The sequence below is a fragment of the Physella acuta genome, unplaced genomic scaffold (genome assembly GCF_028476545.2).
Source record: "Physella acuta isolate Inbredline_101_S28 unplaced genomic scaffold, ASM2847654v3 ptg001046l, whole genome shotgun sequence".
In the NCBI taxonomy this organism is placed as follows: Eukaryota; Metazoa; Mollusca; class Gastropoda; family Physidae; genus Physella; species Physella acuta.
In genome coordinates, this window is record NW_026732563.1 from 268,382 (window position 1) to 380,152 (window position 111,771).

General features: G+C 37.5%; 6 protein-coding genes across 6 annotated transcripts; 3 read left to right on the top strand and 3 right to left on the bottom strand.

Annotated features, from left to right (window-relative positions):
* Nucleotides 1–3,456: 3,456 nt before the first annotated feature.
* LOC131954981 (solute carrier family 28 member 3-like) lies at nt 3,457–10,285 on the top strand. The gene is made up of 12 exons (XM_059318843.1): nt 3,457–3,712; nt 4,077–4,253; nt 5,147–5,288; nt 5,631–5,822; nt 5,974–6,135; nt 6,240–6,365; nt 6,768–6,904; nt 8,070–8,238; nt 8,549–8,674; nt 8,795–8,932; nt 9,481–9,661; nt 10,265–10,285. The coding sequence occupies exons 1-12, from the start codon at nt 3,483–3,485 to the stop codon at nt 10,276–10,278; spliced, it is 1,794 nt and encodes a 597-aa protein (XP_059174826.1). The 5' UTR covers nt 3,457–3,482; the 3' UTR covers nt 10,279–10,285.
* A 10,947-nt stretch (nt 10,286–21,232) lies between these two features.
* LOC131955005 (solute carrier family 28 member 3) lies at nt 21,233–28,001 on the top strand. The gene is made up of 9 exons (XM_059318882.1): nt 21,233–21,256; nt 23,006–23,167; nt 23,328–23,453; nt 23,851–23,987; nt 24,864–25,032; nt 25,604–25,729; nt 25,934–26,071; nt 26,833–27,013; nt 27,765–28,001. Exons 1-9 carry the CDS (start codon nt 21,233–21,235, stop codon nt 27,776–27,778), a joined length of 1,077 nt encoding a protein of 358 aa, XP_059174865.1. The 3' UTR covers nt 27,779–28,001.
* Nucleotides 28,002–33,569: 5,568 nt separating this feature from the next.
* LOC131955006 (sorting nexin-25-like) lies at nt 33,570–47,651 on the bottom strand. Its single transcript, XM_059318883.1, has 23 exons — nt 47,403–47,651; nt 46,992–47,149; nt 46,528–46,656; nt 44,874–45,070; nt 44,207–44,393; nt 43,913–43,986; nt 43,078–43,154; nt 42,140–42,250; nt 41,897–41,988; nt 41,352–41,391; nt 41,142–41,261; nt 40,805–40,955; nt 40,503–40,669; nt 39,312–39,483; nt 39,191–39,219; nt 38,517–38,678; nt 37,909–38,019; nt 36,977–37,104; nt 36,766–36,831; nt 36,350–36,502; nt 35,678–35,859; nt 34,292–34,398; nt 33,570–33,884 (listed from the first exon to the last, which is right to left on the bottom strand). Exons 1-23 carry the CDS (start codon nt 47,634–47,636, stop codon nt 33,738–33,740), a joined length of 2,994 nt encoding a protein of 997 aa, XP_059174866.1. The 5' UTR covers nt 47,637–47,651; the 3' UTR covers nt 33,570–33,737.
* A 3,456-nt stretch (nt 47,652–51,107) lies between these two features.
* On the bottom strand, nt 51,108–53,965 carry LOC131955007 (uncharacterized). The gene is made up of 2 exons (XM_059318884.1): nt 53,019–53,965; nt 51,108–51,249 (listed from the first exon to the last, which is right to left on the bottom strand). The coding sequence occupies exons 1-2, from the start codon at nt 53,963–53,965 to the stop codon at nt 51,108–51,110; spliced, it is 1,089 nt and encodes a 362-aa protein (XP_059174867.1).
* Nucleotides 53,966–55,553: 1,588 nt separating this feature from the next.
* Nucleotides 55,554–57,296, bottom strand: LOC131955003 (spindle pole body component 98). The gene is made up of 3 exons (XM_059318880.1): nt 57,045–57,296; nt 56,177–56,309; nt 55,554–55,659 (listed from the first exon to the last, which is right to left on the bottom strand). Exons 1-3 carry the CDS (start codon nt 57,229–57,231, stop codon nt 55,599–55,601), a joined length of 381 nt encoding a protein of 126 aa, XP_059174863.1. The 5' UTR covers nt 57,232–57,296; the 3' UTR covers nt 55,554–55,598.
* A 10,570-nt stretch (nt 57,297–67,866) lies between these two features.
* Nucleotides 67,867–111,133, top strand: LOC131954999 (glutaredoxin domain-containing cysteine-rich protein CG31559-like). The gene is made up of 6 exons (XM_059318875.1): nt 67,867–68,080; nt 73,132–73,918; nt 106,440–106,556; nt 107,526–107,654; nt 108,347–108,412; nt 110,631–111,133. The coding sequence occupies exons 2-6, from the start codon at nt 73,142–73,144 to the stop codon at nt 110,817–110,819; spliced, it is 1,278 nt and encodes a 425-aa protein (XP_059174858.1). The 5' UTR covers nt 67,867–68,080; nt 73,132–73,141; the 3' UTR covers nt 110,820–111,133.
* The last annotated feature ends 638 nt before the right edge of the window (nt 111,134–111,771 follow it).

The window sequence follows — 111,771 nt, forward strand, 5'->3', positions numbered from 1 at the left end:
TTCGTAAAGCCATTTAACTGTTATTGACAATTAAAAACAAAATAAAATGATAAGAACAACAAAACAACAACAACAACAACAACAATAAAGGAGTTGTTGGCCACGCAATACAGTGGGGTTTTGCGCTAGTTCCAAAACCCAGTCTTTTATAAGAAACAAATGTTTATTATATATTTGGTATACTTTTTATTTTCATAACTAAAAATAAACAAATAAAACCGAAAACGTTAAAAAAAAATAATTCTACTTCTGACCTCATTAAACATTTGCTAAAGTATCTAATACACATGTGCACCTAGCATTGCCTGAATGGTTCGATATCTCCGAACCCTCCCCTAACCCACCCATCCCTACCCTTTCCCCCACTCTGCCCCACCCCGACAGCTGTCCCCTATAGACCAGGATGCGGAGTTACCCCATTGGGAGATCAACAGCTGGCGTCTCAACATTGATCATATTACTCCACGTCAGACATGTAATCGCTCAAACTATCCCCCATCCCTAGCTTTTTCCCATAATAAATAGGGAAAAATGAACTCTATAATAGCAAAATGGTAGCCCCATTTCTTAAATGGGTGCGTAAAAATGTTGTTAAAACACAAATTAATTCTCACCTGATACGTTGGTGTGTAAAACCCGGTTAGAGTGTAAGGGACATTTGGGTAACCAAATTTTGTAACAATAATTCAAAGGTCAAACTTGATTAGTAAAGGGAGTGAGCTTCTCTATAATTTCCAGTAAGTTCGTTGTTGTCGTCGAAACAGATTATTCCAATAAATACTACACATCTTTTTTCCTATCCTTTATTGTCATGTCCTTATAGGCCCTACACTTCCCAGCCGCCAAAACCTTCTAGTGTCGTTCACCCGTCTGTTATACCCTAATTCGACATTGGGATAAATATTACATAGATACATAAACCACTTGCACTGCAAAACCTGTCATCTAAAAAAAATTAAAAAAAAAAAATCTCAAGTGAATAATCCTTTTCTTTTAAATTTTTTTTTCTAGTTGTATTGACACAAACGTGCATTGTCTGAATACAAACGCAGAGCTGTATTAGATAATTATTAGATAATTATGACGCTAGATGTAGGCCTATGTACAAAAGTAGAGTTTACCTTATTTCATGAACTCTTATGACCTGATAGTCACGTAACGAAGTGATATATTAATAGAGGATTAACTTAATTAGATAACACTTTGTGATGTGACCGACCGACTTAATTAGATAACACCTCGAGAGGTGAGAAAGTTAATTTAATATATTTTGGAGAAATGAGTGAATTAATAAGATACTAGCTTGATTAGTAAAATCTCGAGAGTTAATCAACGTAAAAATACTTGCAAACATTTTATTTCTTACAGCGGATGAAGTATGAGGCTGGCTGAATTGCGACCAGCCAAATGCGCCCTAAACATATCATCGACTGAATGGTTAGCAGTACGCTTGAAAAAATATTAATAAATTAATCAATCCTCCTTTAACTGTATGGATTGTCGCGGCACCATAGTTGATATTTTCTACCATCTGCTGCTCTGAGTAGTTCTGTAACAGGCAGAACGTTTTTGACTTCCCTTTCTTCTCCCACCTGGTACATTGCACATCATTTTTGTTTTGGATAGGCTTCAGTGACATGCTCATACCATCTTAATTTTCTTGTTCTGAAAATACTCAGTAGACTCTCAAAAGGACCAAGCACATTAGTGATCATTTCACGGACTTCCTCATGTGTTATGTGATCTCTGTATGAGATCCTAAGGAGTCTGCACAAACATCTCATTTCCAAGGTCTGGATTATTTTATGGAGGTCTACGTTGAGAGTACACGCCTCTCATCTATTCAAGAAGAAATACCTGATCGCCTTCAGTTCCTACTCAACAACACCGTATTTTCATGTATCCTGCTGACGTTAATCGTATTTTAAGTCTCTCTCTAAAATCCTAACTACAAAATATCACGATTTTGGAGGGGTCATCTAGGATTCTAACCTAGTTTTAATAAAGCATCCTAGGCTTATAATTTCGAAACTTTTTAATTTGACGGCAATGCGCATGCATAAACGGCAGATAAGCGACGCCATTTCCAATTTAAAATTAATGATAAAAAAGATCAACCCCCTCCCCCATCTGCATGCCTTTAAGTTGTTTTGTGCATGCGGTTTTTTTTTTTTTTGGGTTTCAAAATAACTCATATTACACTATGTGATGGTTGAGTGGTTAACATTAAAAATGCATGAGCTTGTGTGTGTTTGTATGAACTGAGGAGGGGAAAGGGTAGGGGTGTTGATGGGAATGAATCGATTAATTAGTAACTGGATCACCAAGGTAATTAAATTTAAACCACATGGTCTGATAGATTCAGCGAACCGTGTATTAATATATATGGCGGTTGCAAGAAAAGTTTATATCATTTATGTTTTTTCAAATTATGCTGTGCCATATAAGATTGGCAATAGAAAGTCCATCGGGTTTTTAAGTTGATTACCTGTACACGTGAGTCAGGATTAAACTTTGTGAGATATATACTAGTAGTGTAGGAGACTTTAATTGCACATGGGGTTGTAACATTTATATGACATGTGGTTGTGTTGTTTATATGACATGTAGTCGTGTTGTTTATATGACATGTGATTGTGTTGTTTATATGACATGTGGTTGTGACGTTTTTATATGTGGTTGTTATGTTTTATAATTGAACATGTGGTTGTACTATCTTAGTATAATAAAGCAGACGTGCTGTCATGACGTCTTAATAACTTCTGATGTTGATGATGTTGGACGTGAGATTGATTTATGACAGGAGAGAAATTAACAGAATTCATTATGAAGATATCCAAGTGCATGCCGCTGTTCTCTAAAACGTGTCAAGTTCTAAAGTGTACTCCAAAGGGGTTGTGAGTTGTGTTGGCCATACCATATGACAGAAAGTTTAGAGCAGGCTAGAGATACGATGTCCAAGAACGTTTTGACAATAAAACAATACTTGACAAAACTTTGACCAATCATTTTTCTGGCGCTTTGTATTTCAGGGACTAACAGTTGAAGATGAGCAACAACCCTACAACCCAGTACTCACAAAACCTCCCCCTCGGACAGGGGGATAAGAAGGAGATGAATGGCGCGACAGAGGAGAAGTTCGTTCCCTTTGCTATCAACTACCCAATGAGCAATGGACAGGAAGAGGACGAGAAAGCGCAGGAGGAAATGAAGGTCTGAGAGTGGATGGTTGTAGAATAGGGAGAGGAGAGGGGAGGGGCAGGGGAAGAAGTAAAGAGAGGGAAATTGTCTTAGAGATTTAGAAAAAAAAAGCCAACAGTTTTATTGCTAAGACAAAAAACGGTACACATGTTATATGGAAATAGTTTTTTTTTTTTAGACGAAAAGATACGCAACGTGTAATAAATAGTCGAATAACCTTAACGCTGATCACTGAATTATTTTAAAAATAGGAAAATGGCATTGAGGTAGAGTGTGAAACCATGTTTCTACCAAAAGAAAACAAAGAAGACGTCGATGATTGGGACGAAAGCGACGAAGAGATTGACCGGGACTTGAGCAACTCAAACTGGATCGGCAAAGCGGTTGTCCAGATTCAGAAGATGTGCAAGCACATCAACGACATGCTGAAGAGGACAACCAAAGGATATTTCACAGCCGCCATTTTCCTGCTGGGTTACGCAGCATACTTTATCATTGCCATGGTGCATGAGTGAGTAGTGCTCTATTTTAAATTTTGTTAATAGTATATAAAACTCTCTGCTTTTTTAAAGCATTGATTTAATTTATAATGTCTGATTTTTTGTCAGTGGGTTTTCGGCAAATCTTGTAACTCAATTAAACCCACTTCTGAAGAAGCCATTTAGTTAAAACTTTAAAGATTCAATAGTCCATATATATATATATATATATATATATATATATATATATATATATATATATATATATATATATATTTATATTTATATATTTATATATATTAATTAAAAAAAAAAAAAACAATTCCTATGACAAAACTATGCCTTAGACACAGTCTTCAAACATAACAAACATCATTTGCAATATATTTCTTAAAGTTTTGGTGACGAGCCTTCTGTACGGCTGCTAGTGTGCACCATACTGGGGGTTATTATCGCCACACGTCACCGCATCCGGCAAGCGTGTGGGTGGTTGTTCAAGAGGTGGTACGGCGCAGAAAGGTTTTCTGACGCCCACAGAGCGACGTTACACAAGGCGAGGTTCTTCACCAGATGGTGAGTTGTGCTGTCGTTAGGTGGTGATTTGAATCAGTGTCAATACCGTCAGCTTATGTCAAATATTTAATGTTTGTTTTTATGTTTCACAAGTGTAATTTAAAGCGTTAGTTTGCTTGCATGTTCAGTTAAGTATTAACATTTTTTATAATCGGCTTGTTATGACTGGAGCAGGTTTACATTAAAATACTTCATTCTGGTATGTTCTTTCATTCATTGAAGATGGTTTACCTATACATTATACAAAACGTCTAATTTCAATTTTTGAACCTGAAAATTAAAATTAAGTATTTAAATAAATGATGATTGAATGTTATGTGAAGTGTTGAGGGAAGTCTAAAAATATGCAAAAATAATTTTAAAATATTGGAGGACAATATTGGAGGGTCAAGTTAGGGGTTATGAGCTGATAACTAGAGCTGAAATAAATTCGGAATTAAAGAAAATAGCATCATATGTGTAAATTTAATTAAGGTATTTCTTTGCACAATAACTCGATGAATTTACTTTGACGATCTTCGTTGTGTATTAGATTTAACTAATAAAGTTACCCTTTCGAACCTGGCGCTTTATGGTGAAGATAAAAGAGTTTAAATGTTTCGCGACCTAGGCAAATAAAGGGATGGTGTGGTCAGAATTAAGCCAGCTACTTTTACTAACCCAAAGGTGAGTCGTGTAACAATCAGAGCAAGTCACCATAGAGACGTCATATGTACTCAAACCCGTGTTCCGAATTTGAAGCTTTCAGGTTACATCAACTTTTCCATCTCAATTTGAATTTTGATTTAAAAATGGTGACAGTTATTTCGATTTCACACTACTACAAAGTAGAGCCACGTTTACAATTGAAAGTAAAATAACGTATAAGTTTGCCTCCCTCCCTTCCCATGAAGGCTGATGTACGGTGTTCTGACGGCTGTTTCTGTCTACGTGTTGATTGACGAGGGGCGGAAGGACACCAACAACCTGCGGTCACTCCCTGGACTCTTCCTCTTCCTGCTCGTGTGTCTGCTCTTCTCCACACATCCGTCCAAGGTCAGATTTCATAATTAACTTCCGATCGTAGAACGTTTTATTGTCAAAAATCATTCCACCAAAATACCATATTCTAAAAATTAGTGGTTGGCCACTTTATTTTCATATCTCTATATATCTAACTTACCAAAATTTATTATAATTGAACAGTTAGTAGCTCATTGCTCAGGTATTTAAAAAATATCTAAAAACTAACGAGGTAATATTTGAATAGATGATTAAATTATATTAGGTTTGGTTAAAAAAAATATTATTTAAATTTTTTTTTGACCAAATTTACAAGAAGTGAATCTCTCAACTTTTATGCGACGTGAAAATAATTTTCCAGAATTTTTTTCCAAGGTGAACTGGCATACCGTGTACTGGGGCTTTGGCCTACAGTTCCTGACAGCGCTGCTGACTCTCAAATGGAAGACGGGCCAAGATATGGTTCTCTGGGTCCAGAACCGTTTTGATGAGTTTTTTGCCAACTCTAAAGCCAGCTCTAGACTTATGTTTGGGGAGACCTACATGGACCATTACTTTGTTTTTGGAGTGAGTACACACGTTGATATTGAAAATTGAATATATATATATATATATATATATATATATATATATATATATATATATATATATATATATATATATATATACTTAATGCTTATCTGCGTTGTACAAATATAAAACTATTGTTCATCACCAGGCTATGCCCATTGTTTTCCTGACCAATGCCACGTTGACCATGCTCTATTACGTTGGTGCCATGCAATTCCTGATCAAATCCATCGGTAGCTTTCTGTGCTTTGTCTTGAACACTTCGCCCGTGGAGAGCATGAGCGTAGCCGCTGGCATTTTCCTAGAAGGGGTGAGTGTCTCTACATGGTATCGTCACCAAGTATTATTGGGTTTGTTACTGAATAGAAAAATTATTATATATATAATTATAATATAATTGTTTTAACTAAACAGATCACTTCCATACTGTCCCTGAGACCGTATTTGGATAGAGTTTCCAAGTCCGAATTATTTCTGATCATCACTTCAGTTTTTGCATCACTTGGTGGTGCTTATTTGGCCATTCTTTCTACAATAGGGGTAAGTCATTTTACTAAGTGAACATATACTTTTTCTCTCTCTGTTATAACTTTGTTTTCGGAATACATACACATCTGGGCAGTACAAAATAGGGACGGGGGTGTGGACCGCACCTGGTGACACAATCGATGAGCGTGGCGCCATAGTGTACAAATAACTAACCATATTCTTAATGTATGCTTGCATCTGATTAATTCACATCTTTAGGCCCTAGATGACGCTATTTGGATATGGGGTGACACCAAGATGTATTTTGTTTTAATATATCATGTATTTAGACCTATATGAAGCAATAAATATTAAGCAATACATTTAATGAATTAAATTTAAAAATATATAATTTGTTAACAAATATTTAACTAAAACCCTAATCTATAAATCTTCTGTTCTGTACACCCCCAGGTATCCCTGGAGTACCTGATCCCTGCCATGGTGGTGTCCGCCCCTGCCACGTTTGCTGTGTGTAAGCTCATGGTACCAGAGACCAGGAACATGGCCGAGACCTACAAGGAGCTGGCCATAGGAGACGAGGAGAAAAAGTGAGAGACCAGCACTGTTTTTTTAAAAACAAACTGAATCGTCTGTTAGGTTTGGTGCTTTGCGGTTTTCCATAAATGAGGTCATACACCTGGGAATTGGAGCAGGGGCAGACTCATTTATATTAATATTTATAAAATATATGCAATTTAAAGAAGGAAACTAATAAAAGCTAAAGTGTAGTAAAATTTAAGAGAAAGGTGTCTTCCAATTTTGTGGGGATGTGAAGATAGGGGAGGGACTTTGGCCCAACATTTATAGCTATGTCATATATAGAAGACCTCTAATAAAAAAACAAGTTGTATTTCTGTATGATCTATATAGGGAAAACAAGAAAATAATATGATGTGTGTTTTTTGCATTTGTCTTAGACCCACTCAGCAAATACACCAGTATACTTGATATGTGATTGTTGAATTTGTATACAATCTCTTTAGGAAATACACCAACATACTTGATGTGTGATTGTTCAATTTGTATACAATCATTTCAGGAAATTCACCTACATATTTGATCTGTAATTGTTGAATTCGTATATAATCTCTTCAGGAAATACACCAACATATTTGATATGTGATTGTTGTGAATTTGTATACAATCTCTTTAGGAAATACACCAACATACTTGATGTGTGATTGTTCAATTTGTATACAATCATTTCAGGAAATACACCTACATATTTGATCTGTAATTGTTGAATTCGTATATAATCTCTTCACGAAATACACCAACATATTTGATATGTGATTGTTGAATTCATATATAATCTCTTTAGGAAATACACCAACATATTTGATATGTGATTGTTGAATTCATATATAATCTCTTCAGGAAATACACCAACATATTTGATATGTGATTGTTGAATTCATATATAATCTCTTCAGGAAATACACCAACATACTTGATATGTGATTGTTGAATTCATATATAATCTCTTTAGGAAATACACCAACATATTTGATATGTGATTGTTGAATTCATATATAATCTCTTTAGGAAATACACCAACATATTTGATGTGTGATTGTTGAATGCGTATACAATCTCTTCAGGAAATACACCAACATATTTGATGTGTGATTGTTGAATGCGTATACAATCTCTTCAGGAAATACACCAACATATTTGATGTGTGATTGTTGAATGCGTATATAATCTCTTCAGGAAATACACCAACATATTTGATGCCGCCCAAACGGGAGCGACCTCTATGCTGGCTCTAATTGGCAACGTCGTGACCGTGTCCTTTGCTTTTTTCTCATACATCGAGTGGATCAACAACACGCTCGAGTGGTTTGGTGACAGGGTGGGGATCACCAAATTAAGTATAGAGGTGAGTAGGTGTATGCATGTCTCTCTATGTGTATGCGTGTGTCTTAAAGCTACGTATACACATTATGGACAGCAAAGAAAATTGCCAGAGATCGGTAAAAGTTGAAAAACTTTCTGTAGAATTTTAGTTTGTCTTGATTAGGGTCATGAACTAAATTAGACGTGGGGGTCAGTTTATTAAGATAGGGGTCACGTGTTTGGCTGCATATTTTCTTCTCACTGATTTTATACATTCCTGGCTTCCACAGTTGATCATAATTGCTAAAACAATGTTTATCTTTAAATATTATTTGGTCTTTGTTATTTTTTAGCTCATTTCATCGTATCTTTTGTATCCCGTTGCCTTGGCAATGGGTATCGAACCAGAAGACTGCAGAAATGTCGCCATGTTGCTAGGTTACAGAATCGGTATCAACAATATTATTGCCTTTTTCAAGGTGAGTCTGCGCAAGAAAATGATTGGTCTAATCAAAACATTAAAAAAAAAGTCTGTGAAATGAATATACCAAAAGGTTTGTTTTTAAAATAAATTTAACAATACCAATTTTACTCAACAGTTGACAGATTTAAAAATAAACAAAGCCAAGTACGACAACTACATGCTAAGTACGAATTGGACAGGAACGATAACTCGAAACAGAGACGAAGTTATTCTGGATATGTGGAACGTTACTTTAAAACACGGATTCATCTCTGTAAGAAATTGTCTCTTTATGTTCTAAAGAACTTTGAATTTATTTTTTTAAATTGCCGTTAATGCCTAGGTACCCAATGAGATTTACCATTTGTTTAGAGTCTGATTAAAAAAAAAAGAAAAAGAAAGAAAAAAAGAAAAAAAAAGAAGTTGGGGGGGGGGACGATTCGAGCCGATAACAGTAACTTTATTTAACGCAGCAAAGCGTAGCCACAGCGTCACGCACAGCAACACACGTAGGTCACTGGTAGCAGATACACATTTTATACAGTGATAGGATGTTTACACGATGAGCACAACAATGATGTGTACAGCATTGCATGAATTAAATACTAGAAGCATTAAAATACGGTAACTTATGGCAGGCAAAAATTATAGTTACCAACATGGAATCCACGGTTATGCCCCCTTTTCCAAATGTTCTCGTAACGTCACTTATGTAAAGTGTTACAGTTTCCAGTAATGTAATTATAATACCATCGCTCATCTCATTATAACCTTAGATTTATCTCTTGTATTGCAAAAATTTTAACTATCTTCTGATGACAGAAACGATCAGAGGCGATTATAACCTACTGCCTGTGTGGGTTCTCTAGTTGTTTCACCGTGGCCGTCGTCATTGGAATCATGTACACGCTCCTGCCCCAGAGGAAAGTCTGGATATCAAAGATGGCGTTATCTGCCCTCATCGCAGGCAACATAGCCAACTGCATGACGGGATGTTTTGCTAGTAAGTCGTGTTGACTTTCAGAGTTAATTGTTCTATGATATTTAGCTAGTTATGTTTAAAATCATAGCCATTCGTAAGAGGGTATCTTTTGTTAGTAAACCCTGTTGGTCACATAAATATTCTAAGCATAGTGTGCTCCCTTGATAAAACCATTGGCATAGCTACATCACCCCTGACACTCTATCAGCCTCTTCCCTTCCAGCTATAGAAAAATTACATTAACTGACTGTGCAGCCTCCAATGGTATTGATATAATAGTAAAAATGTAGGAAATCTCTTGTATATATAATACAAAGCAATATTGAGATAATATTTTATCTAGAAAAAGTATTATTATTTTATTATTTAAAATATTATTTAAAATATTATATTATTTAAAGCCCTAAACTAGATTTAGATTCAAATTTCTTATCTTTAGTATAGATTTCCATAAAAAACAAATAAATATGATTATTCAATAAATGTTTGCATCCTACTAAACCTATTGTGCTTGGGGGTAATTTATTAAACAATCAAATCTGAATTTAGACACCCCAAAGCCTAACAAGTTAAAACTACTTTAATCAGTAAGCGAAAGTAACCTCCAACTTATTTTATCTCCAGGTTTATTCTACTAGTCCAGTTGTCCAGTTCAGATGTACAAAAAAAAAAAAAAAAAAAAAAAAAAAAAAAAAAAAAAAAAACAACAATGGACCATAAAACATGGTTCTTAAAAAACAAGAACTGGAGCATACACTTTGAAGCGGGAAGTAACATGAGCTAAAAAGTTGTCGATGAAAAAGAAAAGAAAAACAGCCAATAAATTCAAAAGAATGTTACAACAGAAAACATGTTCATATTTTAAATTCACGAAATATTTAAATTTATTTAATAAAGACTGTATTTTAATATTTTATTAAAATATTCTTTTTTTCTCCCTAAAGCTAATTTATTACTAATTGCACTGTAAACTGTATATTATATTGTATTATTCTTTTTTTTTTTTTAGATCTATTTGTTCTTCATATGAAATAACTTTTCAAAACTCTTAATTTACCAGAGTATATAAATTTTTTTAAAGAATACAATATAAAATTGATATTTAGCTTATTTTTCCAAAATGCAGTTTTTTTCTTCTTTTTTTTCAAAAGAACTTATTAAATACTAATTGCACTGTAAAAATGTATATATTATATTATTTTACAACGACTTGTATGTTTTGCAATTTCATAATTACAATATTAAAAACATCATATTTGACTCATTTATGTGGAATATTTCTTTAAGAATGAATTTTAAAATAGACGTAATGTTTATTTTCTCGTAATAGATCAAATAGGTGAATGCAACACAAACCAAGAGTGTTAAAAATACGTTCACTAGGTTTTTCTTCATTGATTAACTACATATTGATTATTAATATTCATGAAATTATGTGTGTTCAAATGTTAGTAAAAGAGAGACAGAAGCATGGCTAACTGTAAACTGTTTAGGTGTGTTACTGTTTTGTTAGTTAATCGAACCTTCATGTTGCTGGCTTTGAGAGGAGAGATATTCGTGTATGCTATACAAATATCTCTCCTTATCCGTTTTAACATCTGAACATATTGTGTAAGCAGCTAAATTTATCTTCATTAGGAATCAAATTTCACTAGATCAGATATTGAACAGTTCATCTCTCAACTACCCCCCTCCCCCATTCCAACTCTAGTATTTCCATAATTTCCTCCTTGGTCAAATATTTCTATATATACGATGCATCAAACAATTTTTATAGCCAAACGTTAGCATAATTTTGGAAATGGAAGCGTAAAAATATCGGTAACATACACGTTAATTCTCACCTGATACTTGGGCTGGTAAAACCCAGTTAGAATGTTGTAAGGGGCATTAGCATAAAGAAATTCTATAACAAAAAATCGATCATATTGCTTCAGATCAAATATATATGCAAGCCCTCATCTACTAACTAAGCCCCATCCCTAGCTCCCCCACCCCCACATTAGACCCAGTGTTACTGTAAATACAGTATACATAACCATATTATAGAATGTTAATGTAGAATATAGGGATCATACAAGTTATTTCTCAACGAATACGTTGGCTAGTAAAAAGTTAGAATTGAAGGAGAATTTATTTAACAAAGTGTGAAAAACGTGAAAGCTGATTAAAAAAGATAAACAAACACAAAAGAGCATCGGGCCACTTCAATGAACATATCACGGTTTAATAATTTACGTCTATAGGAGATATAATTTGTGCTAGGTATTTTCGTACGCTGAGGGATGGGGTACATTTCGAAAGTTTGGAAAGGGAAGAAGTATAAACATTGGCATATAGCTAACAGTAGACCACAAGATTGCTAACCCGAAAGCCTCGAGTTTGGATTCCGCATTCTGCTTTGTAGGAAGTCTTTGAATCAAATTAGCTTTGATAAGTACCTAACCTATGTTAGGGAAAGTAAGGGGGATTAGGCACCGGCCTGACCACACTATCCCTTTATCCCTTAAGATCACATAAACAGATAAACTCTACTTCATCTGCACAGTTGATCGTATGGTCTGAAAAGGTTGCTAGTTATTGTGTCTGTAGTGTGTCTAACAAGGCTAGTAAGGGTTAGTATAAAAACGGCCAGAACTTACCCAAAAGCTGGTCAGCTGTTGCAAGAAATCAGACTGTGAAACACATGTTTGCTTCGTCAGCTCCATCACGTCCCTGCCAAAATCAAATTAGAGACAATATCGTTATGTACACTTACGCAAGTTGTATGAGGATAAATCATTAACATTTATACATGTTATAAAACAATAAGCTTATACACGTTTTTTATAAAATGGCACCATTAACATTTATACTTATACCAGTTGTAAGACGATACTCGTTAACATTTATAAGTAATTTTTCAATGCCCTGCAAAACTTTAAAACGCTAATTTTTCGGTTAAAAAATAATCTCTCCCCAAAACAAAACCTAAAGTAACTCAGCTTTTACAATTTTAAAAATTTGTAGCTGCTTTTATTAATTAGACATGACGCAGGATTTAGACAAATGAAGTAGAGTTTACCTTATATAGGTCTCATGTAAAAATTTAAAAATTGATAATGTCAAGAGAGATGACCGACTTTAGATAATTGAGATGTGACCGATTTAACTAGATAATTCATCCAGAGGTGAGCGACTAAATTAAATACATTTTCCGAGGGTTGAGTGAACTAATTACATAATACGTTGACATGGGATCGACTGTACGAGATTAGCATAATTGAAACCATACTGGACAGCGAACAGCCAAACGCGCCTTAACATATCATCTGAATGATTCCATTTTTAGTTGTTGAAGTGGGTTATGGCGAAATATTCAATCAGGGGTCATGTTTAGTTATAATGGGACGCCCCAACACAAATAATGACGTCATGGAACATCTTTTGCTGATGTCAGCCTGATAAGCAACTTCACTGCCATTTTAAAAGTTTTATTTTTAATTGTAAATTTAAAAAAATGAAATGGACAAACCCACGTCTACATCCGGTTATAAAGATATTTTTTTAGCGCAATTTCCATTCTGGAGAATTGCGTTTATTAACCCGTCATTTCTGGATGTATGAATGAATGGATGGATGGATGGATGTGTGTCCGCAGCTTTAAGTCGTATCTCCTCCTCGACGAAGCAATATCGATGAATAGTTCCAAAAGCAATTATGTTAAGCAAGTTTCGAGGATGAACATAGGCCATAAAAATTCAGGGTTTCTTTCATGGATTTCCCGGAAAAGCCAAAAAACCTCGAACAAATTCAGTTTTTGCTCCATATCTCGACAACCAGACCACTTAGCGACTTGAAACATTTACCAATCGATTCCTGCCATAATTTAAACCAATATTGCCGAAGAAAATTTTCAAAAATATCCTTTCGTTCGGTCACAAAAAATTAATTAAGAATTTTTAAACTAAGCGTCTTGTAGGTTTTTAGCGCAAAAGCTGAGGATCGAAAGGATTTTAATGAGCGGAGGTTCGAAAGGATTTTTAAAATTTTTCCCCTTTTTTTTCGACTGATACGGGAGGCTACTCTCCCCTTTTTTTCCGACTGATACGGGACTAGTTTCCATTTTGTTTTGAATTATTAAAACTACTTGTGTTGCATTATTTATTTGCTGAATATATGATTTATTTCGATTTAATTTACTTATTAATTCAAACGTTATTTTTGTACCCTATTAATAAGCTGAGGTTCGAAAGGATTTTACCATAGCGAATGAGCGGAGGTTCGAAAGGATTTTTTTTTAAATCTCGTTAATAAATATTTTTTTCTATTTTGTTTTGAATTATTAAAACTACTTGTGTTGCATTATTTATTTGCTCAATATATGATTTATCTCGATTTAATTTACTTATTAAATCAAACGTTATTTTTGTACCCTATTAATAAGCTGAGGTTCGATATAAGGAAATTGCGCTAAAATTGTCACTAGACTTTTTAATTAACTTGTTTTTAAGTGAAAGCATTCGAGCGTTCATTCTGGGCTGTGGCATTACACTACTTTCAGTATGGGTGGGGTTATTTGATGAATTAGTAACTAGATCACCTACGGTACTTATAGCCATTTGATCTGATGGATTCAGCCAACCGTGAACTAATATATATTACTGTTAAAAGAAAAATTGGACATTTCTTGTTTTAGTTTTTAAAATTACGGCGTGCTATGTCAGACAGGGCATAAAATTTCATTGGGATTTTAAAAGTCTCTTGCGTCTACACGTAAGTCAGACTTAAGCTTTATGAGAGGAGGTTTAGGTGTGTGTATGTTTCATCCTTAACACTTGAGGTAGTGAGGCTTATACGACTAAACGTCTGATGTTGATATGGTTGTGATTTCTGGACGTTCAATAACGACATCGGGGGAATGATAAGAATTTCAATGTGTATATATCCGAATTTATGCTACTGACTGTTATCTAAAACATATTGTAAGCTTGTACTGACCATAATGTACGACTTGGATTTTTATACACGACTCAAGATGGAGCTAGGCAGCAAGGCACATGTTAGACCAACAAAAACAGACTGGAAGACTGACTGACTGATTCTGCCACACCCTTCGTCAAATCAACTTTAGGGTTTTCAAAGTAGGATCATTTTCTTCTCATTCTCCTTCAATTTTCACTAAATCTTGGCGTTTGGCCAAGAGTACACTCTGCCAAAGACAACTCGATTTGTGGGTGTCTTTCAATCTCGGCTATTTCAATCCAGCATCTTCCATTTTACTCTCGATGGATTTCTTCAAACTATTATAGACAACTGACCGTAAAACGTTTTTTAAAAAAAAAACCGCAATGAAATTTTGACCAATCGTTTTCCCGGTAATTTGTATTTCAGGGACCAACAGTTGAAGATGAGCAACAACCCGACCACCCAGTACTCACAAAACCTCACCCTCGGGCAGGGGGATAAGAAAGAGATGAATGGTGCGACAGAGGAGAAGTTCGTTCCCTTTGCTATCAACTACCCAATGAGCAATGCACAGGATGAGGACGAGAAGGCGCAGGAGATGAAGGTCTGAACATATACACAAAGGACTCGGGTGGGGGGGGGGAAGGTAAGAGGGGCAGAAAGAGAAGTAAAGAGAGGGACAGCGAGAGAAGGTTGAGAGTCGGAGAGGGAAGGGGCAAAAGGAGAGATGGTCTTGAGGGTTGGGTCAGATGGAGAGTCGAGTGATCTGTCTAGCAGAAACAATAGGCTCTTCAACACCCAAGGATAGCTTCGGCCATATAATTATGTTGGACAGTCTCGGCTGTAGCTAATAGCCTCGGCCATATATGTTGGACGGTCTCGGCTGTAGCTAATAGCCTCGGCCATATATGTTGGACAGTCTCGGCTGTAGCTAATAGCCTCGGCCATATATGTTGGACAGTCTCGGCTGTAGCTAATAGCCTCGGCCATATATGTTGGACGGTCTCGGCTGTAGCTAATAGCCTCGGCCATATATGTTGGACAGTCTCGGCTGTAGCTAATAGCCTCGGCCATATATGTTGGACAGTCTCGGCTGTAGCTAATAGCCTCGGCCATATATGTTGGACAGTCTCGGCTGTAGCTAATAGCCTCGGCCATATATGTTGGACAGTCTCGGCTGTAGCTAATAGCCTCGGCCATATATGTTGGACAGTCTCGGCTGTAGCTAATAGCCTCGGCCATATATGTTGGACAGTCTCGGCTGTAGCTAATAGCCTCGGCCATATATGTTGGACGGTCTCGGCTGTAGCTAATAGCCTCGGCCATATATGTTGGGCAGTCTCGGCTGTAGCTAATAGCCTCGGCCATATATGTTGGACAGTCTCGGCTGTAGCTAATAGCCTCGGCCATATATGTTGGACGGTCTCGGCTGTAGCTAATAGCCTCGGCCATATATGTTGGACAGTCTCGGCTGTAGCTAATAGCCTCGGCCATATATGTTGGACAGTCTCGGCTGTAGCTAATAGCCTCGGCCATATATGTTGGACGGTCTCGGCTGTAGCTAATAGCCTCGGCCATATATGTTGGACGGTCTCGGCTGTAGCTAATAGCCTCGGCCATATATGTTGGACAGTCTCGGCTGTAGCTAATAGCCTCGGCCATATATGTTGGACAGTCTCGGCTGTAGCTAATAGCCTCGGCCATATATGTTGGACAGTCTCGGCCGTAGATGATGAATATTCACGGCCATATATGATGAACTAGACTTCAAATGTGTTCGTTACTCTTATCAGATTTTACAATAGTTTACAACACATTTTTCTAACATTGTAGTACTAAGAATCGAAGCACAAGTTGGGTATCCAAATACATTTACTAGCATGGATATTGTTTTTAAAAAATGAATTCGAACTTATAATAACTAAAACGTCGTACCGTTTGATTATTTTATAATTTAAAAAATTAAATAGTAGCAGAAGTAAAATAGCCAATAGTTGTATAGCTAGGACAAAATACAAATTAAAAAAAATGAATAATATCATATGGCCTGTAAAAAATGATTAGTGATACTGAAGACCTGTTTTTATAATAGGAAAATGCCATTGAGCTAGAGTGTGAAACCATGTTTCTACCTAAAGAAGACAAAGACGACGATGATGGTTGGGATGAAAGCGACGAAGAAATTGACCGGGACTTGAGCAACTCAAACTGGATCGGCAAAACGGTCGTTCAGATTCAGAAGATGTGCAAGCGCATCAACGACATGCTGAAGAGGATAACCAAAGGATATTTCACAGCCGCCATTTTCCTGCTGGGTTACGCAGTATACTTCATCATCGCTATGGCTCACGAGTAAGTAGTGTGAGATTTTTTTTTCTTGATGCGCTATTTAAAAAAAACAACAAATAATTTGAGAGTAATATGCTATATCTAGAAGCTTTTTTAATGTCCATAGTTAATTAAGACTGGGTTTGTCTTTAAATCTTCTAACTCCTTGTAAACCCGTTTCTCAGAAATCGTTTCCTTTAAACTTTCCAAATGTAAATTCATTTACAATTTGAACACAAGATTAATGCATTTTCTATTTAATTAGACGTTACATTAAAATAAAATAATTTAAAAAATTGGGAAGTAGCCAGTATATTTAGTAGTGATCACTCGATCCGTCAATTGAGCTGTGCTTAAGGATATTTTCACACCTGAAACCCGACCAGGGACTTTAATAAGGGACAGATAATTGTGGTTTCGGGTTATGGATCAGGTTTTAAAGCGAATATTTTATAAGTCGTGTTAGGTGTTGATTTAATTAAAAACGAACAGTGCGGAAAGAATTAATGTAAACTAATTTTATAAAAATAAACCGGGAGTGATCTTCCCTAAACTTTCTCGAATATTCTTATATAAAAAAACAGGGGATGGGAACTCGGGATATAGACATGATTTTTAATCCATTTTATATACCCTTTTATAAATAGAATAGAATCTCGTAGAAAAAAGAATTGCACACCAGTGAACGCCAAATAAAATGTGCATAATAGTGCGGAATATTATTAGTACTTTATAAATTTGCATTAGTTTTTGAGAAATAAAAAATAGCGTAAATTAGTACTTCAGGTCAACGGAAATAACTAAAAATTTGACATAAGGTAGAGAATTAGATCTTTTACTTAAATGTGAAATTTCATGTATCTATCTGAAATAGTACTCAAGTTATAGGCTTTTGAAAATTTCAAAGTTAAAAAAGTACCACTTCCGGTTATCGGAAATCGCTCAAAAGTTTATACGGATCTACGATTTTGATAAAATACTTATATATGAAATTTCATCAACCTAGCTGTAACGGTACTCAAGTTATCATGTTTACAGACACACACACAGACTCACATACACACAGACATACGGACAAGATTGCAAAATTATGTTTTTCCGTATCAGTAAGGTGTAAAACGTCGAGATTTGTAAAAATCTCGATTTTTTTTTTGCACGATTACAATACTTTCTCTATACTTCGTATATACGAGAAAGTAAAAATGTGGGCGTATAATTTTAAATTTACAACTACTAAAAAGTAGAAATTAATGCTAGCATTTAAAAACTTTATAGCAGGCCTTTAAAAATGCATTGCAAATAAACTATCATCCTATTTAGGTTTATTTAGAAAAATAAAAGATTCGACAGCTAAATGTTTTTGAAACAATTTCAGATGTATAACGATTTATATCTATCTACTATATACCTATGTCAATCAATCAATCGATGTATCTATGGTAAGAGAGAAAGAGAGACATAAATAAATAAACATATAAATGCAATAAAGGATGGATGAACATGTGTATATATATAAGCATTTATGATATATATATATATATATATATATATATATATATATATATATATATATATATATATATATATATATATATATATATATGCGGGAAAATTATTGGGAAAAAAGCGTTTGTACGCCACATTATATTAGAGCGTGTTATATACAGTGTTATAATAAAATAATTCTAACTGACGTAGGCCCTTCATATACTTGTTCTGTATTTCCTAAAGTTTTGGTCTTCAAACATAAACTCCATTTGTTCTATATTCCCTAAAGTTTTGGTGACGAGCCTTCTGTACGGCTGCTAGTGTGCACCATACTGGGGGTTATTATCGCCACACGTCATCGCATCCGGCAAGCGTGTGGGTGGTTGTTCAAGAGGTGGTACGGCGCAGAAAGGTTTTCTGACGCCCACAGAGCGACGTTACACAAGGCGAGGTTCTTCACCAGATGGTGAGTTGTGCTGTCGTTTGGTGGTGATTCGAGTCACTGTTACCTTGTGTTAACATTTTACAAGGCGACTTTAATTATTTTAGTTTAATTATTACATTTTTTGACCTATAATTTGATGACCCGAGTAACCATCTATTTACATAGGCGATTTTCATTTATTTTGGTTCAACTCTTAAAAACAAGTGATGGTTATTTTAAATTAGATGATACTAGATTTGATCTCGTTTAGTTGATCTTACGAGTTTGTCTCCTCTCCCCCACTTTAAGGCTGATGTACGGTGTGGTGATGGCTATCTCTGTCTACGCGTTGATTGACGAGGGGCGGAAGGACGCCAACAACCTGCGGTCACTACCTGGACTCTTCCTCTTCCTGCTCGTGTGTCTGCTCTTCTCCACACATCCGTCCAAGGTCAGATTTCATATTCAACTCACAAGACATTTCATCGAGTTGTTATTGAAATAATCCTCACATAAAAAACTTAAAAAGAAAAAAAAGAAAATATCTTTTATTATAATAATAATGATATGTTCACAAATAACAAAAAAATAAAAAAATAAACCGGGGGTGATCTCCCCTAAACTTTCTCGAATATTCTAATATAACACTACGTGGGATATCAACTCGGAATATAGACATGATTTTTGTTTACTTAAACTTTTAAAAATAGAATAAATAAATCGATTTTATTTGGTACGATTACAAGACTTTCTCTATACTTCGTATGTAAGAGAAAGTAAATAAACCGGGAGTGATCTCCCTTAAACTTTCTCGAATATTCTAATATAAAACTACGAGGGATGGCAACTCCGGACATGGACAATATTTGTAATCCATTTTTAATTACTTAAACTTTTTATAATAGAATAGAATCTCGTAAAAAAAGAATTGCACACCAAGTGAACGCCTAATAAAATGTGCATAATAGTGCGGGATATTATTAGTACTTTATAAATAAACATGCGTTTTTTGAGAAATCGGAATTAGTGTAAATTAGTACTTCCGGTCAACGAAAATTACTCAAAATTTGATAGAAGGTAGAGAATTAGATCTTTTACTTACATGTGAAATTTCATTTATCTATCTGAAACAGTACTCAAGTTATAGGCTTTTGAAAAATTCAAAGTAGAAAAAAATACCACTTCCGGTTATCGGAAATCGCTCAAAAGTTGATCGATAAAATACTTATATATGAAATTTCATCAACCTAGCTGTAACGGTACTCAAGTTATCGTGTTTACACACAGACAGACAGACAGACAGACACACACACACACACACAGACATACGGACAAGATTGCAAAATTATGTTTTTCCATATCAGTGAGGTGTAAAACGTCGAGATTTTTTTTTGCACGATTACAAGACTGTCTCTATACTTCGTATATACGAGAAAGTAAAAAAAAAAAGAAATCTTAAATGAGAAAATTTACCAAAAAGTTAAAATTTAATTTAATTTGGTGTAACTTTAATAAAGTTATGGTATGACTGAAAATAAAAGCCTGGAAGCTCACTTATGGAGAATATATTACGTATGGAGTTCGTTGATAGGTTCAAATTTTATAACATAATTTTCACAATGGAGCGCCCTAGCTTTTATTATTAGTCATACCGGCATGTAGCGTAAAATGAGGTCACGCTAAACTAAATTTCTTTTATAATTTTTAGCAAATGCTTTCATTTTATGATTGTTTTTTTTTTGGTTGGTATTTGTGAATATAAATATAATAAAAATGTGAGAATTATTTCCCCCTTTTTAGTTCGAAATGAAGATGGTGTTTAAATCTGTCAAGCAGCTATTAATCTCTAAAAATACTAAGATTGGGTTGTCTGCCCCTATTTAGTTCGTGGTCGACTATATCAGTATATGACACCAAATCAGCAAACCGTGAAAAAAGTTTAGGCTGGATGGCCCTCTGATCAACGGATCGCTTTTATTATATCTTGTTATCTACCCTTTTATTATTGAATATAGTTAACTTTTAATTTTAATGAAAAACTGTGTATTTAATTAGATAAAAATAAATTCTTGCCAAATTTCAGCTCAATCGGACAATGGGAAGTAGATTAAATTATTACAGCAAAGTTTGCGGAGCAACCGAATTTTTTTTAGTAAACCCTTTTACAAATCGTCACCTTTGCGCAATTCATCTTCTATTTGTCGTGATTAAAAACTAACTAGAATTTGTTTTCCAAGGTGAACTGGCATACCGTGTACTGGGGCTTTGGCCTACAGTTCCTGACAGCGCTGCTGACTCTCAAATGGAAGACGGGCCGAGACTCGATCCTATGGGTCCAGGACCGTTTTGACGAGTTCTTTGCAAACTCCAAGGCCAGCTCTAGACTTATGTTTGGGGAGACCTACATGGACCATTACTTTATTTTTGGAGTGAGTTAACACGATCTCGAACTGAAGTAATATTGTTTTAAAATAAATATTTTTTTTTAAATTATATATATATATATATATATATATATATATATATATATATATATATATATATATATATATACATATATATATATATATATATATATTAGCCGTCCCGGCCAGGCCCTGCTCTGGCTTCTGTGAAGAACCTTTCTGTTAAAGACCATTACCTGTGTGTTTAGTAATCATCATAAACCCGGCTCTGCCCACCCAAACCACAACCAACCAAAACAAAAACAACAAAACGCAAACATATCGCTAACACAATTACAAATACAAACGAAAACAAAAACCTAACAACAAACCCAACCACAACCACCAATATGAACACAAAGAAAAAAACAAACGAAAATGCAAACGAAAACAAACCAAATCCAAGCGCAAAACCAACCACAAACACAAACCCAAAGAAAAAAAACACAAACGAAAAAGCAAACGACAACAAACCAAATCCAAACGCAAAACCAACCACAAACACAAATACAAACACAAAATCTAAAGAAAAAAACACAAACGAAAACGAAAAAAGAACGAACAACAACAAAGCAAAGCAAAACGCAACCACTAACGCAAACCCAACCTAAACACAAAGAAAACACAAACGCAAACGCAAAATGCTCACAGTCTAGCCCGGGGCAGAATCGCCTGTTTCAGCTTAATTAAACGACTATAGTACCCCAACTTATTCATAGTCTTTTGCACTCACTTAAACGAACGTAGGTGCCAAACCAAACCAAATGAACAATTATAATACTCCAAGCTTATCCGTAAAATACCTACAACATTTGCACTTGATCAATCCCCGCTATTTATGTAATTATTTTTTTTCCCAACACAAAAACAAAGTAATAAAAAGTAAATTCTTTTCCACTAATGCAATGGTTTTATAAAGGGAAGTAATTGTGTTTTCCTAATTTATCAAAGGGAAGTTAGTGCTATAGAACTAAATAAAGACATAATTAGAATTTTTGTAAAAGATGATATTTTTTTAAAACTTGTGTTTAATGAACATGCCGAAAATTATTACTTTCAGTTTGATAAATGAAAATTATTTCCCAAAACTTTCAATATTAATTTTTTAACTCATAAATTTAGACCATAAGGACTTTAATTATCTAACACTTAAATCCATCGAAGATCCACGACAAACATATGTGTTATATACAGAATTGAGCTTTATATATTAGATATATATATATATATATATATATATATATATATATATATATATATATATATATATACACATATGTAAATATATATATATACATAACTATCTACAAACACATGTATACACACACATATATATATATATATATATATATATATATATATATATATATATATATATATATATATATATATATATATATATATATATATATATATATATATATATATATATATATATATATATATGTAAATATCTATCTATCTATCTATCTATCTATCTATCTATCTATCTATCTATCTATCTATCTATCTATCTATCTATCTATCTATCTATCTATCTATCTATCTATCTATCTATCTATCTATCTATCTATCTATCTATCTATACACACACACACACATATATATATATATATATATATATATATATATATATATATATATATATATATATATATATATATATATATATATATATATATATATATATATATATATACATATAATTGTAATAACCCATTTGTTCATCATCAGGCACTGCCCATTATTTTCCTGACCAATGCCACGTTGACCATGCTGTACTACGTTGGTGCCATGCAATTCCTGATCAAATGTATCGGCAGCTTTCTGCGTTTTGTCTTGAAAACGTCGCCTGTGGAGAGTTACAGTGTTGCCGCTGGCATTTTCCTAGAAGGGGTGAGTCTCTACATGATGCCATCGCCACAAAATAATATTATCGGGACATTAATGAACTAAATAATCTCTATTTGTACATATATATATATATATATATATATATATATATATATATATATATATATATATATATATATATATATAATTTTTCCTTCATCAGTACGTCTCTATACTGTCCCTGAGGCCTTATCTAGATAGAGTTTCCAAGTCGGAATTATTTCTGATCATCAGTTCAGTTTTTGCCTCGCTTGGTGGAACGTATCTGGCCATTCTTTCTTCACTTGGCGTAAGTTATTTTCAAATAGCCAAAATCTTAGCACTAATAATTTCTTCATCACAACTTAAAGTTTAAAATTTTTTTTTTGGAAAACATACAAACAAAAGTAGCGTGATAAGGAAAATTATGAGCATCGGCTTTCATCCAATTAATTAACAACGTAGTTATAGTCACTAGATGACACCACCCGAGAGTAATAATGTAACAATAGCACAATTATAGATGTAATCCTAGATGTTTGGGCAGAGTGGATGACGCACCGGCTGTCATCATACCAATGGACGCCGCTACATACACATATGACGCTAAAAGTTTTAATTCCTTTAACCAAAATATTAGCACAATTGTTAACATAGTTATCGTTAAGCCCCCAATCAATAAATTTCCTGTTCTCGCACACCCCCAGGTATCCCTGGAGTTTCTGATCCCGGCCATGGTGGTGTCCGCCCCTGCCACGTTTGCTGTGTGTAAGCTCATGGTGCCAGAGACTAGGAACATGGCCGAGACAGACAAGGAGTTGGAGATAGGAGACGAGGAGAAAAAGTGAGATACTAGTTTTTGGCACAAGACCAAGGGGGAGGGGGATTTCAAAACGTTTTACACCTATCTTAAAGAGTCGAGTACGGTAAACACAGCATTGTATCGGGGTTTTGGTTTTTTGGTGATCTTATCTTCTTTTCTTCTTCTTTCTTCTTCGTTCTTAATTTTTAGTGATGAAAGGGATCGAGCCTTATCTGCCAGAGGGTTTGAATTCGAGATTATTTTCGAATTTATCAACTATGAGCTTTTGACGACTCGACCACGCCTCCATCACAATTAAGGATACGTGTCAACTGGTTATGCGCCATTGAGGCAATTGACTCCAATTTCAGCCTGCTGTTCTTTTTGGATTTGCTTCCATAGCCTTTGTCCAACCAAGAACTAACTACAAGGCAGCAGTTGTTTGATTTTGGAGTTGTCTCTCCTAGAAGAGTTGCTGTCCCCAGCTAACGGGCCTCATTTGCCCGAGGGTTCGAACTCGAGACGTTTCGGTTTAGCAGCCATGAGCTTTACCGACTCGACCACGCCGACCCCTATCTTCTTTTAAGGTTGGGATTATCATTTGTTAAAGAATGAAGGTTTGCCCAGGCTAGTCCTAATGTCTTTAAATCATTCCTCTAAAAATCTAGATACGCTATGTCCGGCTATGTCCAGTCGGTGTTTGTACAAGACCCTTAGAGATTTAATGTGATAGTTTGTATGTGCATGATTTCTTCACACAATTCACAATCTATAAGAATTCGCTATTGTGTTTGTGTCTGACCCATTCAGGAAATACACCAACATATTTGATGTTTTTGTTGAATTTGTATATCATCTCTTTAGGAAATACACCAACATATTTGATGTTTTTGTTGAGTTTGTATATCATCTCTTCAGGAAATACACCAACATATTTGATGCCGCCCAAACGGGAGCGACCGCTATGCTGGCCGTTATTGGCAACATGTTGACGGTGTCGTTCGCTTTTTTCTCATACATCGAGTGGATCAACAACACGCTCGAGTGGTTTGGTGACAGGGTGGGGATCACCAAATTGAGTATAGAGGTGAGTAGGTTAATGTGGGGTATGGGGGGGGGGGGGGGGGGCACTATGCTATGTAAAGAGGTCCCAAGGTGGGGGTTGACAATAAAGCTAAGTATAGAGGTTATAGAGGTGACTGGGTTAAACCAGGTGAGGTTAGTTTTACAGTGAGATCAATAAATGAGGCGTAGAGTCAGTTAGTTGAGATCAGAGTTTCTTCCAGGCATATCTTCCGTGGGGTGGAAGGGGGGGGGGGAAGGGGGCTCAGCCCCACGAAGAAAGTCTACCCCCCCCCCCCCCCCCCCGAACGAAATGGAATTTATATAGAGAATATATACTTTTAACCGCGTCCGTCCCTCCGGAAATTTTAGTGTATGTCGTCCCCCCCCCCCCCCCCCCCCCCTCGGAGAAAAAAGTCTGGAAGCAACACTGGTTGAGATAGGTACCAACAAACTCAAAAAATAAATAAAAATAATACCTTCCACACCTATCTTCTCTCACCTTCCCCCAACGCCTAAATCTATGCAATTGATCGCAGCCGCTAAAACAATTTTTTAAAAAAATATTTAATATTTTGTGGTTTTTTTTTTTTTAGCTCATTTCATCGTATCTTTTGTATCCCGTTGCCTTGGCAATGGGTATCGAACCGGAAGACTGCAGAAATGTCGCCATGTTGCTTGGTTTCAGAATCGGTATCAACAATATTATCGCCTTTTTCAGGGTGAGTCTCGCGCGGGAAAATAAATGGTCTAACTAAAAGTAAAGTACAATAATTGAAAAAAACTTAATGTGAAATGATTGTATAAAAAATCAATGATTGATCTAATAAAAATGAAAAAAAAAAAACTACTGTGATTTTTTTTATGAATGTACCAAAAGTTGTTTTTTTATAAATAAATTTAACAATACCAATTTCACTCAACAGTTGACAGATTTAAAAATAAACAAAGCCAAGTACGACAACTATATGCTGAGTACGAATTGGACAGGAACGATAACTCGAAACAGAGACGAAGTTATCCTGGATATGTGGAACGTTACTTTAAAACACGGATTCATTTCTGTAAGAAATTGTCTCTTTAGGACACAAAGAGTTTTTTTTAATTAAAAAAAATTGCCGGTAACGTGGCTAGGGCTAAAAATTAATCATGTGACGAAATTAGTAAAGTGCAGGAATACCCAAAAGTCTTATTAGGTTCTCTCTATTTTAATCATTTGTAATTTATTGTTGGCTTACAGAAGAGTTTAACGGCTCTTGGGGGAGGAGGGGGATGGGAGGTTGTCATGCATAAATGACGTCACGCTTTTTGGTCAATTTTTTTTACCTCCCCCTGCTTATCATCACAAAAACCAGACACCTACCCCTAAAATCACGTCACACCTCAGACTATACATTTTTTCTTTTTAAAAAGTTGATTTCATTCAAATATTTTTCTGAGCTCTAACAAGATTATGTACATTCATTTCTATAACAGTTTATAAAATAAATAAATAAAAAAAAAACAAATAAAAATCAATAAGATATGACAAGAAGTCTTTTAAAAACACGTAATAAATGCCAAAATCCAGTTTCTGGCGTAACTTTTTAAAATGCAAAAATGTGGCGTCATTTTCTGAACACCCTCGTCGTAAAATCTCGATCCCCTTCAACCGCTAGAAGTGTGACGTCGTTTATGAATGACCCCTTACCCGATGAGTCATAAATGAATTATTTGAAGATTAAAATTAATATACCAATAATTATGTTGTCACGGATACTATAACCGTTGCTTTTCTTTTTCTCTAGTATTGCACTTTTATGAACTGATTATCTCCCTGTAACAGAAACGATCAGAGGCGATTATAACCTACTGCCTGTGTGGGTTCTCTAGTTGTTTCACCGTGGCCATCATCATCGGCATTATGTACACGCTCCTGCCCCAGAGGAAAGTCTGGATATCAAAGATTGCACTATCTGCACTCATCGCCGGCAACATAGCCAACTGCATGACGGGATGTTTTGCTAGTAAGTCGTTTTAATTAGGGTTCATTCATAAACAACATCACGTTTTTACACCCCCCCCCCTTTTCAATCCACATTATCTTCACACATCGTCACAAAAAATCATACCCTCCTTCTAAATGAATTCACACCTCAGCTTACCAACCAATCAAAAAAAAGTTTTGAAAATACGAAATAATGACCAAAAGTCTAATATTACGTAATGAAACTTTTAAAAGTGTGACGTCACACTTTTTAAAACTCTCTTCCTCATCTTTCTCTCCATACATCTTCGAAAAAACCCATTTTCCTAGAAGGGTGACATGGGGGGGGGGGGGCTAAAAGATGTGCCTGGTAGAAACACTGACAGATACCACAAATACAAACCTTTTCATGCAAATTATTCACATAACATGCCCCAGTGGCGTAGCGAGAGGGGGTGTGTGGGGGGCGCACCGGGTTACACCCGATCTCGCTACGCCACTGACATGCCCCAATAGGATTTCATATCCTCTTTTATTAAATCTTTATTATTTGGGTAGATCTAGATTTCTAGCGGCGATTACTTTTTTTTATGTGGGCTTATCTGGACAAGATCTGATATCTCATTATTTTCATGAAAACATATATCTGTCTATAAATAAATTCTTATATGTTACTAAACCTATTGTGCTAGATGGTTATTTATTATACAATCTATATTTTGAATTAAGATACCCCTAATCTTACCATGCTTAAACCGAAAGTGAAATAGTCCAATTCATTTTGTTTACAGGTATATTCTACTAGAAAACTAATAATAGGCCTAACTCAGTTCTGATGGACAAATTAAAAACAGGGACTGTAAAGCTGGATCTTCAAAAACAAGACTGGGAACATGCAGAATTTAGATGATAAACTACGGGAACAAATTACTAAAGCTAAAAATAAGCCAAACTATTTTCTAAACCATATTTTTCATCGAGAAACATTCGATAAAAAAACAGTAAAGACTTTGTTTTAAAACATCTTTAAAAATATCAATGCATTTCTTTTTATACTCATTTTTTACTTCAAATTGCACTGTATAAATATGTTTTATTAATATTATGTATGTTCTAGGCTAATAAATACTAATAATTAACCTAATATTAATTATTTTAACATTTTTTTTTAGATCTATTTGCTCTTGCTGTGAAATATTTTAATATTGATTTAAAAATTCATTTGACCTATTTATAAAGAATGTTTCTTTAAGAATAAAATATAAAATTAATAAAATATAAAATTGATTTTTAGATAAGTTTTCCAGAATGGACAAAACAGTTTTTTTTTTAAAAACATAATATATTATATGTATAATTATATTGAACATAAATTATTAAATAACATTTCTTTCAGTAAGCCTAATTAAAGTTTTCTTTCATGATTACACAAACATACACATACTTTTTTTCAAATGATCTAGATTCTAAATGTCTAAATCTATAGTCAGATGTTTGTATTAAAGATATCTCAGCAGGACAAATTGTAAGCTGTTAAGGTTAATTAAGTTTTTGTTAGTTAGTCTAACCTTCATGTTGTTTCTGCTGAGAGATCTTCATGTTTACTATAAAACTAAAACTCCCTCCTGCCTTATTAAACAAATTTGAATACATTTTGAAACAAGTGTTTTTGTGTGTCTTCATTCTGTTTAACTCAAGCTGTATTTAAACTTCAATGTAATAGTAGTTAAGAGTTAAGGGAGATCATAATAGGGTGTTAAATGTCAGACCCAATGAAAAATGATTTGATTGTCACTTTTGAGACTTTTGTGCTAAAAATCAGACTCACATCAGAGGCTGTGCTAAATAATAAAATATAAGACCCACATAGAAGTAAAGTATCCTTTTGGTCCACAAGGCAGGTGACTAGAGCTCACATGTTTCAGTGACCTCAGCATATGATTATGAAGGGATAGTATGATCAGCACTATGGCCAGCCACCTTTACTTTCAAATTCCCTTTTATCATGTGAGTCGTACAGACTCTAGCCCAGGATTTGAACTCAAGACTGTTGAGTTAGCAGTCAAACACGTTATCAATTGTCCATACTGGCCCTTAGACTGCCTTAGACCTACATTAGGTGTTTTGAGAAATGTGTTAGACCTATAGTATATAAGTCACAGTGTGTTGTACTCACTGACAAACACATCCCCCTCGCCTCCTGAAAAAACTACTACATAATTTGCAGACATTCTCTTTTTGACTACTTTAGTCATGTGTATATTGTCATAATTACAAACTAGACAAACCATGTTTGTTTTAAAGTTTATTTATTTTGAAAATAAGTACGCCTTAGCAGTTAGCATGTTCATTTAAGTCATGGACACACTTTTAAGCTAAACACATATACAAGTGTGAAAAAAAACAAATTGGGTATCTCTAATAACAACAGTATAATTCTCAACAGAAAATTCTAAATTGGATTTTGGCAATAGTAGAATTGATAAAAAACAGAAAACTAATATTTAAAAAAAAAGATGGGATTTAGATAGAAAAGAAAAACAAAATTATAATATTAATAAATAATTAAATAAATGAAAATATTTCATGGGCAAATGAGTAAAAAACTTATCTCGTTTGAACTCCAGCTCCATTGAACACATGTATGTGATGTAATTAAGTAGCAGTTCAAATTGTTAAACAAATTAAATTTGAAAATTTGACAGCTGAATAAAAAAGAACAGGAATGCTAAGAAAATATCGCATGACTGGCTAGGTTGATTCCATAAAAATAAAATCAAATAGCCTTTTGTCATGATTTGAATGTGTATAAATATTTGGAAAAAAAATAATGTCAAAATGTTTTCATTTCAAGTTATTTAAACTTAACTATTTATATGTGATGAATTATGCAAGATAAAATCAAAGGAAAAAATTGTAAATGAATTAAATTATTTGTAATTATAGAAATATTGCAACACGTAAACAAAAAGAAATGCAATATGGCATGTCTGATAACAATTTAAGTGAACAATGTTACATGGCACAGCAAGAAAGGCCAAAACCTGAGCTCACCCAATTTAACTGATTAAACCAGCTTTCAATGTTTTAGGGTAGGTTTATATAAACATAAAATAGGATAATTAATTTTAATATCATTTCTTCATTTGGAACAGTGGGTGTTTAGAAAGCTATTAGTTAATAAATATACTATCAATATACTATACAATTAATACGTTTGTAAAATAATATTAATTTTGCATAAAAATTAATAGATTAAACTTAATTAAAAACATTTAAGAAAAACAAAACAAAATTATTTTAAAAACATTTCATTAATCATGAATTTAAAACAAACTTTTAACTTAAAAAACACATTAAGAAAATACAGAAAGATGTAATGAATTAATAGGCCCATTTCACATGTCTGGTTGGTCAAACTTTTTATTAACCAAAACAATAAAATAGGAGAAAACAATGAGCATTGTTTGAAATAAGTAAAAAAAAATGTTAGCTACTAAAGTACTAAAAAATAATGGAATGTTACATACTAATTAAAAAAAATATCTGCATTAATATAATGAGATATAAATATTCCACGTTAAGTCACGTTTCAATGCTCGTTTATAAAATTCACCCATAATTCAAATGATATCATGCTGTTTTAAATAAAAAAAATTAAATTTTTGGCATTTAGCATTTGTAGGCCAGTTTTATTAAATCACCTTTAGGTTGTAACTGGAAGGACAAAAACAATTAAAACGTATGAACTAAACAGGTTTGAGTTTGAGTGGAATTCTATTTTATAAAAATTATTCAAATCACTAAAAAAAAATCAAGTGAATAATATCGTTTCTCAATGCAGATGCTTGCTTTTTATCTTGTACAAACTTTACTTTGTGCTTACATCTACTCATCTATTACTTACACATTTCACATGTGCACATTCATCTACTCACATATTTTATGTGTTTAACGTGTTGACCTACTATTTTCTCAAACATACTGGAATTTTCTGATCTGGTACTTATAATCAACTTGAGGTTTTTCTCAGTTTAAATAACAAAATGAAAAAAAAAGTCAACAATAAAATTAGAAGGTGGGGTGAATGGGAAGTAAAATTATCTAAGGGAGACCACATGAAAAAAAACCCAAGTGAAATACAATGATAAACATGGCATCAAAGTGAGGGGGGTTAACTAAAAAGTGTACATAAAACATCCACTCTATTATGTTTATGACCAACAGTGTCAGGGGTTTAACATGTTTAACAAGTTGAAAATGAACTAATAGGTTGAAAGAAATCTACAGAAAAACCTCTACTAATTTAATTACAGTTGTTTTTTTGTGTTCATTTTAAAATTAGATTCTATAATTTAATTTTAGTTATTTCTGTGGTTGCTTACAGCTTTACATATGTAATAATATACACATTTGTATTAATAGCAGCTATAAAATTCATCTTAACAACTGATACACTTTGCCAATAGTATAGTCACTTGTTTTGCCAAAAATATTTATATGAAGAATATTTTAAAGAATTTGAATTAAATTGTTTTATAATTGTTTGAAAATCAATATTTGTTTGTTCATTATATTAGTCTAAATTAAAAAAAATCAAATTCTTTAATAAAAGCCATTTTTGTTCAAGATTATTTATCTAAAATATAGTATAGATGAAAATATCAATCAAACAGATAATACTCTTAGGGCTATATTAAAACTGGTAAATATAATTATTTTTTCCATATCTGTATATCATAGATCAAAATTAAATATTTTAATGACGGTCAGTGAAGATTCCTTTAATACTGAAAAAAGATCGATACAAATCCATTAATTTAAAATTTGTAACGAGCTAAATAAAAAGTTTAAATTTTTTTTGGCATTGATCAAATGTCCCCTCTATAAAAATAATTTAAAATATGTTCCTTTGCTTTAGTCACAAATAGATTTGAGCCACTGACAAGGGGGATAACTCATTTAAATCATCCAATTATTAAGTACATCTACTCCACATTTCAATAATTTAAATACATCAAATTATAGTTTTTTAAAAAGTGAACTCTCTACAGAATCTATATACAGTAAAGTAATCTACTTTTGTTTGGCCTATATCACAGGACTGTATATCAGTTGGAAATATTAGTTTATCTAAACAATGTACTTCTAGTTCTCAATTAAAATTATCGTAACATGGACTTTCAGTTATTATAAAACTAGTCTTTTAGTTTCCACATAAACTATCTGAATATTTAAGTAGAAATAATTTATAGAATATATCTTTTAACAATATCTTTTTTTTTAAAAGCCACTTAAAACTTCATGTGTTCTACATTTATTGTCACAAAAATTTGTTAAAATTATACATCACAATAAATTTAAGCTGCTGTTGTTACAAAATTCAAAGTTTTAAAAATATTTATCAACAATATCTCACTGAAGAATTTGACCAAAATGTTTTGAAAATGAAAATTCCAACTCTGGTTTCTGTTTGTGCAGTCATGGATATTATTAAAAAAAAGTTGAGCGACAATACATGTTGTACAAGATTCTTATGGTACTGGAATAATCAAAACCTCCAATAAATACATCACATAGTCGTCATTTAAAAAAAAACCTCTTGTCATGTCATGTTGAATTAAATATAAATATTGATCATTGACTTTAGCTGTAATAAATGTAAATTATGTAAATTATTTTTAGATGTAATTTTTAACACTATAGAAATGAGCAGTTTTGGAAATTTAAATCTGAATGAATAAATCCCAGATTATATGGTTAAGCTAAACTCATTATTTTTTTTTCTTCAAAATGTTTAGTCTTATGTTTATATCACTAGTTAAGTACAGGGCAGCAGTAAAAAAAAAAAAACCAGCCAGATAAAAAAAATTCTCAGATAGTCAAAAATAATAATTTTAAAGAAAAGATATGTCTAAAATTAAATGGAGTGGAGTTCAGGCTTATCTAAGATTGATTTTCTGGGTAAAAAAAATATTTAACAGCTGATAAAACAAACTGGTGACACAGACCATGGTGAATGTATTGAAAAACTTCACATGATATGACAATATCGAGTAATGAGTGACCCATGTTAACCAAATTTCTCCATCAGAAAAACAAATTACAAGGAAACAATTTATAAATGTGTACATACTGTCAATTTGTAATTGCACATTTAAGAAATACATTCTCTAATGTATAAATGTTCATTTACTTTAAAAAAATTTGTAATATTGTTTTGTAATAACGGAAATTTGAATAAATTAAAAATGAAGGTTTAAAATTTGTTATAGAACACTTGGTATCTAATACAAACATCATTCAAACATCACAGAAATAGATTCTAAAAATAATCTACAAGCTGCTATAAATAGTTGAGACCAATCCAAAGGGACATAACTCATCAGCAATTAATACTTTTGTAAGATATTTTTTTTAAACTGACTAGAGCACATTAGAAATACTTGATGTGTGCCTGGCTGTGTGACTAGATGTTGGCCTTGACCTAGGCTAAAAAATCTGTTTCCTTCACAGCTATCCGCTGCAGACATGGAGACTTGCCCTTGACCTATAAATCCATTTCCTCCTCCACTGCTGGTGCAGACTTGCCCTTGACCTACAAGTCTTTTTCTTCCTACACTACCAGACTTGCCCTTGACCTATAAATGTTTCCCACCCTTGACCTCAAAATGTTTCCTCCTCCACTAGGAGCTGCAGGTGCAGAAGTAGGGACTTGCCCTTAACCTTGACCTATAAATATGTTTCCCACCTTTGACCTTGACCTATAAATCAGTCTCCTCCTCCACTGCCAGCTGCTGCTGCAGACGTACAGACTCCTCCTGTTGCTGCACTCTGTGCTGGAGCAGAACTTTCTCCTTGGCCTTCCGCAGCTCTGGCAAAAGTTCCAAGAGAAAAATCTCCAGGAGATTCTGCAACAGCACAAATTGAAAAATATGAGCAAAACAGTTCCACTAGACTTAGACATTTTCTTGTTATTTAAAGCTATTAAAATATGGCAAAAATCCCATATTTAAACCAATTTTTACCATGAGATAACTGGAATACAAAAAAATTGTATTCTGTCAAACTTCTAGCCTATTTACTTTAAAAAATAACTTTAGCAACACCTACTAAACATACAGCATCTTTACTATGCAATTTTTACTATGAATTTAAAAACGCTCATATGTAAGTGTTGCCTTTTAATAGCAGTTTAAAAAAATATCTACATGCCAATCTGTACAACATTAGAGTTTTAAAAAGTTTTCTATTTATATTTTAATTATCACCGCATTAACCCATTAACTCCTGTGCTACACAAGACAAACCAACTTACATAAAGCAGGTGTTTGTTGAGGTTTTTGTCCTGTAAAGCTTCAAATATTTTAATTATCCCTCTGCGCCCATTCTCATCACCGACCAATGTCTGGATGGTGTCTAACCCTTTAAGGATCATAGAAAAATTGCAAGCATATTAAATACGAGAAAAATGGCCCGTTGAGGAAGGATACAACAGGCGCTAGGTTGATAGTGCTGTCTATTTTCTCTAAACTAAAACCAACCCCCCCCCCCTCCCCCCCATACACACACCCAAAACATGTCTACCGTCCCATTCAACGAAATATAATTATATACTTTTTCCAGTGTCCGCCCCCTCCCAGAAAATTCTACCCCTGCCCCCCAAAAAATTCAAGTACCCCCACCCCTCGACGGGGAGGAAAAAGTCTGAAAGAAACAATGGTCGCATTTGTAGATCATACAAACTAAAGGAAGAACCTGGGTGGGGCTTTGCCCCTACCGGAAGAGATGCATGAAAGAAACAGCACGCTAAACACTTTTTAGATTAGAAAAAGTTCCCCCCTCCGGGGAGGAAAAAGTCTGAAAGAAACACTGGTGTCGCGCTTAGCCACAAACCGAAGAATTGCATGAAAGAAACTGCAAGCAAACCACTTTTTAGATTAGACACATTAATTAGGCGGTAATTTTTATTTGGGGGCGGCTTAGACGTTCTTTCGCGAGGGTGGGGCTTCGCCCCTACCCGAAGAATTGTATGAAAGAAACTCTTCACGCAAACCACTTAGATTAGACAAAATTGCCTTTTTATTCAATGTTTACTCGAGAATCAATGACGTCATATTACTGTGTGCACTCTCCGGCTTGATATTATTTTCTACTATATGCTAAATGTGACGTCATATTTCGTTTTCGTTTCACTGTGAAAGTTTTTAAATTGCTTGTGTTTGCTCTAGAGCGTTCTTGTCAGACAGATAGATAGATACATAGATAGACAGCGAAACTATTATTATAGATTATTTGAACACATCCAGGCGTAAAATACTATGTAGATTTTACAAATGATACTCTTAAGTAAATGTCTGTGAGGGAAGTGAAGTTTTACAAAAATACATAAAAAACAGTTATATTTTTGAATGATGACGCAATATTCTGTTATTTTGAAACAAAAATAAATGTCATAAATGCATAACTTATAAGGGCAAAATTTGGTTAATGTTTAAAATATTTGATAACACTTTAGAAACATAAAACTATATCTGTTATTATTATTATTATGAAACTCAGATTTAAAAAATAAATAAATTAGTAAATAAAAAATAAATGAAGAATAGTTTAAGTAATTAAATTTAAAGACAAATAAAAGTAATAAAATTTAACGAAAAATATAAAGAAGTAAAATCTAACTAATAAAGAGGGTTCCCCAGACCTGGCATGCCCTCCAAAAGTTTTTTTTTAGCCAGCATGCGATTAAAGTGTTTCTGTTCTTCAGTTTGTGGTGGCTGCGGCTCCGCCATCTTCCCGTCTGGCCACATGGAGTCCTTCAACAGCTGGATGTAGTAGATCAACATCTGCTCACTCACCAGCCACTCCACTGTCTCCTTCAGTTGCCTGGGGTTCAAATCTTTAGTTTGGCAATCATCGTTTTTTTTAAAGATTGGTGTAAAAAGCTGGTTGCACAATATGTTATATACAAATTTTATCCCGCCAGTTTAGTTGTTAGGGTCAGGATTAGATCAAGGACTATGGTTAGGGGATACTAGTGATAGAAAAGCATTAGGTAAACACTGCTGACATTTTCACTGGTGACTTTGCTAATATAAGATTGGGCTATTGAACTCTCAAGTGAGATGGTTTTCACCTTGAGACTACAAAGCTGTACAATTATCTCCCAATCGGTACATGAAATCAAATTTTTTAAATGTTACCCTACCTTAAGCATAAAACCACATCATAGTGTATTTAACCATGTCTTGTAAAGGCCTTTCATTTCCCTTCAAACACACAGATGTATGTAACTTATTCCCAGCCCCCCCCCCCCCCCCCCATTAACTTAGACAATGCCACATTCCTCTACACTAAAATTGTACATCCCCCTTACTTGTCAATGGATCTCCCAAAAGTCATCTCCACAAAGCTCATCAGACCTTTCCTAAACCAACGAAAAAGGAACATCCCCTGTAGCTCAAACACCTCCCCGACCAAGGTGTACAAAGGCTTGGCAATGGAGTCTGTGCTTTTATCTTTCTCAGTGCTGAGCAGGAACAAGAAAAAACATTAATAAGAAAATTACCAGCTTCAACTGAACAGAAAATGTAGATTAGAAGATGTTGGCACTAGTAAACCAAATCTCAATTGTCATCACTAAACCAAATGTCAACTTGTCATTACTAAACCAAATGTCAACTTGACAACACTAAACCAATGGTCAACTTGACATCACTAAAACAAATGTCAACTTGTCATCACTAAACCAAATGTCAACACTAAACTAAATGTCAACATCAACAGACTTACTTGTCATCACCACTGAACATGAAATCATCCTCTCCCTCCTGCGTATCAGACCCAATATTTGGCAGACTGGAAAATCAATCACAAAATGAAATTTTTCAAACAATATGCTTTATCTCCCCTTAAAAAAAAATCACATCTTAAAATTCTGGAGCTTACTTTGAAAAAGTTGCCAAAAGTTAAATAAGGACGTTGGTTAACTTTCAGAAGTTACCTGCGAAGTAGATTCCCTAAAGAAAATCTGCTCTTCTTTTCCACTGACTGGTGAACAAATTCAGGTGTAGGGGAGAGGAAGGCATAGAGAGCCTCACTATGGACCATCTTCTCATCCTTCATGATGGCCTGTAACAGTTAGTGTGGTCAATTTAAATCAGATATTAATTTAGCTGCCAGTAGGGGAGAGGAAGGTATAGAGAGCCTCACTATGGACCATATTCTCATCCTTCATGATGGCCTGTAACAGTTAGTCTGGTCAATCTGGGAACAGGGCACCCCCCCCCCTGGGGTAATTACCCCATCAATTACCCCCCCCCCCCCCCGACTAGTAGGACATTCCCCCCCCCCCCCACCCCCTCAGTCATAGCTTAAGGTTCAGCTAGGGTTTGAGTTTGGTCTAGGTCTAGGGTTAGCACTAGGATTAGGGCTAGGTTTAAGGCTAGGTTTAAGGGGGGGGGGGGGGGGAGTTCCCCAGGGGGGGGGGAATTCCCCAGGGGAGGGGGTATTGACAGGGGGGAATGTCCTGTAGCCGGTTGACAGGGGGGAATGTCCTGTAGCCGGTTGATTTAAATCAGATATTTATTTAGCTGCAAGTAGGGGAGAAAGAGTCAAGTTAAAAAAAAATTAACCTTTAGGAACTAGAGGTCAATAATTCAGAGTTCACCTGTTTCTATGACCTCGACATGAAGGGATGGATTGTGTGGTCAGCACTATGGGCAGGTGCCTTTACTTTCCCTAATATGAGTCAGGTACCAATAAGGGCTGAGTGAACTCAAGTATCCAAACTCAAAACTTTCAGGTAAGCATCCAACCATGGCATCATAAGTAACCAGTACCAATGAGTAATTACTGAAGTAACCAGTACCAACAAATTATTACTAAAGTAACCAGTACTAGCCGTAATTACTGAAGTAACCAGTACGAACTTACAGCCAGGTAATTGTCCAGCGTTGTTTTTGCTTTCTGTATGTAGGAGCTGTCCAGTGATCTAAAGAGTTTGTTGGTTGATGGTAGTTCTTTCTTCAGTAGCCAGCTGCCAATCTAGACAGAAAACAGGCAGGATTTAGACTACACACCCCTTAAAAATTTTTCACACCACAGTAAAAAAAATTGTTGCACCACAGTAAAAGAACTATCACATCATGTTAAAAAATTGTCAAATCACAGTAAAAAAAAAATAATTTTTACACCATAGCAAAATTATTTACACTACAGTAAAAAATGTTTACACCAAAGTAAAAAATTGTCACACCACGGTATAAAAAAAATTCATGCTACAGTAATAAATTGTCAAACCACAGTAAAAAAAACAAAATTGTAAGTATCCAGAGAGCAACTGGAGTTCAGTTAACAATGTCAGATCAGATACTGCAATTTTAAAAAGTGCTGAAATTGGATTATTTTTATTTGTGTTCTAAAACTAAAAAAAAATACACTTCACAATAAAGTTGTATTTCATAATAAAATATAAATGATAATAATAAGATAAAAATCTACTGTCTATGAGGACTGATGTGACCAGCTGAACCAGAACTGACCAGAGAAAGTTTATCATGCAGGGCGTAGATCTCCTCTAGTGTCCTAGAGATGGCCCAGCCCTCACTGGCAGAACTCACTTCATGGGGGCTGCTCTGGTCATCAGAGGACAGAGACACCAACAGGGTGAAGTGGGGCACCTTGCCATCATCGGTTGTCACAATCTGCAAGTTTAAACATTTTTTTGTTGTCACTATCTGCAAGTTTAAACATTTTTTGTTGTCATTATCTGCAAGTTTAAACACATTTTTTTGTTGTCACAATCTGCAATCAACACACATTTTTGCAGGTCTGGGTAGTCAGAATCTCATGATCTAATAGTATCAAGAATCAAATGATGTTGTACAAACACTAGATCAGAGAAAACCCAATAGAGTGAAAGAAGCCATATCAAACCCCAAAAGCTCAAGCAAAAGATCTGTATACCAAAAGATCAGTATACCAAAAGATTCTACCTCCCACCCAATCCCAGATTACAGTACATGAAAAATAGAATCACCAATTGAACTTACAGCAGCATAAGCTGTCCAGTCTACCACCCCCACTTCTGTAATGGTGCATGAAAAATGGAATCACCCATTAAACTTACAACTGCATCATACACATGAGCTGTCCAGTCTACCACCCCCATCCCAGTATACAGTACATGAGAAATGGAATCAGCCATTAAACTTACAGCTGCGTCATACACATGCGCTGTCCAGTCTACCACCCCCATCCCAGTACATGAAAAATGGAATCACCCATTGAACTTACAGCAGCATGAGCTGTCCAGTCTACCACCCCCATCCCAGTACATGAAAAAATGGAATCAGCCATTGAACTTACAGCTGCGTCATACACATGCGCTGTCCAGTGGCCAATGTTGTCAATCCACTTCTGTGTACGGGCTATGTGCATCTCCAGTGTCCTCCTCTCTACCTTCAGGTTCTCCAGCTCCTGCTCCATGTCTTCATGGACCTTCTTCAGCTAAAAATAGACAAGTATTTTTTGTCAACCTTGACTCTATTCAGCTACAGCATAGATAAGTTTTTTTGTGTCAACTTTGACCTCATTTAGCTAAAAAAGACAATTATTTTTTGTCAACCTTGACACCATTCAACTAAAGCTTTTTTATTTTACAACATGAAACAATATTTTAATAAAAAGAACAATAAGTTTTTTTAACCAAATACTTCCATTGTTACAATCATTTTACCCAAAAATAAAAAAACAACAAAAACATAAGTAAATAATAATACCAATTTGGTAAATTATAATAAAATTATAAAAGAACTGGAAATCTACATATATAATTCTCTTCATGGAGACCATAGAAAACACCAAGCTGTAAGCGCACCTAGCAGCCCCCTCTCTTCCTCTCTAGGCATATCCCTACTACCCCCACCCCCACATGGTCTGGTGAGCTGTGGTTGACGCTAAATGTTTACAATCGCAGAGTCAGGTTAAGTGATGGCTATTAGGGGCAGATAATTTAGTTTGAAATGATTTTAAACTTAGGGGAGGTAACTAAGAGAAGGCTGCTTTTACAGGAGGGGGGGGGGTGTATGGTAGGGGTTAGGGGAGAGGAGGGTGGGGGGGGGGGGGTTATTGTTGTTATCGTCCTTAACGACCTACTGATAGTGTTTTAAAGCAAATATTTTCAGTGGCAGCATTGGTGCCGTCGAATTAAAAAATTATGAATTACTGAAAAGTAGAAAATAAAACAACTAAATAGCGGCATATGATATGCAGCGGGTCGGCTCGTTGTTAATAATATAGGTACAAATTTTGATAAACCTGTAATTTATAATAAAACAATTCCAAAATTTGAGTAAAATAAAAAGAATTAAAGAAAATTTTTGACTGCATCTACACATATTTTATCCCTGTTGCAAATGAAGCAAGGGTAGTTTTAGTTAAGGTCAAGAGCAGGTTATGTCACAAAGGCATTCTATTAGGCCACATCTTACAGACCCACAAGCCAAAACAATGCAGTAAAAAATGACCTTAGATCCGATATCTTTATGTGAATTTCGTTGGGCCACCAGCGCCCTGGCTTTACTGGTTATCTTAACGTCCAGTTCACGCAGGCGCTGCTGGGCGTGGTAGGACTGGCCAGCGATTAGGTTCTCTTCCAGCTCGCTGTACTGGTCAGAGTCAAGGAATAGTTCATCTGTTGACATAAACTAAATAATTAGTTCAGGAATAGTTCATCTGTTGACTTAAACAATTAGTTCATGAATAGTTCATCTGTTGACATAATTATGTTTCTACATATGAAAGTTCAAGTACGTAAGACAATACGTACCTTGTGCAACAGATTCCTCACAGGAGGAGAGCGTATCTTGTATGTTAGATGACAAAAGAAAATACGTATCACTGACTATAAAAGATGGGTAATACTGCTCCTCCAGTAAATTTTGAATTTGTTTTTGTGCTGTTACAAATGCATCTGGTCCCTAAAAGTATAAAATAAAAATGAAATGGTAATCAATAGATAAAAATTGTCATTTGTTTGAACATTTCTAAAGTTTTACCTATTATCAACCAATACTAAAAAATACTTTTATATAAACAATAAAATGATTTTTTAATACTAGAAGCTGCACTAAATAGTAAAATACCAAAGTTAAAAAAAAACTTGCTTTATCTCCTCTTAAAAATTCTTCCATGCCCTTTAGAATAGCTTTGTCAACCTTCACTAGTGAAGAGCTACTTGTAATGTACTGCTGGTAGACTTCTGTCCCTACATGATGGTGTTGCTCCTGGAGACACAATAGTTCAGCTCACTTTTTTGTAAACAAACAATAAAGGACACAGTAAGAAAATAGAAAAAAATAATTTCTAAACCTTACTTTTGAAGTCGATTTTAATTTTTCAACAGCATTCCAAAAACTGTGAATGAAATAAATACAGAATTATGTTACTACATGCGTTTCCATTTCAAAAGGTTATGATAAAACATTGTATTAGCCATTATTTCACTTTTTAAAAACATTTCAATAAAAACTTATCTGTACAATCTATATTTCAAAGTTTTAATCAACTAAATTGCAATTTTAAAGGGGGAAATGAGCTTAGATGTGACGATAGAAGTAGGTAAAAATAATTTTATAAAGTTTGACGTCGTTTATGTATAACCCCTACAGGTCTTAAATAGAAAAAACAACAAAGTTATTCTTAAGTATTTCAATGTTAATGGACAGTTAAGACTTGGTAACTCATTGTTTATTAAGCTGCTGCTATGATAGTAATAAAATACAGTAGGTCTAAGTAGTAGTAAATAATTTAAATACATAAAGAAAAGTAAGAAAAAAATTATTATTAAAGATAAAGTGCCCCCCCCCCCCCACCCCCCAACATTCAAACTGCGACCTCTGACAGTACCAGTTGTCCATACCCTAAGTATGATTCTGCTCCTTCTTTCTTTAAAAACTTCAAGAAACATTCTCGGAGCCTTGGGACTTCCATAATGACAGCGAAGGAAAAAATCTGGCAAAGAAAATTTGAAACTACATTTTTCCAGAGAATGGGTTGCCAGTTAGTCATGGAACTAACTCTATTGCTTTAATAACTGAAAGAATAGGAAAGGTGGGAGGCTGTAAGTTTTGCCCCACCAGTAAAAAAAAAGTTTAGTTCCTACTTTTTGTCCAGGGAGATCCTCATTTTTATTGGATGCATCGGATGAAGATTCATATATGGTACCCCCAAGGGAGGTGATTCTCTTTTCACACAACTGTTTGGCAACTGTAAGCTGTGAATGGAAATATTAAATGAACAATCTACCAATGATAAATGATTGATACTATGTTTAGGGTCGTATTTGCAATCAGAATATTTCCGAAACAAACAAGGGCTATATTTTTTTATAATTAACTTGCTGAAGAAATCAATTAAGGTATTACTGTTGTTATATTACTTATATTAAAGTAAATAAAATAAATTAAAAAAGCAAGAAACGTAAATGTTTATTAAAAAAATGATAAATAAAAACATAAGATGTGACTGTGTGATTCAACATGCTTTATAAATCAGTGCCATTTGCTGTACATTTGCTTCCAATATCTACATGCATGGTGTATTTTAAATAATCGAGTGTTAGATTCATAATGTGTACATCAAAACTGAGCCATTACCCAACTGCATTTATTTTAACTTCCTCCGTAGTTTTTTTTACCTTCATTTAGTTTTTTAAACCTATTTTCATAGTCAATGTATGCATGGTAATTTCCTGATAAAGGATAAGAGCTTCCAGCGGATTCAATAGTCGGATAAATCTCTTTGGTCACATTTGAACTCAGCACAAAAATGTCTAGCCTTAAATTTTTAAATATATTAAAAAAATGTATCAAGATACATGTGTATATAATATATATATTTAAATATATATAAATACACATGTATAAATATTATATATATCTATATCTAACTATATCTAACAATAAACATCATATATATATATATATATATATATATATATATATATATATGTTTATATAAACTTTTCGCTGGGGGTGGGAGAGTGACATCATCAGTTACTGCATTAGTTGACACTCAATCTAGAGATGCCACTGCACTTACTTGGTTTTTATAGCGTTCTAAATTTCTCGCTTTGAGGAGTTCTCCTTTGTTGGTGCCCTTTGGTGCTGTGTCCTTATCTGTCATAGAATAAAAACTGATTATAAGAATACAGTTACATGGCATGAATATAAGATAAGTACCCTGCACAAATGATGGTTTATGATGTTCTCTGCATATGCGGGAACTGTGTGGTGGGCACTATGCCCGGCCACATGAAGAAATTGTGTGGTCAGCAATTTTCCCAGCCACAAGAAGAAATTGTGTGGACAGTACTATGTCCAACCACACAAAAAATAGTATGATCAGCGTTATGCCCAGCCACAACTTTCCCTGACTTGAGTCAGGTACCCAACAGAGATGGATGACTCCAAGGAATTTATGGTAGCTCCAGCACATAGCCACACCATCGCACAGCGACAGACTGAACTTGTAAAACATTAAGAACATGTTCTTCTTCTTTGTTCTTAATTTTTTTTAGTGTTGGAAGGGATCCCCTCCAACACAATTAAGTATACGTGTCAACTGGTTATGCGCCATTGAGGCCATTGATTCCGATTTCAGCCTGTTTTTCTTTTTGGATTTGCTTCCATAGCCTTTGTCCAACCAAGAACAAACTACAAGGCAGCAGTTGTTAGATTTTGGAGTTGTCTCTCCCAGGAGAGTGGCTGTTTCCAGCTGATGAGCCTTATCTGCCCGAGGGTTCGAACTCAAGACCTTTTGGCTTAGCAACCATGAGCTTTACTGACTCGACCACACCCACCCCTTACTGAACATGCTTAAAATTAACCCTTAACAGTCAAAAAAATAAATAAACAAGCAGCAAGTATAATAGAACCTGTGTTGAGTCCCTGTTGTTTCTTCAACATGTTGATGGCAGAGGCTTGAAGCAACTCTGAGATGATGTTGTTTCTAAGGGTAACAAAATAACAAAAATGGTCATACTAAATTCCATAAGATACATTTGAAGTGGTGATGCTTAAATTCAACCTTTGACCACTTGTACATGGTTTTCAAAAATCAACACCTAAAAGTTATTTTTTATTTTTCTAAATCTATAAACATATATAACAATGTAATAAAATAAGTAATCAGCAAAAAAAAATATACTACTAATTTTTAGGAAACTGACCGCATTTGTGAAAGATCATCCAAAGAATCAGTAGACTTGATCATCTTAACAAAGCCCTCGTACGTGGCGGAATATGTGTACGTCCGTTTGGTGTCTTTGAAATAATTTTCTCTGTACGTCAAGTAACTGAGCAGCTTCTGATTGATGTAGTCTGGGTCACAGATCAGGTCTATGGTTGGCTTCAAAACTAGGGTGGTCAGGTCAAACACATTTTAGTTAAAACAATTATTTTTTTTAGTTGAACAATGTTTAGAGTTGAAACCGTGTTTAGAGTTGAAACAATTTTTTTGAGTAAAATAAATTTTTTATTCAGCTAAAACAATTTGTTGAGTTAAAATAATTTTTTTAGCTAAAATAATTTTTTAAGTTAAAACAATTTTTGGATAATTGTGTGTTCATATTCGTTGAAGCAAAGTACTTTATTAGAACTGAAGGTCCTTAGGGCAGATGAAGCAGAATTAATCTGCGTTGGTGTATCCAGCACAATGACTTGTCATCTTTACCTATTCTGAGGTAAGTCAGGTACTTATTAAAGCTGAGCAGACTCAGGGACTTTTGACCCTCAACAAACTTGAGACTTTGGGGTTAGAAACCCTGTGTTTCATAATCCTCCCATCACAAAACAAAAGCTTAAATGGTGAAGTTGGAATGTTTAGTGTTAGCCTACCTGAGCCAGCAACAATTTCTCTCAACAGGTATCTGATGGGTGCGCAGTGGCCATAGGACTTGGACAGTAGCAGAAACAACAACGCATCAGACATCTCTCGCAGGCATTTCAGTTCCTGTTCTTTGTCCTTCAGCCATGAATGGAACATGAACTTCTTATGTTCTTCCTCTGATTTATCACTACTTGTTTCTTTACTTCTAAATTATTCAAAAAGTATAATTTTTTTAATAAAAAAATTTATAAAACTTGATACTTTCGTGACAAACGAAACAAAGAGAAAAATGTGTTTTAATTATCAAGATTTTCTTATCTTTAATTTTTTTACTTCTTCTTCGTTCTTAATTGTAATGTTGCACTAGATTTTTTCCAATACAATTCATGTATTACGTGTCAACCAGCTATGCGCCTTATAGGCAGTTGACTCTTTTTTTTGGATTTTCTTACATAGCCTTTGTCAAGAACAAACTACAAAGCAACAGTTGTAAGATTTTAAATTTTTCTTTCCTAAATTGGATGCTGTCCCCAGCTATCAAGCCTCAGAACTTTTTGGTTTTAGCAACCATGAGCATTACCAATCAGACCATGCCAGCCCTTTTTCTTGAAGTTTATTTCATGAATGAAGCTTCAACCAGGGTGAAGTTGGTAATAAAATACTTAAAAAAAACTTTTTAAAAAACCAAGTTTTTCTTGTGGACTAAAAAGTAGAAAATAAATTTTTCTTTTGTGCTTCCTCGAGCTGCGCAGATTCTTGTGATGACTGACAAAAAACGTGGGTACGTTCACCATCAAATTTCCCGACCCATCTGCCCGACCCACGGTTTTTGTCAGTCATCACAAGAATCTGCACAGCTCGAGGAAGCACAAAAGAAAAATTTATTTTCTACTTTTTAGTCCACAAGAAAAACGTGGTTTTTTAAAAAGTTTTTTTTAAGTATTTTATTTTCTCCTTTTTAGTCCGTTGCTACACATGAAAAACTTGGTTTTTAAAAAAGTTTTTTATATAGTTTATTTTCTACTTTATCTAATGACTTGATTAAGTATGACTTGACTAAGTGTTTATAAATACACGGACTAAAAATCTTGAGCGACCAGGATTCGAACCTGGGTTGTTGCGGCCACAACGCGAAGTACTAACCACTATACGATCACGGCCAGCGCGCTCACATCGATTGGGGCCGTAGTAACTGTGTCAATAGGCCTCCAGTCTTGTCGGTATCTTTAGAAATCATGTCCTCAATTTTATGGTCCTTGGGGCGTAATTAAATTAAGCTAATTACGGTCTCTAATTGCTAGTTTTTATGATTGCATCTGAAATTGTTAGGCGAAAGTAGCCTGCATGCCAAATTTCAGATCTCTAGAGCAATCAGAAGTGGGCTAATTTTCTATGTCAATTTTAACAACAAATTAACAAACGCGAAGCTGAGTTAAGAAAAACGTGTTCAAAAAAAGTGAACCAGCTGGAATCTAAGTCAATAAGTACATAACTCTACAAGTAAATTGGAACATGAACTGTAAGAAAATCTGAAATTGTTTTAGCCCGTTGGAGCTATTAACATGTAAGAAAATCTGTAATCCAGTTGGAGCTAATGAAACGTAAGAAAATCTGTAACCTTTTAGCTAATCTGAGCTAATGAAACGTAAGAAAATCTGTAACCTTTTAGCTAGTCTGATGTTCCGAAAGTGTTGGTGCAGACAATCTAGCACATCCTGGGATAAAAATCTGACCAGATCAACCTCAGATAACCTCCGACTTACTTTGTCAAGAATGCTCCACATCTCTGCCCTGTACAAAATAACACACAACTTACTAAAAATCTTGAAAAAAAAATGAAAAAAAAAAGCAAACCAAGTTTTACAAATAAGGGTCTTGCAAAAATACAAGTAGGGCACTACAGCAATGTATGATTGTTTAATTTTTGACAAAACCAATGTTTTATGTCAAGGTTGAGATTATGGTACAGGTACTGATTAGAGCCAGAGTTAAGACCAAGGTTAAGATAGAAATACTTGATAAAAGTATATTTTATAAACTTAATTGCATTTTTAAAAAGAGACAGGTTCTTTAATTAAGTAAAACATAAATGAAAATATTTTAAAATGTAAAAATTCTTTACTTACTGCGCTTGTTTGACAAATGTTTTATCCTGAGTGAGGGGCTCGTACCAAGTTAAGATGTAGTGTCGACTTATGAGATCCAGAACTTCCTGCAATGCGTTGTCTATACTTCGGGAGATTACAACTTTCCTGGGGGGTTCTACTCTGTTGGCCTCGAGTTCCTAAAGCAAGTATTTAGTCAAGACAATTCAAATAACATTTTAACAGTTATTTAAATTTTTTGCATTTCTACAAATTCATTTTATTTAATAATTAATGTGGTAATTAAAAATTTTAAAAATGAATCTTAATAAAGCTAATAAAATGTAATCATTATAATAAGATAATTATTTTTAAGTAAAGTGTCAGGTGTGGCAATGATTTGATGTTGTAAATTAATTATCACGCCTAACCCTAACATCAAAATGTACCTACCATCATTTTTTGAATAATAATCGTGACAGCACTTTTCACTTTGGGATCTGGGGTGGACCTGCTGACATAGTTTTTCCCACAAACCAGATTCCACTGTAAAGCGTAGAAGAAGGCGAGGCATGCCAGGACAGCATGCACCGCCAGCCACAGGAGAAACCAGAACCAGCCAGTGTAAACAGCAGCAGACAGGGCACCTACACCAACAGTGGCGGCTAACCACTGAAGGTCATTCATGGCTGGAGGATTCTCTGGTTCTCTACAACTGCAAAAAACATACACCTGGTAAATTCATAAGATCTACAAGTAAAATTATTTTTTTTGTAAAATGGTGACTTGGCCTTAAATTCATTGTCTTAAAATGTGTCCATAACTTGGTCTTGATAAAATATGAGATGCGAAACAGCAAAATGTGAGATGGGCATAAAAATAATCGGTCACGCCGTTTTTGTCACACACTATACCCCCATCTGATTGGTAGGCTTGGTAAGAGTACATTTTGCTGATATCTGCAAAAATTGTATGGCTTTTCAAGTCCAATGTGTTGATAAGTTACATAAACTTTGATTCCAAATTTTTAAACACTTAATTAAGATTGTATCTATATAATCTAGCCACTTGAGTTGCCCAAATATGTATTTTAAGTCCAATTAATCTAAAGGTCCAATTTTTTACCACACCCAAAGTTTGTCCATGACAGAACAACAAATTCTTACTGTTTGACTGTTGAACACCAATCTTGAATTAAATATCACCTACATTTTCACACAGAGTAACTAATTTTAAAAGTGTTACATTTTATTTTTCTCTTCTAACATTCATTTAAAAATAATTTGTCATCCGATCTGCGCTCACAGAGTGGAACTCACGATTTCCATTAGGCGCTATTTAATGACCTTTTCACGTACAAACAAACGGAAAGTATCCTTTAACTCTGCATCCATTCTACTACTATAATGTTGTATATGAGTCATTTTGTATTCATACACGTAGCATTGGAGATATTCAAATCCCAGCTGTGAACCTCCTATCACTCAAGATATTCACTTTTTTTTCTTGCAGTCGCTTGACCATGTTCAGGGCTTAATTTATTCATTTAGACTATTTTGGGTCTGTTAAAAGTTAATTAAACAAATAAAATAAATATTAGAATTTATATGCTGCATATTTTATGTGTATACTATGTTATAAGTATGTTTAAATATATCATTGATCCTCACTGAACCTACTTATTATGCCGAGCAAGTCACATGACCCACTAATCCCACCTGGAAGCTAGCCTGGTCACATGACTCCCATAGAGCCTGCCAGGTCCAATAAACCTTACAGCAAACTAGGTCATGCGCTCCTCCTCCTTCCATCTAATTAATTAGCAAATTAATGTCATAAACCTAAATTCCTATTTAATAAGCAATATTTTGAGTTGTGAGCGCAGTAGGGGTAAGGGAACTGATAGGTACCGAAAATCACGTAATCACCCTTTTTTTGTAATTTTAGTAGAGAAAACCATATAATATTAAATATTAACCTTGACATTTACAGTTAGCTATAGGCTTATAGGCCTGCATCTCTAGAAGCTATTTTTATCTAACTGTTGATTGGTTAAAGTTTTGCCGCTAATCCAAAACTCAGTCAGTACATCCGGGAGAGTGTAAATTAGTGAAAGTGAGAAAATGTGTAGGCCTACAATACATGCAACTTTTAAAAATTTATAATTAATATTCCGAAAAAAGAAATTGAAAGAACTTTACCTACATAGAAGTATTCATAAATGAAAATAAATGAAAAAACACTGTGGTTTTGCATAAAACATCAAAATAAAGTAAACCGGAGAGTGAAAGCAGCGTTGGTCATAACGCAGATCGCCATCACCTCTACTATAGGCCTACAGTACAATATTTTCCACTGATAGGGCCTACTTTTTTAAATTTAGGCCTAGATCTAGATAGTTAATTATATAATTAATAAAAAGCAGGAATATTGTTAAATGTAGCCATTTGATAAAAAATAAAAGAAACTCCTCACTCAAGCCTCACCATTTCATTCATCAAAATTTCGGTAATCTATCGTTTTGGGTACGTAAAATCGCCCGCGATTTGTAATGTGAAAAACAGGTGACTCCTTAAATTTTAATAATTATTTCACATTTTGAGGAGGATTTATGTTTTAAAAAATTCAAAAATGTTTCCTTGATTCATTTATGTACCTGTTTTTAAACAATTAAATTAAAACTTTTTCGTAATAAATGAAGACTAGCGATGTTTCCAACATATGCAATCATGCTCATTTACTATAGCAGCCATCTTGTCTAAGTTTTATTTTTATAAGCTTTTAGCGCCAGATTCAGGGGGAAGTCACTCTATTTTACAAATGGCTGCTGTTTATATAGCAAATCTTGCTCTCAGACACTGCTGTTTAAAGTTAATTTCTGGCTTATATCGATATATTTAGCCATTGATTTAGGTTTATTATTCATTTATCTATAATATTTGACACAAAAGTATGACAATATACTTCTATTAAAGCCTTGACAATGAGGTAACGTTTTCGTACATAAATAGCCGCGGGCGATTTTACGTACCCAAAACGATAGATTACCAAAATTTCATCCAAATCCAAACCATTAAACGTCTAATCTAGATTTATATATACATTGTAAACTTCGAATTAGTTGATCCCAAGTTGTGAAAATTATATTAAAGCTTAGATCTAGTAGATCTACTAGTCTAGCTAGATAGATCTAGAATCTAAATTCTAGTTTCTAGTTATATTCTACTCAGATTTATTTGTACACAAGCAAAGGTCTTACTAAACGTCGAAAGGTGGAATAAATATTAGAAGAGCCGAAAAGAGTTTTTAGATACACACGTTGATATTATTATCAGATAGACCTATGAGAAAATACATTTTGGTATTCGTCCAAAAAAATTAATTTGATTTTCTTTCACCAATAATCCCACGACTCCCCAAACTATTTCCAAATTCTCTCAGTCACAGTTTACACATGCCATGTCATGTTATCCATAAAGAGTGAGCAGACGATTTTTAAAATACCTTATTTAAATAGCAGTGTATCGTTTTATATTTACAGAAAAGTCATTTATTTTCTCCTTTTTAGTTTGTTATTTCGTAAAAGCTTGTTATTAAAACTTTTTTTCAGTACTTTACAATTTTTAATACAATAGAATTGTATGACTAAAAACTATTGCGCACCAAATAAACATGAACATGTGCATTAAATAGCGCGGTAAACAGTAGGTCCCACTAATTTATGAAATTTTAATAAATTCATAAAAATTTAAATAGGCAACCCATTAAGTCAAATTTGACGACAGATTGCATCGTCATAGTTTCTTGACCCTCGTGCCAAGTTTGAAACGAATCGGTCAGTCAAAAGTGCTCATAATTCACTCGCAAGTTTCGATCTATGATTACGGACAGAAAGTCAGACAGTGGAAGCAAGTTAATAAAAAGCTTGTAAAAACAGATGAAAGAAAAAAAAAAAGAAAAAAGAGAGATAAAAAAAAATCAAATGGTTAAAAACCAAAAGACCGACAAAAAAATTTACTAATATAAATAAAATATATTTTTTTGACTGCAAAAATGATAGAATAAATTATTTTTTTCGTTCAGAAAATGACTGAACAGCTGAGAAGATTAATAGTGGCCACTTCCTCCTTGACATAGCTAACATAGCCACTTTCATCTTCACACTTCTCGCTTTTTTTCGCTGTCATTGCAAACATCACTTTCGTATCCCTCTAAGTTTTCTCCATTGTCATCATCAACAGTGTCGTCATCACATTCATCATCATCCTGATCATCCATACTATTTTCATCTTTCTTATATCTACCATCACCATAAGTATCATTGACTATCATTTTTGTTATACCAATAGTTCAATTCAGTAAAGCGAAACAACTTTATTCAAGCTCGTGCATATATATATATATATATATATATATATATATATATATATATATATATATATATATATATATATATATATATATGTATGTATAAATAGTTACGATCACCTGTAACTTATCACCCATACATTTACGTAGGGGCGAGCAGAGAAAAAAGGGCTATATGAAAGTATTCATATATACCTTTGTAGTAAAAAAAAATAACAAATTGTGTTTGATTTGTTTGTATTATTATGCTGAAATCAATTAAGCTATTTTAAACACAAGTATTAATATAATAAGAGTGACTTCACATGTAAAACGACGAAGAAAAAAAAAAAAAAAAAAAAAAAAAAGAGTACACGGTCAAAGGGAAAGAACCTTGTCATTGATTTTAATTACTTAGTCTGAAACGAGTGTTTTCCCATCAAAACGACGTAGAAACAAAAAAAAAATACACGGTCAAAGGGAAAGAACCGTGTCATTGTTTTAATTACTTAGTCTGAAACGAGTGTTTTCCCATCAAAAACATGCTTTCTTCTATTAAAAATAATTTCCATATTGTATTTTTTATGAAGTGAAACCCCACTATAGTTTTAACATATTGTATTGAAAAAGATGACTAAAATGTATAATATATATTTAAAACGCATTTATTCTGTTGATTGGCTGTTATATATTTTTTTTAAATATTAAAAATATGTATTGTAAGTAAAATATATAAAAATCTTATGGTGACACCATTCATGAAAATTGGAATTTACTAATGGATAGTCTAGATGTAAGCTTTTTAAATGCTAATTCTATATGATAGTATAACTCAATTAAAAACTCTAAATCAAACAGCTTGCAAAAGTTTTATTTAATTTAATCGTGGTTAGGAAAAGATAATTAGTTATTGTCTTCAATAAAACTCTTGAATTCCCGAATCCTCCCCTCTCCCTCTCGCGCTCGAATAGGACCGGATCACATCTGAGGTTGACCGGATCACATCTGAGGTTGACCGGATCACGTCGGAGCTGGGCCGGATCACATTTGAGGTTGACCGGATCACGTCGGAGCTGGGCCGGATCACGTTGGAGCTGGGCCGGATCACGTTGGAGCTGGGCTTGATCACGGCAAGAGACACGAAAACGTTACAACAGGGGACATAATAACGTTATAACAAAACGTTACAACAAGGGACATAATAATATTACATAAGGGGACACAATAACGTTACAACAAAACGTTACAACAGGGGACACAATAACGTTACAACAAAACGTTACAACAGGGGACACAATAACGTTACAACAGGGGACACAATAACGTTACAACAGGGGACACAATAACGTTACAACAGGGGACACAATAACGTTACAACAGGGGACACAATAACGTTCCAACAGGGGACACAATAACGTTCCAACAGGGGACACAATAACGTTACAACAGGGGACACAATAACGTTATAACAAAACGTTACAACAAGGGACACAATAATGTTACAACAGGGGACGCAATAACGTTACATCAGGGGACACAATAACGTTACAATAAAACGTTACAACAGGGGAAACAATAACGTTACAACAGGGGACACAATAACGTTACAACAGGCAGTAAGTATAAAAACGTTAAGGTATCAATCTGCCTTTTTTAACAACTGTCCGCTTCTTGATTAAACACACCATGAGTTGAAAATGGCGGCGAAATTTTGAATTATACCGGAAGTAAATGAAAAAGTTGAAGCTGCTGTTTACAAAACCCAGGAGCTGACTCAGCTCTATCAAACCGTTGAGTAAGAAATCCGATTCAAACATGGCGGGGTAGATGGTTCGCGTGAGTGAACAGACGACGAAGGGTAGAGTGAAGGTCACGAACAGGGTGGATATCAAGGTCACCGACTGTACCACGCGAAGGTCTTTTTTGGTCCAAGAGGTTCTGGAATTCTTGGATTGTTTAGGCGCCGTCATGGTCTGTCTAAAATTGGACGCGGAAAAAAGTTTTATAGACAGGATAATTAAACAGAGGAAAATGATGATGAAACAAGACAAAGGGATGATGTTTCTGTTGAGGGTGTCGTTGACGATTCGAAGATTGTTCCAGAGTTCTAAAGCCGAGGTTTGATTGGGTGATGGAGTATTGCGTAGTGTCATGGCAATGAGGGCTGGCGTTCTCAATATGGTGGCGGCGATGAAAAATAAACACAGGGCACAAAGAGTTCTAGACACCGTGAACTGGTTTTTGAAACGTAAGGGCATAGCCACACAGCAGCACCGTACAAGGGCGATAAACGCGGTCACGTACACGGAGTAGTCATAGAAAACCAGAGAGTGCCAGTATGCCACGAGTTGGAACTCTTCAGAGCACGTGACTATAGACGTCTGCCCGGAGTAAGTCAGCACCACGCATGACCGGATGGTCAGCGAAATTAGGTCATAGGCGAAATCGGAAGTGGAGAGTAGAAAAAAGGAAACGGTGACGCCATCTTGGAGGCCGGTAAGGACGAATGTTGCCATGTTGAGGAAGTTGAGGACAACGCCGAGGGAGAGGACGATGGAGGACATGTAGGACACGGACAGGGCCAGGGAGAGGAGCTGCTGGTAGGTGATCAGCTGACCGGAAGTGAAGCTAGAGAAGTGCTGGATAACATTCTGGGTTGTGTTATCCATACCTCGTACTGTTACTCGCCTTTTAAAAATTGTTTTTATTTTTTACCGTCAAAAACATCACTGTAAAAAAACTTTATCTTGAAATACTTTACGATGTAAATTTTTATTGTGAAAAACTCAACTACAAAAAGCTCAACGTTGAAAATCTTTATGACGGAATGCCTAAGACAAAGGCGATAAAATGAACAATAGCAATGCTAATCCTTGAGTGTGGTAATCTCTAATGTTAGATTTTGTAAAAATGGTACAGCCTTTAGAAAATAAAAATAAAATCCCATTTTAATATATTACTTTTAAGTATTCAATTACTTTGAGGTTTTCAACGCTACATGTGAATTATCAACTCAAATTATATGTTACATAAAACAAACACGTATTCGTAGTTGTAGATCTAATAATTTAGAAAATACCCAATAAAATGTGTAATTTGTGTAACATTTAACGTAACAGGTAATTTCTGTACTACACACGAACCGCTAGTTTTCAAATAACGGTCATGGTCTCACGTCTGCTCTTTGATTTGTGAACTAAAACACATTGTGGCCAGGTGCTTTGTTCACTGAAGTAGGTCATTGGGTGACGTCGTAGGGTAATTATAGGTACGTTGAACTAGATCATAAATCTTTGTGGTTTTGTTAGCCGTTTGGAACTTTAATTATTGGGTGCTGAACGGTACAATGACTTGGAAATATACGCGGTAGTTTCGATAAACTGATGTCAAAGCTTTAGTAGGTGAACTCGTTTCTTTTGTGATAATTTAATGCTGACGATTCTTCATTGTTGGTTTTTGTAGTGGTGTTTTTGTGTTAGTTGTTTTAGTTTTGTGTCGTCAGTGGTTTTGTGGTGCTTGTTTTTGTGTTGGTTGTTTTTGTTGTGGTTGTTTTTGTGGTGGTGGTGGTTTTGTTGTGGTAATTTTTGAAGTGGTGGTTTTGTGGTGTTAGTTTTTGTGGTGTTGCTCGGATGGTTGATATAAAAAAGCAGACCAAAAATAACATACGAAACAAAACATAGGAAGCTAAATATGTACGAAACAAAACATGCAAAACAAAACATAGGAAGCAAAATATGTACGAAACAAAACATACGAAACAAAACATACGAAGCAAAATATGTACGAAACAAAACATACAAAACAAAACATATGAAGCAAAATATGTACGAAACAAAACATACGAAACAAAACATACGAAGCAAAATATGTACGAAACAAAACATACAAAACAAAACATATGAAGCAAAATATGCACGAAATAAAAACGTTCAAAATAAAGCACGTTACACGAAACAAGTACAGAACACTGAGGTAATTTTTTGTCAAACGTTTATTAAAAATCTTGAAATTTCAAAATAAAGAAACAAATATTGCAAATTTGAAAGAAATATTAAATTTAGAATTTTAAAGTTCAAAATAACATTTTTAAAAAGTTTTATAACGGTTTTAAATGTAAACAGAAACAAACAAATTGTGGGCGGCTATAGTTTTCACTTATTAATCCATGTATCAATTGATCATTGATCTTATTCTGGACTGAAGGATAATTGAGTCACCCCCTCCCCCCCCCCACTCCACATCCCCATTAGATCCAAACTTGCTTCTGTGGTTAGCCCAGTGTGCCTACAATCTTGGACAGTTCTAGACTCCAGAGTTGTAGAAGTCGATAGTGACACACCCCCCGTTGTCATGCCACTCCATGCTGCAAGTATGAAAGTTTTCATGGAGTCATTTCAAGTATATAGTGCACGTCAAAGCTATGTGACCCCTGCTTTGTTACCTTAGCTAAGTGACACCTACTTTGTGACCTTAAATATGTCACCCCTGCTCTTTGAACTTTGCTAAGTGACCCGTTATAAGTGATTAGAATTTTATGACCCATAAGTATTGACCTACATGACGCATAACATGTCAAAGCTATGCCTTGCCTAGTAACGGTCTGAAAATCAATTTCAACTAACACCTGAACATAATTTAACTACAACAAATTAATTTCATTTGTTGTAGTTCTTATAGTTATAGAGATATACTTGTCAGCCCCTATTTCATTGAGATTCTAAACTTTTTATAAATGTCTTTGCAGTTTAAGGTATGGACTTTCTCTTCTAAATTGGGCTCCTTAATTTTTTTTTGCATCATTCAGAATCACGCAGCAATGTATCAAAGAATTATACAACGTCTGGTTTATGAAATGACGATGTGTAACGCTTGTGTCGTACCTGTAGCGCCGGTTCCGGAGATACTTTTTAACTTTCTGTTTCACAATGGAGTAGCCCCTGTCGCTGTGCACGCCTCTTCCGGTGATGACGTCAACGAAGCGGTGAACTCGTCGTCTGCCACTGTTGACGTAATCTGCACAAGTAGACGATTTTAGACAGTTATTTACATCACACGACACACAGTTGTGTGTGTCTATGTGTATAGATGTCTATGTGTATGTGTGTGAGAGAGAGAGAGAGAAAGAGAGAGAGAGAGAGAGAGAGAGAGAGAAAGATAGGGGGGTGGGGGGATAGGGTAAGATTTGTAAGGCCTCAAACTATTTTTTTTATGCGAGCCCTTTATAAGTCCAGATATTATATCGAACTTTGCTCTATTAAAAAAGAATTGTCTTCCAAAAATGTGTTTATAACTAATTCAACTTTAGTTGAAAGATAGATATAAATGTTAATAATTCGGTCTAAATTTTAATTAATTCATAAAAAATTAATAAGGCGACCAATTAAGTAAAATTGAATGTCACAATGCATTGTCTTCACGTATTGACCCACGTACCAACTACGAACCGTATCTGCCAGTTAGAAAAGCCTGCAATTTCACACCGGCGTTTCGATCTAGACAGACAGCTTGTAAAAACTAAAATTTGGGGACTAAATATCCACACCACGGTTTAAATAAAAAAACATAGGCGTGTGTGTGTGTGGGGGGGGGGGTGTGAACATGTATGGACGGCAATGATAAGACTCCGTCATCCCCCCCTCCATTTCTCCCATCCTTTGCAGAAAAAAAATGTAGCAGCTATGCTTATCAAGCCAACTCGTACTGACACCGCTACGACAGTACTGGAGTAGTTAACTAATATTTCCTTACCTCTTTTCTTTTCTGTCAGAAACTCTCGTAGTTTGGTGATGGCGTCATCGACGGAGCAGCCGTGCAGGTTGAGAGTGTCGTCGTCGTAACTCTCGTCATCACTTTCATCGCCGTCGTCGTAACTTTCCTCACTTTCATTATCATCATCATCATCATCATAGTTGTAGTACGTATGGTATCGTGGCATCTTGCGGCTGTTTCTGTGGCTGTTTCTGTGGCTGTTTCTGTGGCTGTTTCTATGGCTGTTTCAGTGGCTGTTTCTATGGCTGTTTCTATAGCTGTTTCTCTGGCTGTTTCTCTGGCTGTTTCTGTGGCTGTTTCTATGGCTGTTTCAGTGGCTGTTTCTATGGCTGTTTCTATAGCTGTTTCTCTGGCTGTTTCTGTGGCTGTTTCTCTGGCTGTTTCTCTGGCTGTTTCTCTGGCTGTTTGTACGATGGCTAGTCTGGATATATGGCTAGTTATGTATTGCTGTAGATCTGGCTGTGATGTATAGCTGAAATGTATCTCTCGCAGCAATAGGAACGTTGCATTAGATCAACTGTTATACCAAGACCATACACAAGCCAGATTTATATAGCCATGCACCCGTGCATAGCAGCATTACGTAAGGGAAATAACCCGTTCTTCAGTTCTAACTTTAGGTTCGCTATCTTGATTACACGATTTTCAGTTTCGGGATTAGACCCAATAATAATTTACTGTCAGAAAACGGGAATATCCGAAGTTTGTAATATTTCTAAGTATAGATGCGTTTCGGGACTCTGTTAATAAGCTTGAAAGTCCAGTCGATACATCATCGATATAGAGAATTTATAGTTGAGGTAATGGGTAGATGGTAGAGATCGAATAGTGCACACAACTGCATGCTGGGATGTAGTTCAATCAAATAGTCCGTTCCATCCCCCCCCCCCCATCTCATCCGTAATACTTTTGTTACGGTAGTTTATTCTCTCTTTCTACCATACTGGTCTTATATATGCTAATTTTAAAAAAGCTCGTTACAGATATTTAAGTTGTGGTGAGGGAAGGAGGGTAGGTTTATCAAGGGGAGGTTCATGACGTCACAGGTCGCGTCAAGACGAGGTTCATGACGTCACAGGTCGCATCAAGACGAGGTTCTTGACGTCACAGGTCGCACCAAAACGAGGTCAACCAGTGTGAGCGTGGTTATGACAACAGTGACAGGAAAAAGGTGCCACTCGCGACATGTGAGTGTCACACCAACGACCTTTTTACTGACACACTGACATCACTATACTGCTCATCATAGCAACAACACTATTGCTGTTCATCATAACGACATCACTATTGCTGTTCATCATAGCGACAGCACTATTGCTGTTCATCATAGCAACATCACTATTGCTGTTCACCATAGCAACATCACTATTGCTGTTCATCATAGCGACAGCACTATTGCTGTTCATCATAGCAACATCACTATTGCTGTTCACCATAGCAACAGCACTATTGCTGTTCATCATAGCAACAGCACTATTGCTGTTCATCATAGCGACAGCACTATTGCTGTTCATCATAGCAACATCACTTTTACTGCTCATCATAGCAACAACACTATTGCTGTTCATCATAACGACATCACTATTGCTGTTCATCATAGCGACAGCACTATTGCTGTTCATCATAGCAACATCACTATTGCTGTTCACCATAGCAACATCACTATTGCTGTTCATCATAGCGACAGCACTATTGCTGTTCATCATAGCAACATCACTATTGCTGTTCACCATAGCAACAGCACTATTGCTGTTCATCATAGCAACAGCACTATTGCTGTTCATCATAGCGACAGCACTATTGCTGTTCATCATAGCAACATCACTTTTACTGCTCATCATAGCAACAACACTATTGCTGTTCATCATAGCAACATCACTTTTACTGCTCATCATAGCAACAACACTATTGCTGTTTATCATAGCAACATCACTATTGCTGTTCATCATAGCAACATCACTTTTAGTGTTCATCATAGCGACAGCACTATTGCTGTTCATCATAGCAACAGCACTATTGCTGTTCATCATAGCAACAGCACTTTTACTGCTCATTGTATACAGAGAATCGCTTGGCTGCTAACCCTAAAGTCTAGAGTTCGAATCCGAATTCAAGTCAGTAGAACGTCACTGAGTCCACCCAGCTCGGATGGGTATTTAACTCACGTTGGGGAAAACAAAAGCGACTGGGCAAAGTACTGACCACACCTTCCCTTCATATGCTGAGGGCAGGAAACATATGAACTCTACTCGGTGGCGTAGCGAGGTCGGGTGTCACCCGGTGCGGCACTTAATGGTGTCACCCCCCCAGAGGCGTAGCGACCCTTCCCGGGGACAAACTTTCAAATTTTTCGATTTGCACCCCCCCCCCCTCAAGTTATTCTGTATATATTTTGCAATTTTTTGCCTTGGTGTCACCGCCATAAATGGTGTCACCCGGTGCGGTCCACACCCCCGCCCCCCCCCCTTCGCTGCGCCCCTGACTCTACTTCATCTGCCCAATGGATTGCTAGGTATAAAAAGGATTCTGTACTTTTTATTATATAAAGAAAACGCTATTACTGGCCATCTTGAAGTAACTCACAAAGTGACATGAGATTGACTCAAAATATTCTATGAAAAAACAGCCAATGTTTATTTTACTAATTTTTGATTTAAAAGTTTCTTCAATTAACTTTAAAAGATAATTCAGGAACCATAACTCAACATGTGAGTCATCCTTCGTGGATTGAAAAAGATTGCGTAACCAGTAACATTTCTTCGCATGTCACATGTCGCAAGTGTGTGTGTGGGGGGGGGGGGTGGTCATTTTATTGAATTTTGACGTGTTGCACTTATTGCGTATAATACAACAAAAATGTATGGGATTTCCCCGACAGATGTGTTTATAGACAGACGTCAGTTGTGCTACGTGTATGACAACCACGTCAGCATGACTAAACCACGTGACAAAGATGGCTACCATAACAACAATGTTGAATACTATATTTTCTTGTAAGGGTATGGCCTGGTCGGGCGGGAGAGCATATGATTTATACACCCACCCGTTTCTAGTTAGGACCCCTTGACGTGGCACGTTCGCTGGGGGGGGGGGGGCACAAGCCCATCTAGGAGTTAGGGAAACACCAAAATCAAACAACCGCTGACTTGTAGTTTGTTCTTGGGTGTACAAAGACTATGGAATCAAATCCAAAAAGAAAGGCGGTCAACGGGCCATAGGGTGTATAACAAGTAGACAAGTAATAGCTCCTTGTATATAGTGTTTTAGACTTTTTTCTCCGGGGGGGGGGGGGGGGCACTTACAATTTTCGGGTGAGGAGGGAGGCGGACGCTGTTAAAAGTATATATTTTCTATATGAATTCCATTTTGTTGGGGGGGGGGGGCGGTAGACCATGCACCTCCCCCCTCCCCCAGAAGAGATGCCTGGAGGAAACACTGCTTGTATTTGTCGAAATTCCCCCCATTGTTATATTTAAGAACGAAGAAGAAGAAGAATGTAGAAAACAATGTAGGAATTTGTTATATGTTGTTTTATTTTAAATTATTTATTCTGTAGGGACTGCATATATATCATATAACATAAATAAACGAGGTGGTGGTTTCTCATTTTGTTATAATGTGTTATATAGTGTGGGTTTTGTTACCACGCTCTCCCCACATAAATGTGTTAGTATTTAAAAAACAATCATTCAGATAAGCAACACTATCAACAGTTAATTAAATTATTGGTTGCATTTGATATGTTGTTGAATAAAATAGGCTGATGATATTTTTTTTTTGAAATAGTTATATAACGTTATATCGTATATGTGAATGGGCCGTAGTAGTAGTATTTTGTTTTTGTTCGCCGTTTGGAACTTTAAATATTAGGTACTGAACGTGACAATGACTAGGAAATATACGCGGTCGTTTCGGTAAACTGATTCCAAAGCTTTAGTTAGGTGAACTCGTTTCTTTGAGATGGTTTAATGTTGTTGGTTCTTTATTTGTGTTTTTTTTTGTGTCGGTGGTTTTGTGTTGAAGTGGTTTTGTGGTGGTATTTTTTGTGGTGGTAGTTTTTGTGGTGGTAGTTTTTGTGGTGGTAGTTTTTGTGGTGGTAGTTTTTGTGGTGGTAGTTTTTGTGGTGGTAGTTTTTGTGGTGGTAGTTTTTGTGGTGGTAGTTTTAGTGGTGGTTGTTTTTGAAGTGGTGGTTTTGTGGTGGTGGTTTGTATGGTATTTGTTTTTTGTAGTGGTTATAATTTTTGTTCTGGTGGTTTTTATAATAGTGGTTATGTGGTGATGGTTTTTGTGGTGGTGGTTTTTATAGTGGTGGTTTTTGTGATAGTTTTTGTGGTGGTAGTTTTTAAGGTGGACGTTATTGTGTTGCTCGGATGGTGGATACAAAAAAAGAAGACTAAAAATAACATACGAAACAAAACATATCTAGCAAAATATGTACGAAACAAAACATACGAAACAATACATATCTAACAAAGTATGTAAGAAACAAAACATACAAAACAATACATATCTTGCAAAATATATACGAAACAAAACATACGAAACAAAACACAGGAAGCCAAATATGTACAAAATAAAAACGTTCGAAATAAAGCACGTGAAATGAAACAAATACAGAACACTGAGATACGTTTTTTGTCAAACTTTTATTCAAAAACTTTAAAATTTAAAGTATTAAAAAAAAAATCTGATAAATTTTAAAAGAAATATTAAATTTAGTATTTTTAAGTTTAAAATCAGATTTAAAAAATCAATGTTTTTTGAACGGTTTGAAATGTTACCTACTGACCGAAACATACAAAAACATACAGAGACACTAGTTCAAAATGTGGGTGACTATAGTTTTCACTTATTAATCCAGGTATCAATTGATCATTGATCTTATTCTGGACTGAAGGATAATTGAGTCACCTCCCCACCCCCCACCCCACATCCCCGTTGGATCCAAACTTGGTTCTTGGCTTCTGTGGTTAGCCCAGTGTGTCTGCAATCTTGGAAAGTTCTAGACTCTAGAATGGTAGAAGTCGATGGTTACACACCCCCCGTTGTCATGCCACTCCATGCTGCAAGTATGAAAGTGTTCATGGAGTCATTACAAGTATAGACATAAAGTTCAAGTTATGTGACTTAAATCACGTAACTGATGTCGTATGCAAGTTGACCTTCATGTGGTCATTGGACCTTATGTGACCTTATTCGTGATAAAAAAGGTATGACTCCTACGACCCCTACGAACTGACCCAGTGTTTCTTCCAGACTTTTTTCTCCGGGGGGTTGGGGGGGCACTTGAAATTTTTAGGGGGGGGGGCGGTAGACTTTCTTCGGGGGGGGGGGGCGGACACTGTTAAAAGTATATATTTTCTATATAAATTATATAAATTTCATTTCGTTCGGGGGGGGGGGGGGGGTGGGGGCGGTAAAAAAATTTCGGGGGGGGGGGGGGACTTAGCCCCCCCCCCCCCCCGAAGAGATGCCTGGAAGAAACTCTGAACTGACCCTAATAACAAGACCTATAAGGTTTATAAGCATAGCTTGAGTCGGTATTGACCATATTAAAAATTAAAAACTCCCATATTTATAGAGCATCTTAAATTTATAACATTCTAGCTTTCTTTTCTCAGTCAATTCTTTTGTTTCAATAACACACGAAATCCATTAATCTTAAGATTGTACAAGTTGTGTATGGTTTATGAAATGACACTGTGTAATGTTTGTGTCATACCTGTAGCGACGGTTCCCCAGATACTTTTTAACTTTCTGTTTCACAATGGAGTAGCCCCTGTCGCTGTGCACGCCTCTTCCGGTGATGACGTCAACGAAGCGGTGAACTCGTCGTCTGCCACTGTTGACGTAATCTGCACAAGCAGACGATTTTGGAAGTCACATGACATACTTATATGTGTATGTGGGATTGTATATGCGGGAGGGGTGTGATTGTGTGTGTGGGAGGGTGTGCGTGTTTGATTTAGTGTGTGGGAGGAGTCTGATTGTGTGTGAGGGGTGATTGTGTGTGTGAGGGTGTGTGTGTGATTTAGTGTATGGGAGGAGTCTGATTGTGTGTGAGGGGTGTGATAGTTTGTGGAAGGTGTGTGTGGTTATCGCACCGATTGTATAGTTCAATGCCGTACCGACCGTACACATTGATTGATTGTGTGTGTGTGTGTGTGGGGGGGGGGGGGTGATTGTATGTGATTGGATGTATGGGAGGAGTCTGATTCTGGATGATTATTTTTGTGGGTGGGGTGTGATTGTGTGTGTGGGCATGTGATTGTGTATGAGAGCGGAGTGATTATGTGTGTGTGTGAGTGGTGTGCTTGTGGATGGGAGTATGATTCTGTCCTCACCCTCCACTCTCCAATGTAAATACAAACAAACCAAGATGTAGCTACGCCCCCCCCCCCCCCGATGTAAAAATCAATCAAAACAACAACAGCCGAGTCGTATTGACGCAGCCACGATCTAACCTACTGAAAAGACTGAAGCAAAAAAAAAAAAAAAAAAAAACAACAACAAAGTAATATTTCCTTACCTCTTTCCTTAACAAACAAAAATTCTTTTAGTTTGGTGAAGGCGTCATCGACAGAGCAACCGTGCAGGTCTAGAGTGTCATCGTCGTAGCTCTCATCATCACTACCATCATCGGTGTCGTAATTCTCATCATCTTCATCATAATAATCATAATCATCATCGTCGTAGTACGTATAATCACGTGGCATCTTAAGGCTGTTTTTGCTGTTCTTTCTGCGGCTGTATTGACGGTGGTCTAACTTTAAGGATCAGCAGCTAGTGTTTATGTATAGCTTTTAATTAAGCTGTAATATTGCTCTTAGTATAGTCGCTATGTCTCGCACCTAGCTGTATCAGTTTGTGTTATTAAACACCAAAATACACCAAGAAGCTTTTATAGTCACAAACCCCCATGTTACAACATAACGCAAGGGAAATCACCACTGCTTCTACGTGTAACTTCACGCATCAGTAAATAACCCTTGTCGTATTTCTTACTGGACGTTCAGTTTCGGGATGAAAAGATAATAATGAACGGCAATAAAATGTGAATTCCCCGAAGTTTGTAATCTTTCTAAGAATAAGGGATTAAGTTAGCATGGGTATGACATCGGCTTGGTGTGGATCTATCAAATTGTATACATTATCGGGGTCTAGGACATCCCCCCGACCCTCCCCCCCCCCCGAGCAATTATCCCCCTGTAAATACCTACATGGGTAATTACCCCCCCCCCTCCCCATGAGATCAATACTCATAATCCTAATCTAACCCCAAATTTCAACCCTATAATCAGAGGCGTAGCGAGGGGGGTGCGGGGGGGGGACACATATGTCTCCGGGCGTCGACCTTAGGGGGGGCGCCAAATTGAAAGTTTGACGGGGGGGGGCGCCAAATTGAAAGTTTGACGGGGGGGGGGGGTGCAAATGAAAAGTTCGAGGGGGGGTGCAAATCGAAAGTTTGAGTGGGGGGTGCAAATGAAAAGTTCGGGGGGGGGGGTGCAAATCGAAAATTTGCTCCCGAGGGGGGCGCCAAATTGAAAGTATGTCCCCGGGCGCCGGGAGCCTCTGCCTATAATTAAAGCTAATCCCAATAAGAAACTTCAAACCTAACTCCAACTCTATACCTCTTACCTTAATCCTAAACTTAAGCAAAAGATAAACCTTAACATTCACCTAAGCCTAAAACTAAAACTAAACCGAAACCCAACCCTATCCCTAGACATTCGTTTAACCCTAAACATTACCATAACCCTAGCTCAAATCCTAGCCCTAGCCCTAATACTAGCCCTAGCCCAAACCCAAACCCAAACCAAACCAATATTCAAATCCTAACCCTAACCCTACCCGTAACCCTAACCCTAACCCTACCCGTAACCCTAACCCTACCCGTAACCCTAACCCTAACCCTAACCCTAACCCTAACCCTAACCATAACCTTAACCCTAACCCTAACCCTTACCCTTACACTTACCACAACCGTAACCGTAACCGTAACCGTAACCGTAACCGTAACCGTAACCCTAACCCTAACCGAAACCCTAACCGTAACCCTAACCGTAACCCTAGCCCTAACTACTCCTCACATAAACAACACTATTACTGCTCATTATTAGCTACAAAACAAATATCAAATTAATACAGAATAATTGTCAATACTAATTTTATTTATTTAAATCCAGTTACTTCATTAAATAAATCTTTGAAGATAATTCATGAACCATAACTCAACTTGTGAGTTGTACCGCTTTGATTAAAAGAAAAAAAAACACGGCCTAACCAGTTGCAGCTGGTACGTGTCGCGTGAATTTATAAAAAAAAAAAAAAAAAAAAAAAAAAAAAAAAAACAACATTTAAATACATCTTTGACGCTTATCACAAGAAAACGTAGGGGAATTCCCGACAGAAGTATTTATAGATGAACATAAGTTGTGCTAAATGTATGACAACAACGTCAGATAGATTAAGGTCAATTGATTAAAAAATAGCTGCCATAGCTTATCAAATATCAAAGCAACAAGGGCAATAACTGAATAGACTAGGGAAAAAATTCAGCTTCTTTATGTTTGATATTTGCGCTGTAGGAATTACAAACACTATGTAACACAAACAAATTGGGTGCCGGCACATCGTATATTGTCGCGAATTTAAAAAAAAAAGATTAAATAACAAATTACGAAAGTTGTTAGATTATATAAGCCGATTCTTTACCAGCAATCCACCTTACATATATATATATATATATATATATATATATATATATATATATATATATATATATATATATATATATATATATATATATATATATATATATATATATATATATATAACCAGCATTCTGGCTAACCGCTTTTACTTACCCTGACGGGAGTCAGGTACCCATCAGAGCTGGGTACACTCAGGTACGTCTTACGGACTCGACCCTCTTGTTTTCTAACTCGAGACTTTCGATTCAGCAGTGTGAACTCTATCGTCCGACCACGCCGTCCCCAAACATATGTATAAAATATTAAACGAATGTTACGTTGAGCAGCATCAGCAAGTGTCATAGTTATCAAAATAAAAAATTCGTGTTCTATTTTTTGTTTTGTTAAATAATATAGGGTCATCTTTTTCAATTGCTGCATTACTTTATCTAGGGGCTCTACAGAGCAAGATTACGTGATTTTCTCGAGTTGTTGATTTTAGAACCCCAAGTTGACCACACCATTACATGACGTCACTGGACTATCTACTCTAACTGACCACACCAATACATGACGTCACTACACTCTTTACTCTAACTGACCACACCATTACATGACGTCACTACACTATCAACTCTAACTGACCACACCATTACATGACGTCACTGGACTATCTGCTCTAACTGACCACACCAATAAATGACGTCACTACACTATCTACTCTAACTGACCACACCATTACATGACGTCATTGCACTATCTACTCTAACTGACCACACCATTACATGACGTCACTGGGCTATCTACTCTAACTGACCACACCATTACATAACATCACTGCATTATCTACTCAAACTGACCAGAGCTTATATAAATAGCCACTATCTGGTCAAGCGAAACTGAGATATACATCTATATATTCAAGGTGCTAAAATCTCTGTCATAATTTTGTTAAAATAATTTCTCGTTACATTTTATTTTATGCTGGTTTAATATGATAACGAAATCAATAAACCGGTAGTGATCTCCCCTAAACTTTCTCGAATATTCTTATATAAAACAACAGGGGATGGTAACTGGGGATATAGTTATGATTTTTAATCCATTGTAAATACTTAAACTTTTAAAAATAGAATAGAATCTCATAAAAAAAACATTGCGCACCAAGCAAACGCCGAATAAAAACGCGTATAATAGTGCGCAATATTATTAGTACTTTAAAAATTTACATTAGTTTTTTGAGAAATCGGAAGTAGCGTAAATTACTACTTCCAGTCAACGGAAATTACTCAAAATTTAACAGAAGGTAGAGAATTAGATCTTTTACTTACATGTGAAATTTCATTTATCTATCTGAAATAGTACTCAAGTTATAGGCTTTTGAAAAATTCAAAGTAGGAAAAGTACCACTTCCGGTTATCGGAAATCGCTCAAAAGTTGATACGGATCTACGATTTTGATAAAATACTTATATATGAAATTTCATCAACCTAGCTGTAACGGTACTCAAGTTATCGTGTTTACACACAGACACACACACGGACAGACACACACACACACAGACATACGGACAAGATTGCAAAATTATGTTTTTCCGTATCAGTGAGGTGTAAAACGTCGAGATTTGTAAAAATCTCGATTTTTTTTTTTGCACGATTACAATACTTTCTCTATACTACGTATATACGAGAAAGTAAAAAGGGAGAGCAGCATTTATTACTATTGAGTTGGTTAGGAATAAAACTGTTACCTCCCTTATTTTTTCATTCTGAATTGCGATTTAAAAAAAAAAAAAGTTAATTATAAAAATAAAAAAAAATAATTAAAAAAACCGAACTGAAGTTTTAAATTTCAATCAAGGAGGAAAAAATTGATAAAAACAGAATCGGTTCCCGATATTAAATGCCACCAGATACAAAAGTTAAAAAAAAAAAAAAAAAAAAAAAAAAAAAAAACTTCATGACGTAACAGGCACAGGTAAACAGGTGAAATGCGTCCACCTGTCCGCCATTGTTTTGTGACGTAGCTCGCCGTGTCGCTCTCCCCTCGTTCGATCCTCGGCTGACGGACGACGGCGGAGCTGGGCCTGACGGGGGAAGCGGCGAGACAACGCCCCGATCTCGCTACCGGGAGGCCAGTTTTTTCCCCCCAGTCGCGCATCTCGCAGTGTCAACAGTAGATAGCAGCTCGCAACTTGCCAGCTTGGATAGGCGATAAATCTGGCCACAATTCGGATCCACGCAATCATCTGTTTTCTCGCTGATTGTTGTTTGGTTTTTTTTTGTGTTATTCAAGTAGATGAATTCTTTAAGCGGTGTTTAGGTAAGTTTTGAAACACGATTTTTTTTTGGTATTTAGAAAACACGAATTTAGTTACAAAAATTGAATACAAATGCTTGTTTGTTTATAATTTTTGATAAGTTAATATTTTTTTTTAATAAAAAGTAAACTACTTTTAAAAATATTAATTTGACAATTTTGAAAACAAAGATGTTATATTGTATCAGAATTTATAAACTGTAAACAAATTTGATATTTCGTTTGAAAATGTGACAATCTTAAGAAAAACGGTCCTATATCCTAATCTAACCATAACTTTATCCGTAATCCTGCATCACATCTAAGATTTTAGAAGAAAAAATCTGTTACATGAATATGTATGTAAATGTATGTGTGTGTTGCATTTGGTATGTTGGGTGATACAAGCACGTACGCGTCCTTGTATGTGCGTGTATGTTGTGTGTAATCAGAATTCGATCCGAACTTTCTTATGTGGTAGTCCCATAAGCGTCGTGCCAACATCGATAAGCAACAATTATGGGATGTAGGTGAGCACTGAGGCAAATATTGACGCGGCAGGTTGATGTATGGTACAGCTGCCGTCGGTGTGTTGAATGGTGGTGTAGATGGTGAGTGGTAGATGGTGCAGGTGGGGTGGTAGCTGGTACCAGCTGTGGTTGTACGGATGTAGCTGTAAGCTGTTTGATTAAGTGTGGATTATGTGTTTGATTAAGTGTTGATTGAATTCATTAGAGTTGTGATTATGTTGTGATTAGGTTGTAGTCGTGTTGTGTACATGTTAGTTGATGCTGTTGTGTTTTGTTTTGCTGTCTAGGAGTTTGTTATGTATGTGCTAGTTGTATGATTGTCTAGTATGTTGTTCTTGTCACGTCCAGTGTTTGTTATGTATGTGCTAGTTGTATGATTGTCTAGTATGTTGTTCTTGTCACGTCCAGTGTTTGTTATGTATGTGCTAGTTGTATGATTGTCTAGTATGTTGTTCTTGTCACGTCCAGTGTTTGTTATGTATGTGCTAGTTGTATGATTGTCTAGTATGTTGTTCTTGTCACGTCCAGTGTTTGTTATGTATGTGCTAGTTGTATGATTGTCTAGTATGTTGTTCTTGTCACGTCCAGTGTTTGTTATGTATGTGCTAGTTGTATGATTGTCTAGTATGTTGTTGTTATTGTCATGAGAAAAAGGCTTTAGAATTCCCGAATATACGAAAGTCAGTCTCTAGGACTCACTGAACAATTGTCTCATACAGAAATCATAGAACAAGTGCCTATACATGTTTTACAGAACAAGTACCCATACATGTTTTACAGAACAAGTGCCCACACATGTTTTACAGAACAAGTGCCCACACATGTTTTACAGAACAAGTGCCCACACATGTTTTACAGAACAAGTACCCATACATGTTTTACAGAACAAGTGCCCACACATGTTTTACAGAACAAGTGCCCACACATGTTTTACAGAACAAGTACCCACACATGTTTTACAGAACAAGTACCCATACATGTTTTACAGAACAAGTGCCCACACATGTTTTACAGAACACGTGCCCACACATGTTTTACAGAACAAGTACCCATACATGTTTTACAGAACAAGTGCCCACACATGTTTTACAGAACAAGTGCCCACACATGTTTTACAGAACAAGTGCCCACACATGTTTTACAGAACAAGTACCCATACATGTTTTACAGAACAAGTGCCCACACATGTTTTACAGAACAAGTGCCCACACATGTTTTACAGAACAAGTACCCACACATGTTTTACAGAACAAGTACCCATACATGTTTTACAGAACAAGTGCCCACACATGTTTTACAGAACACGTGCCCACACATGTTTTACAGAACAAGTACCCACATAAAATTCATAGAACCCACACAGACCAACCCACACACACCAACTCACACACACCAAGTGCCACACAGACCAACCCGCACAGACCAATCCGCACAGACCAACCCACACAGAGAAACCCACACTGAACAAGTACACACCAACCCACACACACCTACCCCCCCACACACACATAAACCCACATACACCAACCAACACAGCCCAAGAAGCCACACAGACCTACCCACACACACCAACCCACACACACTAAACCACATACACCAACCTACACACACCAACCCTCACATACCAAGAACCCACACAGACCAAGTACTCTCATAGACCAACTCACACACACATTAACCCACACATCAACCCACACGCACCTATCCACACATTCAAAGTACTCCACACATAACTCTCATAGCATGTCCATATAACAAATGTTTTAACCATCATCTTTCCCTGAATCAGCAAATTTCTTATATTCATGTATTAAACACTAGTGTTGTCATGGTAACGCCCGTAATTTACATTTCATAACCAGCCTACCAGCTCAAATATCAGATCCATTAAAATTGAGTGTAAAAACATCCATCGTATTGTCATTCAATCGCTCGCTTCTATTCTCATTCCAGTCTTTCATTAACGATGTATTTACTTAGCGCACACCATTGCTAACATGTGAGCTTTTGGTTCGGCACTAGTAGTGCTAGAGGCAGGTTGGAGTTCACTCAGCTTTTATTGGTACTCAACTTGAGTCCACCCAGCTCTATTTAGTACCTGACGTGTCCATCCAGCTGTATCTAGTATCTGACTTGTGTCCACCCAGCTCTATCTAGTACCTGACTTGTCCGCCCAACTGTATTTCGTACCTGTCCTGAGTCCACCCAGCTCTATTTAGTTCCCGACTGTTCAAAAACATTGGGCGTTTTGGGTATCGAGTTGACCACACAAATCTGATCATATGCAGAGAAGTTAGAAACAGATGAACTCTACTTCATCTTTTGGGGGAGAGGGCTTGTTACCCGTTTGTCCATTCAGTCTATGCAACACCGCATGCCTCATGTATACACAATGTTCATTACTCACATAATCATAGCAACTACCTGTTTTATTTGTTTGAAGCAGTCGTGTTTTTTTAGGCCCATCTAATATTTACAAAAACAAATCTCATTAACTCTGTCTATCTTAGCATTAAAAAAAATTACAGGTTTCTAATTAGTCGCTAATTAGCGTGATGATGAAACAAAGCTAGGCCATTTATTACGTGCCGAGTCAAAGTCACGTTTTCGAAACTCGTTCGTTATGTTGGTCAGACTTCATACATGGGAAATGGTTTTTTTTTTACTTCTGAAACTAAATACAACAATTAGAAAATGGATTTTGGTTTGTAAACCTGAAAACAACAATGGGAAATGGATTTTTACTTGTTTTGTCTATATTGTTTTCAGCCCCCCCCCCCCCACCCAAAGCGAGAATTCACTTGGCTGTTTTCCTCTTCTAGACTTGTAGTACTAAAATGATCACGCTATTTCAGTCCCCCCCGTCCCCCCACACACACATCCCGCCTATTCCAATTTATTGTCACATGTCGTCACAAAACCTCCCCTCCCCCAAACACGCGTCCTATCTCAACTATATAAAATATAAATGATGTATTGAATATGTGCTATAGCACGGATCTCCACCTCACTCCCCCGCCCACCTAACACCAACACACGTACACACAAATTTTATACACTACAGATTAAGACAAGGGAGAGTACTGGAGCTCAAAGTCTGCCGCTGTCTGTCATACGGCACGACGTCCAGCATGTCATACGACAGACAGACAGCACATCCCGACCGACAGTCTGGCCCCTGTGTCTGCGTCTCACGTGCATGCATGGATTTACTACTCACGCTCGCCCCCCCCCCCCCCCTATCAAATCATATCCAGCCCCAATCACGTCCACATAAGCGCATCACGTCTACCCCCCCCCCCCCCCCAATCACGACCCACCCATATCTCTAGCCCTCCCCCACCCCAATCACGCCCACCAATTCCCCCTTTCACGTCCACATAAGCGCATCACGTCTACCTCCTCCAATCACGCCCCCCCCCCCTACCTCGTCACCTCGTCCACCCACAAGGCCTACTACCGAAAAACAGAAATAAAACAAACCCATGACAAATCATACACGTCAGATTACTGGCACCACTTAATGTCACTGGCACCACTTAATGTCACTGACACATCCTATTGTCACTGACACATCCTAATGTCACTGACAATAATTCAAATCACTGACACCATGTCCCATCACCGACACAGATATCGTACACGGAGAACACTTTAATAAACTTATTTTTTCAGCTAGCTCATTATAGAGTGACGCAATGACTTTAAATTGTATTCATACTCGTCTAATTACCCTTGTTTTCTAAATATTTTACACAAAAAAAAAATTTCATCTTTATAAAACAAGTTCACTCTCCGTTCCGACCCCCCCCCCAGTTTAATCCTTTTAGCACCCACTGACCCCGCCCTCCGTCCAGTCCAGCCAAAAGTTAGCCTGACCGTCTGCCTTACCTTTCCCTGCCCCACGTCTGCCCACTAGCGTGACCCTAAAGTCGTCTGCTGATAGCGGGCCTCTAGCTAGTTCGTACTCCATCCATCTGGTCATGTCCTTCCCACCCCCCCCCCCCCCCACACACACTTTGTTTAATGTGACGACTTTTTTTTTCTCTTAAAGACGGAGGTGTTGGGACGGGGGTGGGGGCTATGAAGTCGATTGATGAATCCATAGCTCAATGACCAATGCTTTAGCTCAGAGAATACTAGTTGACTTTAGTTAACAGTTCTTTAGCTCAGAAAATAATGAATTTAGTGAACAATTCTTAAGCTCAGTAAAAATATACGGACAACACAGAAATGACGTATAATTTAATAATTCAAGTACAGATAACATCATAAAAAATTTAATTGATTGATAAAAAATTAATTAGGCATCCAATCAAGTCAAATTTAATGTGCTCATTGCATTGTCTTCATGTCTTGACCAACGAATCTGTCAGTTAGATGTGCCCGAAATTTCGCTCGAGCGTTTCGATCTAGACAGACTGACGACAGAGGAAGCAAGTTAATGAACGGAAATCATGTTTAGACGCATGGTTTACTTTCAGTCTAGATGGAAGTACTTTTTGTGTTTGTTGAGTAACGATTTGATACATGTTTGTTTTACAGGTGGAACCTGATGTTTCGACCTAAGGCTCCACCAAACACCATGCGAGAGCGCCACATACAGACGGAGCAAGTGCTCAACCAAGCCATCAAAGGTCACGGTGACTCTAAACCCGAACCCGGAAGTGGTTCCAGCCCGATGACGTCACATCCGTCCAGCCCACCGGAAGCCAAGCGCGGCAGCTACACCACCTCGATATTCATCGCCGGCAGCGCCACCGGAAACAGGCATTCTGTGAGCCGCCATGACACTCCAAGCCAGCAGACGACTGTCAAACAAAATGGCGCCCCTTCCGTCCTACAGAGACCCGCTTCACTGCCAAACGGCAACGTGGGGGAGCATTCCGATAAAGAAATACGTACTCGATTATCGGAAATATCGATACCTGACATGAAATCGACTATACACACACACGCAAGTTATTCACATTCGGGAAAAGATACAGACGGTTCCATAACGACAAAAAATGTCAACAAAAGTTCAGGGCCACAAGTTCAAGGTCATAATGGTTCAACTCACCCCCCGGGCAAAGACTTGACGGTCAATGGTCATGATCAACACGCACCGGAAGTCGCGGACCTAAGGCATAAAACAAACTCGCACCACACGTACAACATCATCCCTAAAGCGCCCCCTATCGGAGAGTCCCTGTTTGCCGGCCGACGAGACATCCGCGACCCGAGCTCCGTGCACGAGCGGCAGATCATCAGCGCCAAAGGAACGGTCCGGGGATTTAAAAACCGTGTCCGAGCCGGCATCGCTACTTTCTGGGTTCAAACCCAAGATCCGGTAAAAATTTTTTTTTTTTTTTTCTTTCTCTGTTTGCGTTTTCTGTTTGTTTGTTACACGAAGCACGTGTTTGTCACAGTAACCAACCGTGTGTGCGCATGCCTGGTGAGACGGCGCGCGCACGTTGGTTCATCCCGCGCCGGTGTCAACACAGAAAAGCTCTCATTGTGTTTTTACACCTGCACTAGCCCCGTGCACTTTGTCCAGCGTTTAAATATGTGTCTAATGGTCGGGCTATGGTGTTTTTCTAATTAGTTCATTAACATTCCTTAAGTAGCTTTTAAACAAGAGGGTACAGCCAATGATAAAATGAATGGGTTTGGGGAGGGCTGGTCTAAATTAACTTTCATATATACACATTTAACATATATATTTATAAATATAAATAAATAAATAAATAAATAAATATATATATATATATATATATATATATATATATATATATATATATATATATATATATATATATATATATATATATATATATATATATAGTGTGTGTGTGTGTGTAATAGGATGTGAGGTAGAATGAGAGGTAGAACCGGACTACGATTATGAGAAAGAAAACAAAGCACAATCCTAGGTAATTAGACCTCCCCCACCCCCCAACCATCTATTGATTTGACGTTACTCTATTCTTGGATACCTGGCCATACTTATTGAATATGTCATGAGGCATCTAGGACCCGGATGTTAAAATCTACCTGTACCCTGACGATCTCTCACTTACCTGGCAGTGAATGTAGGCCATGTACCTGCGGGACCTACATTGACACATAGTGTTACGTAACACGTCGTCACGACCCTTTTAAAGTAATCAACCATGACGATGTGATGACATCCTAACATAAAGTTTATTCCATATAATTTTACTTACAGGTTTAAAAGTTGTAGAACTGTAAAATATTATCTTATTTTTATTGACTATTATTTTAAATAACAACAACACGATGAATAGTGTGTTAGATGCTAGAGTTGGTTGGGATTACGAACTTATTAGTCCGGGTGTCTGCATCATGGTACGTCATTCGTAGAGTGTGGGGTGAGGGTGGGTGGATACTAGTGGACAGCATCTGCCAAAATTGAGTGACCACTTCTATGTACCCCCACCCTTTATCAGGATCTTTAGTATACAGGTGAAGTAGTTTTATTGTACATATACTAAGAGACGCATGATGTTACACCATATAGCTGGAGTTAACATCATCTGACATCATAACATCCTTAAGTTAAATACATCAAGTAGTTCTTCACCTCTGAGTTAAATACATAAATCATAGCTCTGAATTAAATACATCTGACATTGTATTATTCGCCTTACAGCTTCATGAATTGCGTGAATTCGCTCCAAACTTTTTCCTAAAACGCAAATCCTGATTTGGCTGTAATCTTTGCCCTATAAATTTTAGTAGCACCAATTACCCCCCCCCCCCTCCCTTAAACCGCCGATTCCACCCACACCCAACAATCATGTTCCATAGAATTGTAACATTATAATAGTTGAACTTGTCCCGACTTTTAAGCATATACCACAGTGATGTGAATCTAGGAATCTAATAGGTTTGCTTTATATCATAGGCTGAATTGCCTTTCAATTGGGCTGTTTGTGTGTGTGTGTGTGTGGAAGGGGGGGGGGGAGGGGTGTAGTGGGGGGGGGGGGTTAGCTGTCTTTCTTAGTATTGTTCTTTGTTCTTAATTGTAATGTTGGACGGGATTCCCTCCAGCACAATTAAGTATTACGTGTCAAAATGTGAAGCCAAGAACACACTACAAGGCGGCAGTTGTTTGATTTGGGAGTTGTCTCTCCTAGATGGGTTGCTGTCCGGAGGTTCGAACTCGGGACGTTTAGGATGTTACCTACCCAACCACGCCGACCCACATTGTGGAACTAGCACCGCCTATGCTAGTACCTATCTGTTATGTTAGTATCCGCCCACTTATGTTATAGGCCGTATAACGACAGTCTGAGTTGAACCCCCCCCCCCCTCCCACTACCCATCTACTAGGAAGTTAGACCCGATTCTAATTAACAAGCCTGACGTTTTCCTATTGACGTAACCTCAGGGAAGTCTAAAACCCAAACACACCGAAAGCTACACAAAAAAAACCGCGTCTTACTTTATTTCAAACATATTTCAATGAAGGAGCATTGACATAAGGCCTGAATAATTTCATAGAAATTGTCTATCAATGGCTTCAAGTGCATGCTCTACGTCTTCAAATGATCGTATTTCACATGATGTTAAGCCTCATGTTGTACCCGATGTTAAACCTATTGGTATGCACAATGTTAAACCTGATGTTAAATCAGGTGTTAAAGATGTTAAATATGTTAAACCTAATGTTATAACCGATGTTAAACCCTATGATTTGACTTACATCTGAGTTAGGCGACCATGGCATAATCCTCCCACCAAAATATTCACCCACCGACCCCCCCCCCCCCCCCCCACACAAAAATATTCCAAAGGGTATCACTCTATCAACTCCGTCCATTGCTGTTTCCATAGCAACGCCACTTAGTTTATACTGCATTTTAATCGTATCTCACCAGGATATATCGTAATAGGCTGGGATAAATTAATTTCAAGTTTTAAAAGCAGCCTGCATTGGTGATGAATAGCCAATATTGCAAATTTTAAAAAGTAATTTGTCAATTACATTTATAATGAAATACGCCATTCAAATTACCACTTATCGATATGTTTAATCATCTTTCGAACAAAAACTTGAAGATATTTCCAATTTTCAAAGCTATTTTAATGAAGATGTCTTCTAGGCTAGTCACCATAAGGTCTCGAGTTCGAATCTCGGTCTGTTCTCGGGAATGTAGGACGTCCCTGAGTCAACCCAGCTTTGAAGGGTACCTGACTCACGTTGGGGAAAGTAAAAACGTCTGAGCATAGTGCTGACATGACTGACATGCGGTCACGTGACCGTACGTGCAACGTCACGTCACGTAGTCACCGGCAGCCGCTCACGTAATCAACTGGACATCGTTATCTTCTAGAACAATCTTCAAGTGGACGACGCCATTTCCCTGTTGTCATGTTTCATCCCACCCACCTGACCCGGGGTTATTGACTTGATTGAGGATATAGTGTACTCAAGGTCACTTGTTATTGACCTTGGGCTCTCTGAGTCACTAACACTCGGACATACAAGGGAGATAATTGACTATTTTGGTCACACGTGGTGTAGTTTTGGCCACGAGAGTTTTTTCTTTATGTTAAATCATGATCGCAATTTTCACGTAGCATTTACCTGCTAGATCTATATATACGGTACACTTTTTGGTAAATATAACCTGCTATATCTACAGTACACTGATATGACCTTTAACCTCTTCAGTTGACACCGTTTTCCCACCGCTATACTCAGTAACTATAGACCTATTTCAACCGGTCCCTTCCTCTAGGAATAGATGGAACAATCCAACAACGACCCCTTCCATTAATTGCCGATTGTCCTACATAACACCGACCCCTTCCACTAAGTAGAGATTGTTCTACATAACCCCGACCCCTTCCACTAAGTATCAATAGTCACACATAACCCAGACCCCTTTCACTAAGTATAGATGGACTTATCTAAACCGACCCCTTCCACTAAGTAGAGATTATCCTACCTAACACCGACCCCTTCCACTAAGTAGAGAATGTCCTACCTAACACCACCCCCTTGTACCATTCCACTTGCAGCCATTGTTCAATTAACGATCGAATAATGTCATTCTAAATAAAGTGCCAGAACTGCAAATATCGATATAGATCAATAGTCGTACTCGTCCATTGATCTCTAGTTTACACCAGTATCGATCCCTACCACTAGCCATCACGTGACATTGGCAGACGGACATTTCTGGAGAAATGTAAATTGGGGGGAGAATTTCATGAGAAGAGGTTTATGGTTTAATTTTTGGGTGAAACTTTATGAAAGTTTAGTGAAATGAATTTTTTTTAAAAACTTTGTGAAAGTTTAGTGGAATGAATTTTTTAGGGACAAATTTGGGAAAGTTTAGTGAGATGACTTTGTGGAAAACTTTTAAAAAGCTGTAATAAGGTAAATTTTATGGAAAATTTTGTGATAAGTGTCCAAAGAAATGTTTCAGAGAAAAACGTCGGGAAAAGTTTAGTAACAAAAGTTTTAGGAATTTAGGGAAGCATTTTGAAAAATGTTTATTGAAGAGAGTTTTAGGAAAAAACTTTCGGGTGAGAATTTTAAGAGGAAAATTTATTTGGGAAAATGGTATTCGTCCTGCAGTTACAATTATTATGTTGTGGAAGGGTGGGATGGTGGGGGGGGGGGGCGAGTTCAAGAGATAATGTAGGTAATTTGTTGTTGTTGAAAACGAATTTAAAATCATTGAATGTATAAAATGTTAAATTAAACAATTCTAAATGCGGAAAAAGGTTTTTCAAATGTGAAAAAAAAAATCATAGCTGCGTGTGAAAAACACATCTGTGATATTTATTGTCGCGTTAACGCGTCACCTACCATCCGGGTTCTGTGGTGAAAGTTTTTTATTAATTGAAAAAATTATAATTGGTCGATAACGTGAGGAAAATTGGCCAGAACAGAGCCGTCTGCTTGTCGCACTTCCGGTAACACGACTTGCCACTCGAATATTTTGGCACACTCGATTGTTTCAATACTAAACAACTAGATGGGAGTGTTGTGGAGGGGTGCGGCTAGCTTGAAGAGGTGTATGTGTGTTTTTGTTTTTTTTTTGGGGGGGGGGGGGTTCATGAGTGTGTGCGTGTGTGTGTGTTGGAGGAGGCTAGCTTGAAGAGATGTGTGTGTGGGTTTTGTAGGGGTTTCGTGAGTGTGCGTGTGTGTGTTGGAGGTGGGTGAGGCTAGTATGAAGAGACGTGTGTGTGTGTTGGAGGGGGGAGGGGCCGTGAGTGTGTGTGTGCGTGTTAAAGGTGTGAGGCTAGCAGGAAGAGGTGTGTGTGTTGAAGGGGTTTCGTGTGTGTCTGTGTGTGTGTTGAACGTAGGTGAGGCTGGCATGAAGAGATATGTATGTATGTGTATGTGTGTGTGTGGGGGGGGGGGAGGTGGGTGTGGCTGCCATCACACCAACGACCGAATGTTTTGTCCAAAGGGTGAAACATGTATTGATCACAGCTGTTGTTGTCGTTCAGTCTGTTGAAGTGATGTTGTCACCATCAGACCAGCGCTGCTGTGGCGTTGACTATTGTGGTTATTGAACCATCGACCAGATATGGTAGCGCTGAACACTTATGGTAGTATTAACCATCATACATATGGTAATAACGAATATGTCAACACTAACTGAAAGATAAGCTAGCACTGAACACATATGGCAGCATTGACCATCATATATATGGTAGTTCGAACCTAGTGGTGCATAGGGCAAGTAGAGTTTACCTGCTTCTGTGATCTCGGCATATGAAGGGATAATGTGCCCAGCCTTACTTTCCCTAACTTGTGATTTACAGTAACGAACATCAAATATGCCCTACTGATATAGATAGAGTAGCACTAAATATGGTAGCAGTGGATACATTGGCAGTCGCAGTGACTATATTTCTTGTATTCACCACTCTCTCCACCCCATCTCCTCCCTCCCACACCCTCTCACAACCCTACCCCATCCCTCCATACCACCCCCTCCCTTATCCACCCTCATCTCCACCCACCCCTCCCTCTACCCCACCCACCCCACCCCTCCCTCTACCTCAACCACCACCTCTCGCTACCCCACCCACCCCTCCCTCTACCCCACCCACCCTCACCCCTCCCTCTACCCCAACCCCCTTTTTACGACCCCTCCCTCCACCCCACCCCATCCCACAACCCCACCCCAACCCTCCACCTGTACCTCACCACATCCCCTCCCTTCATCCTCCTCACCCCTTCTTCTACCCCACCCCCACACTCCCAGTCACCACCACTCTATGACTAACCTAACCCAGGTCTTGTCTTGATTCCCTTAAGGTCACTTTGACAAATGTTCACGCAGCTTAAGATAATCTCTAACCTCTACGGACCAGGTCGTTATTTAACTCCACATATACATATATATCTACGTATGTATGTATAACTGTATGTAGAAAGGAGGACTGCTGATCTTTGGTCATCCAGACAGTGTCGTATGAAATACCTTGGTGACCTGGTATACCATAGGTGTGTCGTAAACTGTCAGTGGTTTAGTAGTCCCATTGTTTTGGTTATATGATAAAGTAATTTACTAATTGAAGAGATATAATATAAATAACTCGCTATGGTCATGTGGTGAGTGTGTGTGTGTGTTGGGTGGTCATCTGTATGCTTCCCGCACCCACTTAACCACTCTTACACCCATTCAGCATACACACACACCTGACACCATTTACCCCCATACACCATCCACCCCTACAAACACAAAACAATGATTGTTAAATAGACCGAAACTTCACTGTCCCTGTTCCCACATTTTCACCTGCGTCTGAATCAAACATCTTCGTTTCGTTTGATTATTCCAATCCATTTTTAAATTTGAACTCTCCCTTGACAGGAAAACAAAATAATCGTAGTCACCAGGGGAATATTTATCTTCTTTCGTTGCTGGCAAAATTAGACTAACCAAACTTTGAAAGCTCAAAGTAATCGATAGATCAAACTCGATTTGAAATCATTGTTAGAATCGCGGTAAGGTACAAAGTACTCGAGCACTCATGTGAAGCTAATGGTAGTAGAGACAGTAGAAAAACAAAATGTTATTTTATGGCGCTGTAAGTATCGATTAATGAAAAGTGTTGTTCTATTTTTAAACGAAAGGAAAAAAAAAAAAACAAAGCTTGGTGGTGACAGCAAAACTTCAATTTGATTTGTTCAGTGTGTGTGTGTGTGTGTGTGTGTATGTGTATGTGTGTATGTCTGTATGATGATGGACGTGTGCCAGAACGTGATGGGAGGTGGTGTGGGTGTGTGTGTGTGTATGATGATGGAAATGTGCCAGAGTGTGTGGGGTGTGTGTGTGGGGTGTGTGGGGGGTGTGTGTGTGTGGGGTGTGTGTGGGGTGTGTGTGTGGATGATGATGAATGTGTGCCAGAGCGTGATGTGGTGTGGTGTGGGTGTGAAAGTGTGTAGTAAAAGATGGCGTGGTTTGGTAGAGTTGATTGGTGGTACAGTTGGGTGTGGTGAACGATGGTGCGGTATGTTGTATTACGGTGCAGTGGAAGTTGGGGGGGGGTGGGCTATGATATAGTGAGAGAAAAGTTTATGAAGTGTGTTAGAACCGGCGTAGTTTGGGGGTGGTGTGGACGATTTTAGGGTAGGGTTGGGGGTTGTGACAGGGTGTGCTTGAATAGAGGGGCGTGGGGTATGGATAGATGACTTTGACTGGCTAAACTAAAGAATTTAACTAATTAATCACACTAACACACTATGTTGTGATTTTTTTTAAATTACCGACACACGTTTGTAGTATAATAAACCAAAACTATCAAACCTTACTTTGTCTTAAAAATAAAAAGAGTAAAGGCCTAGGAAATCTGACAAAGTTCTAATTGAAAAACACAACACAACACCATTTTTAATGTGGTTTTTGTTTTGCCGTGTTAGAATACAAACTCTGTTTTCCTGCTTTAACTCAATGAAGTAATGAACGCCTTCCCCGCCCCAATCATGTGGACATGAATCTACACCCGTCTGTCATCACTCATTCAAATAAAAACATCCAAAAGCCCATGAATGATCAGCTCCGGACAACTCTTTCCAAAGTTATTTCCCTTGTTTTGATCGGCCCACGTTTCTCTGCCGTTCAATCACAACAGCCGAGTTCAATCAAGGTCTTCGATCTCCTTTTGTCAGCGGATCGATCAGCTTAACTGGCGGCTTTAAGATAAGCCGAGGGGATTATCTTGTAATCAAATACCCACAATGGTATTTTGTGCAGAGTTAGCGTTTTTTATGTGGGGGGGGGGGGGGGGGGTAGCTCTTTTTGTTTGTTGTCACTTTGACCTTGGGAAGACCTTTACAAGAACAGGAAGGTCGATGGGTATGAAGGAGGTAAAAGTAAGTCAAGTACCGTTTCGAACCAAGGGGCAAATGAAGTAGAGTTTACCTGTTTTTTTATACATGAAATGGTAGTGTGGTCAGCACTATGCCCAGCCGTCTTTACTTTCCCTAACGTGAGTCAGGTACTCACTAGACCTGGGTGAACTCAATGGCGCCCCATGGGCCCAAGCCGAGGATCCGAACTCGAGACTTTGGGGTTGGCAGTCGTACGTTCTACCACCCAACCATGCCGACCCCTCAAGTTGGCAATGAGTAAAATTACTCGATTGTCTGGGTGATCTTCTACAAGGCAGCAGTCGCCACACTGGGGCCTCATAACGGAATTGTGGGTCTAGGTACCCACATGGTGAGAAAATATTTTTCTTAAATTGTCTAGTGACAATTGACAAATCAGCTAGCGTTGTCTTACTGTACCGCTCCATTGTACCACGTGACCTGTTGCTGTACCACGTGATGTATTGCTGTCTGACGTGACTCACGATCTGTTGGAGCTGTCGACTGATAACTAATTAACCTCGCTAATTAATTAATCAAACTTCACGAAAAGGTTTACTGTCGAGTAAACCTTGTATCAATATTTACACCGACCAATTTTTGGGTCAAAACTCAGGAGGTCAATGACCTTCTACACCTAATTGATAAGGGTCTGTATTAATAACTGTCATCTCATTTGTTGATATGGTCAAAGCTTTAAAAATCAACAACAGGAAACAATTCATGATACAATTTATGTTACCTTGCTTTGGTCTCTTGAGCGGAAACAACATTTTAAAAAAATGATAACTTTTTAATGTTTTACGTTTTTAAATAGATCTAAATGAATACTCAATGTTTTTTTTAGAACAAAATGCAATTAATGAATTTGTCAACAAATTTCAGATTTTAGAAAGTTCCACCCCTCCACACCAGAGATTGTCTGTAAGTTGTCTGGCCGTCGTCGCTTCGTTTCATTGTTTCGTTCAAATCGGCTTCCGCTTTTTATATTGTTCCTACTTGCTTTTTATATTGTGCCTACTTGCTAGGTAAAAAATACTTTTTCTACCTTCATGTTTTTTTTTATAGAGTAGATTTTTTAAATCAGTTTTTATGTAGTTCGTTAAAATTTGAAAAATATTGTTTCAATTGTTTATCAATATTTAAAAAAAAAAATATTTGTTTCGCATAATAGTTTAATCTTGTTTTTAATTTACACACAATTGGTGTTGGGAGTTGTTATTGTTTCGATGATGTTTTCTAGCAGCCGACATTACATCTGTACTAGAGCTAGAGTTCTAGAGTTGTTTAAAATAGTAATTGCTATTGTGGTACTTTTTCACGTTGTCCAGTTTTTGTGGGGGCGCTACTGTCATTTCCAGAAGGGGCGTAGCAAGGGTTAAAAATCTGATACAAAAAGTCATTTTTGTTTTCCGCAGATTAATGTTTCAATAATGTAGGGGACCATGTATTTAAGTTCAGTCCTTTTTTTAAAATTTGAAACTTATTTGTTTATTCAATTTTAATAGATATAATTTTTAGAAAAAGTTAACTTAATTCAATTTAATACAGTTAATTATTTTAAAATATTAAAATCTCATTCAACTTTACTAAATTTAATTTAAAATAAAATAAAACTTCAAATTCAATAAATTTCACCTTTAAAAAATTGAAAATTAATTTTTTTCTATAAATTGCATTGTTGAAAAGTTGAAATTTAATTCAATTTCAATAAATTATATTTAAAAAAATTGAACGAAAATAAAGCAATAAACATCAATACAAATGGTAAAAAATCATATCACCTGCAGTAAGTGTTAAGTAGTTGTATTGTGTTCACGTCGATGTTGTTGGTCACCATTAGCAATCATCGTTCATTCTGTTGTAATCAGTGGCGTAGCGAGGTCGGGTGTCACCCTGTGCGGCACTTAATGGTGTCACCCCCCAGAGGCGTAGCGACCATTCCAGGGGACAAACTTTCAATTTTAGATTTGCCCCCCCCCCCTCAAACTTTCGATTTGCACCCATCCCCCCTCAAACTTTCGATTTGCACCCCCTGCCCCTCCCCTCAAACTTTCGATGTGCACCTCTTAAAAGACTATTTAACACTCGAATTAATCACTTAATTAAGTGGAATTATCATTTTTCTCTATATATTTTGCTATTTTTTGCCTTGGTGTCACCCCCCTAAATGGTGTCACCCGGTGCGGTCCGCACCCCCGCCCCCCCCTTCGCTACGCCTCTGGTTGTAATTGTGTTTTGTGCCCAGGTCATGATCTTTAAAATATTTTCAAAACCTGACTCAAATAACAAAACAAAACCTGTTTAGCGCAATAAATTAAGCACAACAAAACTAGTTAATTTAAACCTAACTTAAATTCTCAAGATTTAAGTAGTTTTAAATTTATTTTTTAACGAGAGCATTAAAAAACTAAGAATAATTAACCTAGATAATTTTAACCTAACTCAAATTATCACGATAAATATGGATTTAAATGCCTACAGTAATAGCAGTTGAATTTTGAAACGAGAGCAATACAAACAAAACCTCGCTGATAGCACTTTTCGACTCAAAAAACAACAGCGTATATCGATTAGTTAAGTATTGTGATCGATCTATAACAATGAGCTTAAGCGAAGGTTGTAGTTGCCCTCCCCTCTTGTAGGTGTTTTATTCGATGTTGTTGTTGTAGTTGTGTTCTGCCTTCATTGCTGGCGTGTGTCACTTAATGACAGAAGGACATTTGTGATAAGTTTTTTAACGTGGTTCAACACTTACACACTTAAACAGCGCCCCTACATACAACACATCTAAATATAATGTTACAGAATTTAAAGCGTCACCCACTTCTTGATTATTGAAATATGACGTCCATTATGTTTGTGTTAGGGGTTCTTTAACAGCACCCTCCCCCCACCCCTGTGAAACATGTTTAATCAACATATTACAAAGCCATCATTACACATTGTTACGAACCCAAGTGATCTTTACCTGGGTTTGGTCCCATCGAGGAGGGCCAGGTAATTAAAATGAAATGCTTAGGCATGTTAATGCACTGACCAGTGCTGGTCGTGAGAACCTGGGGTTCTTGACGCAGTTGACGGCCACACCACGGATTAGATCTCACGCTGTGGGGGCGTGGCAGAATGGAAGTCTTCGGGACTCGGCTATTAACGTGGCCAGCAGCCCGTGATTTACGGCTGGGAAAACCTTCCAGATCGGACAGGGCCCAGTGGACGGTCCTGACCTGACCTGACCTGGGGGTCAGGCTCGATTAACAAGGTTCCCACACTAGTCTGGGACGACTTGAGTACTTTAGGAGGGTAGACCGGAGACTAGGGGGACACACTCGACACAGACACTCGGGACACGCGCTCGGAGACGGACGTACTCGTCTCGGATAGCTAGGTTTAGAGAAGACAGACATGGGTCGTCTTTGTGAGCTGGTGGAAAGCCACGACATGTTTTAGACTTAGGCTAGGCTAGACAGTTAGGGACAAGTAGGGCAGTCGAATTAAGGACTTTAGTCGTTATAGGTAGTTGTGTATATTTCTGATTGTTGTACTTTGGTGGCGGGTTAATGTTAGATGTTGTATTTTGTGGCGAATAAATAGAGATTACTGAAGTTGGCTTTTATTTATTTTTATTTTTCTTCTTCTTGTTTACGATCCCCTGACTAGTTCGAAAGGATTAGAGAAGGGGGTACGTAACAATTGGCGGCTCGTCCGGGATAGGACAGACAACGAGTTGAATAGTTTCTTTTGATGCCATGTTCAGTTGGGGGCTCACGAGCTTGTGTTTTAGTTTTAAGTTTTAGAAGTAGTGACAATAAAGTTGCTCACGGAATCAGGAGAGTTTTCCAAACATTGAGTAAGTAGCGAGCTTATCACCTTTGTATTGACACTGAGTTTATTTTTCTTGATTTTTATGTTGGTCCAGTAGAGCTGGAATCTTTATTTTTATTCAGTATAGCTGGAGGGATTAATGCCCAGTATACTTGAATGTTTTTTGTGTGGTCCAGTTGAACTGGAGTGTTCGGGTTTATTCAGTACAGCTGGAGGGTCATTCCCAGGTACGTGAATAAATTCGTAATTTTTGTTTGGTTTGCTCAGTATAGCTGGAGGGTCAATTCCCAGTATACGTGAGTGAATCGTTTGTGATCCAGTGTAGCTGGATATCTTAGTTTGGTTGGCCCAGTATAGCTGGTGTCTACCTATTTGAAGTGTCAAAGGTGATAGCCGTACTTTTAATGTTTAAGTTAAAGTTGTTGGTTGTGAGCCACATTTTTGTTAGTTAACCGCCACCATTTAGCTGAATAAGTTCCGTAAGTGTGAATCATGGACGTAATGAGTTTTATTGAGTGTCCAACTCTAGAAGTTTTAGACAGGTTTTGTCGCGTAGAGTTGTTGCGTCTAGTTGAGGAGCTAGGACTAGAGGTTGATGTCTCGGATAGAGATAGAGTTCTACGAGATCATATTTGTGTTGAGTTGGTAAATACAGGTAGATTAGAGGAGGAGTGTCTAGACTCGATAGAATATTATGAGATCGGACGTGTTAGGGTTGAAGAAATTGAGAGAAAGTATCAAGTTAAGTTGTTAGAGATCGCGAGAGAAAAAGAGGAGAAGTTGTTAGAGATTAGGAGGGATATATTCATGTCAGAATCTTGGAAAGAAATTAACATTAAAAGTTTAGAGAAACTGTTCGGACATGAAGTGAAACTATTAGAGATCAGGAGGGAACGGGATTTACTTAGGCTATGGGAGGAGGCGCATCTTAGTGGATTGTTTGACTTTCCAGAATCTGTCTCTGTTTTCTCTCAGGCCAGTGTAGTAGTTTCCGAGGATCGGTATAGAGAAGAAGATAGTTTGTTGTCTGATAGAGTAGGTAGTGAGTTTTGTCAGTCTCAGACTAAGGCTGCCACTAGCTTTGGCTCAGTCCCTGAAGTCGACTCTAACCTAGCAGAATCAGCACAAACGTCAAAACGTGCTGATAGCTTACGAGTTGAGAGTTGTGTGCCGACAAGTACTGAAGGCATTCAGCAAGTTATTGGTTTAGATAAAATCACGGCAACCACTCTGGTGTTGACCAGTCATGAAAAGGGGCTGTCAATATCTGACCCAGTGGATACAACCACCGATGATATAACGGCAACCACTCTGATGTTGACCAGTCATGAAAAGGGGCAGTCAATATCAGAACCAGTGGTTACAACCACCGCTGAAATCACGGTAACCACCGAGAGAGTGAATACCCATGAGAACAGGCTGTCCTCGTCTGAACCTGAACCAGTAACTGCATCTGATCAAGACCTTACTACTTGTCATCTTGAAGGCGTCATGACCTTAACTGGAGGTCATGTGAATGGTGACCCACATCTTCAATTAGACGAGTCAACGAATCTTCTGCTAGCCTCGGTAACAGACGAAATTGTTACCCATTGTCTTGGAGGTGAGCCTAACACGGGCTGTCCTCCCATGATCCCAGCAGTATTTGATTTCTCCCCGACCAAGTCCAGCAACCTGGAGGCCATGACCTCACCTGGAGGTCACGTGGATGGTGTTTTACATCCAGAGATCGAGGAGACGGTGAATCTTTTGTCCGCGTCGGCGACGAGCCAAGTCATTACCTCTTGTTTTGGAGTTGAGCCTAACTCAGGCTTCCCTCCCCTTATCTCGGAGGTGATTTATTGTTCTCTGACCGACCCGGTCAAGTCCAGCAACCTGGAGGCCATGACCTCACCTGGAGGTCACGCGGATGGTGTTCTACATCCCGAGTTTGAGGAGACGACGAATCTTTTGTCAACGTCGGTGACAAGCATAGTTGTTACCTCTTGTTTAGGAGTTGAGCCTAACTCAGGCTTCCCTCCCCTTATCACGGAGGTGATTTATTGTTCTCTGACCGACCCGGTCAAAACCAACAACCCGGAGACGGTGACCTCAGCGGGTCACGCTACTTCTCTCAACCGAGGGTGCGTACAAGCGAGCGCACACCCCATTGCTTTCACGGAGACGGGGCGTGTACTCGTTCCCTCTTTGTGTGCCTCGATGTTCAGGATTAACATCGAGTCAAAACATGGCATTAGTGCAAGCTGTCCTGTGAAGCCACGCCTTATGTGCGAGTCGTTATTGGTGTGGACGGACAATACTTCTGTTTCTAAAATTGTGCCGCGCCGGTATAAAGTTCGGCTTAAGTTTTATGTTTACGGACTCATGATGACCCGAAAGACGGAAAACTAATTTGTGTTTCAAACCTATTAGAACTGTTCCCAAGATAGACTGTTTCATGTTTTCCCAGGACGCAAGTGTCCTAATCAAAATGAACTGTTTTCAGGCTTAAAGAATGTACCTCTTACATGTCTTGTTTGAAAAAAAAATGTGTTATTGATGTTTTACATGATGTTGAATTCGTGACAGTTTTTAATTGTATTGACAGGTTTTGTTGACTGATGACGTAACTATCAGTAAAACGAAGACTGTTGGTTTCAACATTGAGATTATGTGCGACAGTGACATATGTGTTGCAAATTTGCGGTTTTATTTACTTTGATGTCTATGTTTGATGACATTATGTTTGGGGTATTTAGTCAAACTTGTTATTGTGACTAAATCATCCACGTGTCTTATCTTTTTGGTAATGATTATGTTAAATGGATTTAGTCCCATTTAGGTTTATTCTGGGACTTTTGAGGACTTGTGAGATTGGGATGGTTGTCTAGTAAAAGATGTTCAATTAATTCACCAAGTGGCGAATTAATTTCTTGAAGGGTGGGGGTGTTACGAACCCAAGTGATCTTTACCTGGGTTTGGTCCCATCGAGGAGGGCCAGGTAATTAAAATGAAATGCTTAGGCATGTTAATGCACTGACCAGTGCTGGTCGTGAGAACCTGGGGTTCTTGACGCAGTTGACGGCCACACCACGGATTAGATCTCACGCTGTGGGGGCGTGGCAGAATGGAAGTCTTCGGGACTCGGCTATTAACGTGGCCAGCAGCCCGTGATTTACGGCTGGGAAAACCTTCCAGATCGGACAGGGCCCAGTGGACGGTCCTGACCTGACCTGACCTGGGGGTCAGGCTCGATTAACAAGGTTCCCACACTAGTCTGGGACGACTTGAGTACTTTAGGAGGGTAGACCGGAGACTAGGGGGACACACTCGACACAGACACTCGGGACACGCGCTCGGAGACGGACGTACTCGTCTCGGATAGCTAGGTTTAGAGAAGACAGACATGGGTCGTCTTTGTGAGCTGGTGGAAAGCCACGACATGTTTTAGACTTAGGCTAGGCTAGACAGTTAGGGACAAGTAGGGCAGTCGAATTAAGGACTTTAGTCGTTATAGGTAGTTGTGTATATTTCTGATTGTTGTACTTTGGTGGCGGGTTAATGTTAGATGTTGTATTTTGTGGCGAATAAATAGAGATTACTGAAGTTGGCTTTTATTTATTTTTATTTTTCTTCTTCTTGTTTACGATCCCCTGACTAGTTCGAAAGGATTAGAGAAGGGGGTACGTAACAACATACATAAACGACACATTAGATTATCTCTACAAAACTCACACAACACAATACACCACCTCTACACTCTACACGCTACACACATTACACCATCTCTACACGCTGAGTATGAAAAATCTCTAAACACTACACAAATAACACATCTCTACACACTACACACATTACACCATCTCTACACACTACACACTACACACATGACACATCTCTACACACTACACATTACACCATCTCTACACACTACACACTACACACTACACAAATGACACATCTATACACAATACACACACCACACCATCTCTACACACTACACACATTACACCATCTCTACACACTACACCCATTACACCATCTCTACACACTACACACATTACACCATCTCTCCACACTACACCCATTACACCATCTCTACACACTACACACATTACACCATCTCTACACACTACACACATTACACCATCTCTACACACTACACACATTACACCATCTCTACACACTACACACACTACACCATCTCTACACACTACACACTACACCATCTCTACACACTACACACACTACACCATCTCTACTGATTACACACATTACACCATCTCTATACACTACACACATTATACCATCTCTACACACTACACACATTACACCATCTCTACACTCCACACACAACACACACAACACCTCCTCTACACAGATATTCGCCAATATTTGATAAACCAACAGACAGGCTCAACAAAGCTTAGATTCGGTCAGTGTTTTGTCAGTGTTTTGTCAGGGGTTTGTCTTTGTTTTGTCAGGGTTTCAAATTCCTGACTAAACCAACAGACTGTCCGCCCAGACAGGAAGAATGACATTGCATGTAATTTCAGTTCTTTTCTTTAACTAGATCAACCTAAGTGAAATCAATCATAAACTACATCAACCTATTGTTTTAAATCTGGATTTTAAAGTAAAATAATTAGTATTTTCTAGAATGAATAATCCCTTCTCGTTAAAAAAATGTTTCTTAACCCTTTCGAAACTATAAGGATTGCACGCATAATTTTAAATATCTCAGCATACATTTGGCAGTAATCTGACACGTAGAATTCAAAACGGTTAACGTTTTGCCGATATTTGAAATAGTTTCTTTGCTTGCGGACATTTAATATTTTCTCAGCAGGTCAGCAGGTTTACGTATTTAAAAAATAACACATTTTTAATTATCAACCTTGATTGTGTGGCTCGTTAAAACTAAGCTCGTGTATTTAAAGTCTTTCTGCCATAACTGCTGGGTCATTTTTTAAAATACCCGCGGCTGATTTTGATTTAGCTCATTTAAAATTCCCTGCCGATACAATGTGTGATACCTCTGGCCTACGAGTCTAGAGTGATCGTCCTTGCCGGTGATATCAAAGGACAACATACGGCAGTTTGTTGCCTAGACAGGAGCAGGGAAATTAGAGTTGTGTTGATAGTTGTTTTTAGGGTCATTGTCTGTGCTACTGTGGTCATGATATGGCCTGGTTGTCATCTGGTTGTCGTGTGGTTGTCATCTGGTTGTCCTGTGGTTGCCATCTGGTTGTCGTGTGGTTTTCATCTGGTTGTCGTGTTAATGTCATCTGGTTGTAATGTGGTTGTCAACTGGTTGTCGTGCGGTTTTCATCTGATTGTCGTGTGGTTGTCATCTGGTTGTCTTGTGCTTGTCGTGTGGTTGTCGTGTGGTTGTCATCTGATTGTCGTGTGGTTGTCATCTGGTTGTCGTGTGGTTGTCATATGGTTGTCGTGTGGTTGTCATCTGGTTGTCGTCTGGTTGTCGTGTGGTTGTCGTGTGGTTGTCATCTGGTTGTCGTCTGGTTGTCGTGTGGTTGTCATCTGGTTGTCGTGTGGTTGTCATCTGGTTGTCGTGTGGTTGTCATCTGGTTGTCGTGTGGATGTTTGTGGTTGTCGTGTAGTTGTCGTGTGGTTGTCATCTGGTTGTCTTGTGCTTATCGTGTGGTTGTCGTGTGGTTGTCATCTGGTTGTCGTCTGGTTGTCGTGTGGTTGTCATCTGGTTGTCGTGTGGTTGTCATCTGGTTGTCGTGTGGTTGTCATCTGGTTGTCGTGTGGTTGTCATCTGGTTGTCTTGTGGTTGTCATCTGGTTGTTGTGTGGTTGTCGCGTGGTTGTCGTGTAGTTGTCATCTGGTTGTCAGTTCCGGACAATTTAAATGTTGTTTACAAACAGAGAGACAGATCCGACAACCCGTCGTCCACCAACCCGCACATCGATCACGTGCACTTATCGCCCGTGTAGTCACGTGACCTCATCGAGCCACGCCCATGTCCCCCCCCCCCCCTCTCAATCCTCTTATCCCGACGGGGAACGGGCTTTGCACGTCTCCCTCTGACAAATGAAGTCATAAAAACCCAGGTGTATTGTTCAACACTGTTTGCCCGGAGAAAAGGATATGTCTTATCTTTGTCTATGGTCGTTGATTTTATCAGACGAACAACCTTGGAGGAAACCTGGGTGGTGGTGGTGGTAGGTGGGGGGGGGGGGGGGGGGTTGGGGAAATGACGTTACGTTTGTAATTCTAAAACTATTTTAAAATGTTATAGACTAGAGGGTCGTAGGTTCTAGGTGACGTGGAGGAATTGTTTGAGCACTAGAGGGTCGGAGCACTAGGGGGTCGGAGCACTAGGGGGTCGGAGCACTAGGGGGGTCGGAACACTAGAGGGTCGGAACACTAGGGGGTCGGAACACAAGGGTGTCGGGGCACTAGGGTGTCGGAACACTAGGGTGTCGGAACACTAGGGTGTCGGAACACTAGGGGGTCGGAACACTAGGGGGTCGGAACACGAGGGGGTCGGAACACGAGGGGGTCGGAACACTGGGGGGTCGGAACACTGGGGGGTCGGAACACTGGGGTCTGGGCTGCCTCGGGGTTCAGGTCTAGCCTATTATATCTGTTTAGCCTAGGGAGGGGGGAGGGTTATCTCGATGTTGTGTCACCACTTTAGGTCTTCTAGTACCACCTTCTATTTTCTGTATCACCATCGTAGGTCTTTGAGTATCACCCTCTATGACCCTGTGTCACCACTTTCTCCTTGTACCACCTTCTATGACCCTGTGTCACCACTTTACTTCTCCTAGTACCACCTATTAGTACCCTGTGTCACCAGTGTAGGTATCCTTGTACCACCTTCTATGACCCTGTGTCACCACTTTACTTCTCCTAGTACCACCTATTAGTACCCTGTGTCACCAGTGTAGGTATCCTTGTACCACCTTCTATGACCCTGTGTCACCACTTTACTTCTCCTAGTTCCACCTACTAGTACCCTGTGTCACCACTGAAAGACTTATAGCTCAACAAATCACGTGGGTATATATCATATCACCCCCTCCCCCCACCTACCTGCCCCACGTGATATCTTATGTGAACGTCACCTCTAAAAGCGACCTACAACACGATTTTTAAATTTCCTTGTCCCCCCCCCCTCCCCACCCCACACACATTGAAACCTTGCACCACAAGGCGAGTTATTCAAATTTCAAGTGTTTTGTTATTGTTTTTTCCCGCTATCTCTGTTATTACATTATTTCTTAACCTTACATTAAATCCTCTTCAATAAATTCTCTTTAACGAAAACAAAAATTTACCACCGAAACCCCTCAGCCAAAAAAAAAAAAAAAAGTCAACAATGGATGACGTCACATCGAGGAAGTAAAAAAAAAAGTGACATAGAAGCAACGTGTCACAAACGTGACAAAGTCATGCGAGCGACTGAATGGTTCCATTTCACATAAACGTGATTGGAACAACAAAAGATTACGTCAAGGGAAACAACCCGCTTTATGGTAATTTTAATTACCCGGAAGTTAACGCGTGAAGTTTTTTTTTTTTTAATTCACCAACACCAAGTGAATTTTTATTCTGAAAAATACAAATAATACATCCTGAATTCAGAATTTTAAACTGTGGGTGATTGTGTTTTTAAATTGTAAACTTACATTTTAACACAGTTTACATATTTCAACAATGTTAACATAGATTTCAACATTGTCAAAATATATATTTCAACATCGTTAACATACATTTTAAAATTGTTAACATAGATTTCAACATTGTTAAACTATATATTTCAACATCGTTAACATACATTTTAACATTCTTAACATACATTTCAAACTTGTTAACATACTTTTTAACATCGTTAACAAAATTTTAACATTGTAAATGTAATATACATTTCAACATTTCTAACAAACATGTTAACATTGTTAACAAACAATTACACTTTAAAAAAAAAAACCATTGTAACAATGTTGCGAGATACCCATGAATTGGGGTAACAACAACAACCCCCGTTTTAAAATGGTCCAATCGCGATGCTAACACGTGTCCAAGATGACTCAGGCACTACCGGATGTTGACACAACAATGGTCCCCTCTGTCGTCTGATACCCTGTAATTAAGTAATTAAGTATCTCACCGTCTCACCAGTAAATTGATGTTCACCCCCCCCCCCCCTTCCTCAAATTCTAAACATGTTCTTCAATATGCCGGTCGCTCAACATTCAGAGGTCATGTTCTGTCGCAATGGCCAGAACAATTGTGTTTTTCTTACTGTGTACCTGTGTGTACATTAAAATAATGTGTACAGTAATGTGTACAACGTCTGATATACGTACACGGGAAAAACAAATAAGAGTTCTAATACCCGTCAGTCTAATTGATAAATAAAGATTATATTAGATTTATGTGTTTGTGGTTTTAACAAAAATATCTCCATCTTATCCTGTCTATGGTACGGAGTGGTTGTGTAGAAGAGCGTACGATTGTTAATCCTGAAGTCTCGAGTTTAGATCGCGGCCCGGACTTGTCCGTACCACGTCCCTGAGTCCACTCAGCTATGATGGGTAACTTACATTAGAGAAAAGTAAAGTCGGCAGAGCATAGTGCTGACCATACCATACCCTTCATATACCGAGGCCAAGAAAGATATTAACTCTACCATGAATCGTTAGGACGCATAGGGGAACTTAGCTTTACTTAACCTGTCAACAATCTTAGATTTTGGGTAGGTACTCATTACAGCTGAGTGGACTCTGACTATCAGACTCAGGCTAGGAACCAAACCTACGACCTTCGACAGGCTTCTCTTAGCATGGAAGTAAGGGCTGTGGGGCTTACATGGGCTGCCCAAAACAGGGTCCGGTGGAGGGGTTGTGGCTGCAGTACTTTGCTCCCCAGATGTAGATGCAGCCTTCTGCTCCCTAGGGGCTTCAGAGAATTAAGTCAAGCCTCTTTTCATGACGCCGTAATGTTTAAATTTCAAAGACAGAGTTTAAAACAGCAACAACAGACAATAACAAAAGTAATTCAATATCCTTCATCTCTCATAGATTATCGTCTAGTCAGTTGTGTTTTGCTATGTAGAATTGTTATTGTCTAGGCAATTGTGTTTTGTTACGTAAAAATTTGTTATTTTCTAGCCAATTCTTTTTGTCACATAAAAAATGTTATTGTCTAGCCAATTCTTTTTGTTATATAAAAAAATGTTATTGTCTAGCCAATTCTCTTTGTTACATAAAAAACCCTAAATGTTAAACTTTCACAATTTACTGACTGCCGAAGCATACATGAATTTCTTGCCAAGTTGACATCCCTTCCCTCCCGAACTTTATTTTAAAACCATTTTTATTCGTTTTTAAACTACCGATTTCCCGACTCCAACGTTTTTGTTTTAAAACCGCCGGACAGTGTTTAAATAAGAGACAAAAAAAACGTGTTTTTCTATTCAACCCCCGCTCCACCCCGCGCCCCCCCCCCCCTCCCCAACCCTTCCCCGTGGTATTCGTCTTCGTCAACTTTCTGCCAGTTTGTCAACACAGACGTGGCTTGAGCAATGTTGTCATAACACCCCAACCTGGCATCTTCAGATAAAAGATATTAACCGATCACGCTGACGACAATCTGGCCAAATTCTGACCCAACTCGCAGCGAAAGTCGGAAATGTTGAACCCAAAAACTGAAACATAGAAAAAAAGATACGAATCTATTTTTTTTAAAAAATCCGCAAGGGCCATAAATCTTCCGGCATAGTTAAGTCTTTTATCTATGATTTTTATGAGGAGATATTCGCAAGGCAGATTAAACCTTAGTCCCCTCGGGGGAAATCTTGAGGTATGTGCAGTAGAAGGATCTACAGTGTACGTCAACATAGCATTATGGGGAGGGAAGGAGAAGGGGGGGGGGTTGTTTTGTTTAAAGTAAATTGACACAATTGAAGTCAAATCTAAATAATAGACCAGTGTTTCTCTTGAAGTTGAAATCAATACATGATTATAAATAAAGTTTTTTTTCAGCTAAGTTCAGCAGTTGTGTGTTTGATGCGAGTAAGTGTGGGTTGGTGTGGTGTGGTGTGGGTAGGTGTGGTTTAATGTGTTGTGGCATGTGTGTTTTGGTGTTATTTGATGTGTGTTGGAGTCGATTGGTGTGGTGTGTTGTGGTGCGGGTATGTTTTGTTTAATTTGATTTTATGCTGGTAGGTGTGGGTTGGTGTAATGTGGATTGATGTGGGTTGGTCTGGTGTGGTGTGTGTCAGTGTGGTTTGGTTTTGTCTGATTTAATGCAGTTAGATTTAGGTAGGTGTGGTTTTATGCGGTGTGAGTCGGTGTGGCGTGATATGATTTCGTGTGGATTTTAACTTATGTAAATAGCAAACTATCAACTTGGCCACGAAAACATTGTTGGGCAACTTAGACAAAATATCAACAGCATCATCAACATTCCTATCAACATCTATATCAACACCCATATTCACAGCCATACCAATAGTCATATCAGCATCTATATTACGCCCATATTATCACCCATATCAACACCCATATCAACACCCATATCAACCCCATATTAACACCAATATAAACACCCATAACAACACCCATATCAACACCCATAACAACATTCATATCAACACCCATAACAACATTCATATCAACACCCATAACAACATTAATATCAACACCCAGAAAAACATTTATATCAACACCTATAACAACATTCATATTAACACATATAACAACCCCATATTAACACCAATATAAACACCCATATCAACACCTATTACAACATTAATATCTACACCTATTACAACATTCATATCAACACCTATTACAACATTCATATCAACACCTATTACAACATTCATATCAACACCTATTACAACATTCATATCAACAACTATAACAACATTCATATCAACAACTATAACAACATTCATATCAACACCTATAACAACATTCGTATAAACAACTATAACAACATTCTTATCAACAACTATAACATCATTCATATCAACAACTATAACAACATTCATATCAACAACTATAACAACATTCATATCAACACCTATTACAACATTCATATCAACACCTATTACAACATTCATATCAACAACTATAACAACATTCATATCAACACCTATAACAACATTCTTATCAACACCTATAACAACATTCTTATCAACAACTATAACAACATTCATATCAACACCCATAACAACCCATTTCACCTTAATGTGGGCGTGAATATCTCACATTAAAAAATTGACTCTATTGAAGCAGGTAGGTACTTAATCTGACCATTTTTTAACTAACTAGATTCAGTCTCTCTGAGTCATACAGCGAACAAGTTAAACTGTAATCATAATTTAGAAAAAAAACAACAAAAAAAAACAATCAACCTTAAAACACTAATTACAAGTTTTTTTTAAAAATCAGGACAGAAATTCTGAGATAAAATAGAAGTAGAAGGCTATTAAAAAAAATAACTTCCTAGGAATGATTATTTTTTCCCCCTTAACTTTTAATATTGATTAATTTCTTGACGTGAATGTTCAGTGTTGCTTTTTAAAATTAAATAAACCGGGAGTGATCTCCCCTAAACTTTCTCGAATCTTCTAATATAAAACAACAGGGGATGGGAACTCGGGATATAGTTATGAATTTTAATCCATTTTAAATACTTAAACTTTTTAAAATAGAATAAAATCTCGTAGAAAAAGAATTGGACACCAGTGAACGCCAAATAAAAAAGTGCATACTAGTGCGCAATATTATTAGTACTTTATAAATTTACATTAGTTTTTTGAGAAATCGGAAATAGCGTACATTACTACTTCCGGTCAACGGAAATTACTCAAAATTTGACAGAAGGTAGAGAATTAGATCTTTTACTTACATGTGAAATTTCATGTATCTATCTGAAATAGTACTCAAGTTATAGGCTTTTGAAAAATACAAAGTAAAAAAAGTACCAAATCCCGTTATCGGAAATCGCTCAAAAGTTGAAACGAATCTACAATTTTGATAAAATACTTATATATTAAATTTCATCAACCTAGCTGTAACGGTACTCACGTTATCGTGTTTACAGACACACACACACACACACACATACACACAGACATACGGACAAGATTGCAAAATTATGTTTTTCCGGACGATTACAAGACTTTCTCTATATTTCGTATATACGAGAAAGAAAAGTAAAGGAAGTGTTATTCTGAAGATGAAGCAATAATTGATTAGCTAACTTTACTTGAAATTGTATTGTTTAAACAATATTACCATTGTTTTTTTTTTGGTAAATAAGTATCGTAAAAAATTAAGAAACGCATTTATATTGATAGACTTATGGTGTTGAGATGAGAACTATTATAAAAATATTTTGAACTGATTATAAAATCTGGTAATGTGTGGTGTGCTGGTAAATCTGGTCTTGTTGGTGTTGTATTTCCTCGATTTAAGGGAGATAACAATGGGGACCTGTGGGATTTATTGGACAACACAGCTTAAAGTGGGGAAGAGCCAGATTTTGTTGACTTTTTGAGTGACGAGGTGTAGGTCTCAAGAAAATTAGAGTTGTGGAAGAGCTTGTACACGTAGTTGGTAAAATAAAATGTGTTAATTTAAGAATAATTGTGTGGATTTTTTTTTAAATAAAAAAAAATTGGATGGTGGAAGGGTACGGGTTGAAAATATGTGACGTCATCTTTTTGTTCGAATGTGTGGTTGGGATGGGGGTAAGTTGACTAATAATTCGTGACACACTTAAGCATCTCTATTAATAACAAAAATAATCACTGATCTAGGACATTCTCATCGACCAGTGGTTCTTAACCTTTTTCAGGTACTGAACCCCACCTGTTTCATATGCGCATTCACCGAAACCTTCCAAATAGTTTTATCGTCCACACCGACAAAACCGTGAATCATATGAGTCGGGTGTGTGTCTTGACCTCCGCCGAAAACATATATATATATGGGAATGTATATATGTACATATGTACTATATATATATATATATATATATATATATATATATATATATATATATATATATATATATATATATATATATATATATATATATATATATATATTTATATATATATATATAGTAGATATATACATTCCCATAAAATCATACGCCATCCGACAACATATGTTTATGTGAATAAGACATTTATTATTGAACGATGTATTCACGCGTGTAGGAAAAAAGTTACGCATAAATTGAAAGTGTAACAATGACTGAGTGTATCACAGACAGCTATCAGCCGATAAAGTCGCGGTGTGTCCTTCACGAGTTGTCTCCCATCTAGTTGTAAATCTTCGATTTTAATGTTGTGTTACAATGAGTTAACGTTAATGTTCTGATACATAGACCATTGCGGTGGGAGGGGGGGGGGGATTAAGCTGGTATATTGTAGTTAAAGGAGATGTGTTTAGAACAGTGTTGTGTGTTTGGATGCTGTGGACGGATTGTGTGTGTGTGTGTGTGGTTTGTGGCTGTACTAGTAATCTGTGTGATTGTGTGTTTGTATACTGGTTATCTGTGTGGTTGTGTGTGTGTGTGGCTTGTTATGTACTGTGGGCATTTTGGTTGTGTGTGTGACTAGCTACAGCTAAGTTCTGTGTGAGTGTGTGGTTAGCTAATACTGTGTGTGTGGCTTATGGACAATCCTGCACTGTGTGTGTATCACGTGGTATGGACACGTCACTCACACGTGACAACTTACTGCCAGATTATCACTCACGCCAACGTCACATGATCCATTCTTTTACGCCCCCCCCCCCCCCAACTCTTGACCCCCTCCCCTCAACTCTTGCCCCCCCCCCCCCCTCCTTTATTATACACGGTTTCACAAACCAGGAAAATGAGTATATAAAATTAATTCTCATTACATCTGATTGCGATTCTAATGTTCAAACAGTTTTAACATATCAAAACAGGTTTTAGTCAAGAAATTCCTTCATAAATTCTGGTAAAAATTGAATTCACGTTTGCATCAAGCCTCATATAGTTTTTGTTTGTGTGTGTGTGTCTGTGTAGATAATGAAGATGTTTATAAATAAACCCACGACGTCGTCAACGAAATCATGGTTAAAATAAGATAATATATGTTGTTGATCTAAGATAGTAGTATATTTTTATCTTCCCCTCCCACCCACTTCCACCTCCCAATCCAGGCGAAATTTAGGTTAAAATACTTTTTCTAAGCTGTTTACTTCAACTGGCAATACTATAACGTTTATACAATTCTTATGCCAGGTATTTTTTAACATTGTCAGTTGAAATACTGTTACGGGCCAGTTGTAGGTTAGTTTAGAATAGGTTAGAATAGTCTAGAACTAGGGGAGAGTGCCTGTGTGAGTGGAGTTCACCTTACTGTGTAGTTACCCTTGTGTGTTTATGTCTTGTAATCCCAAGGTCGAATGCGGGTATAAAAGGGCGAGTGAACGATTGCGGGGGGCAGTCAGCGGGTTAGTAGCGGTTAGGACGAGGGCTGTTCTGGTACGCTTGAATGCATTGTAAGTTACGCAGTATTAGATTCATATCTACAAGTCCATTTTGAGACATCTTCAAATAAAACAAAAAACGTTAAAACTCGTCTCTCTGATGGGGTCGGCGTGGTCGAGTCGGTAAAGCTCATGGTTGCTAAAACGAAAAGTCTCGAGTTCGAACCCTCGGGCAGATGAGGCTCGTTAGCTGGGGATAGCCACTCTTCTAGGAGAGACAACTCCAAAAGTAAACAACTGCTGCCTTGTAGTTTGTTCTTGGTTGGACAAAGGCTATGGAAGCAAATCCAAAAAGAAAAGCAGGCTGAAATCGGAGTCAATGTCCTCAATGGCGCATAACCAGTTGACACGTAACGCTTAATTGTGTTGGAGGCGTGGTCGAGTCGGCAAATAGCTCATGGTTGATAAATTCGAACAAAGTTTCGTGTTCAAACCCACTGGCAGATAAATCTCGATCCTCATCAACACTAATAATTAAGAACAAAGAAGAAAAAAGAAGTCTCTCTGATGTTCATCTGTTTGTTTAGGTAAAAATTCCCTTAATTGGAAACTCCCGTTTTGAAGTCCATTATCGTTATCCAAGTCTAATTCAAACTCTGTTGATAAATTAACTTTGAAACTAAATTCAACAATGATGCAACTATTGTTTCTGTTTTTGTAAGAGATGGAAAAAAAAACAACGCTCAAGTCAAGGATAAAATCAAACCCTTCTTAGTAGCTATAATTAGCCATCTGTTAAGGGTAGCTAATTAATTATTCATTTCACACTTCATCAAGGTGAACACTCTCATTAGTGGTCGAATGGGTCTGTTTTTAATTGATACTACAAGGGGACATAACCTCTTGAATCTTTTCGTCCTTTTCGAATCTCCTTTTCACATTGAGTATTTGAGAGTTTGGGCTAATGTTTATGCTTTTTATGTAAATTATTTGTATTTGTCTTAATTAGTAGTTCCCGTATACTTGTGCAATAATACTATACTGATATACTAAACAATAAAATACAAACTACAAACACAATATTTAATCTCCACTTATCTACGTGACTTTAAGTCATCTGCTTCGCCCTCAATTTTAATTTGACATTGGGTTTAACTACGAGTAGATACTTTTATTTGACCTTACCCCTTTTACTGTCATCCTTTGCAATTTTTTATAATCAAATACATGACATCATGTAAATATTCATTATGTACATTTGCAAAACCTTTCGTTTTCATTTGATGTTCAAAATTATGTTTAAAAATTTGATGTTGATGTACTTGTTTAATTGCAAATAAAAGTATTTAAAATAAAATTAAAAAAAAAAAAAAAAAAAATAAAAAAAGATGTAAATCAATTAAAAAAAAAATATTGGCCAGTAAAAAAAATAAATTTGACTTGGAACTTTATACAATTTTACAATCCTGAATCTGATCTAGTTGATAGTATTTTGTTCTATCTCAAAAGCGAAAAATAATTATTTCGGGCTTCTATTGCTACATCAAGTCATAAAAATAGATTTAATGCTAATTGTTTAATGCCCTTAAACATTTTATAATAAAAATAAATAAGTTAAAATATTTTTATAAGGTAAATCAGACCCCATCATGAAACTTCAAATGCGTTTTTATCAAAACTACATTTTGGGAGATAGAACTAGATAATGTCGATTTCAGTGTGCTTTAAAATTAACTTTCAGTGAGAGAAATGATTTCAACGGATATTTTCATCAGGTCACGATGACCTGGTCTTGAAATGTGAGAAATGCCGCGATCAAAGAAGACACATTTGTCACTTAATTCTTTTAACACCTGCAACCCCCCCCCCCCCCTCCCGTCTAAACACGGTTAAAAGGTGGGGGGGTGGTATTGTTTAGTTAGCCCAGACGGCATTGTTGCGGCCCTTGTTTGATGAGTCAGGTTTTAATTGACCGGCCACTTCCGGTGGTCTGGTGATCTATTTTTAGATCATCCGCAGCTGCGGGCTGAAGGCCTTTTGTAGATAGTAGGTCAAAGGTTAATGGAAATTTTTTTTTAAAAGAAATCTTTGCTCAATCATGTTTGCGGGTAATGGTGTGTGCAGTTAATCTGGTAAGCAGTGATTGATGCATTGTTTGTGTCTGTACTTAATATGTTTGCTGTTAATGGTGTTTGCTGTCTATTATGTTTTCGAAGACTAATATTGCAGATAGCGATGTATTGTGTACAGTTATCGATATAGGACGCTTTATACAGTCAATGATGACATTTACAGATAATCGTTTTACAGATAGTGATCTTTGCAGACAGTGAATTTTATGGAAAGTGATCTTTGTAGATAATGATCTTTTTTATAATGATCTTTACACATAATGGTTTTTGCAGATAGTGATTTTTGTAGATGGTGATCTTTGCAGATAATGATCTATGTAGATAGTAATCTTTGCCTATACATAGTGATCTTTGTAGATTGCTATCTTTGCAATGACCTTACTGAGATTTCATTGCCTATTGTTTATATTATACTGCCTGGTCGTGTCTAGCCAGAGTTTAAAGACCTGCAAATACTGCCTAGTTGTCTAGCCAGAGTTTAAAGATCTACAAATATCACGTGAGATCAGCTTTAAATAGGTGTCGTAAATCTTGTCCAAGTGCCGTGACGTCACAGATCCTGTTGTTGTCGGCTAAAAATAAGTTTCATGATCTACTTGTACCCTCAATGTCCTGAGGGGTGTGTATGTGTGTATGTTTGTGCGTGTGTGTGTCGTCAATAACTCGTCACATATCTTGATTGGTGGGGGGGGGGGGGGATAGACTGATAAAGATACACTACATCGATGAGTGGTGGGGGGAGGTAGGGTTGTCCAAGTTATATAAAGTTTCGTGTTTGGTATTTTAAAAGAGAAAACGTGATGAAAACAATCTTAGCATACAATATTATCATGTTATTTATGGAGAAGGTGATTGTGTGAGTGTGTGTGTGGGGGGGGGGGGGCGGATTTGATGATGTTACTTTAAATAGTTTAGATGGCCTTGGCTTTTTGTGACGTGTTACAATGAGTGGAAGGCGGCTAAAACCTACAAAAATATTGCGAGGTAGTTTACCAGACCCCCCCCCCCCCCCTTTCCCGCCCTCACCCCACTCCATACGATCGGGTCACATGTCGCTTGCGTACGTTAACAAACAAGATGGCGTCAACGAGGAAGCAATAGCTGCCATAGTACAAATACTGTGTCTCGCTACCACTCCAACCACACACCAACCACACCAACCACACTCCAACCACACACCAACCACACTCCAACCACACACCAACCACACCAACCACACTCCAACCACACTCCAACCACACACCGACCACACCAACCACACCAACCACACACCGACCTGAGTCGACAGCCTAGCTTCAAAGAAAATGTATTGAACGTTCAGTAGAGTCAACTAACATTAGATGCTTATAAGGGAGATAAGAGGGGGAAAAACACGCGTGTTATCTCCCTTGAACGGATTTAATTCCCTTGAAATTCCCTTGAAGAATGTTACCAGCAAATATTATTTTATGATACAGTTGTTTTTTATGTTCAGGACCATGTTTGTGGTATTGTACTCTTTACGACATAACCTCCAGTTTACCGAGTCAGAAAACTTGGACCCATATTAGCCAGACTTCTTGTTCACATTAGGTATCATCATATTGTACGGCTAGTAGAATTTGATATTACGTTGGTACCAGTGGCGGATACAATTAGGGACTGACAGGGCAGCAGCCCGAGGATCCGTTCAAGTTAATTTCGCCCCTGGTTGTCATTGCTGATACTAAGCGTTCAATTTGTGACTGTACGCGTGCATGACTTTCTTCTAGCACATTGTGTTAACATTCCCGTGTCGAGTCTAGCTGTAAAGAAAATTCTTCATTAGACGACGTCTAGGGCGTGGCCGGGTGGTGGAGCGTAAGATTGTTAACTCCAAATCCTAAGTTCGATCCCCGGGGAGAAGAGGCTTGTTAGATGGGAGCAACATCCCTTTCTGTGAGATAAAACTCCGAAATCAAACAACTACTTCTTTAGTCTAAAGCAGGGGTTCCCAACCCCGTGCCCGCGGGCGCCATGGCCCCCGCCGAACGATTCGTATGTGCCCGCCTCTCACTATTCGACAGAGACAGAATTTTTTTATAAACATTATTGAAAGGTTGAAGGGGATGGAAATCGAAAGTTTGAGGGGGGGAGAGGGGGGGGTGCGAATCGAAAATTTGAGCGGGGGGGGTGCAAATCGAAAGTTTTGTCCCCGGGTGACGGGAAGGGTCGTTACGCCTCTGGAAGGAGTTTGTCGATTAAAAATAGGTGGTGCCCGCCACCCTACCGATATTTTAGAATGTGCTCTAGAGTAAAAAAAAGGTTGGGAACCCCTGGTCTAAAGTTTAGAGAAAACCCAGAATGAAAAGCAGACACAAGTTGAATCGTAAAACTTGATTATGCGGCAGAAAAAAAAAACACCTTCAATATTACAAGAACGAAGAACAAGAAAGACCACAACAAAATGTTTTATTCAAAGCTTGCACCAATGGTTGTATACCAACCAGTTAAAGATGAAAATAAACCTCTCAGAAATTACATGGATTACCTCCCCGTAATTTGAATAAGGTGAATGTCACCGTAGAGGTTCCAAGACTGGGGTGGTAGAGACCCCCCACCCCCAGGACAGTTGATTTAAATGTCCCTAATTGACGATTAAGAAATACCCTCCATAGTTGATTTAAATGTCCCTAATTGGGGGTGTGGGGTGTGGGTGTGGGTTAGCACTCTCCAGCCCCGTTGACTTACCTGCCCTAGAGGCGACTCAATACTAAAGAACTGACGTTATATTCATAAACATGCATGTTATTTTAATACGTAGTTTTATTTTTTTTAGCTTTAGACATTTGTTAACTCCCCTTTATGGCTTGGGTTTATACTTTCATAGCTATTATTGTATATTATTTTAGTGTAATTAGCGTTCTGTAATGTGATAGTAATTACTTGTGAGGTAATTTGAGAGTCATTGTTGAGTATCATGTTTTTACAAAGAAAAAAAAATCTTATACTCCCCCTCCCCCCAGTCCATTCTAAAAAAACTGAAAGAGAGAGAGAGAGAGAGAGAGAGAGAGAGACAGACAGAGAGAGAGACAGAGAGAAATACAGAGAAAATATGGAGAGAGCGTGCGAAAAGATGGATGGAGTCTGTACACAATTAAGCTGCTAATCCTTTAAGAGAAGAATGTGACTCGACAGTGCGAGAACCCGCTCATTAGCATCTAATTACCATGTCATTAGGCATCTAACAAACAGAAGATTTAGCCTACCTGAGGTCGCCTGTCGTTACACCTTCAAGGCCTAGTGTCCTTGTCTGGCTAGCCCAAGGGTTGACCGCATGCTAATTAAGAAATTATTCTAATTATTGTCTTTTACTTCCACGGCCTGACGGAATCACTATGACATTTGATGATCGTACAATGACGCTTGATGATAGTACTATGACATTTGATGAGAGTACGATGACATATGATGACAGTATACTAGTTGTATAACAACAACTTGAAAATTTGTTTTAGTACAGTAGTAAGACCCTGTGTTAGTATAAGCCTATAGCAACTTTAAGACTAGATAGGCTCAGAGGCGTAGCTAGGGGAAGGCGGGTGGGGCGGTCGTGTCGGGCGCCTTCCATAAGGGGCTCGAAATGGGGTTAAAAATAATTGTAAAACTCATTTTGAGCTGCATTACTGAATGATAGAAAAATAGAAAACTGCTTTTTTTCCTTACTAACTTAACAAACTATTACAACTGTCAAGGCATAGTGACTAGTAAATTGAGGAGTAGGGGGGAGCGCTTTTTCGCCCATGTGGCGCAAAGTTGATAGTTCTCCCCGGGCGCCGAAATGAGTCGCTACGCCTCTGGATGAGCTGGGTTCATGGTTGGTACATAATTTTCGATGGTACATGTTGTATCGTAATTTACTGATACGATAAACTTTTATGATAATATGGAGGGAGGGGGGGGGGGGGTAGAAGTTGTTGGGGGTGAGGTTGGGTGCATTCTGAGACACCTCCTAACTGCCCTTCGGGTAATTAAGGTGTGCAACAAGGCGAGTGACACCTATCAGGACACTCTCCTGAGGATAGTAAAAACTTGGATTGATGCTCTCCAGCCCAGTCACTTGTTTAACCTTGACCTTTCTCCCCACAGCGCAACTACCGTCTGCTGGAGCAGGGCAAGATCGTCGTGTACGCCACGACCATGTCGGTCGTCAGGGAGACGAGCGAGAGGTGTAAAATTGTCAGGAGTTTGCTACAGAATCACATGGTAAATTTTGTTTGTTACTTGGTAAATTTTGATAGTTTATTACAGAATCACATGATAAATTTTGATAGCTTGTTATAGAATCATATGGTAACTTTCAAATCAAAGTTTGTTACAAACCTAAATCTAAAACAAAACTGATCTAAGTGTCTTGTATCCCCTCATATCCGTACGAAGAACGAGACTTGTACCAATGTGACAAACTGATCTAATTGTCTTATGTCCCCCCCCCCTCCCCAGGTCCGCTACGAAGAACGAGACTTGTACCTGTGTACTTGAGACAAAAGTTCAGAACCCCTGCTATAATGTTCTTGTTTCCCCATAGGTCCGCTACGAAGAACGAGACTTGTACCACTGGAACAAAAGTTTAGAACCCCTGATCTAATATCTTGTGTCCCCCCCCCCCCCTCCTCAGGTCCGCTACGAAGAACGAGACTTGTACCACTGGGACAAAAGTTTAGAACCCCTGATCTAATTGCCTTGTATCCCACCAGGTCCGCTACGAAGAACGAGACTTGTACCACTGGGACAAAAGTTTAGAACCCCTGATCTAATATCTTGTGTTCCCCCCCCCCTCCTCAGGTCCGCTACGAAGAACGAGACTTGTACCACTGAGACAAAAGTTTAGAACCCCTGATCTAATATCTTGTGTCCCCCCCCCCCCCTCCTCAGGTCCGCTACGAAGAACGAGACTTGTACCACTGAGACAAAAGTTTAGAACCCATGATCTAATTGTCTTGTATCCCCATAGGTCCGCTATGAAGAACGAGACTTGGGACAAAAGTTTAGAACCCCTGATCTAATTGTCTTGTTTCCCCATAGGTCCGCTACGAAGAACGAGACTTGAGACAAACGTCTAGAACCCCTGACCTAATTGTCTTGTATCCCACCAGGTCCGCTACGAAGAACGAGACTTGTACCACTGGGACAAAAGTTTAGAACCCCTGACCTAATTGTCTTGTATCCCACCAGGTCCGCTACGAAGAACGAGACTTGTACATGAGTCGAGAGATCCAACAGGAACTCAAACAACGGCTGATACAGGAGGGCGTCAGTTCTGTGCATCTGCCTCACGTCTTCGCTGACGGAATACATTTAGGGGTAAGGTTTAGCATACAAGGGTTAGGTTTAACGTTCAGTGGTCAGGTTTAACCTTTAGGGGTAAGGTTTAGCATACACGGGTAAGGTTTAGCATACAGGGGTCAGGTTTAACGTACAGGTTCAGGTTTAACATTTAGGGGTAAAAACTGTAAGGTTTTACTTACAGGGCTTAGGTTTAACTTACAGGGGTTAGGGTTAACGCAAAGGGATAAGGTTTAACATTTAGCATAAGGTTTAACATTTAACGGTAAGATTCAGCATTCAAGGGTTATAGTTAAACTGTACAGTTTCCCCATCATAGAAGAGCATAATCAAGTTTTATAAATTAAATACAATTATATGTTCGTTGATGTTGAAACCACAACCTTCAAAAGCTGACCCAGCTTTAAAGATATACACAATTCTTTATCTCTACTGAAACCTTTAAAAATTAAAAAAAAATTCTGAAATAAGTACCTTCGACCAAAATTTGAGAGCCAACCAAATCTAATGTTTTTGCCCTTGATTCTATATTTAACCCAATGTTTACTTCCGTCTAGAGCTCTGAAGAGTATGATTCTATATTTAACCCAATGTTTACTTCCGTCTAGAGCTCTGAAGAGTATGATTCTATATTTAACCCAATGTTTACTTCCGTCTAGAGCTCTGAAGAGTATGCTTCTATATTTAACCCAATGTTTACTTCCGTCTAGAGTTCTGAAGAGTTGGAGAAAATGAACGAAGCAGGAGAGCTCCGCCCACTGTTAGATAATTACCAGGTAATTAGCAGTCCTATTACTATTGCAATCATCATTCACTTACTACACATGTCCCAATGTCCTTGTATGAAGCACGCGGAATGTTTATATTATTTATTATTCATAGTCTACGTCAGTGGCGTAGCGAGGTCGGGTTTCACCCGGTGCGGCACTTAATGGTGTCACCCTTCCCGGGGACAAACTTTCAAACTTTCGATTTGCACCCCCCCCCTCAAACTTTCGATTTGCACCCCCCTCCCGCTCAAACTTTCGATTTGCACCCCCCCCTCAAGTTTTTCTCTATATATTTTGCTATTTTTTGCCTTGGTGTCACCCCCCCCCCTAAATAGTGTCACCCGGTGCGGTCCGCAGCCCCCCCCCCCCCCTCTCTGGTCTACGTACAGTATTCTGTTACAAGGGTCCGGCAGAATAGCATTCACACAGATACTTTTCCACATTACGTCCCGACCCCCACTCGGCACCATCCCAACTGCCCCCATCTCGGGCAGCGAAACAGAGTTGTATCGAGTTTTTTTTTAATTTTCAGTTTTTTTTAGCTGTTACCTGTTAAAGCAGGGGTCTCCAAACTACGGCCCGCGGGCCGTATGCGGCCCGCGGGCCGTATGCGGCCCGCGTGGTCATTTTATCCGGCCCGCGACTATCGTTTTGTCCACTGAATAAATGTTTGTTAAAGGTGACTGAGGAACTTTACACAGAAAATTCAAAACAATGTGAAAATGTAGCTTAATGTGCAAATACCATTGCACGCCGTGTTGCAGACATCGGTGAAAACTTCGTGACTCAAATAGCGAGAAATGCAAGCAAACTTTGCCATTTTTCATTTGCAATGGATGAGTGGCTTAACAGCTGTTCCACCTCAACTTCTTGTGTTCATTAGAGGTGTGGATGAAGACATGAACATAACACAAGCGCTGGCTTCCCTACATAGAATGTATGACACTGTTTACCGGAGAGAATATCTTACCATAGATAGTTCAGAGACAAACACAAAATCGCAAGATTTATCATATTTCACATCAGTAAGATGGCTCATTTTGCGAGAAAGCTTTGAGCAGAATATTTAAGTTCAGAAAAAAATAGGTGACCTACTGAAAGTAAAGGCAAGCCACAACCATTATTGTCTGATGAAGAGTGGGTATAGAAATTGGCCTCTGCTGCAGACATAACTAGTCGTTTAAATTTTCTGAATCTAAAACAGCAAGAGAGGGAAATCTAGTTTCTGATCTACAAACCCACCTAAAGGCCTTCAGATACAAACTTGTCATGTATTTCGAATAAGTACAGGCCAACAACTTGTCACACTTTCAGCAGTGCAAGTTCTTAACGGCTGAAGCAAAACCACTGATTTCCCCACGTCATTTACATACTAGAACATCAAAGACCTCCAGCTGCAGTTTCAGTAGCGGTTCTCTTACGTCGATTCGAAGGCAGAAAAAGTGTGACTGTTTCAAAACCCATTTGAAACAAATGTGGCCAGTTGCGAAGATGAACTGCAGCGCGAGGTAATTGAATTGCAAGAAAATGACTTCCTTAGAGACACGTTCAAAGAAGAGCGGATGGGTTTTCATAAGATTTTGCACAAGGAAGACTTTCCTAATATTAAAACTTCTGCATCAAAGTACCTTTTAAATTTTGGAACAACATACCTGTGTGAACAAATATTTTGAGAATTAAATACGTTAAGAATAATTTGAGAACAAAGCAAACTTGGACATCGAGTGTGTTGTTGACCAACCCCCCCCCCCCAAAGGTGTTTCTTCCAGACTTTTCACTTCGGGGAGGGGGGGGGGCAGATGGTGGTGGACACTTAAAATGTGTATATACTTCTATATAAATTATATTGTGCTGGGGGGGGGGCGAAAACGTTCTTCCGGGGGGGGGGGGGGTCGCCACCACCTCGACGAGATGCCTTAAAGAAACTCTGGCCCCCGAACTGATATTTGATAGTTAATGCGGCCCTCGGGCTGAAAAGTTTGGAGACCCCTGTGTTAAAGTATCGATATCAGGTAGCAATAAAACAGCTTAGAGAATTTGAAGTGGTATTTTTTTTGGAAGCTAAACGACCACCCCCTCCCCCCTCCAGAAAAAAAAAATTATGCGTATTCAGGTATTCTGTAACACACTTTAAATGAAACAAATTTAAAACAAAATATATTTTTTTAATCTTCGCCTAAAAATATTTTTCAAAACAATATTTTCATTAATTTTTATTTTTCAGAAAATCACTGTGCGTATTATGTGCGAAAAGTGCGGCGGCTACCGTTTTGTGCCGTGCGACTACTGCCACGGCAGTAAAAAATCTCTGCTGCGGAACCACTTCACAGAAGAGTTCTGTGCCCTTCGCTGTATGAACTGTGACGAGAACGGCCTTCGGCGGTGTGATATGTGCATTGATCAGCAGGAGTGATGACGTCATCAGCAGGCAGACGACAGCCTTGGACGATACATTATTTAAACTGGCTTACATTTTTTTTTTCATCGATGCTGGCTTTCAGCTTGCTGAAGTATCGTTGAATGCGATACTGTACTTTACTAGATTTACTTGTGAATATACAAGTATCAGTAATCGAAGCCAACATTGAAGTAGTCGAACTAAAGTACTCACTGAGATAGATGAATCTCATTTTTTAAGAAGTCGAATCCATCTTTCGCTTCAACGTTGGCCATTGCGAAGCATGAGAGCCTCTTAGTTTTGTATTCAGTTTCATCCAGTGCACTAAAAAAACACGATCAAACTACACACTTTCTCAACGACAGAACTAATAACTACACACTTTCTCAATGGCAAAACTAATAACTACACACTTTCTTAGTACATTTAAATGACTTTTCTTAATGATTAGACGGCTAATGAAGAGCTTTCTATGGCCTACTCCCATAGGCGGATCAGGTCTTTGATTTTTCTTTGAAGGCGTGGGTGTTTGACGATATACATAAATATACATGAGAGGGAGGGGGGGGGTAGACCTACACACCCCTGCCCAGGTCTGCCTAAAGATATACTAAAGTTATAATTATAAATATTATATTTGTAACAAGTTATATAAAGATCTAATTTAAAAAAAGAACAACAACCATTTGTTCATTTTTGATCGACTATTTTTCCCAAATATTTATCGGAAAATTATTTTTTGGGAGAGAAAAGTGTTCAGCTAACTATCTTCAGCCCCGCCTATACTATGTTCATTTGTTTCTGATAGAGGTAAAATTGAGTACATCGTTACATCATATATATTTTTCCACATTTAAAATGAATTTTTGTGTTTTCTTTTTGCTGTTATTGCAAACTTTGCATTGTTTCTTATTTCAGTCCAATTTTTTTTGGTATCATTTACAAGCCAAAACACCTTAAATTGCCT

Bases quoted from the DNA above. Each gene is read 5' to 3' on its own strand.
- LOC131954981 (XM_059318843.1), top strand. From the start codon at position 3,483: ATGTTTCTACCAAAAGAAAACAAAGAAGACGTCGATGATTGGGACGAA. The intron at 3,713-4,076 runs GTGAGTAGTGCT...TATTTCTTAAAG, and splicing joins ATCATTGCCATGGTGCATGA to TTTTGGTGACGAGCCTTCTG. The intron at 8,239-8,548 runs GTGAGTAGGTGT...GTTATTTTTTAG, and splicing joins TCACCAAATTAAGTATAGAG to CTCATTTCATCGTATCTTTT.
- LOC131955007 (XM_059318884.1), bottom strand. From the start codon at position 53,965: ATGGATAACACAACCCAGAATGTTATCCAGCACTTCTCTAGCTTCACT. The intron at 51,250-53,018 runs GTATAATTCAAA...TGGTGATGGTAG, and splicing joins AACTTTTTCATTTACTTCCG to ATATAAGAAAGATGAAAATA.
- LOC131955005 (XM_059318882.1), top strand. From the start codon at position 21,233: ATGGACCATTACTTTATTTTTGGA. The intron at 23,168-23,327 runs GTGAGTCTCTAC...TTCCTTCATCAG, and splicing joins CTGGCATTTTCCTAGAAGGG to TACGTCTCTATACTGTCCCT. The intron at 25,730-25,933 runs GTGAGTCTCGCG...TTCACTCAACAG, and splicing joins ATATTATCGCCTTTTTCAGG to TTGACAGATTTAAAAATAAA.
- LOC131955003 (XM_059318880.1), bottom strand. From the start codon at position 57,231: ATGCCACGATACCATACGTACTACAACTATGATGATGATGATGATGAT. The intron at 56,310-57,044 runs GTAAGGAAATAT...CTACTTGTGCAG, and splicing joins TCTGACAGAAAAGAAAAGAG to ATTACGTCAACAGTGGCAGA. The intron at 55,660-56,176 runs GTACGACACAAG...TCATACTTGCAG, and splicing joins CTCCGGAACCGGCGCTACAG to CATGGAGTGGCATGACAACG.
- LOC131955006 (XM_059318883.1), bottom strand. From the start codon at position 47,636: ATGAATGACCTTCAGTGGTTAGCCGCCACTGTTGGTGTAGGTGCCCTG. The intron at 41,989-42,139 runs GTAGGAACTAAA...TTTCTTTGCCAG, and splicing joins AGGATCTCCCTGGACAAAAA to ATTTTTTCCTTCGCTGTCAT. The intron at 39,484-40,502 runs GTCATTTTTTAC...GTCTATTTTTAG, and splicing joins ATAAAGATATCGGATCTAAG to CTGAAGAAGGTCCATGAAGA.
- LOC131954999 (XM_059318875.1), top strand. From the start codon at position 73,142: ATGTTTCGACCTAAGGCTCCACCAAACACCATGCGAGAGCGCCACATA. The intron at 106,557-107,525 runs GTAAATTTTGTT...GTATCCCACCAG, and splicing joins GTTTGCTACAGAATCACATG to GTCCGCTACGAAGAACGAGA. The intron at 107,655-108,346 runs GTAAGGTTTAGC...ACTTCCGTCTAG, and splicing joins CTGACGGAATACATTTAGGG to AGTTCTGAAGAGTTGGAGAA.